General features: G+C 44.1%; 1 protein-coding gene and 2 long non-coding RNA genes across 3 annotated transcripts; 1 reads left to right on the plus strand and 2 right to left on the minus strand.

Moving 5' to 3' along the window:
* The first annotated feature begins 11,669 nt into the window (after positions 1 to 11,669).
* LOC307203525 lies at positions 11,670 to 20,237 on the plus strand. The gene is made up of 2 exons (XR_013833234.1): positions 11,670 to 12,804; positions 13,066 to 20,237. It is a non-coding gene; the product is annotated as an uncharacterized lncRNA (long non-coding RNA).
* HOMER2 (homer scaffold protein 2) lies at positions 20,001 to 100,079 on the minus strand. The gene is made up of 9 exons (XM_079954353.1): positions 99,845 to 100,079; positions 69,950 to 70,106; positions 48,881 to 49,012; positions 39,568 to 39,660; positions 38,325 to 38,464; positions 33,478 to 33,634; positions 31,631 to 31,741; positions 22,560 to 22,640; positions 20,001 to 20,857 (listed from the first exon to the last, which is right to left on the minus strand). The coding sequence occupies exons 1-9, from the start codon at positions 99,964 to 99,966 to the stop codon at positions 20,669 to 20,671; spliced, it is 1,182 nt and encodes a 393-aa protein (XP_079810479.1). The 5' UTR covers positions 99,967 to 100,079; the 3' UTR covers positions 20,001 to 20,668.
* Positions 28,574 to 29,096, minus strand: LOC307202686. Its single transcript, XR_013832972.1, has 2 exons — positions 29,033 to 29,096; positions 28,574 to 28,943 (listed from the first exon to the last, which is right to left on the minus strand). It is a non-coding gene; the product is annotated as an uncharacterized lncRNA (long non-coding RNA).
* Positions 100,080 to 116,578: the final 16,499 nt, after the last annotated feature.

Consider the following 116,578-nt stretch of genomic DNA (forward strand, 5'->3'; position numbering starts at 1 on the left):
GGCATCACTGGTTTAGGAATGCAGAAACACTGGCGGGGGGAGCGCACCGCCCCCAGCACCATTGGGAAGGGGGGTACCATTGTGGCCAACCCCCTGGACATGCAGCGCACACCCCCTCACCGCGCCGGGCGCCACACCCCCGCAAACAGCACACCACATCCCCAGGATGCACACCACACCCGTGGGATGTGCGCCACGCCCCACGGGACGCGCACCAGCCACGCCCCCGCCTGCTCTCCGCCCCTGGTGCCAGAGCATGCAGCTTTGCCACTGCGTAGAGAGCAACATTATAGGCCATATTTTTCGCTCTATAAGACACACTTTTTCCGTCCTAAAAAGTAAGGGGAAATGTGTGTGCGTCTTATGGAGCGAATGCAGGCTGTGCCTGTGCAGCTATCGCTGAAGCCAGGAGAGCAAGAGGGATCTTGCTCTCCTGGCTTCAGGGATAGCCGCCGAAAGCCTCCTGAGCGCAGCGGGAGCGCTCCCGCTGCGCTCAGGAGGCTTCGCGTTGCTTCGCTGGAGAGGCACTGTGCAGCTTTCCCTCTCTGCGCAGCGCCCCTTCAGCAAAGCGGGAGGAGAAACTGAGCCCCTTCCATTTCTCCTCCTGCTTTGCTGGAGAGATGCTGAGGAGAGGGAGAGAATATTTTGTTTCTTGTTCACCTCTAAAACTAGGTGCGTCTTATGGTCGGGTGTGTCTTATAGAGCAAAAAAATACTTGAGGCCCCACAGAGAGCCTCCAGGTCCATAAATAGCAACACCCTAGTGATCCCGGGCCCTAAGGAAGTTAGATTAGCCTCAACCAGAGCCAGGGCCTTTTCAACACTGGCTCCGGCCTGGTGGAACGCTCTGCCTCATGAGACCAGGGCACTGCAGGATCTGATTTCTTTCCGCAGGGCCTGTAAGACAGAGTTGTTCTGCCTGGCCTTTGGCTTGGAGCCAATTTGATTCCCTCCCCCCCTTTCTATTTCTTTTTCCTTTCTCCTCCTGTGATGAGGCTGCATTTTAATATTTTAATGTTTCCATATTTTAATGTTGTATTTTAATCTTGTTTTTAAGTTGTATTCATTCAACTTGTTTTTATTATTGCTTGCTAGCTGCCCTGAGCCCAGCCTTGGCTGGGGAGGGTGGGGTATAAATAAAAATTATTATCATTATCATTATCATTATTATCTAGCTCAGTATCGTCTACACTGACTGGTAGCTGCTCTTCAGAGTTTTGGACAAGAGTCTCCTAGCCCTACTTGGATTGAACCTGAAACATTACACATGCAAAACACTGAGCTGTAGCTCTTCTCCATAGGAAGTACTTTTTATTTGGCTTTTTCCTCTTTAGATTTCCTGTGAACGAGCAACAGCACCCGTCATAATAATAATATATTGCTAAAAAGTAGGGGGAGGGTCATATCGTTTTGCAGAAAGGCATAATTGAGATGGAGCACACAGGGCAAGCTGATGCATTTCCTACCCCTGGAACCCCCCAGTGCAAGTACGAAATTAATAGCCGATGAGATAGCCAACAGAGCAAAGATGTAAAAGAGGGAATTACTTGGGAGTTGTGGATGAACAGGTGCTTATTTTGTTCCACACCATTAGAGAAAATGCAGCACGTTCCATCTCTCAGTCTTACCAGTCCCCTGTGCAAACATCTATCGCAGACAAGCTGGAAGTTATAATTAGATAAATGGTGATGATACACATGCTGAGTCTCAGATCGATGCTATGTAAGGACACACACAAAGAGGTCGGTGTGCCAGCCTGAGATCATCCCTGCTTTTGCTTTATTTCATGCATGCATGTCTACTTTGCTTTTTCCATCCCTGGAATGGGGCTCCCAAAACAGCTTACAGAGAAGAGTTAAACCAAGTACCATTCAAGTGACAATAAGAATAATGAAAATTTAAAAGCTAAAAGGGAAGAGTTAAAATTCAAAAGTAAACCAGGAAAAGTAGATGAAACCGCAAGCAAAACATTACAGCTGTGCTGTATTGTCAAATAAAACCCTACAGCAGGGAGGTTCACTCCAATTTTCGCAATTCCTTCCATTGCATACATGGAGCTCTGTGGGTTGCAAAGACACTTCAGTGGAGAATCTTTGCACTTGCAATGAAATATGCTTTCAAAAAAGTCTAGGTTCAAATTCTTCCCTGAGGTATATACTCAACAGCCCTTTCACTATAGATTCAACTGATCAGATTTACTCCAGATTTACTCTGGCATTTCCCATATAAAGTTTGGGTTAAGATTTGCTTATTTGCCCAGGCGTTTAATTTTTTCCTAAGTTAATTTCTGCTGTGTTGCTTTTATAGTTGCTTTGGTTCATTTGACGATACGTCGTCGTTTATATGATCATTTGACTGGTTGTTTTTATGTGTTGTATCTGAATTGATGAAAGGTGGACTATAAAAGCTTTAATAAATAAAGCATGGGGAACAGAGGTGTATTCCTAAACACTCATTTACTGTTAAATTTGTATCCTGCCCTTCCTCACAAAGGAGGCCAAACCAGGAGGAATAAAAGAATAAAAACCTATTATAAAACAATTCTAATACAGAAGCAGATCTCAATTTAAAAGGCTTTTTAGAAGAGGAAGATTTCCAGTAGGCGCCAAAAAGACAGCACAGATGGCGCCTCTCTAATATTTAGGGGAATGTTTTTCATGTCTAATACTCACTGAGGGAATTCCAAAGGGTGGATACCATCACACTTTAGGGCACGATTCCCACATTGTGCTGGATGGACCTCCTGGTAAGATCAGTGGTGTCTGGTACTCATTCACTTGGTAGGGCGGAAGGCCCGGAGACCAGCAGCAGGTGGCGCCAGAGCCAACCAATCCTAGTTTTGTTTCCATCCCTGCTGTAACACCTAGACTGAGGAAGAAGCTGACAGCCAGGGCCACCTCCTGGACTGGTTTTAAGTATGAAGACAAGCAAGTGGGGGGCTGGCTGAGAGGAGGCTGAGGATGGCCGGGTAGTGCTATATAAGGGATCAGGCAATCTGGTCCCAAACTCAAAACAAAATAAAAAAATTCCTTCCAGTAGCACCTTAAAGACCAACTAAGTTAGTTCTTGGTATGAGCTTTCGTGTGCATGCACACTTCTTCAATTTGCTCGTTCAAGTTGCTCGTTCTTTATTTGACAATACACACTTCTTCGTGCATGCACACGAAAGCTCATACCAAGAACTAACTTAGTTGGTCTTTAAGGTGCTACTGGAAGGAATTTTTTTATTTTGTTTTGACTATGGCAGACCAACACGGCTACCTATCTGTAACTGGTCCCAAACTGTATGGAAGAAATAATAATAATAATAATAATAATAATAATAATAATAATAATAATAATTTATATCCCGCCGCCGCCCCCCAGCTGAAGCCAGGCTCAGAGCTGCCAAAAATAACACAGTTTACATAAAATCACAATCAATTAATTGAAATACATTCTAAAATCAATTCATCCTAAAATCAATTCAGAGTCAAATTGATGGCAACCATTGGGCTAGAATTCTATGAAGATTACCTAAGAAGAGAGGGGGTCAGACTGTGCCTTGGCCAAAGGCCTGGTGGAACAGCTCTGTCTTGCAGGCCCTGAAGAAAGATGTCAAGTCCCGCAGGGCCCTAGTCTCTTGTGACAGAGCGTTCCACCAGATCGGAGCCACAGCCGAGAAAGCCCTGTATCTGGTTGAGGCCAGCCTAACTTCCCTATGGCTCGGGATCTCCAAGATGTTTTTATTTGAAGACCATAAGGTCCTCCGTGGGACGTACCAGGAGAGGCGGTCCCCTAGGTACATGTGCTTAGGGAAGCCTTTGCAAGTCTGCTACCCCTCCAGATGTTTTGGACTACAACTCCCATCAGCTCCAATCAGCACAGCTGGAGGGCAGCAGGTTGGCAAAGGGAATTCTGAGAGATCAGAGCTCCCTGGCAGACACCCACTATGATTTTAGGAATGACTGACCTTTGTTGTTGCTGGAAAACACTGGTGCAACAGCGGCCACGTAAAATGATGAAATGGCAGTTTAGAAAGCCACTGGGGGGCTGAGCCCTTTTGGGCCCCTCTATATTTGGGGGGCCGGGGCCATGCCCCCCAATACCCAAAAAGCGTGGGGCAGAGCTGACCACACCGCTGCTCCAGTGGCTGGTTCCTGCTCCTCTTGCCACAGAGGAGGGTTCAAATAGCCTTACATTGGTGGCAGCGCCAAGAAGAAGAGTTTGGATTTGATATCCCGCTTTATCACTACCCTAAGGAGTCTCAAAGCAGCTAACATTCTCCTTCCTCCCCCACAACAAACACTCTGTGAGGTGAGTGGGGCTGAGAGACTTAGGAGAAGTGTGACTAGCCCAAGGTCACCCAGCAGCTGCAGTGGAGGAGCAGAGACGCGAACCCGGTTCCCCAGATTATGAGACTACCGCTCTTAACCACTACACCACACGGGCTCTCGGAAACGCTGTTTGCCTTCCCGCCAGAGCGGTAACTACCGTATGTAGGAGAGCCCAATTCGCACATTTGCAAAAGAAAACCCCACAACAACTCTCTCTCTCTCTCTCTCTCTCTCTCTCTCTCTCTCTCTCTCTCACCAACATGTCAGGAAATGGTACATCTCTGCTCCAAAGTAGGAGGAAGAGATTTTGAGTCTGTCAAGCTGGGAGACCTTTCCTGCTTTTCCCTACGAAGCTGCAGCTGCAGCTTTATCCCAATCAATATTATTAAAGAATGAGTCATTGGAATCCTCCTCCTCCTCCTTGATCTCTGTCTCCATCCCCAGTGCCCAAGAGCTGCAGAGGTGGCGACAGCAATTACACGCCACCCTCTGCTCTTCTCACCTAGCGGAAACTTTTGCTGCCTCTCTCCTGACAAGCCAATTAAAATTAGCATCGAGGTGAGCTGGAGGTGCTAGGCAAGATGGGCAGAGAGGCATTTACCACAGAGCTATAAATTGACCTAAAGATCCTGAGCCTTGGAGCAGCCCAAGGATTGCTTTTAACACGCTGGCATGCACACTTCTGTGGGTTCGTGTCGCAGCAGGAAAACGGAACACAACACGGACTATAGCCACTTCTTTTTAGTATTTGCTATTTATTGGCCACTGCGGATGTTCGCAGAGGGGTTTTACCTGTAAGAGAAATAGCGCAACTGGCTCCCAGGCCTGTTGACTCAGGGACAAGTCCAACAACAACAACAACAATTCATTATTTATACCCCGCCCATCTTGCTGGGTTTCCCCAGCCACTCTAGGCGGCTTCCAAAAAAAGATTAAAAATACATTAAAACATCAGTCATTAAAAATTTCCCTAAACAGGGCTGCCTTCAGATGTCTTCTAAACGTCAGATAGTTATTTATTTAGTTGATATCTGATGGGAGGGCGTTCCACAGGGCGGGTGCCACTACCAAGAAGACCCTCTACCTGGTTCCCTGTAACCTCACTTCTTGCAGGGAGGGAACCGCCAGAAGGCCCTCAGAGCTGGACCTCAGTGCATAGCGGTCAACTTTCAGATTTGAAAAAAAAAGAGATCAGCAGCCTCAAAAATAAGGGATCAGCAGCCTCTCGGCTCTCCAGATGTTTTTGGCCTGCAATTCCCATGATCCCTAGCTAACAGGACCAGTAGTCAGGGATGATGGGAATTGTAGTCACAAAACATCTGAAGGGCCGAGTTTGCCTATGCCTCATTTAAACATTGTTTTAAACATTAAACATTGCCACTTTAAACAGTCATGGCTTCCTCCAAAGATTTCTGGGAGCTGTAGTTTGTTAAGGTTGCTAACCATTGTTTAGAACTACCTATTCCCCTTCCAGAGCTACAATTATTATTATTATTATTATTATTATTATTATTATTATTATTATTATTATTACTATTACTACTATTACTACTATTACTACTATTACTACTATTACTACTGATATAAATTAAAAAAAACTGCTCCTTTTCCCTTATGGGGTCCCCAAAAGCCCATATAGAGTCCTTTTGTAGGTTCTGTATCGTTAGGAGAAAATAACAGAGACCAACCAGAGAATATTAAAAAGCAAAGCAGTAGTAATTCTGATATTTATTAACTGTTGCAACAGGGTGCTCACCCACCCCACACACACAGGAGAGAGGAGGAGGACCCCGAGCCATGTGTGCAAGCCCTTATATAGACATTTTAAATTGCCAGCCCTGGAGTCCAAGACCACACCCAGAAACATCATACATACATCACAGAAAAGGTGGTCTACAACAGAAGTCTGTCAACCTTAGTTATTTAGTCCTTGCTTCAAATTGTTTACAAGGCGGGGAGACGGACTTCCTCTTTGCGCCTTCCCCGATCGTGCCAAATTCAAACAGAAATTTTTCTTTTATAAATCCGATTTCCGTATTACTCACGGGCTTTTACTTTTGGTCCAAATGTTCAAAGGAAGAAGTCAGCGCTCTCTGACCATGGCATGCGGCTTCACTCAGTAGGAGTAGCAGTCAACTCTCAGCACCACGCCTCTCCCCATCCCCCGTTCCAAAGCCTTTAAAAAGGCTCCTTCTCGGGTCGGGGAGGGCACAAATGGTGCCCGCCGAGTCACCAGGTCCACAGGCTTCCGCGCCTGTGGTTTCTGAGGGTCCCCGCGTCGCCGCCGCGGCAGGACCCGTCTCCTATTGAGCCGATTCCCTCCGGAGCTCGGAGGGAATCCGCCATTAGACGATGGCGCTAACCCGGAAGAAGTCTGAGTGCGTTGTTTATCTCCTGTCTGGCAAGTTACCTGATTGCATTATCTGGGTTTTGGACACTCTTTTGTTATTATAACTACTTAATTCCTGAATCTAGGTCACAGGTCACAGGCTCACACCCTGTTCATATCTTTAATGTGCCCTTAAGACAGGATTTGTGAGGATAGGATTTGTGAGGACAGGATTTGTGAGGAAAGAGACAATAGGGAGGTTTCCCACTTTGACCTTGCAGAGAAATATTTGAGGTCAGTTTGTTCAGGGTTTCAGACATGTGGTTTATATATACAGTTATTTTATATATATGTGACCTTAAAATTCTTATAACAACTACTTATTAAATTTATATGCCACCCTTCATCCGAAAACACCGGGCACTTCACAACATAAAAATACAAAATGAGAACACAAAACACATAATAAAAACAAGATCAAACCAATAACCCTACCTCCCAGAGTCACAGAGTTCCCAAGAAAAGAGGAATTTATTCTTAAACCACTTTAGAAATTGCAGCTCTGTAAAGGTAACAGCGGTATCCTGACAACTCTCAGCACCGTAACAAGCTACAGCTTCCAGAATTATTTGGGGGAAGCCATGGTATAAAAGGGACGTGAGTGGCACTGTGGGTTAAACCACAGAGCCTAGGACTTGCCAATCAGAAGGTCGGCGTTTCGGATCCCCGTGACGGGATGAGCTCCCGTTGCTCGGTCCCAGCTCCTGCCAACCTAGCAGTTCAAAAGCACGTCAAAGTGCAAGTAGATAAATAGGTACCACTCCAGCGGGAAGGTAAACGGCATTTCCGTGCGCTGCTCTGGTTCGCCAGAAGCAGCTTAGTCATGCCGGACACATGACCCGGAAGCTGTACGCCAGCTCCCTCAGCCAATAAAGCGAGATGAGTGCCGCAACCCCAGAGTCGATCACAACTGCACCTAATGGTCGGGAGTCCCTTTACCTTTATGGTATAAAAGTAATTTTTAGTGCGACTAGGGTGCAATTGGTTTCACTTAAAAAATTGCATACTGCCAAAGCCTTCCCACATTTTTAGACATCTATTGCCACTTCACACCTGCCCATCTGAGGTCTAAGACCAGTATGACTATAGCCTATGACATATAAATACAAGTCTACTTAAAATGTGAAGACTGGGGTGTGTACGTGTGATATTCCAAAAATGTGTGTGTGTGTTTCCCCCAAATAACACTATTAGTACAACTTGGTAATAATAATTGGTGCATGTTTGAGAGCACAATTGCATTAAGTGCCTTGTTTTCTGCCTTGCTTTCGGTGTAGAATGAAAAAAAAGAGTATTTTCTGAAACTTTCCCGAGCTGTCTTAGTTTTGAGTGGGTGATTTGGTATACTATAATTAGGAGCTCATTTCGGAAATGTTCCTGTAGGCCACCATCACTGAGCACTGTCGTATCCATAGCAACAACGGTTGCCTGGATTCCTCCAAGAAGCTATTCGGTTCTTAAGAGGGAGGGCCTCCATTCTGACGTTGGTGTTTACATTCCCCCAAAGGCTTTTCCTGGCTCGGAGACAGCCATGCTACGGCTTTGCAGAGGAGAGAACATTATGGCAACAGATGACGTGAAACGGCTTTTTCTCCTACGTTCCCCCCTTGGCACCTGGCTAAGTGTGAGCAACATAATTCTGTTTCATGCCGCCTGCTTTGGGATGCTTAGACAGCGACAGCTCATAAAACAGAATTTGCCAGGGATGAGTCAAGCGGGAACAAGGGCACATACGCCCCATACATTTAAAGCACACTTACGCCACTTTGGGACGCGGGTGGAGCTGTGGGTTAAACCGCAGAGCCTAGGACTTGCCGATCAGAAGGTCGGCAGTTCGAATCCCCATGACGGGGTGAGCTCCCGTTGCTCGGTCCCTGCTCCTGCCAACCTAGCAGTTCGAAAGCACGTCAAAGTGCAAGGAGATAAATAGGTACCACTCTGACGGGAAGGTAAACGGCGTTTCCGTGTGCTGCTCTGGTTCGCTAGAAGTGGCTTAGTCATGCTGGCCACATGACCTGGAAGCTGTACGCCGGCTCCCTCGGCCAATAAAGCGAGATGAGCGCCGCAACCCCAGAGTCGGCCACGACTGGACCTAATGGTCAGGGATCCCTTTACCTTTATGCCATTTTAACAATTCTGCCTTTCAACACCCCCCCTCCGAATTCTGGGAAATGTAGTTTCATAGGGAACGCTGGGAGTTCTAGCTCTGGGAGGGTAATAGGCATATCTAAGCAATGCTCAGCACCCTTAGCAAAGTACAGCTCTCAGAATCCATGACTGTTTATTGCCACTTCTCTAAATCTAACATTGACTTAGATATATGGGAACAATTGTGGAAAATGTTATGTGCTGAAGTTCTCACCCTGGGCCAGCAGGGGGATACTGTAGATAGTTTTCACTCAGGTCCACATATGCAAATAAGGAATTGAAAGTGACGTTCAGTGATTGGATAGTTACAGAAAGTTGTTACTGTTGCTTTTGTAGTGAAGCTCTGTATAAGCAGGCTGGCTGAACCCTTCAGTTCAGTTCTGTTCTGGCCTGTGAATAAACAAGAGCTGTCTGAAGAATTGCTGTGTCATCTGATATGTTCACCCACATCTTAACAGAAAAGTGGATTGAAGTTCACTGCATGTCATACACTAAAGGAAAACTACTTAAAGATGATTCATAAGTGGTATTTAACACCAAACAGACCAGCAAAGATGTTTAAATCAGAGACAGGTAAATGTTGGAAGTATAAAGAGGTCGAAGGGTCATTCTTCCACATATGATGGTCTTGCAGCGTACTTAAAGGTTACTGGGAAATAATATATAATGAACTTTTAAAAATAATGTTTAAAAGAAAATTTTCCTCCAAACCCAGAAGCTTTCCTCCTGGATATAATAACATCAGAAGTCCCACCCAAAAATCAGAACAGCCTATTCATATATGCGACTATGGCAGCAAGGATGCTACCAGCACAAAAAATGGAGAACAGGTGCAGGACCAACGAAAGAAGAGTGGCATGTTAAAATGTTGGAATATTTGGAATTAGCAGGAATGGCCAGTAGAATAAGAAATCAAGATGAAAAATGGTTTAAGGAGGACTGGATAAGAGAGAGAAAGAAAGAAAGAGAGAGAGAGAGAGAGAGAGAGAGAGAGAGAGAGAGAGAGAGATTAGATGAAAAACTATGATGAGCAGGATGCTAGTTACTTCAGCAGTTTAAGTAAGAACAAGAGATAAGGAGAGTAAAAGAGAAAGGATTGGAAAACTAAGAAGATGCAAACGGGGGGGGGGGAGAGGGAGTGGATTATAAAAGGAGCCATGGAAGGAGAGGAAGGGAAGTCCACTAATGTTTGTACAGTGGTACCTCTGGTTGTGAACGGGATCCGTTCCGGAGGCCCGTTCGCAACATGAAAAGAGCGCAACCCGCAGCGGCGCGTCTGCACACTCACAGGTTGCGATTCGCCACTTCTGCACATGCGCGTGATGTCATTTTGCACTTCTGCACATGCGCGAGTGGCGAAACCCAGAAGTAACCCTTTCCAGTACTTCCGGGTCACCGCGGGACGTAACCTGAAAGAACATAACATGAAGCGGACGTAACATGAGGTACGACTGTATCTTTGAAAGAAATAGAAGACATTACAATTTTGAATTGTGTTTGAAATGCAAATAAATAAAATATGTGGGGGGGGAGGGGATAGAGTGGCGTCTGTTGTTAGCATCTGTCTGTCTCGACAGACAGTGCACTGCGCCTCCGGGAGTGAAGTCAAACCGCTACGCAACTATGGGAAGGGAAGTGGCGAATTAGGGCTGGGGATACCACACTGCTGCTATGTTCAGGCGGGATTAAATCACATGTGATATGGCACCCATTTTTAAAAGCATGCTTAGAACTGGTCACTGTCTCCCCATCCCCTGAAATATCCACCACACAGGGTTTTAATCCAGATTGGAGCCACTTCCCTCCATTTCTGGGAATGGAGTTGAGAGACGACCTAACCTGGGGAGAAAACAGCAGAGACCTGGTGAAGAGAGCACAGCAGAGGTTATATTTTCTGAGAATCCTCCGGAAAAACAATCTCTCAAAGGACCCGTTGATGGCATTTTACCATTGCACTGTGGAGAGCGTACTAACTTATGATCTGTGTGTGGTTTGGGAGCTGCACGGCCAGGGAAAAAACAATGCTATCCAGGGTTGTAAAGACTGCAGAGAGAATAATTGGGTGCACTCGTCCCACCTTAGATCAAATCTATGCTTCCAGGTACCATAAGAATGCGGCAGAGGTAGCGCAGGATAGTGCGCACCCTGGAAATGATCTCTTTCAGCTTCTGCCTTCTGGAAGAAGGTATAGTGTTATAAAGGCCAGGACTAGCCGCCTGAGAAACAGTTTCTACGCAAATGCAATTCTGGTTCTAAACGCAGAATAAGGGGTCTCTATAGTATAGTGTATTTTAAAATGGGGTTTTAGAGTTTTTAGGGTTTTTTTAATTATTTATGTAGTTTTATGTAGTTTTTATGTGGTTTTATGTAGTTTTTCAATTTCATTGTTCTACATGGGACAATGACAATAAAGATACAGTGGTGCCCCGCAAGACGAATGCCTCGCAAGACGAAAAACTCGCTAGACGAAAGAGTTTTCCGTTTTTTGAGGTGCTTCGCAAGACGAATTTCCCTATGGGCTTGCTTCGCAAGACGAAACGTCTTGCGAGTTCTTGCGAGTTTGTTTCCTTTTTCTTAAAGCCGCTAAGCCGCTAAGCCATTAATAGCCGCTAAGCTGCTAAGCCGCTAATAGCCGCTAAGCCGCTAATAGCCGTGCTTCGCAAGACGAAAAAACCGCAAGACGAAGAGACTCGCGGAACGGATTAATTTCTTTTCACGAGGCACCACTGTATTGTATATATATAACATTTTACCCACTCAAAATCTATGCCAAACACACACACACAGACACACACCTGTGTTGCTCTTTCTCCCGAAGGCGCTGTTTATTTCAAACAGCACATTGGGGGATAAACAGCAGCGGTCTTGCTCAATTAAAGTGCTCTGCATACATTCAAATTCAGGTTAACTTTTATTTGAAGGGCAAAGGGAACTCTCCCAAGTAGAACACAAAGCAACAAGAAAGTGTAATTCAGAAAACCGGAAGTTTATCGAGTCAGGACAGAACTTTGTATTGTTGTTTTTTTAAAACTTAAATATATGACATAAATGACTCTATAATACAATAAAATCAGATAAAAATTACAGAAAATTCATAAAAGAAAAATGTTTTGCTTTTCCAAATATATATATATAAAAACCATCATTTACTGCTACTAGAAGAGATTCCACATATCAATGTTTGCTGAATATTCAGTGACATGGAGGAGGGGGAAAAAACTTGTTCACAGCAGACAAGTAACAAGGTAAAAGATAATTTCACACCAATCAACCTACAATAATATCTTCAGGTTGATTAATCATATTTTATATCTGGATAAAAATATACAGTTTAATCACTGCAATGTTTTCCCACACTCTTATAATCAGTTAATTCATTTTTCACTAAACCTTCCTTGGAACCATGAGAACATATTGCAAATTACTAAAGGCTCATCTTACTTTTAGAACATTTGGTATAGCAATATCACACTAAAATACTCTCATATTTGTTAACTACAAGGGAAGAATATATTTCAGTTCTTAAAAGTGCTCTGTACATCAACATTCAATTTCAGAATGTATCACAATCTGTAGCATAATAAATTCAAAATGCTTTTTTCTAGTATTGTCAACTAACCTCCCCATCTCTCTGCCAGACACACACACATCAAATTGAAGACAATTGTGCAAGACTTAGGATATCAGTTGGTACCTTTTTAAGGGGACAATATTTCTTCTTGGTTGGCATATGGCTAAAATAAAATTATTGCTAGCCGGTATTAGAAAACAGAAAACACAAGTAAATTCCCTTAATTGCCCAGATACATTTTAACTCAAAACATTTTAATAACTCACACTATGTTTCCTAAATGCAATGAGGGCAGTCCTGTGTGCTATCAGCCATGCTCAAAATAAGTCAAACTCAGGGGGCTAAAATGTGCCCAGAACTGTATTGGATCATGGCCATTATGTTAAAATGAAATATACGGTGTTTTTTGCTCTATAAGACTCACTTTTTCCCTCCTAAAAAGTAAGGGGAAATGTGTGTGCTTCTTATGGAGCGAATGCAGGCTGCGCAGCTATCCCAGAAGCCAGAACAGCAAGAGGGATCGCTGCTTTCACTGCGCAGTGATCCCTCTTGCTGTTCTGGCTTCTGAGATTCAGAATATTTTTTTTCTTGTTTTCCTCCTCCAAAAACTAGGTATGTCTTGTGGTCTGGTGCGTCTTATAGAGCGAAAAATACGGTACTTGTAAGGAATTGTGCTTAGAATAATGGCCTCACATTCCAGATCCATTTAAGGTAATAACAGCTTCAATAGCTCAGAATCACTACAGGAATCCAAAATCTGCCAACCCACTACTTGTTGCCACTACAAGAGTCAAACCAAAACTTGAGAAGTTGAAGCATATGATACTCATCCAAACCACCAATGACTAGCAGCCTTCCAAAGTCTCAAGCAAAGAGCTTTTTGAGATCTGCTAGGATAATTTGTCCCTGGGAGTTTCGCTATTTGTGATGGCAGCCAGTTCTCCCCACAATGCCATTAAATGACTCAACTTCTGTGGCATTGTCAGGAATCCAAGATGGCGGCTGTGAATCTCCAAGGCAAAGGCTTCAGGGCCCATGGGACAGCTCCCCAATGATGGAGCTGGCCCTGTCTGTATGCAGTGCAAATGCCCAGTTAAGATATCCAGTCCTGCCACACTGGGACAAATCCATTCAATTATGGCACCTGATACGAACTTGCTATCAATGCTTCCAAATGCTACAAAGGCCAGCTGGCCACATCTATGCTGTGTACTGTACAGTGCCGGTGTCGAAGCTTTGTCACAAAGCATGAGCTGTGGTTGCAGAAGCACCCTTGGGTTTAAATGCAGCTTCTCCTCCTACTACTATAGGCGTAAAGCAATACCAACCTCCCTCCCAAGGTTGTTGCAAGTATTACTCTGGTGAAGTTACATGAATCGCATTGAACACCTCGGGAAGAGCTACATATATAAATGCCAACAGTGATCTCAAGTCATCGGCACACATCCATCCAGCTACTCTGGTTGCACTGTAACAAGTTACGAGACTGCAGATGGCTACATACTCCACTTAGAAGCCATGTTGGCCTATAAGCAGCATATAAATGAGTAAATAATAATTATTGCAAACTGAACTTGTCATTGTGCACCAGTTTCCCACAAGATATATTTTCATCCCTTAAAAGAGGGGTGTGTCTGCACGATTTCCGCAAAGTGTTAAGGTTGTCATCATTAGAGTGGGTTACTAACAGATCCCAGAAATTTGTCTTTTGCCCCAGTCCAGCAATTTACATGAAGCGGCCTTCAGGTTATGATCGCAAGCACACTTTTGTGAAAGCACCACTGGAATCGATGGAAAGTTGCATCCAGGTAATTAGAATAATCTACAGGTACAGATGAAACACATAGTACAGAGCTTTGGGGATAGTTCCATTTCAAAACCACAGCTGGCGTAACTATCCCCATTTGAGTCCTTTCCATAGTAAAAGCAGCCTTCACACAAACACACCCTAATGAGAAATGGTACAGTCCAAAGAACCATGGGATTTACCTACAGAATGGCTCAGCGTTCTTAAGACCAGCGGTATAAGAAGCCAAAGCAATAGAAAGAAGCAATCTAGTAGGCAATCAATCGTTTACAAATATGCATATAAACTGTATATGCATATATAGGCACCTTGATGATTTAAAAGTTAATTTCTACCTCTTCATTTTATCACAGTAAAATGTCATACTGGCTAGCCATTCTACAAACTCTATTCAACACTTCTTCCACAAACAAAATACTGTACACTTATTTATATCAAGCATATTAGCCAAGGGCTGTGGCCAACTAAGGTCTACTCAGAGTAAACCCACTGAAATGAATGAACCTAAGTTAGCCATGTCTATTAACTTCAGTGGGTCTACGTTGAGCAGGGCAAGCCTTGGCTACAACCCCAGCGTTCTTTAATAGATACCTTATATATAGTAAGTACCCTTTTTGACTCAAGGTATCTTATTACTACTGAACATAGCATACAGTATTTCAGACAATAACTTCTTCAAAATTGCTAGCCCACACACACACACACCCCAGTCTGAAGATGGTGCTTTGGAGTGCCAGATCACTAAATGGAAAATTGACAGCCACCGAGGGGTTAATCTTGGGTGAGAGAACTGTCAAAAGTTTCAATTTCCTGATCAGGGTACCAGACATATCAGGTTTTGGGTTTCGGGGGTTGTGATTGAGGATAAGGTAGCGAGAACAGAATGAGTATTTTGTTGGTTTAACCTGCTCCCCAACAATCTCCCTAGCTTATCTAACCCGGGCGGTCTTAGGTGTGGTTTTGAAGACTGGTGGTGATGGGTGGACACGGGTGGTGCTGTGGGTTAAACCACAGAGCCCAGGGCTTGCCGATCAGAAGGTCGACGGTTCGAATCCCTGCGATGGGGTGAGCTCCCATTGCTCAGTCCCCGCTCCTGCCAACCTAGCAGTTTGAAAGCATGTCAAAGTAGATAAACAGGTACCACTCCGGCGGGAAGGTAAACAGCATTTCCGTGTGCTGTTCTGGTTCGCCAGAAGCGGCTTAGTCATGCTGGCCACAAGACCTGGAATCTGCTGGCTCCCTCGGCCAGCAAAGTGAGATGAGTGCCGCAACCCCAGAGTCGGTCACGACTGGACCTAATGGTCAGGGCTCCCTTTACCTTTTAGTGCTGGGTGTCTTCAGCATTCAGGCTCCAGATGTCTCACAGGCTTGGATGGTCCACACCAGTTCCGTGGGGATGCTTTGACGTCTTCTTCTCTACTGCCTTTGATCTGGGCTCCATGTTGCTGAACCAAATGGGTCCTTGCTTAGCCACACTGAAGCTGGTCCAAATGGAACTAACTGGTACCGTGCAAAGCATGAAGTAATGCTATGCGTGAAAGCATCTCTTGGGCGTTTGGATCCAGCCTGCCTTTGTTTACACTGTGCTTGGGAAAAGTTTGTTGTTGGTTTTAAATTCATGACATTGCAATGCCAATTGTATTGTATTTGTTGACCATTGGTTATTATGCTCACTTTATGCACATTAAATTTATTCTGCAAACTATCTTGTGAGGGCAATGCACCTTGAAAGCCCGGTTAGAAATCCATTCAGTTATGCAAATAAACCTGCTGAGGCATGGCTAGGTTCCTCTGAATTTTGGTAACTCTGAATTTCTTGTGTATCCAGTCTTAAGTCCAGTTCTCCACATCAGTTTGAGAAATGCACTTCCTCATGAAAGTTCACCAGCATTTTAGTGCGAATCTCTCTTAATATGTACATATACTTGTATGCAGTTTCCCATAAAATGCACATTTTGGCAAAGCAATTTCCCCAAATATCATAATTTTTTTGTATACATCATTATTTTCACTTTACCCCGGCCATTACTTGGCTGTAGAACAGCATTGCAAAATTCAGAAATGCGTACATTCCAAAAGATGACTGTGTTTCAATTTATGTCTTTGGATAGTGCAAATTATGTAGCTTTGTTCACATTCAAATATGAACAGAATCAAATTTCTTACCCATCTCCAGGCATGCCATGCAAAGTCCTCAGGGAAACACAATGCTAGTATGGACCCTTTTTGCCATTTTTTAAATTGGGAGCAAGCATTGAATATGGCAGCAGCACCTGAGATTCCCCCAAATTGCTTTAGGAGCCAGATTCGGGGTACAGGAAGATGCAGCCTTATGATATCAGTATATTTGTTCATTTAGCCAATAGTGACTGACTGAATGCAACTGACAATTCTCCAGGGGAGAGTGGCTGTTATCATAACCTGCTACTTGACCCTTTTTAAGTGCAAATGCTGGGGACTGAAGCTGGCATCATTGCATGCCCTCTACCAAAGAGCAATGGTTCTAAGCCCCACTTGATCCCAAACGATCTGCTTTGTAGTCACTTCAAAAGAGGAGAAAATATCTATGATCAACTTCTTGAAATCTTTTGACTACTGCTAGGACAGCCCCACTTTCTGGGAAGACAGAGGTAGCCAACTTAATAGCACAACAAACATGCCATCTCTCCTGGCCAACTTACCACTACACAAAACCAGTGCAGCAGATGGTAGACTAAGGAAGGGGCTGGGGTGTAAAAACACAGGCCTTTAAATGATTTTTGTAAAAAAATAATAAAATAAAATACAAGGCAGCCTTGGTGTTATTTATGGCAGCTGTAGGTTTTATAGAAGCCTGTTTTCAGTTCTAAAATGTCAAAGACTTGCTCCTGGCAAAGGACCGCCTCCGTGTTTTAATTGCCAAAGAAGAGGACATAGCACAGAAGGCCAGTCCTGTCACCCTGTTGGCCTTGGCCTGTGCTGCCCACATGCTCCTCATCATGGCTTCAGCTCAGCCTAACACACCTAAGTCACCTGGCTCTGACCTGAAAGAGAAGCTCTGAACCCAGCCCTTCACTGGCACCTGCACAGATAATACTTGTGATCTTGGATCAGGAGCCTGTGAATTGTGGAAGAAGGAAAAAGTGGATTAGGCGTAGGCTCAAAGCAGCGAGAAATCAGATTAGAGGCATGGGGGTGGGCGAGTGGGCAGGAATTTTGGTTCCAAGGAGTTCAGTGGGAAAGGTTTACTGGAGAGGCTTACTGGTGAGCAGAGGGTTTTGCTCTCAGGAGCCAAAGGAAGCAAAAATTAAGGAGAGCTGTGTGCTTTGGGTGCAGCCAAATGCTTGCCTTGCTATTTCAGATTTCAGATTTTGTTAACTCTGCATGTGAATTCAGATCCTTGTGACTCGCGCCTCTCTTCTTGCGCCTCTCTATGGACCACTCACTACTCTGAACCTCCTTTCCTAGGCTCATCTGCTAACCCTGCCTCTCTAGAATCTGAGAAGCTCACCCAATGGCAGCCAGACTCCTCTCTCCGCTCCCCACCATCCACCACAACATTAGGCAAAATCTCAAGCAATCACGGACTCCGTCACCACCATAAAACCCCATGGCACACTGCAATATAGATATGCAAATATATCAGCAGAAAGAATAGCTAACTGTTTTGGCAGTGCATCAGGTTTCATCAGCTAAGAAGCTGTTGCAAACTGCCCTCTTCATACTTTGCACCTTATGAGGAAATGGGAGAGTCACACAGTCCAAAATGAGAGCTTTATGTCCGCTTTTTCAATAGGAAGGTGGCTTTTTATGTTAAGAGCAGAGAAAATTGAATCACACACCCATGCAATGGCAGACACAAAAGGAGAGAGTGCTGCGAATGATGAGTTGAACTCCCTCCTGCAGTTCTAAAAGCAGTTAGGCACTGCAGGCACTTAACACACAGGACAGAAAAATGGAAGAGGAGGTAGCTGACTGTTAGGCAGGGCACCTATGAGCTTCCACACATCTGCCTAGCAGGCAAAGGAGGTGAGTTCGGGTAACTACCAGTACTAAGATCCATAACGGGCATGACTAAGAAGTGTTTTCCAATGTGATACAGTCTCAGTAGCCGACAGACATTTGTGTCAGCAGCCTTCCCCAGTGCCCTCTAGAAGTTTTAGACAACTCCCATCCGCCCCAGCTAGCACAGCCAGGGTGATGGAAGATGTAGCCCCAAACATGTAGAAGGCACAAGATTGGGAAGGTTCGTACAGAGCTTAGTTTGAGATACGACTCTGCCCCAGGACCCGGTTTTTGTAATTCCAGGGGCTCAGACCTGAAAGAAGCTGAAGGCGCTAACAGGAGTGTTTTGGAGCATGTGAAAATGACTTTCTCGTTTCATCCCAGCTGTGACCACCGCCAGCCTTGATTCACCCAGAATTAAAGAGCAGGTCTTTGGGGACAGAGCAGAAACCTTCAAGGTGGGTTGATGTCCCAGGATGTTCCTTTTTAGGTGGCCATGTGTCTCAATGCTTAGTTTGAAGACACCCCCCTGAACTCTTGGATGGCGGACTCTTGGATGGAGACTCAATTCTAAAACCCAGTTGCAACCAGTGCCACTGTCTGCAACAACTCTTCCATTGCCTTCCCCTCCAGTTCATGCCTGCTTGCTGCTGCATCTAATATCTTCATATCAGGCACCAACCTCATAGCCAGTATGGCACCAATTAAACACATTTTCCCCTTGTTGCCCAGACTTTTGGCAACAACTGAGAAATTCAGAACCGTTTATTTATAATTTATCTGCTCCTTTGTCTTGCTTCCACCTTTATTTCCATGATACTTTTATTCTAACAGGCTCTTTAAATCCTTACGATGGTTTAAAGCATGGGTAAGCAAACTAAGGCCCAGGGGCCGGATCTGGCCCAATCGCCTTCTCAATCCGGCCCGTGGACGGTCTGGGAATCAGTGTTTTTACATGAGCAGAATGTGCCTTTTGGTTTAAAATGCATCTCTGGGGTTATTTGTGGGGCATAGGAATCCGTTCATTTTTCTTCTTCTTCAAAATATAGTCCAGCCCCCCACAAGATCTGAGGGACAGTGAACTGGCCCCCTGCTGAAAAAGTTTGCTGACCCCTGGTTTAAAGTCTTTGTTGCAACCAACGTCTGAGGTTTCTCTGGGTGAAGAGGTGGCACATAAATAGTTTTAAAACAAATACCTGTATCCTGAATGTAAAAATGGTGCTGCCAGCCAGTGTAGGGACAGCAACTTGTAAGGCCAACTGCTTACATCAGGGATGGGAAACCTGTTCCAGCCCAAGAGCCACATGCCAGTGGATGGAGCAAAGAGTGTAAATATTACCTCTGTGTAACAGGTTAGTTCCTATGCACGCTCACACAGCCTGCTCTGTTCTCCATCCGGAGAAGCAAAAGGCATCGCCGGAGTTCAAGAGCAAATTCCAGCCAGGCAAAAACACTTGTGGTGCAAAGCAGGACCAGCGAGGGATGTGGCGTTGGAGAACTTCCAAGGAACAGCTGGAGAGGCATTTGACTCCTGGGCCTGAGGTTCCCTACTTAACATCCTTTGCTCCGGGAGTGAACTGACCCTGGATCCTAGGAAGAGTGCCCATTTCCCCGGCATTCAGATGTACAACACCTGCATTTCTAAACACCCTCAAAGGCTTGGAAACCGCCAACCACCTTTGGGTAACTACCTCCATGTCCATTCTACCAGGAGTGCAAAGGGCCACACCTGAACACATTGCGATTTCTACACCGATTTCAAATGCACATTGTTGAACATGGCAAATTCTGTATGAAAAGGCCTCGTGGGTATTTTTTAAATTTTTTTAAAAAAGCCACCACTGAATTCTTCAAATGAGGCTTCACAATTTGATCCTAAGGCCATGAGCATCTACTAAAAGAATATTTCTCTACCTGCCAATGGCTGCTCCCAAGTGCATTTTTCTTTTTCAAGCCCATGGACAAATTGCAAGCATCTCCTCTCATCTTCACTGTGGTCTGTTACACACACACACAAATAAAACTGCACAGGGCTTGATAATCAAGATTAGGAAAAGGCTCGCTTCCTGTTTCTATGGTTGCAGCAGCCCTTAAGATAGAAATTTCCCTGCAACAACTAATGCATATTCATTTTAAGGTAGGTCTAGTTCCATTTTCCTGAGGCAAGAACCCTCCCCCACCTGTTCACAAACCCTCAAAGTCCAGAAGCAGCAAGATAAACAAAGCTCTACCTTAAAAAAGAAAAGTCAACAACAATTTTTGGAAAGAAAGAAAGAAAGAAAAGGAAGAATGGATAGTGGGGGAGAGAACCATTAAACCTTTAAACTCTATGTACAAATCACATTGCAAACAAGAAGAATACTCTGGTTATTTTTTTTGTGTGGAACAGACATTTAGGATTAAAATGCACACCCACCAAATGTTAGTTTACAAAAAGATATATGTTGCTATTCCCTAGTTATCAACTCCCAGTTTAGATAGTCCTTGCCGGAAGTCATGCAATTCATCAATCTTTCCATCTAGTACGTCTAAAAAAGTCTGTAACTCAGTCTTAAGGTTGTTTTGTCTGTGTTTGCTCTCTTCCACCTCTGTCCTTAGAGCTCTGACTTTCTCTTCCAGGTCTTTATTCCTTTTCTCAGCAGCCTTTAAAAAAAAAGTTACATTAAAGTCTCAACAATAACAAAAAGAGCAAAGGCCCTCCCCATACCTGCCCCATCGCTGCATCTCTTATTTATTGTGTCCATTGCAAACCTACCTGCAAGCAAACTCTGTCAGGGGAAAGGCTATTATTTTAATCTGACTGCTTCACAGAAGGATGCGGAAGAGATGCTTTGCCTTGAATGAGGTCACTTTGGGCAGCTTTTGGCTGGAATTTATGTGCCCTGCTCTGCATATATTACTGCCATTCCTAGCGCTTCAGAATTTGTTCTAAACAATATCTGAAGTTGGTTCGGGTCCTGGCTCACCCGTCCACAAATACAACCTGACAAAACAGCGCCTGGGAACTGATACTGTTTTGTTCTGGAATTCAATGTCATTTTTTTAAAAAATAGGAAAAAGAAATATCTGGAGTCTCCCTGGCTGAATGTGTAGGAAGACAGTGATAGTGATGATGATGATGATGATGATGATGATGATGATAATAATAATAATAATAATAATAATAATAATAATAATAATAATAATCTTTAAGTTCCCTAGCAATGGAGTTTACATCATCAATATAAACCTGTACTTGAAATGCTTTGGCCCAGAGGATACAGTCCCATATTGCCTCTCCTCAACAAATTCATGATGCATGGGTTGAGATGAAAGATTTACAGATGAAGCCGTTCCTAAATTGTGCAACAGGGTACATCTTCTACAGGCTTGAGCTTCCAAGGCAGAAGAAGGGTAAGTCAGTGGAGTGCCAGCAGCACAGAACAGCAACTAGGACTTTAGCACCGAAGGCTCTCTCATCCCTTGAGTAATCCAGGCCCCTCCCTGAACATACTGTTTTTATTGAAAAATATGTCTCCAGCCATGGGTGTAGCCAGAGGAGTGCAGGAGGGGGGCAGCTGCCCCCTAAATAAATAAATCAAATAAATCAAAATATTTAACTGACCAATTGCATCACAGATTACTCGGTTCTGCTGCACCTAACATAAAGCCTGCCTACCTCCCAAATAAATCCTAGCTACATCCATTCTCCAGTTCTTTTATTTTATGGAGATAAGGAACACAAAACATGGAGGTGGTGCTCTACCCAATTGCACACTAATGCAATTAAATAAATGGAAGCATGAATTTATGATTTCGTTGTTCTGCAGTTATTCCCTGGTTCCCTTAGGCTGCTTTGAGTCCGTTCTCAAGGTGACTTTTAGAGACTTGTGATCAGGGAGTCCACTTCCCCTTCCTACTAGAGCCCTCATTCCTTGACAGGTCCTGCGAAGACACCATTGCACTAAGCCATTATTGTGCTGTTGGCCTGAGCAGTTAAGGTGCCTTAATATTTTCCATCTGTGTTATGATTATACCTACACTAGAGTAACTTACATTTATGAATGGAAGAAAAAACACTGTGGCTACTTCCCTACTGCTTGGCTCTCCAAGCAAGCAAGCAAGCAAGCAGCATTATCTTGACATGATCCCAGAGGAGCAGAGGACCAAGGGGGAAAACTGGGTAAAAGTTAAGAGGAAATCATTTTCCCAACACCTTCACATCTCTACCTGAGCCATCCTCATCCAGCATGAATCATACGCTTCAGTTTCTCCAACATAAACATTCTGGCTATAGGTCTTAAGTGGAGTATAATTTTCCTTTTAAAACTGAAAATACATACTGAATAATAATAACCATTCATACCTGCAATTTCTCAGATACTGTTTCACATTCTGTCATCAACTCTGGTATGATTTCACCCTGTTTCCGAAGATCCTCTATTTCCTAGAGAAAGTAACACAAAAAATATAAAGGTTACGAATTTCAACCAGATAATAAAACGTTTTTTTAAAAAAATCAGCATCAGCCATATACACATTACCCAGCCTTCAGAAATATATACAGGCATTCCCTGCCCCCCAATTTAGGCACATTTAATTCACATGTGACTGTGCATACAAACAGCCCCAGAAACCCAGAAGTTGGGGGAGGGGAGGCCTGAAGAGGCTGAACAAAGTCCTACTGTGTCTCCAGCTTGCAAGGACACTCTCCCTGAAGCCTGAAGGGAGTGTCCTCTTTGGGCTCCTAGGAAGGTCTCCGTGTGAGCCAGAGGCACAGCAGGGCTTTGTTCAGCCTCCCAGCTAACAGCTGATGTGCAGAAAAGCTGTAGCAATAGCTGCTGTGCTTTCCCACATAGCAGCTGCTAGCAGGAATGTCCACTGTGCCTCCAGCTCACGCAACCCAGATAGGTAGAGGGACTTACCGGGGCTTTGCTGAGCACAGCCTCAACAAGTCTCTGGCTCACTGAGACCCTCCCTCCCCAAAGAGGACATCCCCTTCGGGTTCTGGGGAGGGTCTCCTCGCGAGCAAGAGGCACAGTAAGACTTTGTTGAGGCTGTTCAGGTCTCTCCCCCCACTTCTGGGCTTCTGGGGCTGCTCCCCATTAACACTCATTTCACATATGTGTGCAAGGGGTCAGAGTGTAACCCCCAGCATAAATGGGGAGTCGCCTGTATTTGAATATCAGGACTTTAAATGAAGTGGCCATATGAAATTAGCATTCAGGGGTGAGGGGTGGGAACCAATAAAAAGAAAAAAGTTTGCACTGCCAAAGGAAATGAGCCTTTTCAGTAGTGGCTACTGTCTGTAGAATGCTCTTCCAGGCAGGGAGATGTGCTTGGTGCCATCTTTGGCAGTTCTTAGGCACCGGGCTAAGACCTTTCTGTTTCCCCAAGTCATTAGTTAATTAATGGGCTTGGCCCTTATTATTTTATTTTTTTTAAATTTTATTTTCTAAATATTTTTAAAAAATAAATCTTTATTAAACATTCAACACATATTTACACAACAATTTACCATGTTACAATTTATGCACGTACACTACATGGAAAAAAGAAAAATATAACAAAAAATAGAGAAGAATAAAGAATAAGGAAAAGAAAGAAGAAAGATAAGAAAGATAAAATAAACTTCCGATTGTTCTCAAAAAAATGAATCTCATTTGTTATTTTTTACACAGTATCGTGTTATTGTACTTTGTTTCCTTAATTTCCTTCAGAGAAAAATTATTTAGTTTATTATCTATACATTGCAAGAATCATTCAAGGTCTGCCAGGAGATTTTTCCTATCATAGTAGTTTTTCAAGTATTCGTTTAATACTATCCATTCTTTATTCACCCTCTGCATTGAGTATCCTAACTCTCCCCGTCATTATTGCCAATTGGATGTATTCTGTCATTTTTACCTGCCATTCATTCTGACTTTGTAGTTGTAATTTCACTCTTCCAATTCATTGTGACCAGAATCCTGGCTGCAGATGTTGCTTACATAAAGAGTGGTCTTACTTCTCTATTGATTTCAGTTGACATTATCCCTAATAAGAAGGCCTCTGGTCTTTTTGTGAATGGGAATTTGAGTATCTTTTTAAATTCATTATATAAAATGTCCCAGAACTCTCTGATTTTTCCACATTCCCACCACATATGCATATATGAACCTCTCCCCTTTTTACATCTCCAACAAGTTTCTTATACACTTTGGCCAGTTTGCCAAAGGTGCCACCGACAGAGCATTTTCATAACATTTTCTCTTAGATTGTAACACGCTATAAACCTAATATCCTCCCTCCTTGATCCTTATTAACATACTGCTAGATGGGCATTTTAGGGACGCAGGTGGCGCTGTGGGTTAAAGCCTCAGCGCCTAGGACTTGCCGATCGAAAGGTCGGCGGTTCGAATCCCTGCGGCGGGGTGCGCTCCCGCTGCTCGGTCCCAGCGCCTGCCAACCTAGCAGTTCGAAAGCACCTCCGGGTGCAAGTAGATAAATAGGGACCGCTTACCTGCGGGAAGGTAAACGGCGTTTCCGTGTGCGGCTCTGGCTCGCCAGAGCAGCGATGTCACGCTGGCCACGTGACCCGGAAGTGTCTCCGGACAGCGCTGGCCTCTTAAGTGAGATGGGCGCACAACCCCAGAGTCTGTCAAGACTGGCCCGTACGGGCAGGGGTACCTTTACCTTTACCTTTAGATGGACATTTTATGTATTCTGTATTTTGCTTTTCCCCCCTTTTCTTTTCAGCCTTTGAATAGCTTTTATGAGTTGTATTTTATTTTTGTCAAGTTGCTTTGAGATTTTTTTTTATTGTAAAAAACAATAAAGGAAACTGTTGTGATGTGGGGTTTGTGATTTCAGCTCTCTTGACATAATATGCTGGAGACAGTTCTCTAGTAACACTTCTTTATTAAAGCAACAAGACTAAGACCTGAGGAGGGGAGAGCTACATTTATAGGGACATGGAACTAGCTAGAAGGGATACATTTTGGAGGGAACAATAACAGGCAATCACAGTCCTGCCTTTTGGAGGCAACCAATAAGACAGAGGATCCAAATACAGCAGCTTAAATGAACCAATAGTAGCTGTACCCTCTGGAACCAAAAGGCAGTTACTTTACCCTAATGCAATTACAGACAATAATAATACAGATATAAAATCCTTTGACTCAATACACAACAGAAACAACACACCCCAATTCAGATATCATCACCAGACTATGATGTGCATGTGTAAACACTTCAACACATACTTCCTCCTTTACACACTGTTTCGCTTCCTGATTTGCACTGTACAAAGTTTGTCCCTAAAGCAGTATTGGAAAACAGCATTTAAATAAGATTTCCAGTCATGCTTTGGAAGCAAGCTATAGTTTGTGCAAAACCTAATTTATTGGATTTGGTTGTTATACGAAACTATAGGAACTGCAACCATGAAGGGGAACGAGGGAGCATGGGAACCCAAATCCTGTGTTGATGGTCAAAATTTGGCCTGGTCACCTGAACCATACCTCTTGGAATTAAGGGGGCAGCAATTTGGAATAGCTATGGCTGCAGAGTGAACTCATTTTGTGTACAAATAGGGTCTGTTTGATTTTCGCCCTTAATGTTCCCTAATGGCTCAAGACGATGCAAACAATATGTATGCCAAAGCTCTTTTCAGGGATGATATTGCCAACACTCTCAACAATCAGGCTTGTTAAAAGAGCCCCAAGCACAAGGAAATTGATTAGGGCGATGGATTTTGATGGATTTTAAGACATCTCCCAGGGACACGGGTGGTGCTGTGGGTTAAACCACAGAGCCTAGGACTTGCCGATCAGAAGGTCGGCGGTTCGAATCCCCGCAACAGGGTGAGCTCCCATTGCTCGGTCCCTGCTCCTGCCAACCTAGCAGTTCGAAAGCACATCAAAGTGCAAGTAGATAAATAGGTACCACTCCGGCGGGAAGGTAAACGGCGTTTCCATGCGCTGCTCTGGTTCACCAGAAGCAGCTTAGTCAAGCTGGCCACATGAACCGGAAGCTGTACGCCGGCTCCCTCGGCCAATAAAGCAAGATGAGCGCCGCAACCCCAGAGTCCAGAGTCGACTGGACCTAATGGTCAAGGGTCCCTTTACCTTTACCTTTAAGACATCTCCCAGCAGCTTTTCCCAAAGAAAAAATGTCATGCTTTCTAACCCTGGCCCTTTGCGCTGGTAATAGCATTCACAAAGAGCAGTATTTTGTAACTTTCAGTACTCCCACTCAGCCGGAAAATGGGCTCATTAATATTACAGACTTCTTTCTCACTTGCTGTGGAGGGCTGCCCCAACTTCCAGGCTGTGTGCTCTTACACGAGCAGCCACAAAACAACCCAGATACAAGCTATTCTTGGCTTTGCAAGACAAGCTCGGTGTGCACTCTGCTCAGTGTGAAACTGCACGTAAGGAGCACCTTTGAAAACCTCATATTTAGAGGAACACCGGAAGGCCAAGGAAGAACGACAGAGCAGCAAGGCAGATGTAAATATTTTAAATCTTAATTGCAACTTGGAAACCTGGGCAAGCAGCAGCAGCAAGATGTACACCCTTCTACAGCATAGGAGAGTTGCCCCTTCCAAAAAGATGGTCGTCGCTGTCCACTTAAGACAGTGAGGGTAATTGGTTGAGGAAACTGGGGTCCTGGAATCAGTCCACACTCTTCCAAGCAGGTGGAGGGCACAAGCAGAACTCACAGCATTGACAGTCAGTGGTGTACACCAAAACTGCAGCAGCTTGGACCCTCGGGTGCTGGAGGTGGGGAATTCCCTCCCCCAGCAATTCCCATTTTTGCGTGTTTTGCAAAATGTCTGTCCAAGGATGAAGAACCCCTACTATTCTGAGCCAAAAGTCTTTGTCACTTAATCACTTGCTGTAGGTCTCTGTTTATTACTACCTCAATCCATTTCCCCCCTTCCCACCTTGTGTAATATGAATTTTTATGTGTAGGTGTAACTGTGTGTGTGTGTGTGTGTGTGTGTGTGTGTGTGTGTTGATAATTTAATGAAGAACAAAATAGCTTGGATTCTTGGGAGTCAGATAAATGCTTAGGGTTGTGATAAAATAAAATAAAAATGAGTTGGTGTGAGTGCAAAACGTTTTAACTTTCTAATATATGAATTATTCATTCTTGTGTAGCCACCCCCTACACGCCCCCTTGTGCAGGGTCCAGGGGTGGCCCAGGATGTTTTGCCACTAGAGGCGAAAACCCTGGCTGTGATCCCCACCTCCTGCCCCTCTTCCCACTGTCGCGTACTTGCCCCCTCCTGCTCGATCCTGCTGCTGTGCTCCTCTACCCCAGGTGAACTCGAAGAGGGTGAGCAGGAGGAAGGCAGTGGCCCAGGAGCAAACAGAGGAGCTGCCACTTGAGCATGCTGCTGCAGCCGCCAGGGTTGTGGAGGTGGAAAGCACTGAGAAGCAATGAGTGCCTGGCAGTGGCAAGAGTTGGGAGCCAACCACCAGGTGCCCAGCAGTGGCAAGAGGCAGAAGGTAGCAGCAGGGGCACCAGATCATAGCTGTCAACTTTTCCCTTTTTTTAAAAGGGAAATTCCCTTATTCCGAATAGGATTCCTTGCAAGAAAAGGGGAAAGTTGACAGCTATGCGTGGCCAGCTCCACCTGTGCAGGGGGGAAGTGTGATGGTGTGGGGAGCGGTGGGACTGCTGCTGGTGGAGAGGCGACGGGAGGTGCAGCCCCAGCTATTAGCAGTGGCTTCTGCTCCTCCTCCTCTCAGGGTGATGCCCTCTCACAGCTTGCTTCAGACTGCTTCGTGGACTGCCTGCCTGTGTTGCAGGGTCCAGGCTGGTTTATAAGGTGGATGGGTGGTCCTTAAGGTTTCGTGGTACCAAGCTGAACTGAACCCAGAAACTAATTGGGGGTTTTGTGTGTGTAAATTCCAAAAAGGGACGCGGGTGGTGCTGTGGGTTAAACCACAGAACCTAGGACTTGCCGATCAGAAGGTCGGCATTTCAAATCCCTGCGACGGGGGTGAGCTCCCGTTGCTCGGTCCCAGCTCCTGCCAACCTAGCAGTTCAAAAGCACGTCAAAGTGCAAGTAGATAAATAGGTACCGCTCTGGCGGGAAGGTAAACGGCGTTTCCGTGCGCTGCTCTGGTTCGCCAGAAGCGGCTTAGTCATGCTGGCCACATGACCCAGAAGATGTACACCGGCTCCCTCGGCCAATAAAGCGAGATGAGCGCCGCAACCCCAGAGTCGGCCACAACTGGACCTAATGGTCAGGGGTCCCTTTACCTTTTACCTTTAAATTCCAAAACTAAACTCTATTTGTGTGTCTGCCTCGGCCCCATCAAGCCACCTTAATCCCTTATTCCAGTTCAATGAATATATGCATGCTACAACAAGAAGGTTTGTGTGTGTGTGTGTGTTTTGCGCTGTGTCACCATTATCCTAAGATGTCAATCTTCCTTCCAGCTGCAGCTGCTGAAAGCAGGAAGAGGCGGGTGGGGAAACAAGAAGGAATAGATCTGAGACAGCCCCAACAAGTTTTCCAGACAGCTGTTAATTCAGCACAATGCAATTGTCTGTCAAGGACCAGGAGTCAGGTTCCTCTTCTGCAGGTGAGGAAGAGTCGAGGACTCTGAACAAGAAGAGGAAGGGCACACAGGGACAGCTTCAGAAGCACTGCTTCCCAATGAGCCTGTATGGCCAGAGCCTCTCTGGTCTGAGAATGTGGCACTGTATCAGAGTTTTGGATTCCTAGAGTACAGGACAAGCACTGCTCTACCTTAAAACCTGCTCTGCCCTCATCAAGCCTGAGCCTCGCCTTACCTTCATCCAGTCAGAACATTGTCCTGCATCCAGCATGAACATCACCTTGCCTTGACTTGCCCCTAGCATGAGCCATGCCTTGCGTTCAGCCTAGGCCTTGTTTCAGCACAGAAAAGGGTCGTATCTTTTAGTAATGCTCTATTCTGCCTTGGTCAAGCCGCACATGGAGTAAGGTAAAGGTAAAGGACCCCTGGATGGTTAAGTCCAGTCAAAGGCGACTATGGGCTTGTGGTGCTCATCTCGCTTTCAGGCCGAGGGAGCCGGCGTTCGTCCACAGACAGCTTTCCAGGTCATGTGGCCAGCAGGACTAAAACAACTTCTGGCACAACGGAACACCGTGACGGAAACCAGGGAGCATCGAAACAGCATTTACCTTCCCACTGCAGTTGTACCTATTTATCTACGTGCACTGGTGTGCTTTCGAACTGCTAGGTTGGCAGGAGCTGGGACAGAGCAACGGGAGCTCACCTTGTTGCGGGGATTCAAACTCCCGACCTTCTAATCAGCAAGCCCAAGAGGCTTAGTGGTTTAGACCACAGTGCCACCCGCGTCCCTGCTCTATTCTGCCTTGGTCAAGCCACACCTGGAGTACTGTGTCTAGTTCTGGGCATGCTCTACCAACTGATCTAGGATATTGACAAAGGGAAAACATATGCAGAGGGCAGCCAAGATGATAAAGTGGCTGGAAACCAAGCCTTATGAGGAACAGTTGAGGGAGTTGGGTATGTTTAGAAGAGAAGACTGAGAGGTGAAAGGATAGCCACCTTCAAATATCTAAAGGGCTGTCACATGGAAGATGGGGGAAGCTTGTTTTCTCCTGTTCCGGAGGGCAGGACCCGAACCAGTGGATTAAAATTACCAGGGAGGTGATTCCAACTAAACTTTAGGAAGAACTTTCTGATTGTAAGAGTTACTTGACAGTGGAACAAACAGCCTCAGAAAGTGGTCAACTCTTCTTCATAGGAGGTTTTGAAGCAGCAGTTGGATGACCATCTGTCAGGGATTCCTTAGGCGTGATCCCTGTGTTGCAGGGGGTTGGACTAGATGGCCCTTGGGTTCCCTTCTAACTCTACAATTCTATGCTCTTTTTGTTTTGTCCCTTGTATTGAGCAGATGGAGTTGAAACCAAGCAGGAAATTTTGATATAGACTTAATACAACGCGCAACAGCTTTCAAGAGATCTGTTTAAACGTCTTCCAACACTGGGTAGCTGTTGGATTGCAATAGCCTGACAACGCTGTGAGGCAGGTTAGGCTGAGAGGCAATTGACTGCCCCAAGACCGCCCAGTGAGCTTCAAGGCCAAGTGGTGATTTGGTCTCCCGAGTCCCTAGTTTGACACTCTAATCCAAGGGTCCCCAAACTAAGGCCCGCCGGCCAGATAAGGCCCAAGGGACTTGTTTATCCAGCCCGTGGTGACCCTCGCCACCGCTGCCCGCTTTTACCGGTGCTGCGCTGCATGGCTTCCCACTTCCAGGTCGGAGGAGCACTGGAAATAGCTTGTGCGCATGCGCAAGCGTTATTTGCACATGCGAAAGCGTTACAGTGGTGCCTCGCAAGACGAAATCAATCCGTTCCGTGAGGCTCTTCGTATAGCGGTTTTTTCGTCTTGTGAAGCAAGCCCATTGACAGCTTAGTGGATTAGCGCTATTAGCGGTTTAGCGGCTTTTAGCGATCAGCTGTTAAGCGGCTTATCAGAGGATCAGCTGATAAGCGGCTTAGCGGCTTAGGAAAAGGGGGAAAAAAGGGGGGGAAACCCGCAGGAACTCGCAAGACATTTTCGTCTTGCGAAGCAAGCCCATAGGGAAATTCGTTTTGCGAAGCGCCTCCAAAATGGAAAATCCTTTCGTCTAGCGGGTTTTCTGTCTTGCAAGGTGTTCGTCTTGCGGGGCACCACTGTATTTCCGGTACACATCTGGGTCGGAGGAGGCCCATGCACATGCGCACAAGCTATTTCCGGTGTTCCTCCGACCCAGAAGTGCACCGGAAATAGCGTGTTCTCACATGTATGGGCACGCGCTCCCCTGCCCTCCACACGATTGGCACTGGAGACACCGGCTCGAGGTGCGGTAAGTTTGCTGACCCCTGCTCTAATCGCTGTATCACACTGTGTCTGGTTTCCTCTGCATAGAAGAAAAACACCTTCCTCACACATTTCTCAAAGGACAAATCCCCAGGGTTCTTTGGAGGAAGCTTGCAGTATACACGTACCTTAAGAAGGGTACCAACCATCACTTCTACCTGCCCCTGTGGGTTATCTAACCCTCCCAGCTCCCCCAGGAGGGCTCAGTTTGCTCACTTAGAAAAGAAAAACCATTCTACCCAACTTAAAATTTTTTCCAGCTTTTGTTACTACATTAAAACAGAACACCAAAAAAAAAAAAAAAAAGAGAATCACCCAAGGTAAAACAGACAGAGCACAAAAGCCTAATGTTTTGCTAGGAACCCATGGTATTTGCAGGAGCATCAGTCATGTCATTGTGCCCAAAGCCTCCAGGGCTTGCTCAGCTTCTAAAGCAATCTGCATTAGGGTTTTTTATGTTTTTGTTTTACAAGTACTGTGGAAGCGGATTGATTCCCCAAAGATGTTGTGGCTGCATGTCCGCAGCTTTAAGCACTTCATTACCATTCTTTGTTTTACATACCAGCTCCTTGTCTTGTAGCTCTGTTTCCAATTCCTGGAGGCGCCTGCTCAGCTGCACATTTCGTTCTCTCTCCTTATCTATTTCATTGCACTGCTCTTCCAGTTCGTCAATCTTAAAGAAGGGTTGAAAGGAGCCAGTCTGAGTTCCCAATCCACTACAAATACTTATCATTTGCTTTTCACGTTTTTAAATAATGGAAACGTTGCAGGAAAATGAGGAGATAGCAGCAGGTTGCTGAAGGGGCTGGGGAAGGCCTAGAGCAGAGTTTTTACCAAACTTGGGGCTCCAGCTGTTTTTTGGACTGCAGTTCCCATCATCCCTGACCTGATAGCTAGGGATGATGAGAGTTGTAATCCAAAAACAACTAGAGACTGATTTAAAGCACTTGTTTGTTAAGGGTTGCTAGAAATTGTAACTCTGAGGGATAAACTACAACACCCAGAATTCTTTGAGGGAAACAGTGTTCTTCGGATGTGCTTTGGAGGGAGAAGCAACTACAGCAAAAAGGCTTGTGTATAGGTCAGCTTATGAAGCCAAGATGCAATCATCCAAATGCAGTCAGTGTGCTCAAGCTGCAGGTCCTTATGAAGGAAAAAAGAACTCATCTCTGCATAGTTCTCCCAGCACTCAGCGAAGCTGCCTATCCCCACAAATCAAGTTCAGTGTTGTGGGATTCTTGCCAAAAGTAGCATTGTTGGAAACCAAAAAAACCCCTGCTGTCAATATACTTCTGCCAGGAGTGCGTGGGTCAATTAAAAGCTTTTGAAATATTGCACCATATCATTTAGTGGCAGTGCACACCACTATTCCTGGACTGCTCCAAAATTTACACCTTTTTGTTATTCTCCCCTGACATTTACATCCAGTACATCTAATATTGGGCAAAGCAGTTTTTTGTAGACAGGAATGATTGTCCCTTGACCTCTCTCCCTCCAGCAATTTTTGGACTATCCCAGGGCAACTCAGCACAGCTAGGTATGCGTGAAGCGGCATCAGGATTTTTATATTGGCTAAAATGCATTTTAAGTTCTCAACTTTTATTTTTGCAAGTTGCCAATGCATTACATAAGTGAAATAAATGGATCTACCTCCAAGGTGTGTTAATAGGCTAGCTATTAAGTATAGATACTAAAATATTCATCCCAGAGTAATAACCAATTTATTTGTTACCTCAAATGCTTCAGACCCCTATTCTTCTCACAGAGCTATACAGTGGACCCTCCGGATACGAATTAAATTCATTCTGGAGGTTCCGTCCGCAACCCAAAAAGTCTGTAGAAAGACGCACCACTTCTGTGCATGCACATGGCGCGATTAGCGCTTCTGCCCATGCGTGCATGTGGCGAAACCCGGAAGTATACACTTCTGGGTTTGCTGCGTTCATAACCCGAAAGTTACATATCCAGAGTGGTACGGAACTAGAGGGTCCACTGTAGTTCCTTGAATGGTTTGACAATAAATCTCTCTTCCCAAGGAACCCTCAGAACCCTGCAGTTCTTGTCCAGTACTCCAATACTCTCAGGTCCATGGGCCCCTCCTTTGGACATGCCCTCTCCTCAAGCCACACCCCTGACTAGCTGCTGCTGGTGCTGCAGCAACATCTGATGTTTCCTCTTCTGGAGCCTTTGCCCTGAGCCCTGTCTGGAGCTCTCCAGGTACCATTGAAGCTTTGCCTCTGTAAATTCCCCAAACCATCATTCAGAAGAGAAGGTTTCCCAAAAGGAAATGCAGCCCTCAGGGTTGGAGAAGTTTCCTCACTCCTCATCTAATCATTACAGCACACTGGCATGTTTTCTGGCTAATAAAATTAGTAAAGCACCACCGTTTCAATTTGCTGCATCCAATACCTTGCTCCTAAGTTGATCGTTCTCATCTTTGCAGATGGAAAACTGTTTCTTCCAGTGTTCTATGCTGGCTGCAGATTCTTGGAGTGCAGAAGTCAGTCTGGCATTGCTCTCCCTAAGACTGTGCAGTTCTGTTTCCCATTTCTTTACATTGGAGGAGCTAAAAGAAAGGGGGGGTGAGGAATCACACAAACATTGGAGATTTCTCTATAGTTTTTTTCTATAGACCAGATAAGAGGCACTCATTATGCAGCATATAAAATACCTCAGAACTGGGAGGGGGAAGTAGTTTGAAATATACATAATCCTGGGAAAACAAAACTCCGAGGTGGCTTTCACCTCTGGAAGCTAAGGCCCGAAAAAGACCCAATATGGAGGCCAAATGGCCAAAATATTGGGAAATATTAGAAAAAGATGGAGACAATTGGAAATTGCAGAGTTTGGAGAAAATGAAGGATAAAGTGCGAGACTGGTTACATTACGCTCAGATTAAAGAAGTCTTTAAAAATGATAAAAAGGTAGGGTTCCAGGTGGAGAAATTGAAGTTGGAAACAGAATTGTTAGAACCAAAGACTAAGGTATTATCAAGAATGTATAACTTGCTGTTAAAATGGAATACACAAGACGAAATGGTTAAATCGGTTATGATAAAGTGGGCTCAGGACATTGGGTATAATATTATGTTTGAGGACTGGGAAAGGTTGTGGACCACTGGGCTGAACTTCACTGCATGTAATGCTCTGAAGGAAAATGTAATGAAAATGATATATAGATGGTACATGACCCCAGTTAAACTTGCCAAAATATACCATTTGTCTGATAATAAATGTTGGAAATGTAAAGAACATGAAGGAACATTCTTTCACCTCTGATGGACCTGCCCTAAAGTGAAGGCCTTCTGGGAAATGATATATAATGAGTTGAAAAAGGTATTTAAGTATACCTTCACTAAGAAACCAGAGGCCTTCCTTCTGGGTATTGTCGGCCAGAAGGTCCTAAAGAAGGACCGAACATTTTTTATGTATGCAACAACGGCAGCAAGGATACTCATCGCTAAGAGCTGGAAAACTCAAGATCTACCCACACTGGAAGAGTGGCAGATGCAGCTGATGGATTATATGCAACTGGCCGAGATGACTGGTAGAATCCGAGACCTGGGAGAGGAGAGGGTTGAGGAGGACTGGAGAAAATTCAAGATTTATTTACAAAAATATTGTAATTTGGTTGAATGTTAAGGATGCTAGATCATAAATAACTGCCCACCACTGAATTAGATCTGATTTTGACGATAAGTGAGATGAAGGAAAATATAATTTTTTTGGAGAATTGTTAGATTTTATTTAAATGAGCAGAGATAAGATTGTAAACAAGTGGGTAATTTGCTTGGAAATTTTTTTTTTTTGTAACGATGTAAGTGGGAGCGGGAGATGTGAGGGAGTCCAAAGAAGTGACGAAATTATGTTATAATGTAAGTAATGTTGTTTATTATTTATGCATTTGTATTCAAAAAACTTTAATAAATATGTAATTTAAAAAAAAATGTCAAAGGTGAACCAAGAGAGAAAGAAAAAAAAAATGAAATATACATAATCCTGATTAACAGGGATGGATTAAGCATTTTTAAGATTAATCACACACACATATTCCAGTTCCCTCCCTCTCTCTCTCTCTCTCTCTCTCTCTCACACACACACACACACACACACACAAAATCATTCAAGTTTACTACAATACAACAGCTCTGTTCATGGTATAATACTTTCGTATTTGGTGAATATTACTCATATTCATATTTATTGTTACAGCAGGTCAAATAAAAAAACTTTATACCTCATGAATTGTGTGCCTTATTATGCTAATCTTCTACAAACCTATTCCAGTTGTGCAAAAAAACTTTTTTTTTTGTCTCCCTTCTTGCATCCTTATATAACTTGTAAGCTCTGTCATTATGAAATAGCCATACTTTCTCAGTTCCCACTCTCACCTTATAAGTTTATAGCCATTTGCTATGTCCAGCCTTCCAAGCATATTCCCAAACTGCAAACGTAACTTGATTACTCAAACCCTTGCAACATTTATTTTGGGCAGCTGTGGAACCAGGGAGTTTCCTAAAGAGAAAACATGTGCCATTTTGGCTGCTTTCACCCGGGCAATTTACTGGAATGGTCACACTTTGCACACCTACTTTGTGGCGGCAGGGTGCTAGAGTAAATGGCCTTTACGTTCTTCTTTTGTTCTTAATACTAGAAAATCTCTCTCATGGAAGTCTTTTGTTCTTAATACTAGAAAATCTCTCTCATGGAAGGCTGACTGTTAAACACCTCTCTCGTCAATATCATAAATACATCTGAGGGCATAACAGTGTCCAAGAACAGTATCGGTATTGTCCCAGCAGGACAAATATATGTGGCGTGGCGAAACTTCTCTGATCCTCTTTAAACAGCATAAAGGTATAAAGCCTCTTAGCGAAACAAAACAAGGCACACAAAGTGACCCAAAAGCTTCTCTCTGTCTCTCTCTCATGCACAGAGCACTATTTGTATTGCTCTAGTATTGGTGGATCACAGTAGACCTCCTACTTATTTGATTTTGGCTTCCAACAAGTTTGACCATGTTTGGGTGGGCCTGTGTTAAAAGGGCAGGGGAGGAGATTGCCACATGGGGAACCTCCAGATGTTCCCAGCTCCCAACTCATATCAGTCTCAGCAAGGATGGGCAGTGCCAGGGATTGTGGGAACTGGAGTTCAACAACATTGTGCACCACTGTAGGGAATGTTTAAGTCAGAGCATGGAGTTGAAAGGAGGATGGACTGGAAGCAGCAGCCGAGACCACATAACACCGGTCCTGAAAGACCTACAGGCACAATTCAAAGTGTTGGTGCTGACCTTTAAAGCCCTAAATGGCCTCGGTCCAGTATACCTGAAGGAGCGTCTCCATCCCCATCGTTCTGCCCAGACACTGAGGTCCAGTGACAAAGGCCATCTGGCGGTTCCCTTGCTGCGAGAAGCCAAGTTACAGGGAACCAGGCAGAGGGCCTTCTCAGTAGTGGCATCCGCCCTGTGGAATGCCCTCCCACCAGATGTCTTAAGAGAAAAACAACTACCAGACTTTTAGAAGACATCTGAAGGCAGCCCTGTTTAGGGAAGTTTTTAATGTTTGACAGACTACTGTATTTTAATATTTTGTTGGATACCACCCAGAGTGGCTGGGGAAGAAATAATTATTATTATTATTATTATTATTATTATTATTATTATTATTATTATATGAGCCAGTGTGCTGTAGTGGTTGGGGGATTGGGCTGGGACCTGGGAGACCAGGGTTCAAAGCTCCATACAGCCAAAAAGGTTTATGGTTGACCTTGGGCCAGTCATAGTCTCTCAGCCTTACCCATTTCACGGGTTGCTGTGAGGATGAAACAGAGAGGGAAGAGAACCTCATGTGTCACCTTAAGCTCCTTGGAGGGAAATTGGGGCAACTGACAGTTGCGATGGTGGTGGGATTTTATTTTATTTTTCAGCTGACAATTTGAAAAACAAGAGGGTGGTAATAGGTTTAAGAAGTTACTAGTTCTAACTGCATATCACCCTAAGCTTCACATTACTGTGAATTTGGTTTTTTATACGGTTCCTCCAAAAAACACTCCCTGTCAGGTTTATACCTTGGGTAACTGCTATGTTTAGAGGGCTTGGACACTTACCCTGATATTAACACCCTGATATTAACACATGCTGCTATCACAGTAATAATGTAGAACGACTTTATCCAAACATGTTTGTAAGACATGCTTGTATTATGTGAACTGCAGAGCTAAGTTTATAACACGTCACAGTTACTGGTGTCCAGAACACACCAATCCATTTAAGAAATAGGCAATATCATAATAAAAACCATATAAAAAAGCAAGATTTAAAAGAGCAGCCTGTTAAAAACACAATTAAATTAAAAATGGATTACAACACAGCGAAGCAGGAAAAAACAATCAGCTCAGTAGGCCAAACACCTGTTTAAATAAAGAGGATTTTTGCCTTCTGGCAGGAGAATATCAACAAGAAAACTAGATGAGTTATCTCAGCAGGGAGTTTCAAAGTCAAATCAGAGCCCCCCAACTCCCATAGGATAAAGTTAGCTCTCAACTCCTGCTTGCTATTTAACCACGCATTTAAAGCAAATGACTTCCCACAAAGAATTTGGGAACTCTGTGTTGCTGAGGGTGTTGGGAATTGTAGTTCTGTTAGGGGAAACTACAGTTCCCATGATTTGGGGGGGGGGGTTGTGCTTTAAATGTGGTGTGGATCTGCCCCAAGAAGTAGCCGTTGGTGCTAATTGGGACAGACAGGGTGGAAAGCAGGGAGGACCAACAGTAGGGGGAGCCAGAGCGCAGCCACTTCCCTGACTGTTTGTAAGTAGGCAGTGACTGGCTGAGGGCAGACTGAGGTTGTTTGGGCAGTGCTTCATCCACCCTAATAGCCCAGCCCCCACCGTTAGTACAAAAGAAGTACCGTATTTTTTGCTCTATAAGACTCACTTTTTCCCTCCTAAAAAGTAAATGTGTGCATCTTATGGAGCAAATGCAGGCTGCGCAGCTATCACAGAAGCCAGAACAGCAAGAGGGATTGCTGCTTTCACTGCACAGCGATCCCTCTTGCTGTTCTGGCTTCTGGGATTCAGAATATTTTTTTTCTTGTTTTCCTCCTCCATAAACTAGGTGCGTCTTGTGGTCTGGTGTGTCTTACAGAGCGAAAAATACGGTACTCTCCCACTAAAAAGCATGGGCACTTCTTTTGGCCTGGGAACGCAGTGACCAACAAATAGCCAACAATAATGTAAGTCATGAAAGCAGCTTCACCTCTGGGCTAAGGCAAGTTTCAGTTTGTCGTTCTCTGTTTTCAGTTGTGCATCTGAGGGACCACCATGCGATGCCTTCTCATCGTCCGTTCCATTGACGCTGGACGCCCGGGTAGAACACGGAGTTTCGCGGCCTGATTCCTGCACAAGGCATTCCGCAAACCAAAAAAAATGTTACGATAAAGGCCTGCTGCTTCTCAACGTGCTACAACACGGTGCAGAACCCCCGCGGGCGTCCCCACCATTTTCCAAGCGACCCAAAGGGAACACCTTCTGCAAGAAAGGATAGTCATTGTATTTCAGAGGGCGGGTCAACGCAATCGGATCACTTGGCAAAATTGTTCCTGGACTGTATCACCTCAGCTTTGAATGCTACTGGAAAATTATCCGTGCACAAAGATTTTCAAGCCAGGCTGGGAGATGGCTAGGCCCAAACTCTTCTCCTTAAGATGCAAAAATTTCTGTCTCAGGGGCAGGCCGAAGGTAGATTTGGATCTACTGGTAGATTTCTAAGTGGTTTGCAGTAGATTTCAAAATGTCTCTGCCTACCAATGCTTTAACAAGTTCAAGTAAAAATTGAAGTAAAAAAAAAAATCTATCATGGCTGGTCTTGTGTTAATTGCTTCTCTCTTAACATCAGTGTCCCTTGCTTGTCAAATGAGAGTACTAATTGGCTGCCATATGTCTTCATTCAGCAATGTGGGCCAGTTTGGGAGGGTTGTGTTAGAAGCACTGATGCCTGGAAACTTACAGGTAGATTTGTATGCATTCCAGTGTGCAGGTAAAACTGGCTTCACCATTTTGTGACTGGCTCTTGCTTGCAGACCTTGACATTCTAGCAAAACAGAAAAAAAAAGATCCCGCACCTCTGAATTCTCCCTGCTATGAGTGCAAATGAAGGGAGTTCTGGAGATGCCTTTTTTAGGGATAGCGTGCCAAATGTGTGACTCCCTTTACCTAAGGTCAGAAGTCGTAAAGTCCAGGAACAGCTTTCTCAGATCATCCGCTGTATGTGGCATCTGCCATCCGCCTAGGCATTAGGTCTCAAGCAAGTAAGCAGATCCACCAAAAGCAATTGCCAAGAATCATTTTTGTTGCTGCTGTTAAAATACTTTATTTCTTTGCTAACGCTCACCTGAAGCTGACCTTGGGTAGCATTTTCAACTGCTCTTCTCTTTCACAAAATCCATTTTCAAATCAACGAGACCATGTTCCCATATTCCACATTCAGATAAATCACTTACTTGGGAATGATTGCTGGAAGTCTCTGTTTTTTCTTGAGACCGGTCTCTTGCCAGTCTGGCAGCTTCTTTCACCTCTTGAAATTTCTCGGCAAACTGAACATAAACACATAAGCAAAGTGTTACATTAGGACAGCCGCAAATAACAGCTTACTCTAACTGATTTTAAATTAGCCTGAATGAATTATGAAGGTCCATAGAGCAGGCGTGTTCAACTTTCAAGGGACTGAGATCTACTCACACTATAAAATAACTGGCAGTGATCTACCAAAGTTGTTGAGCTTTTATATAAAAATATATATATTTGGGATGGGGGTGGGGTTTCCGCGATCTACCAAAATCTACAACATACCCCCCATGATCCACCAGTAGATCACAATCTACCTGTTGGACGTCCCTGGCATAGAGAAAAGGGAGCTTTAAGGTATTCCTCTGGGGCCATCCAAAACAATCAGAAATTGAGGTGGAGGGGTTCTAGTTTTGTTTCTATACAATGAGGTGCTGGTGGGGAACCTCAGGCCAGTAAAAATCAGGCTCTCCTATGCCTGTTAATATATATATTTAATTTGCATGTTATTGGTATTCAGTTACAAATGAATTAAGATATAAAAAAGGAGAAACGAAAAAAATTCAGCAGCAACAACAAAGGGTACGCAAAAAGATATATAGCCGCAAGCTGCATAATTAAGATAACGTTTAAATGTGGCCCTGAGATGATTGCAGAAAGCACACAATTAACATCTGGATGCTGAGAGCCTGAATCAGAGCTCCAGTTGTGTAACACTGCACACTGGCAGATCTCCTTTCCTCACAGATTAGCTGCAAACTTGGCTAATTCTGATATATAGAAGGTCAAAATTAGAGCCAAATCACACAGGATGCAAGATAATATATCTATATATCTATTTATTTGTTTCCTATACCATCCTTGTGTCTAGCTGGGAGCTCAGAGCAAGGTAAAGGGACCCCTGATCATTAGGTCCCATCGTGGCTGACTCTGGGGTTGCGGCGCTCATCTAGCTTTATTGGCCGAGGGAGCCGGCATACAGCTTCCGGGTCATGTGGCCAGCATGACTAAGCCGCTTCTGGCAAACCAGAGCAGTGCATGGAAACGCCGTTTACCTTCCCGCCGGAGCGGTACCTATTTATCTACTTGCACTTTGACGTGCTTTCCAACTGCTAGGTTGGCAGGAGCAGGGACCGAGCAACGGGAGCTCACCCCGTCGCGGGGATTCGAACCACCGACCTTCTGATTGGCAAGTCCTAGGCTCTGTGGTTTAACCCACAGCGCCACCCGCGTCCTAATATATCTATATATCTATTTATTTGTTTCCTATACCATCCTTGTGTCCAGCTGGGAGCTCAGAGCAATGTACTGCATCATTAAAATGCAAATTCAAAAACACTGTATTAAAACTGATTCTAAAACTCTCCATACATGCAATGCAACCTAATTTAGAACTGTCCTTCCCTCCCTTTCTCTTAACAGGTTGGAGGGGGGGGTGTCCACATTTGACTGATGCAACAATGCTGTGATAAGCTGTGGTTCATACTCCCCCTGAGCTATTTCCCTGATCTAAAGACCACTGCTCATTCAATCCTACAAGGGGAAAAGTAAAGGTTCAAATAAGATGGGGAATAGAAGGGGAATCTCCTGCTCCCACCCCTGGGTGTGGTGTCCACGCCCAGTTCTGCTCTTGAAACGTCAATTTAATGAAAGAGAAATGTCTGTGATGGTTTGAGGCGAAGGCAGGAGTGACAGGTAATGACAAATAATCATTTGAGAGCACATTTGGGGCATGTGTGTATGTGAGGAAAGAGCCTTAATAAATTCTTGCAACTGACCATGAATGTAATTTGGCTGTCAGCCTTACAGTAACCTCTGGCCTCAGACATCATAAAAATAATGGATGTGAGGCTGTTAAATGTTGAAAATTTATTGCTGGGTTTAGGGAGCAACAAGAATACAGATCCATTATTTCATTATTGTCATCCCATTGCCTAACTAATGCATGTCCTATTGTACAACTTACCTTAAGGTTGCACAATTCTCATTAAATAAAATAAGAAAATATTATCCCTGCAATGCTTAGGGTCTCAGAATCCTGATCTGGATAAGGAATCCACCCCCTTTTAAAAATGCAAAACCAGACAGAATCACATGTTTCCATCTTGCATAAGTCTTCCACAGATTTTGACATTTAGCCTGCATGAAATTTTTATGATTCTTGCTTTGTGTGGGATTTAATGATGCAAGCCAGCAGGGAAAGCTACAGCTTTAAGAAGATGAGCCTATATCAAAAACTGTTTGCAAAACCTTTGAACTTCATTGCAATCCCATGCAGGCACAATTATAAATGACACTGAAGTCCAATTAACAGTTATTGCCGCATCCTCCTTCTCATTTCTATGGACCAGCATGTCATTACTACTGTAATTTACTTCTTCCCAAATGGTAAACTAAGGCTCAATCAGAAGAATAATTTCTGACTTAGCTGGAGGGATCAACAGTGGTGGGCTTCTCTCTGTTTAAAAATAAATAAATCTGGAAATTGCTGCTTTAATTAATTCACAGCAATCCACATTGACAAAAGTTTGTTATTTGTGCATTGTGGGGCATCTCTTTAAGTTACATCTACACCATGTACAGTGGTGCCCCGCAAGACGAATGCCTCGCAAGACGAAAAACCCGCTAGACGAAAGGGTTTTCCGTTTTGGAGGCGCTTCGCAAAACGAATTTCCCTATGGGCTTGCTTCGCAAGACAAAATGTCTTGCGGGTTTTTCCGACTCCCCCCCCCTTTCCCCCCTTTTTCTAAGCCGCTAAGCCGCTTATCTGCTTATCCGCTAAGCTGATAAGCCGCTAAAAGCCGCTAAAAGCCGCTAAAAGCCGCTAAGCCGCTAATAGCGCTAATCCGCTAAGCCGTCAATGGGCTTGCTTCGCAAGACGAAAAAACCGCTAGATGAAGAGAATCGCGGAACGGATTCTTTTTGTCTTGCGAGGCACCACTGTATTTAAAACACCTTTTTACCACCTTAACGGTCACAACTTCCCCCAAAGAATTGTAGGAACTGTAGTTTACCCCTCACAGAGCTACAATTCCCAGCATAGTTACAGGCTATAGTTCCCATGATTATTTGGGGAAAGCCATGCACTCTGAATGCTATTTAAATCTACGGTGTGGAGCAATATAAACAATTCTGATAAGAGCAGAGCACATCATCCCTAAAAGTTTATCACAAATTTCTGATGCTATTGCACCATCACTACAGTTATTACACTACCTACTTTTTGAAGTTATTTCACAGTTACTCTAGGACAGGGGTCAGCAACATGTGGCGCATGGGCTGGATCCGGCCCATGAAGACTGTTTTACCGGCCCATGAGCCACCCCCGAACCGAGCCGCCCACTCGGTGAGTCCCCTCTGCGCTATGCTAAACCAGCACAGTGCGGGGACTCGCTGAGCGGCACTGGAAATCGCATCTGTACACACAGATATCGGAAATCACTTCTGCGCATGCCCTGACAGCTTGAGATACATGAGACTGAACATACAAAGCATTTTCGGCATGAAAAGCATGTGCTCTGTCCCTGAACTATGACTCCCTCCCCTTTGGCCATATATGTTTCCAGGGCAGCTTCAGACTCTTGCAGGAGCGCTGACATGGCCAACCCTATCATTAGGCCAAATGAAGCAGCTGCTTCAGATGGCAGGTGCTAAGGGGCAGGGAGTGGAGAAGAAGTACTGGGAGGATTGAACTGCATGTAGCACACAGCCTGCCCTACAGCTCCAAAGCTGGGAGTGGCGGCGATGGACGTTTTCCCATCAGCAGTGCTGGGAATACAGCCATATCTTGCACTATATATATTTAAAGCACATAACAACTTAAACAACTGTGGCTTCCTGCAAAGAATCCTGGGAACCGTAGTTTAAGGGTGGTGAGAGTTGTTAGGAAACCCCGGTTCCCCTCGCAGAGCTGCTATTTTCAGAGTGGTTTAACAAGAGCACCTCTTCCCAGAGAATTCTGGGAACTGTAGCTTCACTAGGGGAATAGGGTTCTACTAACAACTCTCAGCACACTTAAACTACAGTTCCCAGGATTCTTCATAGGAACCCATGATTGATAAAGTGCTAGAATAGTGCTGAAAATCTACAGTGTGGCCTAAGAACCAGTGTGGCATAGCAGAATGTTGGGTTCGGACCTGGGTTCAAGGCAGCCTTTCCTTATAGATATTTCATTACAGAACAAAGACCACTTCTCCAATGCAAGTCAAAATAATTTAATAGAAGCAGAGAAGGTGCATTATGTCTGTGCATGCATTTGCTCTAGAATTCTGCTTTGTGCCTATTTTCTTATGGAGGTGGCATGGGGAATCTTTCAGGGAATTTCAGAAAGGGACCGGTCAAAGGAAAATGCAGAGGATTGAAAGCGTGTGAGCTGCAAGGTACCCATATGGTAAGCTTAGTCCAAGGGGAACAGAGAACAAACTGAGCAAAGGACTATTCTTTGGAACCTGGGAAAAGACTGGGAGGTTCACAGCTGACTGTTTAGTCTCTCACTCTGCCAAATTACATAACCCTAAAATACAGTAGAAAACAACAACAACATTGGCCCCATTCATAAGCCACAATTAATGGTTTATGGTCAATGCTCTGATCTTCTCACCTTTGCTCTTCCCTACTCCTGCCTGGAGGAATGAAAGCATTATGCCTGGCTTAGCGCTATGTTCAAACTGGGGATCCCAGTCTGTCCAGCAACAAAACAAACCATGGTCTGCAGCCAAGGTTTGCTCTAGTTTGTTTGAATGAAATAAACCATGATCCCTGGTTTGGGCGTAACACTAAGCTGGGGACCAGGGTTTCTTTCTTCCACACATTAGTGCAAAGCAGTGAGACAGGTGCATGCATGGTAAACCATTAAATATGGTTTGTTGTGAAGTGTGAACTAGGTCCTTGAGTTGCTTGGTCTTCAATTTGGGCTTCTTTAGGTTCTGTGACACACTTGCAGAGAAAGCAGTATTAGGCTAGACCCTCCACAGACTAAGCCAGTTGAAATTAAGTCCCATTGAACTCAGTGTACTTAATCATCATAACTTGGGTCCCATTAGGGAACCAAGTGGAACTAACCAGGAGTAGATCCAACCCATAGTCTTTACTTGAGGTTCCAATTTTGTCTTTTGGATTTCTTCACATGGATGTTCATCATTGACCTTCTTGCAGAACTGTTCAGGGTACTTGAGGAGAAAGAGTTTCCTTGGAGTAAGCCCCACTGAACTTAGTGGGACCCAATTTTGAATAGACATGTATAGGATTCTGCTGCAGGGCACCCCAGGAACCCCAAACGAAAAGCAACAATCCACAATGGTGCAGACATACTTGGGAAAGTACAAAGGATCCATTTGGAAGAACTAATTCACAGCCTGATTTAGTTTCAGTTATAGAAGCAGGGGTGCAGTGAGGTTGCTTTATCTACATTGCTAATATCAAAGGGAGAAAACTGCTGAGCACAAGCGGGTGGGTGGGTGGGTGGTTAAGTGCCTAATATTTAGATCAAATGCTTTTGGGCGGGGAATAGAGCTCTGCTCTCAAGACAGTTACAAAATTATTGCAGATCGCAAGAACTGGAACAACCACGTATTGAAAATATAGATGGAAAGAATGCTACATTTCAGACTGAACCGGATTTGAAGCATGCTCCATGCACCCGCAGCAAAGTTTCCTATGAACAATGGTTATTTTCCCCAAGGTTCTCTTTGACAGGTGGCAAACTGTAGGACACTGCATTGATTCTTAGGAAGATGTCCACAATTGTAGCAGACTATGCTGAGGATCTGTCAGAAGTAGCTAAATAATGCAACAATGAAACTGTATTTATTTATTTTCCGTACCACCGTTCATCCAAATATCACAGGGTGGGTTACAAAATTAAAAAAAACAAAAATGCATACCATAATAGCAAATGAAAACAACAGCAACCCCACACAGAGAGATTAAAAGTCCATAGATGGTTTAATTAGCCTGTTTTTGCCTGGTGCCTAAAGATATGTAACAAAGGCGGCCGGAGAGCCTTGCCAGGGAGAGCATTCCACAAGCAGGGAGATACAACAGAAAAAGGCCCATTCTCGTGTTGCTGACCTCTGGACCTCTCGTGGAGGTGGTACACGAAGAATTGCCTCCAGTGATGACTTTCAAAGTCCTAAACGGCTTTGGCCGTATATACCTGAAGGAGTGTCTCCACCCCCATCATTCAGCCCAGACACTGAGATCCAGCTCCGAGGGCCTTCTGGTGGTTCCTTCACTGCGAGAAGTGAGGCGACAGGGAACCAGGCAGAGGGCCTTCTCGGTAGTGGCGCCCGCCCTGTGGAACGCCCTCCCATCAGATGTCAAGGAAATAAACTATCTGAGTTGTAGAAGACACCTGAAGGCAGTCCAGTATGGAGAAGTTTTTTAATGTTTGATGTCTTACTGTGTTTTAATTTGTGGGAAGTTGCCCAGAGTGGATGCATGATAATAATAATAATAATAATAATAATAATAATAATAATAATAATAATAATATTGCAGGCTCCGGACCAGTTCATAAGAGGACAGGCAGTCCTTGAGGTATTGCGGCCCTGAGCCATTTAAGGCTTTATAGGTCAGAACCAGCACTTTGAATGGGGCCCGGAAACTAATTGGCAGGCAGTGCAGCCCAGTCCAGGATTGGCAATATACAGTGGTACCTTGGTTTAAGAACAGCTTAGTTTACAAACAACTTGGATTAAGAACGCTGCAAACCCGGAAGTAGGTGTTTTGGTCTGTGAACTTTGCCTTGGATTTAGAACATGTTCCGCTTCCTGCTGAGTGTGTTCCATTTATAAATTGAGCCCCCCGCTGCTATGGGAAAGCACACCTTGGTTTAAGAATGCTTTGGTTTAAGAACGGACTTCCGGAACGGATTAAGTTCGTAAACCAAGGTACCACTGTATACTCAAACCGTATTGCCCTTTTCTGCCTGGCACAGCAAGCCAGATATCTTGGGGGTGGAGTGGGGTCCTCCCATGTGGTCAAAAGGGGACACAAGGTCTGGTGGGAAACTGGCTGGGACTCGGCCAATTGCAGACGGGTCAAGGGGCCAAGTGAGGGCAGAGGCCTGGCTGCAACTGGGACCGCCTCTCCCTTTTAAAGGGTGAGTGGAGTCCGAAGCTCAGCTTCTTGTCGAAGTGGAGCCATTATTGTTGGATTGCCCCTTTTCCCGCCCTGTATATATTCTCTTGTTGTAGGTGGTCCAGCCTAAAGGTGAGCCGCACGTGGACACTGCTATGGAATAATAATTGTTATGTACTGAAGTTCTCACCCTGGGCCAGCAGGGGGATACTGTAGATAGTTATGCAAATAAGGGATTGAAAGTGACGTTCAGTGATTGGATAGTTTTAGAAAGTGGTTACAATTATGTTGTATTGGAGCTCTGTATAAGCAGGCTGACTGAACCCTTCAGTTCTGTTCTGTCCTGGCCTGTGAATAAACAAGAGCTGTTTGAAGAATCGCTGTGTCGGCTGATATGTTCACCCACAACTTAACAATAAAAATAATAAGTTTTTATTTATAGTCTGCCCTTCCTAGTTCAAAAACCGGGCTCAGGGCGGCTAACAACAAATTTAAAACACTTTAAAACACTTAATTATAAAAGCAGCATAAAATACAGTATAAAAACATGAATAACAATAAAAATCAAAAATCAAATACTCAGTCACCAAAAATGGCTGCCATAGGCAGCAACAAAGGAAGTGCTGGAACTCTGTCCCGATGCATATTTGTCACAAAAAAAGGACTGTGGCTCTTCCTCCCGAAAAAGTCCAGAAGTATGAGGAGTCTGACCATGTTTTCATCCGGCTGACAAACACAGCCACCACTTTTCGCTGTTTGAGGCAGCAGCTGGGACTTCTGTTAACATGGTCTCTAATCGAACATCTCATGGCCTATAGCCTTCAAGGCTATGGAGAACAAGATTAATGAGGAAGTTGTGGAATGTTCAAGGGCATCACGTTTAGTGAACTAATACGATCCGGAGACACTAATGGTGAGTAGTTCTTTTTTAAAAATGTCAACTATCTGTCCTGATAAGTGACTCATTTCTAGCCTGGGAAAAATTATTCTGATTCTTTGACAAGAGCACCAGCTCAACAAATAGAGCGCACATTGTGTACACCATTGGGCTATTCATCACCAAGCTACTACTGCTAGTTTAAAAGGGTCTCTAATAGGAAGACTCCCAAAGTAATAAATCATTTCTACGACATCCAATTCGCCTAGATCTACCGGTACCTAGGCTCCATCTGTGTTATACATTTAAAGCAGTATCTGAAAACTTTTGACCGTCACGGCTTCCTCCAAAGTATCCTGGAAGTATAGTTTGTAAGGTATGCTGAGAGTTGTTACGAGACCCCTTAATCCACAACTACTGCACTATTATTGTACTGAGAACACAGCCCCATCTGCACCATACATTGAAATCAGCACCATAAACAGCTATGGCTCCCCCCCAACTCCTGGGAAGTGTAGTTTGTTAAAAGGGGTTTATTGTTGTTAGTAGAACCCTTTTCTGCTTCCCAGAGCTACAGTTTCCAGAGTTCTCTGGGAAGATTGTAAAACCATTCTGGGAATTGTTGGTCTGTAAGGGGAACAACTCTCAGCATCCCTAAAGAAACTACACTTTCCAGGATACTTTGGAGCAAGCCATGGCTGTTAAAGTGGTATGATACCGCTTTAAATGTATAGTGCAGCTGCAGTATTAATGGCTGTATGAGCAAGACTGTACCTCCACTGGCCAAAGGCTAGATCCAGCAGACTGTTCTTACGTTCTTAGATGGGATGTCGTGTTGAAGTGATGAGCAGAACACACAGCTGTTCTGTTGAGCAATGCCTTTGCATTTAGCCTAACACCTAGTTTGGCTTCAAGGCAGGCACAGAAAACTAGGCATAGAAAACCATATGATCAAACACACTCAGAAAATTTCTAGCTTGAACGTTAACACCTCCCACAAACACTGGCCCACTCATTGATTACAGGAGATTAATCGCTTGCAAAGAGCAAAGTTGCTATTAATTAAGACGAAGTGGAAGAAATCCAGTTTCTCTCTCTCTCTCTCTCTCTCTCTCTCACACACACACACACACACACACACACAGAGAGAGAGAGAGAGAGAGAGAGAGAGAGAGAGAGAGAGAGAGAGAAACTACCACAAGATCTATATGTTCCTCCTTTTAATTCATTGAAATTGCAGGAGATTCTACAAAAGCAACAAGAAGTGAAAAAGTAATTCAAACTCAAGTTACCTTTGTTAGCTGCTGTTCAGAAGAAAACCCCAGGCCAAATACAGTGTTTGCGCGGCTATCAGCCCACTGGCCAAACTTCTGTGATGTTTTTGTGAAGGTCATATTAGGTGTGATTGTGCTATTTATAATCACCTGGAGAGAGAGGGGGGGGGGGATGGAAACACAAAACAAAAAGAGGTACACAATTCAGAAAAGAATATCAGGATTACATATTATAGGAGAAACAGCAACTTGCAAAAAAGCTTGCTGTGCAAAAGAAATATTCAGATGAATAACAACAATCAGCATATTGGTACATGGGCTTCAGCTGTATACCATACTGATTTGACTTGTATATATTTATGTTTCTCCTTTAGTTTATTGTCTTGCATCAATCATTAAAAAAAAGAAGAGATAAGAGATATTCATATCCATTGCTAGATTTAAAAATGGAATTCAACTGCAGAGGATTGATCTTCCAATCCTGAGTTCAGTGAACCTACAAGTCAAAATCTTCCAGACAGTCAAAAGGTTGCTTTAACAGCAAGTTCAGACCAGAAGAGCAAGAACTGGACTTAATACCGGCGACTTAATTAAGATGGTGTTATGACAGCCATAACAGTAGTCAGGGATAGGGCACTTCATAACTTTCAGTCTACAAAGGAGACAGACTTATTTTAAAAAAGCAAAAACAAAAACTCAAGAGTCTGGTGGCTCTGATACTACCTAGTTGTAACCCCATACATTAAGGTGTTATTATTCCTCATGTTGCAGGTAGGGGTCGGGGACTGAGGCTATGAGCCGTGTGATTCGCCTAAGGCCGCAAAGTAAGTTCATGGCAGAGGTGACATTTAAGCTCTTAGGTGCTACATTCCAACAGCATTTTCTCTTTTCAAAAGGAAAAACAGGTCAAAGGGTTGCATCCAACGTAGGGGCTAAGTTAAAGTTGCTTAGTGATATACAGTACTTGTTTTGCTGGCATGGTTGTGCAAGAGAATGCAAAAGCAGGCTGCTGGTATCAGAGGTTGCAATTTGTTCTGCAATGAGTTTCTGCTAGGGTACTTGCTGCACTGGATTCCCCTGTGTCACAGCATTAAAACTCACGGGAAAAGAACGCTGGGTGGTGCCCAAGGTGGGCACAATAGAAACATTAAAACACAGGCGGGCCAAATAAAACCAGTGGGAGGGCCCTCACTTTGTTTTCCTCTCTTGCTGAGTGGCAGGCCACTGATGGAGGGAAGGGACTCAATATCTTTAGGCAGCTGCCTGGGCTCACAGTTCCCAGCAAGGCCCACTGCCACCAGCCATCACTTTAAAAAAATCCCCACAATGCCCAGAGAGAGACTGCTCTGAGGTACAGATGTAGGCTGCCCAAGAGTGACACTGCTGTGTAAGCACACTTGAGGGGTGGGGGAACACTGGCAAACACAATCACCTCAGCAAAGGCTGGATCCGGCGCTAGTGAGTAGGGAATAGACCAATGCAGCAGTTGGGCCAGGCAGGCAGGCAGGCAGGCGGACAGGAAAGGAAGATCTTATACTCTCTCTTTCTCCTACAGGCAAAGAAGGAGAAGACCTGGGATGCACGCCAGTTCACGTTTGTTAAGAAGCACATTTGAAATAGTTTGCTTTTGCAGCAGCCGGGATTTAAAAGAGGAATATATTGCACAGGAAGCAGACACCGATAAGTCTCTGTGATTCACGCTAAGCGGCAATTAAGGCAAACTACTGGGGACCCAGCTTGAGCCTGAATGGAGGAAGACGCAGTCTTGCCAATCATATGCTGAACAAAGGAGCTCCATTCTTGTTGCAAAAAATGAGACATAGCAAGAGAACATTGATGGGAGAGAAAAGGAGCTAAATTAGTCCAGGAATGCCTGCAAAACACAGAGCGCTTAGCACACCCACCCAACAACGCTTTTTTACATGTAAAAAAGTTCATCAAACCTAGGAATATGGGGCCACATCACCATCGGACCCAGAATTTGCAAGTCTTTCATGCAATTAAAATAGAGCTTATCTTCTGATCAGGGAAAATGCCAGCTGAAATATCTTTAAAATCTACTACGTTGCCCTTATTTTTAAGGAAATCCATCAAAATCTAAACTTCTGACATGGGTTGCCATATATCCAGATTTTCCTGGACATTAAGCAATTTCAGTCTGGGACACTGTTTCTGAAGGCCAAATCCTGGCTATATCTGGCATTTTCCGGACATATGGCAGCCCTAACTTCAGTGAACACTAAAGAAGTCCTTTTGGTTGACATGTACTGGGTTTTTTATATTTAAATTGTTTGGTTCTTTACCATTATATTTGTGTTATAAATCTTGTCATAGCAATACTTTTTCTGATCCCAACTTGTTCGTTGTCATTGGAGGCAAGATTCATCACTGTTCGCTTTGCCGGTTTGCCAACCCCTGAAATGCCCCATGAATTCAGGGACTGCTAGTTGTTTAACCCGACGACCTCACTTCTCTGCTGTTTCAACACCAGCTTCTTGTCCTTTGCTTTGCAGAAAGGATGAACAATTGCGACTCCTCTTTTTTTTTTTTTTTTTGCCTTAAAGGTAAAGGTAAAGGGACCCCTGATCATTAGGTCCAGTCGTGGCCGACTCTGGGGTTGCAGCGCTCATCTCGCTTTATTGGCCAAGGGAGCCGGCGTACAGCTTCCGGGTCATGTGGCCAGCATGAGTAAGCCACTTCTGGCAACCCAGAGCAGCGCACGGAAACGCCGTTTACCTTCCTGCCAGAGCAGTGCCTATTTATCTACTTGCACTTTGACATGCTTTTGAACTGCTACGTTGGCAGGAGCAGGGACCGAGCAACGGGAGCTCACCCCGTCGCGGGGATTAGAACCACCGACCTTCTGATCGGCAAGTCCTAGGCTCTGTGGTTTAACCCACAGCACCACCCTAGGATTACTTTAAAACAATGCATTTTTAAAACCAGGTATCTCTACCTATGAAAAGCTGAAGCAGTGTGTGAGATGAAGCCAGACAACTGCTAGATTTTATATGAGGGATGAGGGATAGATTACCCATTGTTCTGAAACCTCATGCAGCCTAATCTAATTAAGACTGCAACATCCTCCTACACTCCAACATTAGACAGTGACTAAATGCAGACTTGGTGGCTTCAACACCAAGCCCAGACTCTACCCTGTTTTTGCTTAATATCCAGACTGGTAAAGACCTCTCACTGCTTTACTTCCTTTTGGTTAGTCCAAATAACAAGCATTGCCCAACTGTGGACCATACATATTGGCTATCAAAATGGATATGCAGATTAATATTTTTATTCATGGCTGACAGAGGGTACCAATAGATTTCTTTGACAGCAACTAGCGGGGTAGGTTGGCATTCCAGGAGGATCCAGTCATTTGCAAATCCAGACTGCAAATGACAGTAAAGTAGAATCCCTTTATCGCACCCACTCAGGGGCTTAATACGTTTGATAAATGAGGTCATTATTCTGCACGGTGCTTATTAGATTTACACTTCCTTCTTCCGTTCTCCAGTTTCATCACAGATTACATTAGTGCTCAGGGAACTCTTAAAGCATATTGGAGCAGCTATTGTTGACTAGATTGCTTGGCTTTTTTTGCCTTGTTATCTACCAGGACTGGAAATTCAATGCATAGACAATCCTGCTCATCCCAATAGTTTAAAAGTTCCTTTGCATATAGTTTCTGGTTTCATAGGCCTCATAAACTGGTAGGCCACTAAAACCCTAAGTAGAGCCCGCAGGATCAGGCCAATGGGCCATCTAGTGCAGCACTGTGTTCTCACAGTGGCCAATCGGATACCTATAGGGACCCCACCAGGGTTAAGGCAGCTGCCTCAGGCGGCAGAACTCCAAGAGGCAGGGTCCTTGCCAATTCTGCCACAAGATCTCGCTAGAACCTGCCGCTGCCATCACCCCTTTGCGGGCAACACCACACAACCCTGCGAGGGTAGACTTTGGTCAGGAGAAGTGGGGCAGCACTTTCCTGTTTCACCTCAGGTAACAAAATGGGATGCCGCCGCCCCCCCCCCCCGGACCCCATCATACACATCTCCTTTGCTAGAGTAGGCAAACAAGAGATGCTGGCATAAGACAGCTTTATAGATTCCCAAAAAACCCCACCAATTATCCCACCTTTCCCTCCCACTACAAGAATATGCATAGTACATTATAACTTTAGGTGAACATAAACAACACATAAATGTATTTTTATGTATTTTAAAATGTGTTTCTCTTTCCTCTTGGTTTTAATGTATCTATGTGGTGGTACATTGTCTGTTTGGTTGTAAGTTGCTTTGGGTTGCCCTGGACTAGACAAAATGACAGGTTAATCAATCAATCAATCAATCAATCAATCAATCAATCAATCAGTCCACCAAATTCCAATGGCTCTTATCCCTTTTGCCTTTGTTCCCTTATGCCTATCTTTCTATATTGTCAAATATTTAGCAAGGACTATGTTCCACAGGTGGCGCTGTGGGTTAAACCACAGAGCCTAGGACTTGCCGATCAGAAGGTCGGCGGCTCGAATCCCCATGACGGGGTGAGCTCCCGTTGCTCGGTCCCTGCTCCTGCCAACCTAGCAGTTCGAAAGCACGTCAAAGTGCAAGTAGATAAATAGGTACCGCTCCGGCGGGAAGGTAAACAGCGTTTCTGTGCGCTGCTCTGTTTCGCCGGAAGTGGCTTAGTCATGCTGGCCACATGACCCGAAAGCTGTACACTGGCTCCCTCGGCCAATAAAGCGAGATGAGCGCCGCAACCCCAGAGTCGGTCACGACTGGACCTAACGGTCAGGGGTCTGTTTACCTTTACCTTTATTTTCCACTTAACGTCTTAGGAAATGCAGCATTACAAATTATGTCAAAGAAATGGCAGCAAAGTTACTTGTGTGGGAGTTTACGTGCCTTTGACGCAGGGTGCCAGGGAAGGTGCCATGGCTCACTGGAAAAGCATCTGCTCTGCATGCAGGATCAATCCCCAAAATTTCCAGGTAGGGGTGAGAATGTCTCCTCTCCAAAATGCTGGATTGCCACTGCCAGTCGCAGTAAACAATACTGAACTAGATGGGTCTTAACTTGGTACAAGGCAGGTGCCTAGGTTCATATGAAGAATTCAAGAACACTTGCAGATATTACCTGGTCCAATATCTCTCAGTATTCTCAATGAGAAGACAGAGTTGTGAATGCCTGGGCCTTTAGGGGCTGCTTCTTTTTACTTTTAGCATGACAGCGGGAGGTTAGCCAGTGAAACCTCTCCTGTTACTAGCGCTGTGGCAGAAGAAATTGGTAAGCTTCTCCCTTGAGGAGACCTCAGTTGCTAAAGAAATGGGAAGAACTTTATTTAGACTAGCAGCTAGCAACCCCTTACAGATGGGTTGATTTTTAAATCAGACATTTCAATCACAACTTACGTCACTGCATTCAATGCAACGCTCTTTGGGGTTTTTCTTCATTTGCCCTTTAGGCACTTGGCATAACCATATCAGCCAAATAATTCCATGGCTTATTTTTAAATATGTTAACTAATAATAACTGAAGTTGCCATTATCTGTGTGTTTTAGCATGGTAAAAGTAAGCAAATACTGTCGCATTTTATCTGTCTAGTTACCGATTTGCTCCTCTGTAAGCTGCTTTAGGGCAAGAAGAAAGCAGGAAGTTTAACCTATCAAGAGTCCTTTGGCACATTAAAAGGCAAGCAAATTTATTGTGGCATTAGCGTTCATGGTTGCAGCCTATTTTAAGGCACCACAGGAATCTCATTTTCGCCCCAACGTAGTGACATGGCTGCTCTCCAGAAATTTAGCAGGATGTCACTTTGCCTTTGGTAAGGCAAGCAGATGCTTGTGTCACAGAACCAGAGTTGCATCCTATGCCAGGGGAGTGAGTGAGGCAAAGCTAGCCGTATCTCCTCCTGATTTCCTCCCATCACCCTTAACCCTTTGCAGCTGGGGTATTGCCAGTACAGTGGTACCTCGGGTTACAGACGCTTCAGGTTACAGGCTCTGCTAACCCAGAAATAGTACCTCGGGTTAAGAACTTTGCTTCAGGATGAGAACAGAAATCATGCGGCGGCAGCGGGAGGCCCCATTAGCTAAAGTGGTACCTCAGGTTAAGAACAGTTTCAGGATAAGAACGGACCTCCAGAACGAATTAAGTTCTTAACCCGAGGTACCACTGTACAATCTTATACCACCACTAGGCAGAACAAAATGTTAGAATATGGTGCAAGACGCTTTACGCACAATGCTTTTTCAAGGCAACTGAAATATTTACTGGGGTTGGGTGGATGTTGTCCACTATTAAGGCAGTAAAGGTAAAGGACCCCTGGACGGTTGAGTCCAGTAAAAGGTGACTATGGGGTGTGGCACTCATCTAGCTTTCAGGCCAAGGGAGTCGGTGTTTGTTCGCAGACAGCTTTCCGGGTCATGTGACCAGCATGACTAAACCACTTCTGGTGCAACGGAACACCATGACAGAAACCAGGGCACACGGAAACGCCATTTACCTTCCCGGCACAGCAGTACTATTTATCTACTTCCACTGGTGTGCTTTTGAACTGCTACAGTGGTACCTCGGGTTAAGTACTTAATTCGTTCCGGAGGTCCGTACTTAACCTGAAACTGTTCTTAAACCTGAAGCGTATGTAACCCGAGGTACCACTGTATCTTGGCAGGAGGTGGGACAGAGCAACGGGAGCTCACCCCATCACAGGGAATCGAACCGCCGACCTTCTGATTGGCAAGCCCAAGAGGCTCAGTGGTTTAGACCACAGCGTCACCTGGGTCACTATTCAGCATCTGCAAAGTCGCATGACAGACTAGGCTTTTAATAGAAGTACATAAAGACTAGCCTGCTGGATCAGGTCAATAGCCCATCCAGTCCAGAATCCTGTTCTCACAGTGGTCAACCAGATGCCTGTGGGAGACCTGGGAGCAGAACATGAGCACAAGAGCCAACTCCCCTCCTGTGGTTTCCAACAACTAGTATTCGGAAGCACTGCTTCCTCCAACTGTGGATGCAGAATATAGTTATCATGGCCCTCTCCTGCTTTTTTAAAAGCCCTCCAGTGGTGGTGATCACTGCCTCCCCGTGAGAGAGAGTTCCATCGTGTGACTGCGTTGCATGAAGGAGTATTTTCTTTTATTTGCCCCAACCCTTCCAAAATTCAACTTCATTAGATGTCCTCTACAACCCTTTCCACTTTTCTCCAGCAAGTGACAGGATGTTTGTAACATTCCAGTGGAAAACACTGCTGGAGAGGCAATGTACAGGAAAAGCATAAGGCAGTGGAAAGGTTAAGTAATTCTTCATCCTCCACCACCAACCCCACCATCTTGCAGCAGCCACGGAGACTCACATGCCTAGACTTTAGCATTCACCTGCTGCCAGTTTTCTACTGGGCTACGTTCAAGACCATATACAGCTCAGTACTGGGTTACTTGACACTAGGGCTGGGTGATATCTGGTTTTCAACATCGTGATATATCACCAGCTAAACATCGCAATATACTGATATATTACAATGTCTGAAATAAGGGTGGAGCTATGCAGAGGCATTGGCTGGCCTCTTGGGTATCGTGATTTTTGCATAGTGTGTGTGTGTGTGTGTGTGTGTGTGTGTGTGTGCGCGCGTGCACACACACACACACACACACACACAATTTGCAATATATTGCCAGGTCAAAAAAATATGAAACCAGTATCACAATATGGACTTCAAACCGGTTTTGGGTGATCTATTGCCCGGCCCTACTTGAAACATCATCTTATCCTTTAGGCCACCATTTTCTGCAACAGACTCCAGAGCAGCATTTGAATTTTTGCACCTGGCTATCAGCCACTTGCAAACCAAGTGGAGATACCTGGGCGCCAGAATGGCGCATGATGTCTTCACCATTTGGAGGTGCATGCCTGGGGATCATTGGATGTTGACTGTTTTCAGCAGTCAGAACGAATTTCAGGAACCAAAAAGTTGTACTGAAAAGTACGACTTTAGAGCCATATGGCCCCCAAATGGCAACAAGGTATTCTGTTTTTGCGACTAGACTATAACCTTGGTTTAAGGAGTCATTTGGCGCCTAGCTTATATATCTGAGTTTCTAACACTGCTGCAGAGTGACTCCAGACATTTTTGTTTTGACAAGTTCTTCTCCTTGGATGAAAGGGAGTTCATTTTGTACTGTTTTCAAACTATTTTAGCTGTTTCTATGATATGTCTGTAAACTGCCTTGAGACATACATAAAAGGTGATTTATAAACTAATAAAATTAACAAACCATAGCCATCTTCTAAAACGTAGCGCCACCCTGCATGGTTCTCATTTCCATTTGGATATCTGAACACGTTCCTCTTCTCTTCTCTCTCCCTTTTTTAAAATGATTCAAAGCATGCACAAATCCAGCCACTGATCTCCTGCGCAAATGGACCTCAGGTACTCACAGGAGGAACAGAAGCATCTAAATCGAATTAATAAAAATATGTTTTGCAAGGCAGCAGGCAAACACCTGAAAGCAGCTTCACTTGCACAGTTGCTTACAGACTTCGCAAACATGCTCTTACAAAACACCCAGAGATACCTTAAATTACCTTCCCATGAGGCAGAGACAGAAGCTTTAAATGTTTTCCTGTGGGTCGTGGTAAGAAAAAAAAAATCACAGCAGGAGGAACAAATTTAGCAAATTAAAAAAGAAAAAGAAAAAACAAGGAGGGAGGATAATCAACACCCATTCTTGTAATTATAAGAAACAGAAATAGAATGGTTAAAATTAAGTGAATGTTTAAACCCAACCAAGAGTTGGGGTTTGTGAGGGATTGGGGGGAATTTATTCAGGGAGAGAAAACATGGAAGGGGCTACAGACCAGAGTCTGGTGATGCAGGAGCTTCTCTCTGATGGACTACAGGGGTCAGCAAACTTTTTTAGCAGGGGGACGGTCCACTGTCCCTCAGACCTTGGGGAGGCGGCGAAATATATATATATATATATATATATATATATATATATATATATATATATATATATTTAGAGGGGGGAATGAACAAATTCCTATGCCCCACAAATAACCCAGAGATGCATTTTAAATAAAAGCACACATTCTACTCATGTAAAAACACGCTGATTCCTGGACCGTCTGTGGGCCAGATTTAGAAGGTGACTGGGCCAGATCCGGCCCCCGGACCTTAGTTTGCCTACACACGGGCTACAGAGTCAGCTAGCCACAGAGAGGGGAGGAACAGCACTTTGGGTGGTGGTGATGGGGAGAATAAAAGGTACAGTTTCTGAGGGAGAAGGTTAGCTGGGGGTGGATTTAAGATAACGCTGGATTTGAGAAGAGGGAAAGGATTTGATTTGAGATGTTGGAGAGGTTTCAGGTTGGGAGATAGAGGGTAAGATGGGGAGAACTGATTCCGAGTTAAGTTAAACATCCACAGTGTGGAGACTATCCATAGCGAGAGTACAGAGCCTCTCAGCTTGGATAGGGAGATCAGGTTGAGGTCCTGGGAAAGGTATACAGACAGGAGTGCCCTGGGAGGGCTGTGACTGAACCAGGAGAGGTAGATCTTGTGTGAATTCAGGCTACCTGGGTGTCAGTATAGCCAGGAGGGGAGAGTTCTCTTAGGTACTGAAGACTCCCAACCCAGTAACAAGAAGATCCCCTCGCTCATGAACCAAGGTATTAACCAGTGAAGGAAGCGGTATGGTGCTGAAAGTATTTAATTGTAATATCTAAGTAACAGAAACTGAGTTGAGCATCTATTCTAGAAACCTGAACATCCACCACCTGAAGTGCAACAACTGATTTTTAGTAACTGAAGTTGAAGAAGAGCTGTGCCTGTAGTGTTGTGTTTAAGCCTGAAACATCCTAGAGTTAAAGCAAACCAGCTAACTTCTACCTGAAAGAACACATTTCCTGACCCATTTTGTTTCATAAACCTTTTTTGTTCAATAAAACTTTTGATTATTTTCTGCCTGAGACTCTGATCATTAAGTTTTCCCTCACACAAGTCCCCCACTAGGATAATCTGTGGTAAATTGTAGAAATTCATGTAATTGGCATACCGTGAGGTGGGTGCACTATTATTAATTGGGGGCAGTTAGCGGGAGTGGATCGGCTGCATTATTTACAGGTGGCATTAAGTGGTTGGGTCCGCTACAAGGTGTATTAATGAAAAGTTTTCATTTTTGGATCATTAGAGTGACTGGGTGGCTTGGAAATTAAGCTTTAAGGGGAGTTCAGGGAGAGTATACCTTGAGACCTACTTTCAGAGTCCCGTATGAAGTCTTTCCCCCCCCCACTTCAGACTTGTGTATTGAATTTGCACAAAACATAAACATTAAATTGTTGTTCAGCATCACAACTTGCATTACATATTTGCTGTAACAAAACAATACATGGGTGCCCTTATTTCGGCTTTAGACAAATCAGTTATTTAGATAACCTCTCCAAAGATCTTTTTGAGTAGTGGGCAATGGGAAATCTCTTCCATGTTCATTGACAAAAGTAATAAATGGATGCCACACCATGTCAGACTTGTCGCTTTTGGAAGTTCCTTGTACAACCCTAGGTACTGAAGACTCCCAACCCAGATTCATGGGTATTTCTGACTGATTTCCCCACTGCTGGGTTATCACCAGGCAGGCTGCAGTCAGAAGAAAACCCATTAATTCCTTATGACCCTGAAGACAACTTGAGCTAAGGTCCAGTGTACTAAGGAGTACTAATGCTTAAGCTGCATGACTTGTTTAGTGATCATAGAATCATAGAATCATAGAGTTGGAAGAGAGCACAAGGGCCATCAAGTCCAACCCCCTGCCAAGCAGGAAACACCATCAGAGCACTCCTGACATATGGTTGTCAAGTCTCTGCTTAAAGACCTCCAAAGAAGGAGACTCCACCACACTCCTTGGCAGCAAATTCCACTGTCGAACAGCTCTTACTGTCAGGAAGTTCTTCCTAATGTTCTTCTATTCCACTAGTTCTTCCTAATGTTCTTCTATTCCACTGCAAATTCCACTGTCGAACAGCTCTTACTGTCAGGAAGTTCTTCCTAATGTTCTTCTATTCCACTAGTTCTTCCTAATGTTCTTCTATTCCACTGCAAATTCCACTGTCGAACAGCTCTTACTGTCAGGAAGTTCTTCCTAATGTTCTTCTACTGTCAGGAAGTTCTTCCTAATGATAACGGAAATAACTGTGAAGACAGTGGTCCAGAGTTTTTGTAAAAGAATACATTCTTTTATCCAGGGTTCCCATACCATTTCCAGCACAGAGGGGGCAGCCAGTGGTTTATTTTAGCTAGCCATATCAGTATCCAGTACCAACAGAAGATGATTTTGAGGGAGGCTTCCAGAAGGCATGCAGATACCCTCTTTAAGTGGGGAGCTTTGCCAGATGGTGTCCCACCTGTTGGGCCTCTGTCTTTACTCCTACCTTTTCCTCTCACATTTGCCTTAAACCAGGCACCCCCATACTCGGCCCTCCAGATGTTTTGGGACTACAATTCCCATCATCCCTGACCACTGATCCTGTTAGATAGGGATGATGGGAGTTGTAGTCCCAAAACATCTGGAGGGCCGAATTTGGGGATGCCTGCCTTAAACCTTTAGAATTTCCCATACTATGCTCCAATATTACAATAAAGTGGTACCTCGGGTTACATACGCTTCAGGTTACAGATTCCGCTAACCCAGAAACAGTACCTCGGGTTAAGAACTTTGCTTCAGGATGAAAACAGAAATAGTGTGGTGGTGGCGCAGCGGCAGCAGGAGGCCCCATTAGCTAAAGTGGTGCTTTGGGTAAGAATAGTTTCAGGTTAAGAACGGACCTCCTGAACGAATTAAGTACTTAACCCGAGGTACCAGCGTATAAACTAGGAAGGCTGCCCCTTTCAATTCAGAGTTTGAGTTACAGCACAGAGACCCAAATGCAGTGAGGGGGTTGTAATCCTTCCCCTTTATGCTCCAGGTAGAATACAAAAGAGTAGCCTTGAAATGCTCCGAACCGTGACTTGTGTGCAACCCTCCCCCCAGCTCTTCCAGCATCGTTCCCCTAGAGATTGTGCCCTCCCCACTGTTGAGAAGACCTCAAATTCTATACAGCTCCTTTGACTCCCAATCACTGAACTGATGGCGCTTATCTACCAGTCTAGAATGGGAGTCAGGGGTGAGGAAGCCAGGGTTAAAACTTTATGCCGCTCTTTCAACTAGGTCTGAAAAGAGGTCCTCATGGCATCAGAACGCTGGATGAAAATCCATGTACTTTTTCCAAAACCAGTACCATGCCGTTACAGAATAATAATAAAAAAACCCAAGAAACACAAAACTTTGCTGAATAGGCTTAATGAGCATAAACCAATGTCAAAGTGGCGCTCCACCTTCTTGCCACCACTCGACTGGTGACAGCTGCCAAACACTTTGCGACCATCTATTTATATCCGGGGTCTGGGCACACCTACCCTTTGATTATCAAAGCATATGCCCTACAAAGAATGCCAGACATGAAACCTGGGATTATAAATCAGTTGGAGGCTTGGCAGCCTCTTTAAAAAAATGCACAAGATATTAAACAAAAATTCTGGTTTGTTCTGAACAGATAATATTGGTTCTGCTCTCAATTGTGGCTTCCAAAATGTGGATAAACGGAGAGCCCCCTATAACAATACTCATAGTTTCGTATGCAATGAAACATATGCAGATTTAATCTTTATTTATTATGTGCCACCTTTTGGGGTTTACATTGAATTGATCAACCAAGAGTCCCTTAATCAGATGGCAGCTCTAGCCCTTTCGGTCCACATCTGCACTATACATTTAAAGTAGTATTATACCACCATATATGTTTGTTCACTGTGCTGTGAGTTGTTAAAGGTAAAGGTAAAGGGACCCCTGACCATTAGGGTCCAGTCGTGACCAACTCTGGGGTTGCGGCGCTCATCTCGCTTTATTGGCCGAGGGAGCTGGCGTTTGCTTCTGGGTCATGTGGCCAGCATGACTAAGCCGCTTCTGGCGAACCAGAGCAGCGCACGGAAACGCCGTTTACCTTCCCACCGGAGCGGCACCTATTTATCTACTTGCACTTTGACGTGCTTTCAAACTGCTAGGTTGGCAGGAGCAGGGACCGAGCAACGGGAGCTCACCCTGTCGCGGGGATTCGAACTGCCGACCTTCTGGTTGGCAAGTCCTAGGTTCTGTGGTTTAACCCACAGCGCCACCCACATTAGGAGACATCTATTCCCCTCACCAGTAGAAGTAACATCTGTGCCCTTTGTCTGTTAAGTTAGAAAATGGGAACAGGCAGCAGCACTGTCTTAAGTTGCTGCCTTATTATTGTAGTGCAAACTTAGGAGACAAACAAAAGGCAATCTCTGTTCACAATACAGGCAAATGCTATGAAGTCATTAAAAGCCATGGAAACCTAGGATTTCATACATGTCAGGAACAGTTACAGTTCAGCGGGGAGGAATACATTAGGGATCCCGACAGCTACATGAAGTTATAATATACATAACTGCTGCAAGCCATTCTTAAGCTGGATAGCCATGTGTGTTCCATTAAAATTACTTTGCGAAGATAAATACGTCACCCCTGATCTTTCACTGTACTTCCCATAAGCCAGACCCAGTAATTCGCTGGGGTGCAGAACAAGCACTATGATTAGTGAGCAGGCATCTACTGACATATTTCAATTTATTGGAAGTTGGAGGATGCTCTGCGGCGCAATGGCGAAGATGTAACAGCATGAAGCTTCCTTTCATGGGAAAATAAATCTCAAAAGCTTCATCCGAGATTTGAACAGCAGACTAGTGACAAACCGAGTTTTATAAAGAGACATTAGTGGGAACACAAAAAGTAAAACTCCCCCCCCCAAAAAAAAAACTAGCCTAAGGAAGAAGAGGTGTTCATCGTCAGTATGTGCAGGACTGTGCGTAATTCTAATTGTGCCACCTCAAAAAAGGTAAGCTGTACAGCTGGAAAAGAGCAACTAACATGTTCAAGAGGATGAGATGCCTTCTCTGCGAAGAAAGGGCTGCAACATTTGCACTTTTCATTTAGAAAGCAAGATGATTAAGAGGAGACATGACATTTATATAATCATGTATAGTGTGGTAAGAGATCGCTTCACCCTCTTTCAACACTAGAACAGCTCAAAGATAAATTCAGTGATAAAACAGTACAATTAAAAACAAAATGAAACATGCCTAGAACATTTAAAAACAATTTAAAACATCTAAAAACATAACCAAACCATCATGTAAGTGTTCTAATCTCAGTCAGTACCACCCTGGGAGGTAGGACAACACACTAATTTTAAATTAATGAAATCTCCTTCCACCCTTTTGTGAGAAAGCCTAATTTCTCAGTAAGCACACCAAGCTGAAAGACTTCAAACAGCTTGGGACTCAGCTACATTGGGGGGAAAAAAGTGATCTGAATGCATTATAAGCATGCAACACCAGATGGTGCCAGAGAGCACAAAACATTTCTATAACTTTTTTACATAGGGTTTTTTTTCTTTTGTTATAATTATTTAATTTCTGGCTTTTTTATAGCATTCCCCCCCCCCATGTGTAGATCCACCCATGAAGTGCTCAGCGCAACATATACTTCTATATTCCATTATGAAATGAAAAAATCTACTTTTTCTCACTGCAGTCCACAGAAGTTAATTTGTTTGAGCCCAGCTATTCAGTGCTGCAGTTATTTTTCTCAACAGGTAACAATAGGTAACTTGATTAGAACAAAAAGAAGTTTGGGCAGCCTTGTCCTTTGCATGGCTCTCAAGGGTAAAAGAAGGCAACTGCTTGTGCTCTTTCAAATCTGCATCCTTTTAGGTCACCGTTGTTCTGAAGGAATAACAATGTAGGTCGATTTTAATGAGCTGTCTGGTGTGTAGTTTTCCCCATGCGCTGTGCAGTAATTTTCATGAGCTCATGCCTTTTCTCCAGAATAATTCCTCTGTTAATTCTCCCCCTCTCTTTTACCTGCAATATTCCTTTTTATCAGGTAACAAAGACACAAGTTAAGAGTCCTCACAGCATGTTCTTCGTCTGCTTTGCAAGTCTGGCATTGCAACTTGCATTACAAGTTGCATTATTTCCTGTGAACCCATCCTGGGGTAAAAATGCCTTAAAATGTTCCAGTACAAGTTGAATGTTGAACCAGCTGTCAAGTCAGTCAGTTTTTAATTGTGTGTAGGCAATGATTGTTACAATATAAGAATCACAAAAGCACATTTATCGAAGACAAAGGTTTTTGAAAATCAGTTTTTGGAACTGCAAATCATCAAAACTTAAAATCGCAACATTCTCCAAAATAATTTAGATTTTAAAATCCCCCTGGCAGACAACACTGTTTGGGGTCCAAAAATTAGTCCAGAACCTTCATGCGGATTAAGTGCATATAAAACTACCCGGTAGGTAACAAACTTGTCTACAACCATCAGCAACCATATAATTTTGAAAAATCTGATTGGCCCCTTGGAAAATTCTTTGATATAGATGAGCTGTATCAAATGGCAACACAATATGCATAGCACAGTGTCTTCAATCTGGCCTGATATGCAAGCACAAAGGTGGCCATTTGTTGATCTGTTAAATAATTTACCAGACAGATTTCCAATTATGCTTGAAGAATTTCTAAGCTGAGTAAATGGGTGTTTAATAGGAGGGGAACTGGTTTTTCAGTTTGCTCTGAAAGGGCAATGTGTCCAATGTAGAGAGGTTCTTTCAAATCAGTCCTACTGATCTCCAAGTACTACACTCATCTTCACTCTCATATGCCATAGTAAAGACACATATACACAAAGTGGATTCTATGTCTTTTAATGTGTCTTTCTTTGACTTTTAGTACATCCCTATTGAAGCAGCAAGGATGCTCATTAGTAAAAGAACAAAAATAATTTCTTAGTCACAGTGGAAAGTTTCTCTGTAACCATGCTTTAATGGAATTGCTTCATTGCATATTTTAATTATGTGTGTTTATATTTTAATGGGATTGTTTTATTGTGTATCTTAATTGTGTATTTTAATTATGGATGTTTAACATTTCTGAGGTTGTGCAATTGGCTTTTATGCTTGTAAACCATCTAGAGGTCTATTGCAGCATAAAGCAGTATATTAATGAATTAATTGGTGATGAATTCGGGGGGGGGGTCAAGTGATTTTACTGGTGTTTTTCTTGTGGTCAAGAGCTATCATGAAACATTACATGTAGCTATTATATGCATTGCCTTTTCTGTGAAAAATAAAAATGAGGTGATAGTAGTCATAGATTGATTAAAGGGTCTGGTACTCTGTACCACTAACTGCTGTCGCAAAAGGGACCCTGATTATATGTAGTCTTATCTAGAAAGGTTGTTCTGTCAATGCCAAGATAAATAGCATTAATGGGAGCCTGCCCCATTTGACAAGTCTAGAGGTGGTTTGCATGTAATCCTCAGCATAATTTCAGACAGGTGGCAAGGAGAGGGAAAAGGAGGTGCCAGAGATAAAAATGTTGGGTGCCTTTCCCATCACAAGCTAGCAATCTCCCAACAGTATAATAGATTCCCTGCCCCTAAACTAGGTCTATTAATAGGCACATTCCCTATTTTCTCCACAATCTATTGAATGTTTTCCTGACAATGGAACTTACATGCCAGTTGCATCACTTGGTTAGACAAAATACAACCTGGGAACTGAATCTCATAATCTTGCTAATGTAGTCTGGATGTTAACATTCTGAATAAGATGGATGGTGAGGCAACAAGAAGGAAAATGCAAATTGGTGCAAATTGATGCTAACTCCAGGTGGGAATGTGCTTTCTGGTTGAAGGCAAATATGTATTGAGATGTTATTACATCAATTAAAAATGTGGCAAGGCATGGCAACAGATTACATGGAAGTAGCTGCCTCAGCAGCCGAAAGTCGGATGACATCAACAAATTTTGAACTAGCTTAAAATTAAGAGTACCACTTTCCTCTGCCAAGTGTTGGAGGCTATGCACTCCAGGTACCCACATTTATCACCTAGCTTCACCACAAGAAAGCTGGAGACAGACAAGCAAGAGGTGAAGAAAAGTGTTTGAGATACGTTTCACATCCCATTGCGCATGCATATGTCCCTCTTGTCCCACTGTAGCCTTTGAACAAAAAAGCTCCACAGCTTGGTATTTTGATTATTATTTTTTTGGTGGTGGTGTTGTTGTTGTTTTGAAACAACAGAAAAAACTCTCTAGGGACTCGGCTACACAACTGTAAATAAAACATTTTAAGTGTGTTTTAAGTGCAATATGACACTAGATGTGACACTAGATGGCAATGGTGAGCCTTATGGAAAATTCAATGTATTTTTTAAAAGGCTTTTTTAAAAAAGCATTTTCAGAACGGTTTTATACGTGTGTGGATTCCACCACAGTCTCTACCCACAGGTAACATGTGAAAGGGGCTTTTAGATGTGAAGGGAAGGTGAATTAGTGAGTGCACAACCACACACCATGAACCGCAGTAACACTTTCAAACAAAACACCCTTAACACTCAGAGAGACGCCTGCCTGCCTCCTGCCTCACTTGCAGCAAAAAAGGCAGATTTTCTTGTCTATCTACCAGTGTTTTTCTTTTGCACCCCTGCAACATGCTACCCTAGGCAACAGACCAGTAGCACTCAGCAGGTCTTGTCAAAACTTAAAAAGTCTGGTCTGAATTAAATGGCCACATATCAGGTGCAATTTTCAAGTTTAGTACAAACTTTTCTGAGAGATGCAGCTATTATTTTTTAAGCGGAAGATTCTAGGCACACTGGAACTCACAGCAAGCCTGCAGAGTATATAACACAGGCTCCCATTTACCTCAGGGTAGAAGGCCATTGTTGGTGCATGCAACAGTACGCCAGCAACCTTTTAAAACTGGAAAAGCCACTTCCCACAGAAAAAGCAACAGCAGGGAGGGGGAGAGTTGAGCATTCTCCCTGCCATTTATCTAACCCAAACTGTGCACAGTATGAATGTAACAACCAGTGGAGTAGCAACAAATTCAGAAGTGGGTGAATTTTGTGATAGTCATAGCCACACACCCTCACAGCCACACCCACTATACAACTTCCAAAAGAATGATTGCATAATTATAACAATGTTATACAACCAGGGATGCGTTGCAATGATTAATTGCCTTTCAAGTTCTACTATTTTCTGTGTACATACATACTCAAGTGATGTGAAGTGCTTCAGTATCTTCTTTCGGGGTGACTTAAGTTGTGTTTCCCCAGAAGTTCCCTTGCACCTAAAAGAACTTGCACAGCATACTCTTGAAACTGAAGCACCTTGTGCTTTCAGTGTTTTTAAATGCTCAACTTTAAATGCACACCACTGGTGGCAACCAAGTTTGCACGCATGAGCGTGGGTGTGTGAGCACATGTGCAAACATACACAACCGGCTGCAGCACCCTGTCAATGCATGTTTGATGGCAAACCCCTTTGCAACATTTTGCTTTTGTGTGGTGTGCAAAATGCCTCTTTATCCTCAGCAACTGATGGGCAAGAGAACCAAGCTTCTAGGCTGCCTACGAATTGCTCATGGGTAACCTGGAATTTGTCTGACCTTCAGTTTCAAGTTGCGAATTTGACCTTGCCCTGCACACAGAGGCAGAACACCAGCTTTACCTGCAGAAGACCCTTGGTTTAATTCCTGGCATCTCCAGCTGGAGATGTAAATATCCCCTTCTCTGAAACCCACTGCCAGTGGGTGTAGGAAGTACTGCCCTAGATGGACCAGTGGGCTGACTCAGCAGAAGGCAGTTTCCATGTTCCTATCATAGCTGTCAAGCGTCCCCTATTTGGCAGGAAACTCCCTTATCCCAGCGCCATGTCCAGCTGCTGTCCCTTATTGATGATGTCCCTTAAATTTCCCGGGTTTCAAAGGAAGCAGCTCCTCTCCCTCCCTCCCTCCCTGCCGGCCAGGGAGGAGGGAGGCTCCAACTGTGTTGCTTGGCTGCGTTGCTCACCCAATAAGGAGTCTAAGAACAACTAGGGGGTGGAGCTTGCATGCCTTGTGCCCAGATCAAATCGGCTGTGTTGCCTGGGGACTCGCCTTTGCTCAGCACTTCCCAGCGGAGAGGTGACGGTGGTTTTACTTGCTGCATCCCCTTTGCCGGGTTGCTGCACTATGGGAACCACCACGTGAGGCTTTGTTTGGCTTCTGGTTGACTAAAATCCCTTATTTTGGCTGCTGATCCCTTGTTTTGGAGGCTGCTGGTCCCTTATTTTCAAATCTGTAAGTTGACAGCTATGGTTCCTATGAGTCAACAACTTCACCCCTCCTATGCATTTAGCACTCTAACTGGCCCAAGTGGTATTAAAAATAGGTTAGAAACCCTTCCCCTCCTAATCCTCCATATGTTCTATTCTGTGATGTCTTTACACATACACCTTCCCTGCGTTTCTCTTGGGGGAGTGCCATAGCTAAGCGGCAGAACACCTGTTTCATATGCAGAAGGTCCCGGCTTCAAACTGGTATCTCCAAGCAGGGTTTGGAAACTCTGGAGAGCCACCATCAGTCAGTGTAGACGACACTGAGCTAGACAGACTGATGGCATAAGGTAGCTTCTTATGTTAAAATTTCAGGGTTTCACTACAAGGGCATTGGGGTCAAATTCCACAGCACTACATTAATCATCTAAATCAAGTCACATCCCTGATTACCTTTAGAAACAGGGTTCCTGATGGAGGCGACATTACTGCCAAACCATGGTTTAGTGCTGCGTGAATGAGTTGGTTGTGGCGGGGAGCAATCTAAGCCTTGTGCAAACCACAGTTTGCAAGCAACAGCAATATATAATTTCCCTAAAACACAGAAATAAGGTAAGCAATTGGCTGGCCCAAGGAGAGACAATGTTGCAGGCATATGGCTCGCTGCTATGCCTGAATGACGCCAGAGACCGCTGCTGTGATTATAAAATGAGGCAAAGGTTGCAGCCAGTTTTTGTAAGTTACCTTGAGCCTAGGAAGCTCAAGTCATAACACTAAGTATTGCAACAACAACAAAAACCCAACCAGAACAACATCCTGTATCAAAGAGATTCTTAGACTCACTATCTCTCTGTCTAGAGATGCAAACCTTGAGCTAAAACTCCCATCTTTTTACCTCCAAAATAAGTTTCTACAACCAATTCTGCTTGGAAGGGGGAGGGGAGAAAGAGAGAAGCAATATCCCTTTGTCCATTAAACAAAACGGTTAAGTAAGGCACCCACACAATTAAAATGTATTTATGAAATACAGTTAGCAGAGAGCTATTACTGATCATAGCTTTTCTGCAACACTAAAATTACAGTCTCATAATTCATGTCTTCCTTTAAGAACCCACAGAACAGCTTAACAAAAACTCCCAGCAATTTCCCATCTAGGCACTGAAAGGAGCTCCTCAGCTCCACCATTGCCACAATATGAGAACCTTACTAGACAATTTACCGAGCTACCTCTTATTCCAGCCTTGTAAATAAGCTCAAAAAAGTTGATAGAGATGTTTGTTTGTTTGTTTGTTTGTTTGTTTGTTTGTTTGTTTGTTTGTTTGTTTGTTTTACTAGTTTGGTAAGAGACTAGTAGCCTGTTTTCCCATGCTGGCCACCAGGGGTTATTATGGGATAGGGAACTCTCAGCAGCCAGCTGTCTTCTTAGCAGACATTGTGTGTATTATTGGGAGAGGAACCTACATTTTATCAAACATACTGGTAAAGGAGAGATGGGTTTCCTGTCCTCCACAGCCAGATGGAATCCAAACAGACTGAAGAACAGAAAGGTCTGTCCCTCCTCCTCCAGCACTCACTTGCAAGAAATTCCTGGCTGCCTGTGGCTATCAGGTGAGTTGGTATGTAATAGCCTTTCTAAGTCATCCTATGCTTTTCTTCCAATGAAATGCATACGTTTTCATGATTAACCATACACCCCAACTTTCCTGCAACAACTAAAGTTTATGAAATATGGACAAGCCTATTAAAGTTTTATATATATATATATATGAGAGAGAGAAATGTACATGAGCCACATTCATACAAATTTTCCCACTTCAGTGATATTTCAATTCTGCAAGCATGCCAGATGTATCTGCGCCAACCTCCTACCTTGGTGCCATCCACACTGATTATCCGATAGCTGTTTCTTGTGCTGTCATAGAAGTAGGAAACAGTTACAGCCTGCTTGCTTGCAGGTACCCAGTTCTTCTTGGTGGTGTGGTCAATTTGGAACACATGTGCTCTGGTGGTGAAGATGGGCTGCTCTCTGGAATAGGGAGGGACAGGAGAAATGGAATGCATCATGAGTTTGTGAAAGATGGAAATGCCGCGTCTGTTCTGCCCTTGATCAACAACGTAACATTGATCAAGTCTAGCCCAGTGTTGAAACAGCTCAAGATGAGAACTCTGGAATTCTGAAGCAGGAGAGCAAAGCTACAAAGAGTTACACCACTCAAGTCTTATACCTATTCTGACCCATATCACCTTATATTTTACCTCCTCCTTATCCTGGGAAGTGTCAAAACTTGCTAGCACCGAGCTGCTTCTTCTTAAATTCCCACACTATTACCAAATAGCCAAATTCCACAGCTCCTTTTCCTGCATGTGTCACCAACCACTCACAGCTGTGAAGTTATAAGGTTTAAGTAGCTGTTTTCTTCTGGGAGAAATGGTTGTGTGTGCGTGTAAAGAGAAGGGATCATCAGATCCTTGAAAGGATGATGGAATAAATATGTCAGATAGTTATGTGCTCCATGATCACATTCTCTTACCGCTGCCAGTTTGAAAGACAATAATGATTTTTAAAATATATATTTTTAAAGCTTTTAAATTTTTGACACTTAAAACAGGAAAACATCCCATAGCCAGACCTGTGGCCAACTTTATGACAAATGTGTGTATTTTCAGCTAATGCTAGAAATTACCTTGTGCAAATACCAGAGACAACTGAAGCTTAGTACTGTAATTCAGGTACATAGTTTAATACACAACACATGTTTCTAAGCAGGTGGCTCTGGTGAATGCTAATGCAGCAGGAAGATAAAATGAATTCAAATATAATGTGAACAGCCAAATGGCATACAGGAAGCACTATCATTCTTCCCCAATCCCCTTCTGCATTCTAATAAGCAATCTCCAATGTAGATCCACGCATATAAAAATGACCAGTACCTAGGTGGTCGAGAAGAAGATTGTGTCATGCATTTTATCTACAAAATGCAAAGGTTCCCTAGAGTAAAGCTTAATTTAAAAAATCCACAGTTTGAGGGATTAAAATTCTGCTTCTTGGTTTCATTCCAGGTGCAGGATTCTTATAGCAGGTATTCCTCACAAACAAGTAAAGAACTAGTTTCCACCAATTCTTGCAATTCTCCCTTTTACTTTGCCTTTTTGTAAGCGACTCGGTACAAGTTACAAAAGTAAAAAGGAGTATGAGGTATCAACCACATGTAGTGCGCTCATTTTAAAGCTACATATGTATTCTTCCTCAACATTCCAAAGTGCCACAAGTTCCAGGGCAGTTTAAAAAACAAACAAACAAAGGTCAGCGTCCTTCTGGAGAGAGGGAGAGAGAGAGAACATGCTGCAAACAAGCATATGTGTGTGTGCGCGTGTGTGTTAAGCACAAGCACCCAAAAAAACCATCAAGTCTCCAAAACACAAAGAATGCTCTCGGACATTCAGCCAGCTGCACAACTCAAACTTCTTTCTCCTTCGCTGACCACAATACAACTGCTCTTCTGTTTCTTCTCTAGACCCTAATCAAGCAAGATATGGACCACAGCTAGTAGCCAAGAGCCATCAATACAGATATAAGGAAACAGTTTCTAGTCATCAAGGATGACTGAAGCAGCATTTTTGATAAAGGCTCTTCCACCTGCAGAGAAGGCTCCACATGCATAATAACCAAAACATTGTGCTTAAATGTCCCCCTGCAGTAACACTCCTTGATATAGACACATAACTCCACCTTTTAACGGGGCTCAGACTAACAGACCCCCAAGTGTCCCTATTTTCCAAGGACAGACCCAGATTAACAGATGCTGTCCCGGTTTCTGATTTGATCCTGGAATGTCCCACTTTTCCTTAGGACGTCCCTATTTTCATCGGAGAAATGTTGAGGGGGATGGAGTTATGTGACCTCCAAGCCAAGGAGATAACTATACAACCTTTAGAAGACATCTGAAGGCAGCCCTATATAGGGACTTTTTTACTGTTTACTGTTTTATTGTGCTTATATATATGTTGAAAGTCTCCCAGAGTGGCTGGGGCAATCCAGTCAGATGGGAGAGGTGTTGTTGATGATGATGATATGAACAGGATGTCCCTATTTTCATCAGATAAATGTTGGGGGGTATGGACTAAACTCCTTACAGGCAAACACAGACAATGCTCTTTGACAGATACTTGCTAAGGGCAGAGGAAGGACATGGGAAACTGCTTTAGATCAAGTCAGACCATTCGTTAAGTGAGCTCAATATTGTCTATAAGGTAGAGGTAAAGGGACCCCTGACCATTAGGTCCAGTCGTGGTCAACTCTGGAGTTGCGGCGCTGATCTCACTTTATTGGCTGAGGGAGCCGGCGTACAGTTTCCGGGTCATGTGGCCAGCATGGCTAAGCCGCTTCTGGCAAACCAGAGCAGCGCACGGAAACGCCGTTTACCTTCCCGCCAGAGAGGTACCTATTTATCTACTTGCACTGTGACGTGCTTTCGAACTGCTAGGTGAGCAGGAGCAGGGACCGAGCAACAGGAGCTCACCCCGTCACGGGGATTCGAACTGCTAACCTTCTGCTTGGCAAGTCCTAGGCTCTGTGGTTTAACCCACAGCGCCACCCGCATCCCTCTATACTGACTGGCAATGGGTTTTAGGGAGGAGTCTTTCCCAGCCCTACCTGGCGATGCTGGGCACTGAACTCAGGACCTTTTGCATGCAAAACAGGTGCTCTACCACTGAGCTAAGTCCCTTCTCCAAAGGCCCAATCAGGTCTATCGTCTTCTAAATGAGCCATGAAGGCTAACCATTTAACAGACAACCATTCTACCCAAGGCTGCTTGATGCAGGAAAAATTATAACAAGTTTTCTTTTTCGTAAGTCATTGTGAGAGTTATTTTAGATGAAAAGCAACTAAGTGTTGAGCCTATCACAGGAGATCAGGGGTCACCAACGCAGCTCCAGGCGCCTGCAGAAGGCTTTAGTAAATGTGTCCTCAAAAATCAATCAGTCACTATAATTGTATGCTACCTTTCCAAACTTAAAACCATGCTGAAGGCAGCTTACAACATACAAAAAATGACATAACCACAAACACAACATTAGTATTCATAAACAAGGAACAAAACATGAAAATGTGCACAACCAGGCTGAACAATTTCCACCTGACTCATAGCACCTAAAATAAAGATACAAAATTAACAGCAACCATCCTCTGCCAACAAACACCCCTTAACAACACCCCAGCCCAAGCATCTGTTCAGCAGCCTCAGCTTTTGTAGCTGGAGTCAGTCCGGGCCCTGCCTTCCCAGGCCAGGTAGAAAAAGGCCTGCCTGCAAGACAGGGGTCAGGTCTTCCAAGCCAAGATGCATGAGACTGCTTGCTCTTTTGATTCACTTGCTCAGCTTCTCCTACATGGAACATGGTCCCTTCATCAAATCCACCTTTTCCTGGATGCCAGGATAGGACACCTACCTTCCTCTTCCTTCTGAATGGAAGTAGTGTGAAAGACCTTCTCCCTATGACCAAGTGCAGCGGTGGCTGATGTACGTGCCTCAGTCTATTGATTAGGGGAAAACCCGTCTGTTTCTGTACTTTTAAGGTGTGGTGACTATTTGTGACTGGCACCCACTGAACTTCCTCAAAATTCCAAATGTGCCAAGAAAGGATGGAGGCCCCTTCAATAGATAATGAGGGCCACTGACATCAAGCATACATGTTACCAGCTTTTAACATTTCCAAACCAGCCCTCATTAAACAGCTCTACATAGCGAATTTTCTCCAAGCATCCTACACACCCACAATGCCAGGGGAAGGGAAGAAATGGTATATGTACAAAAAAAGCTGAAAATCCAATAATGACAAAACAGTGGGTGGAACAAATGGCGAGTCTTCTTAAAGAGTTTCACTTGCTCAAGCTGCCTTACATCTTGTGTACACCTTCAGCTTCTGAACCAGAGCCAGATTTTTAAAAGCCTACATACCCAAGATTTATCCTTTAGCTAAAGAACAAGCTTACATCTGATGATTTGATCGTAATTTGAACATATTTAGGTGTTCAGAAGCATGCCAGGTGTCAGGTGGTAAGGTAGCTGAAATGCTCTGTTTTGGGTTTGTAAACATTCCCAACAGCCAGGCATAAGCCAGCATGGCAGAGTGGCTAGTATAGGGGCAGGGAACCTGTAGCTCTCCAGATGATCATGAATCATAGCGTTAGAAGGGACCCTGAGAATCATCTAGGCAACCCCTGCAATGCAGAAATATGCACCTCAGGTTACATACGCTTCAGGTTACATATGCTTCAGGTTACAGACTCCGCTAACCCAGAAATAGTACCTCGGGTTAAGAACTTTGCTTCAGGATGAGAACAGAAATCGTGCTCTGGTGGCGTGGCAGCAGCAGGAGGCCCCATTAGCTAAAGTGGCGCTTCAGGTTAAGAATAGTTTCAGGTTAAGAATGGACCTCCAGAACGAATTAAGTACTTAACCCGAGGTACCACTGTACAGGGATCAGACTTGCAACCTTGGCATTATCAGCACCATGCCCTAACCAAATGAGCTATGGTGGTCATCTTGGACTCCAACTCATATCAATCAGGCTGAGATGCCCCAGCCAATGGTCAGGAACAGCAGGAGTTGGAAGCATAATAGCAGCCCTGCTGGATGAGACGAAAAGGCACATCTTTAGTCCAACATCCTGTTCTCATGATGGCCAACTGGAGGGATATAGGAAGCCTGCATATCTTAGTTCTTTAAGAACTTTCTGGACAATGCCACCCAAGACCCAGAGATTTGTTCATTTTTAATATCACCATTATAAGACCTATGTGTTACAGTGCAACTCAGTTTATTAGACAGCAGTGCACACGTACAAGTTTGTTTACTGAGCAGGTATCCCTCCCCATGCCCTGGATCTTTCAAATGCCCACATCTGATGCCCAAAAATGTCTTTTGCAGATGACAAGAGGGACAAGATGAATACAAAATGGCCCCCTATTATATAATATAATCTTATGTGCACACACACACTTTAAGATTATTTTGTTTTTGTTGCAACAGACAAACACAGCTACCCGTCTGAAAATTGTTAGCTATAACTTATTTTAAATATGATAAAAGCAGAGCAATCATGTGTTTTAAAAAATGGATTTGGGGGTATTAATTCACGCCTGCAATTAATAATATGCCTGGAGTGTATCAGCATAACTTGCCTATGTATATTCAGGAAGGAGGGGGTGAATGGATGAACCAGTTCACAACTTCAAAAATTAAAATGCATTTAAAAAGGAGGGGGGAGCCTGTTCTTGTGCCTGAAGGCAAAGCTGAAGAAATATGTTAATTATGATGTAGTTATAAATCCTATTTTGTGTGGCCCTGAACGGAGCATAAACGAGATTCCACAGCCCATGTATACTTGAATTTTACGTAAGACTAGAAATTGTTCAGAAAGAAGCCAACCAGGACACAGTATAGAAATGAAGGATATAAGCCTGCCTGGTGCTCAGCTTCCTCCACTTCTAATTTATTTCTGTGCTCTTCACACGAAAATGAAGCTCCCCTGTCCACATCTATGCTTGCTAGCAGCAGGCCTTAAGGTAGAGACCCATTCCCAGACTATTCTAAGCACCCAAGGAAGGGAAACCTATAGCCCTCCAGGGGTTGGACTACAACTCCCATTATCCTTCACCACCCATGGCCCCATCTGAACTGTACATTTAAAGCAGTATCATACCACTTTAAGCATTCATAGCTTCCCCCAGAAAACCCTTGGTAATGTAATTTATTAATAATGCTGAGAAGTTGCTAGTTGACCCCTATTCCTTTCACAGAGCTACAATTCCAAGAGTTCTCTGGGAAAAGAGGGATTGACTGTTAAACCAAGCCTATAAAGCTTCTCACCCTTCAACAAAAAGTTGAAAGGTTGGAGTTCTGTTCTGTTGTTGTGGCTGTTCCATTTCATTTGAATATTGATCCTAATAGGAGAAGACAGGTAGGCCAATCAAGCCTTTTATACTGCCAGCAACCAGCACTGCGAGGGATGTGAACAGTGTCACTTATAGATTGACAAATGGAACAGATAGACTAATTGTATTTTAGTTGTCTTTGGACAGCTTGCAAAAATCACATAACCATATGGTGATTATTTCCACTGTGTTGGAAATAAATTTAACACTTACCACCCTCAAAAAACCACGTGGGTTTCTTTTTTGTTGCTGCTGTTGTTGGAAAAAGTTAGAATCTAGGGAAAATGGAACACTGTCAAGCACTGATCAACAAACCGAGCACAGAACATTTCCTCCAGAATCCTAGTTCAGTATTAATCCCAGAGCCTGAGGGGAGCACAATCATTGATCCTGCTGACTGTGTGATGGGTCGCTCTGCTTGTGTACTGTACTGTTGGAGCAGCTGGAGAATTTATCAGAGGAAGGATGCACAGCTGCCGCCTGCTCATTTGGTGGCCCATCATCCAAAAAGTGTGCCCTGGTACTGGATTCCAGGAACAGCAACACCCACACCAATAAATCTGCAGTTGCAAGCACTTTAGGACAGGCTTCTAATACACAGAGCTGACTGCCTTGACAGCTGAAACAATGAGGACAGACACATTTCAGGAGCCCTGTTAAGGAGGAAAGCAGATCGGGGAAAGGTTTTGAAGTGGAAAACTGGTTGTAGGGGAAAGGATTCATATATGCACATACTACTGCTTCTCTCCACTCAGAAACTGAGTTGCTTTTTATTTTAAAAAAGCTGTGGGAGCATTTTTGCATATATTTGCATGCATCACATGGTCCCAGTGAGTATCCTCAGGTTGGTGTGCAGACTGTGGTTGCTGCTTTTAGTGTGTTTTAAGGTGCCATGATAGAAGCATCATTGAGCATGGTATGTATACTCATCAAAAACAAAAACATTTCCACACACACAAAAACCCAAAACCTTGGAAAGCCTATTTTGATGAGAATGGAGAGAAAAAATCAGAAAAACATACAAATGCCGCAGGGGTGGTCCACAGAGCCTGTTTAACTTCCAGCATGAACAAATTCTCTTTTAGCAGCACCATCACTTATTGTTAAAATGACTAATGTATGGTTTTTGGAGTGACTTTCAATTAAAGTTGAAGAAAGGTGTGGCCTACAGGCACATGAGGCTACCACCATCAGCGTTATTTCAGTGACTTTGCTAATAACCCTAGTTCTAAACGCCAGTCTCTGCTATCAGCAGCAAACCCACTTATTGCACTCAGAACCCCAGTGGCAAGGCAGTTACGGGGCTCACAATGCTAGAAAAATGTACAATTTTGGCACACTTAACCATGTACACAAGCACAATCTTATTTACTGCTCTTTCAATGGGAATTAACCAACTGTCCCATGGATAATAAACCATGAAACATTTCCCTAGCCTGAGCTAGCATAAGCACATTCTTTTCATTTTATTTATTAATTTAAGAGAGTGATCAACTCGCTCACCGACATTTGTATCCCGCTGAAGTGCTTAGGCACAATCTCTTTTCAATGCCAAAATTACAGTACCTTCATCCATGTTTCTTCATTTGAATAAGCAGTACCAGAACCTGACAAGATGCCAAAAATGTCAAACGAATGCATCTTCCATTTCCATGGCAACCTCCACACGTAAAGAATGTACAGAATTGCAAAGCTCATAAAAATAACTCTGCACTCTGTCCGAACATGCATATACTGTATACATTTCCCCCCAATTCTCACTGCCCCATCTGCCTTCCTCGCGTACCAGTTCATCAACAACAATCTATAATCAAATGAAGTAATGTGGTTTTAGCAGAAATGATATAAAGGATTAGGTAAAAATGGATTTGTTAATTGGTGAAGGACAAGAATGTAAAATTACAGTATATTAAGATAAGTTAATAGGATAAAAACAAAGCTGGAAAGGATTTGCTGAAATATCTAATTGAACTAGAATACAAAAAAGGGAGGTGTGAGGAGGTCAAGGAAATAAGCAAAGGAAAGAAAGTTATGTAAAGGTTTGATTTTTTTTTCTTAATTGTTTGTATTTTTCTGTTTTTTGTTTGTCTGTTTATATCTATTGTGATGTTTTGTTTTGTTTTTTCTTGCTTAATTTAGTGTTTTCTTTTTGTAACCTTTAAAACTGGAATAAATATTATATTAAAAACAACAACAACAACAATCTATAATCAGAGACCAGAAAGAAGGTGAAATATGTCCAGATTCAACTTTCTTCTAGATTTGGTTCAAATCTCTTCCCCTCTTGGGATAGGACAGGATGCACCTGTTTGGATAAATTGCTCTTTTCATTCTGAACACTCTAATCGTGCACCCCAAGTTTGTCCAGCATTACATTATACCCTTTCTCTGCTTCCCTCAGCAAGTCTGCATTATCCACACCCTAATTGCTGCCACACCCTGATCTACAGGAACTCATTCATACCTTCTGAATCAGGACTTATCTGCAGCACTCCCATTTTTCACCTGCAACTGGGATGACAAGCACTCCTTAAAACTAAAGGTGTATCCAGATGCACAAAGCTTTGAGGGGCAAGCCCACTGCGGAACAGCACCCACTGCACTGTGTTAAGGCATGCACCCTACAGCAGCAGTAAGCCAACATGGTGCCATCCAGATGTTGGACTCCCAACCTCCCATCTAACGTGATCCAAGGAACTAGCCAATTTCCTTTCCACTCTAGAGGGGCTTCTGAACTTTTTTAAAAAAATTGATTTCTGGTGTGTGTTTTTAAAATGGGGAGAGAAATGAACATTCAGGCAAAGTGATACACATGTTCTGCTCCAAAAGATTAATGCAGACAGTCTACCTGGAGGAAGAGCAACTAAGCAAATGCATATTCGGTTTGCACATAGATACATCTGTCATCATGGCATTTTGAATGCAGGAGTACCCAGATGGGGAAACATATGCTGTTAACACCCATTTTTGTTGTTGCTTTATAAGTTTGGGTGCACCCTGCAAAAAGGAATTCTTATGCTCTTCCGAGCAGTTTAGTAAAGCTGGTTGAAGTGGCATGTTGAATAGATTGCTGCAGGCTCAACAGGTTTCACACCACATGCAACATGAGTGAAGAAAACTGGAATAAGCGGGCAATCCTCACCTAAAGCTCTGTCAGATTTCAGGCAATGCCTTCAGAGAACTTTCCTTCACCACACCAGTGGGTCTAGGAGACCAATTTTTTGTGTGTTAAGCCTGTAGAACTGCAGAAATAAAGCAAGAACTCTAGAAATCTCTCTTTTATAAAAGAAAGCTGCATTTTAAGTTTTCTAAAGCATGGGTCCTATACCGTAGCTAGGCTTTTGTGTATCTGTGACTCCATGCAACAAGGAAGGGGGGAAAGAATACGCAGAATTCAGTTTCCTTCAATAATAATAATAATAATAGCTTTAAAAATGATTTTAATAGTATGTGGGACCTCAGTGCCGGCACTGCTCCTTGTCTAGCAGATGTAAAATAAAGTTGCTCTCATAACACCTTGGTTTTTAGGAAATCTAGCAGATGTAGTGCTACAATATGGCTAAAGGAAGCCTTGGAAGAGGAGGGAGAGTTCAGCTGGAAGGATGAGCCCATGGCACAATTCCAATCTCCTAACCATGGTTAGCAGATCAGGAAAGTTACACCTTAGCAGAAATTAGTTTACAGCCAAGTTTTATTTTGAGGCCAGGATGAGGACTACAAAAGGTGGGTGGAGGCAGCAAACCTCACATCAGTTACAACTTGGAAGTTACTGTTTCAAATCGTTTGTCAATTTAATGCAAGTCTACACTAACAAGGAGAAAAAGGGCAACACACTTTAACCTTAAGCATCTACCGCTTGTTTGGTCAGAATACATCTGTATCTCCTCTCTCTCATCCGACATACACAATGCAGAGGTTATCAGAGGGCAGAGAAACAGAACACAGCAAGGTCGCTCTCTTCACCACTGGAATTCTGTGCCCCACTCTGAATCTATCTACAGTGCCATTAATAGCAGTTTCAGTGTCTGTAGGCAAAAACAATGCAACAGAATATTTGTAATTCACAGGGGAAGCCGCTTATGGTCCTCAACAGAGCTAACACTTAATACAACACCACTTAATACAAATTCTACTTCACACATTACAGCACTTGTCACAGCTGAGACCCAACACAACAAGGGGGGGGGGGAATATCATGAGGATCAAGACTATTATTATTTTTTTAAGTCTAGATTACTGGCAAATCTTTGAAATGAACCATTTAGCTTTGCTTAAAGCCACCTCTTAATGGGAGACACCTTCTTTTCATCCCCTTCTTCCAACTTCCTCATTGTCTTCCGCTAATTATTTTAAGCATTCAACAATACAGGGAAGGTTATGGCAAATTTAAGTGGGAATATTAAAGAGCATATGGAGGGGTGGGGAAGGGAGGGGAGAGAATAAATCATGCAGCCAGCCTTTTTGGGCAGGTATTCATCTTTAGCCCTACTTCAGTTCCTCGTGAGAATCTAATCCAACAGCCAAAGGGAAAATATAATGTAGCTAAACAGCTCATTTTCCTGCCACTTTCAGTCGGCACAAAGAACTATCTGCTGAGCTATGCCTTATCCTGAGCATGGTTCTTTGGCCACCTCCACCCAGAACCAAACTGGCAACATTGCAAGTGCATGCTGAAGAGAGCTGAAACATTAGAGAGTACAAAATATAGTGATGAAGGAGAGGCATAGGTTTACTTAGCTCAGGAGCAGAGCACTCACTTTGCATGCAGAAGATGTCAGGTTCTTTAAAAAAAAAAAATTCACTTTTATTAATTTTTCCACTTTAACAACCCAATCAAATCACATTAAATATTCCAAATTATACATATACATATCAAATAATCCGAATATTCTGCCAAATCATAATTTTTTAATAGGACTTCCCATGCTTCAAGTTCGGATGGTTCTGATCATTTCATACTTCTACTGCTTTTCATAGTCACATCCGGTAGTTCCTCTAATTCTTTCTGTTGTTAACCTTCCTTCTTTCACAGCCTCTGAGTTGTTCATACAAGCAAGTTAAAACCAGAAGGTGTCAGGTTCAATCCCAATCACCTCCAGTTAAACTTACAATGTATATAGCAGGAGCAGAGAACCTGGAACCTTTTTTCAGCATGAGGGTTGCACGCCGTTGTGGCCAATATTCTGGGGACCCCAATTCCCGGGATGGACAGAGCCAGTGGGAACAGTGGAGGTGGAACAGTAGCTGTGACTTTTACCTTTGTACAGTAGGCTAAATTTCAGCCACCCAAAAGGTAGACACCCACCCACCCACACCTATCTATGAAAGGTTGCAGCATTTGGGACTCTTTCATTTTTAGAGGAAACGCAAGTAGGAGGTGATGTGAAGGACATTTATTCTTATTTAAATTTGCATACCGCCCTATACCCACAGGTCTCAGGGCAGTTCACAAGATAAAATCACAAAATACAAACATAAAATACCTAATAAAAACAACCCAATAACCCCCCCACCTCCCCGACACATTTTAAAAGGGCATTGGATGCCAATCAGCCAAAGGCCTGGTTAATGAGGAACATTTTTGCCTGGCGCCTAAAGGTCTATAATGAAGGCGCTAGCTCAACCTCCCTGGGGAGAGCATTCCACAAATGGGGGGCCACTGCAGAAAAGGCCTGTTCTCGTGTTGCCACCCTCTGGACCACTTGCTGAGGAGGCACATGAAGAAGGGCCTCAGAAGATGATCTCAGGTAGGTTCATATAGAGAGATGTAGTCCTTGAGGTTCAATAAAATTTCCTTTTGGAAATGTGGCACAGCGGAGACTGTGGTGTCTTTAAGATATATGGTTTATTTACACATACAGTGGTACCTTGAGTTACAGACGCTTCAGGTTACAGACTCCGCTAACCCAGAAATAGTACCTCAGGTTAAGAACTTTGCTTCAGGATGAGAACAGAAATTGTGCACTGGCGGCACACTGGCAGCAGGAGGCCCCATTAGCTAAAGTGGTACCTCAGGTTGAGAACAGTTTCAGGTTAAGAACAGACCTCTGGAACGAATTAAGTTCTTAGCCCGAGGTACCGTTGTATATACATCCTGAGCCTAGTGGATAGCGATGTTTTTCTCCATCTCTCACAACGCTGGAACTCATGGTCATCCAATGACGCTGAATCTTCGAAAACACAGAACAGGCAAAAGGAAGCACTTCCACAAACCAGCACAGTGTTGAACGTATGGAATGGCTGTCAATTTGGAGAGCTTTAAAAGCGAACCAGACAAATGTATGGAGGTCAAGGCTATCAATGGCTGCTAGCCTGTGCTCTGTGCTTCCATGATCAGAGGCAAAAATGCTTCTGAATGTACTTGCTGGAAAGCACAGGAGACGAGAATGTTCCTGCCCTTGGGTCTTCCTTTCAGGTTCCCCACAGCATCTGGTTGGCCACTGTGAGAAGAGGATGCCAGACTAGATTGGCCACCAGCTCTTCTTTTTCCAGTAGCATTCTAAATAAAAGAAATATGCTGATACCACAGGTATGCATCTCTACAACCTCCTCAGGAGCTTTTGCCTGAGTAGAATGTGTATTGCGGTAACATGCCCATCCAGGCAAGCAGGACGCATTCCAGTCAGGCAAAAGCTCTTGAGGGGTGTGTGGTGGTGTGGCCTTGAGAGGATGAGAAGAAGAAGAAGAAGAAGAAGAAGAAGAAGAAGAAGAAGAAGAAGAAGAAGAAGAAGAAGAGTAGTAGTAGTAGTTTGGATTTGATATCTCGCCTTTCACTCCCTTTAAGGAGTCTCAAAGCGGCTAACATTCTCTTTTCCCTTCCTCCCCCACAACAAACACTCTGTGAGGTGAGTGGGGCTGAGAGACTTCAGAGAAGTGTGACTAGCCCAAGGTCACCCAGCAGCTGCATGTGGAGGAGCGGAGACGCGAACCCAGTTCCCCAGATTACGAGACTACCGCTCTTAACCACTACACCACACTGGCTCTCAGAGCAGGGCTGATGACTGCAGAGGGTCCCCAGGGCCAGACAGAAAGGAATGGAGGGCCACATTTGAAGTCCCCCACACCAGGTACATATTAGTGGCATCAGTGTATTTCTTTTACTCAAAACATTAGTTGCTCTTCAGCCACAGCCCTCAGAGCAGCTTACGAAGAAAAACATAAAAATACCAGGAACGACAACCAATTCTGCTTTGAGCCTAGACAAATTGGCACCAGGCAAACCTCTCTGGGAAGAGAATTCCACAACCGAAAAAGATTATTCTCTGTCTGATCTTCACCCCTCACCTGCCTTACTTCAAATGGCAAGGAGACGCAGAGCCTCCAAGACCAATTTTAATAGCCCAGCAGGTTTATGCAAGAGCAGGCAGTTTATCAGACTGTCCCCTGGTCCCAAGCCATTAACTGTTTTGTTCAATGGAACTAACTTGCAAGCAGCAAGCATGTATAAGATTACAACCTAGGTGCAAGAAAAAGATGGTGCCAAGATCCTAAGGAGGTTTTATTTAAGTAATATTTTGCTTACAGCTCCCTTTCCGTTTTTGTGCTCTTACTCAAGCTGACATACAGCCAGTTTGGACTTTATGATAAGCCATGATTTATCATGGCAGGAATGAGTCACATCAAGTCTCAGCCTCCTGTGCTCCGTGCTCCCCTCTCCCACTTTCCTCCCCTGGTATGGCTGCAAGGAGGAGATGTGGAAGCTTTCACTTCTGTTTTCCCTTAACCTCAGCTTGTCATTTTGTCCAAACTCAACAAACTGTGGTTAATGTTAACTGCAGCTCATTGGAAATAGGCCCACTTCAAAGCAAGTATAATGAAGCTGTCTTATTTCAGCACACCATCAAGAGTAACCACAGTTTAGGGTTCAGACATATCACTAAACAGCAGTCAATCAAAACAGAGATGAAAGCTTCTGATCTCCTCCTCATGGCTTGCAACAGACAAGGGAGAAATGTGGGGAGTGTGTGAGCACAAGACATGGTTTACTGTGATGTCTGGACCCACTCAATACATTTGCTCAAGAATCAGAGAGAAGGAAGGTGACTTGGGAAACCTACACATATTATTTTCATGTTAAGCAAGTCAAATCCATTTATCTCTGTTCGTTGTAGTTTTGTGATGGAATACCAGTTTCTCTGCTGAACAAGTGTCTTCTTGTTTGTAACATCAGACTCATAATCACATTCTTGGTACTCGCTGGTAATGAGTAGCTTCTGGGAAATTAGGAAGAGTCGTTCTTCCTTCTCACAGTATTGCTGTGCCACAATTACCTAACACAGGTACTGGTAGGCAGACAAAGATGTTATGGGCTAGTGATTTTTTTGTGAACTAATTTACAAGGATATGTAGCACAGCATCTCTCCGCTCACTATTTTTAAGCAAGACGTTTCCCACAAATCCCTGACAGTTTTTTTTTTTTTCACCTACACAATACTGCGTAGCAATCCCCTCTGAGTCATGCATGCAATCAGTGATGTGATCCGGTAATATCTCTTATATAAACCTCTGAAATTAGATTCTTAAGAACAATAACTTGAAGTGCCTTCTCTCTTCCAGAACCAGGCCTGAAGCATTTTGGCACATCTAAGAGTTTCAACAATGCTGGTATTGTCCATGGCAAGAATCACCGCTTGTACTCAAACTTGTTTGATGTATTACTCACAAATTGTTGCTTCCTTTTCAGTTTACAAAGGCCTTTTCCATCTACAGGTAGATGAAGAACTACTTTGCTGCAGAAAACAGAAGTGCTTCAATTTCTAGCTAGGGATTTCCGATTGTTCTAAAAATAGTGGTGGGGATATTTTATAGCGCTCTGTCAATCGTCATAGTAGTAACAGACCACAAATACGCCATAAGGATATAAGAAGAGTCTGCTGAATCATGCCAATGGCCCATCAAGTCCAGCATACTGTTCTCACCATAGCCAACCAGATTCCTGTGGGAAGCCTTCAAGGAGGAACTGAACATCACAGCACTCTCCTCGCCTACAGCTTCCAGCAACTGGTATTCAGAAACATACTGCCTCTGACAGTGGAGGGAGAACAGAACAGTCAGAATTAGTAGCCACAGATACAGTGGTACCTCTGGATACGAACAGGATCCGTTCTGGAGCCCCGTTCACATCCTGAAGCGAACGCAACCCACATCCGTGCATGCGCGGGTCACGATTCGCTGCTTCCGCGCATGTATGTGATGTCATTTTGACTGTCTGCGCATGCACAAATGGCGAAACACGGAAGTAACGCATTCTGTTACTTCTGGGTCGCTGCGGAGCGCAACCCGGAAGCGCTCAACCAGAAGCAACTTCAACCCGAGGTATGACTGTAATCTTATTCTCCACGAAGCTGTCTAATCCCTCTTTTAAAGCCACCCAAGTTGGTGGCCACCACTGCCCCTCAGGAGAATGAAATCCACAATTTAACTAAGCACTGTCTTAAGGCGTATTTTATCTTGTCTCTCCTGATTCTTCCAACATTCAGTTTCATTGGAAGTCCTTCATTGGAGTTCCAGTGTTAAGATAAAAGGAGAAAAACTTCCTCTCTAACCACATTCTCCATACCATGCATGTCAAGTTGCCTCTTGCTTGCCTTTTCTCTAAACCCAAACATTGCACCCTTTCCATTCCAATGATCATTTTGGTTGTTCTCTCCTGAAGTTTACACTTATATAATGCTTTAGAGAGCAGGAGTAACCATCGTGGTGCTTTCCTGATGTTGCTGGCTTACAATTCCCATAGAACCAGCCAAGATAGCCAATGGTCAGGAGAGATGGGAGTTGTAATCCAACCAAATCTACGTTGGCTACCTGTCCTTTACAGTGTTCAAAGCACTTTACATACTGTTATGAGTTTGTGGGTGCCATCCCCCACCATCCCTGGATCCTACAAGTGCAAAAATCTAATCAAGTCTTCTGATCCAGCAAATGTTAACAGCTAATCAAGCCAGGATAGCTTCCTGGACTCTGGATCCAGCAAGTGTTAAAATATAAGACAGGCTAGCTTTCTCTTGAGGTCATCACCTGGGTGAAGGGCCATTAAGAGAACAAAGGGGGCTCTGTGCCAGACAGAAAATGGGTAGAGCCTCTCCTTCCAACTCTGAGATAGTTGGAAGGACAAAGCCCAAGTTTGAGAGCAGAGTTTTGGTACCATTGTGTGAACTAGAAGTAAAGCAACAAGCTGAAGAGAGAGAGTGCAATGCTTGGTGTGTGTTTGAATCCAAGGCTGCAGCTATGGGAGAAACAAGACCCGTTTAGGGTGCTGATGCTGTGAACCCCTCCAATGTAGGCTCAGGATGTATATATGTGTAAATAAACCATATATCTTAAAGACACCACAGTCTCCGCTGTGCCACATTTCCAAAAGGAAACACAAACCCTGGGTAAGCACCTGGAACCCTTGTAATCTTGCACCACTTGGAAATTGAGGTGGGATGCAGCAATACATTGAAGGTACACAAAGCCAGGCCTTCTCTATAGTGGCCCCATATAACCCTTTCCTTTCCTTTCCTTAAGCAGACCTATAAAACGTTTGTTGTTTGCTGCAATCCTTACTGAACATTGTGGCATTTGTGCTGATTTTGAGCTAAGCGCAACATCCTCTGTCCATTAATACATGGGCTCCTTTGATTTGAGTTTTAATTGGATTTGAAATCCAATGCAACAGAACAGAACAGTAGCAGAAACTCACTGTGCAACAGGCTATGCAACTGTGCAAAGAAGTTGCCAGCAACTTGCCTATGCCTTCTCTAGTGCAACAATGCTCCGATGGCACAAAAGACTAAGACTAGATATGACCCACAGGATTTTATTCCTAAACCACATCAGCACCATTCATTTACAGCACTACTATACCACGTTGGCAGTCATGCCTTCACCCAAAGAACCCTGGGAACCAGAGTTTCTTGAGGATGCTGAGAGTTGTTAGGTTGAAGGACAGCTCAGTCGGTAGAGCCTGAGACTGTTAATCTCAGGAGCTTGGATTTCAGCCCCACCATGGGCATGGGGTTGGACTAGATAGCCATCATGACCCCTTCCAACTCTACAATTCTATGATGGCCAATTCCCCCCCTGCAGAGCTTCAATTCCCAGAGTTCCCTGGACAGAGGGATTGCTTTTTTCAAAACCACTGGGAGAACCGCAGCTCTGTGAGGGGAACAGGGGTCTCCTAACAATTCTCAGCACCCTTTACAAACTACTGTCCGCATGGTTCTTTCAGGGGGCTGTTTAAAGTGGCATCATAGTGCTTTCAATGTATGGTGCAGATTTAGCCCTAGTCACAGGAGGAAAAATGCTATTCTCTCATCCAATTCTATACCTCCCATCCTGCACACAGCATCAAAGCACACCATTATCCAGCATTACCACTGATGGCTCAATCTAACAAGTTCTGAACAAGATGCTACAGAGCTTCAGTGACCCTCCTCCTTGACATTAATGGCCTCCTTCCTGGTTTTCTTTGCGCATTAAGAATTTACACCCCACCCACCCGCAAACCCTCCAGAGCTAAAAGCTTCCTGTCCCTAGCGGCAGGCCACTGCCGCTTGCCCTTGCCACATTTGGAAATTTAATCACAGCCTTCTTGACTGTTTTAGGGCAGTAGCATTCAACTACTTGAGAGATGCAAATTATAAGGTTCCCCCACCTCCAACACCCCAAACACAACCACAACCAAGCAAATTCCAAGATGCTATTTAAGGGAAGCTGGCTTGCGGTATTTAGAAAATGGGTGGGGGAGAGAGAGAGATGGGGAACAATGTACATAAACATAGCTAGTAGTACACAGGGTGGGATGAGGAAAAAATAGACAATCAACTTTTATAGAAACCTTCCAGAACTGAACCAGCCCACACAAATCTGCACATCCAGCAAACTCTTCTGTGCTGCAGCCATCATTACAGCAGCTGCTTCTAAACATTCGCAAAATAATCACCCTTTCAAGGTTCAGATATTGCAGTGATCTTCTAAAAGTCCTTTTAAATGTAGGGGCAGAGAAAGAGGTGCAAATCACAAGAAGCTGGCGCATTAGCTGTTATTGTCTCTAAGCCACATGTGCAAATGTGGTCACTCAAACAAGCCGCATACATCCCACAAGCTCTGTGTGACTTTCAGCTAGGGCAGGGATGTGTGGCTATCCATACATTGCTGGACCATAAGCCATGCTGGCTGGGGCTCATGGGAGTTGGAGTCCAATGAGAAGCTGGTGGCCCAGAGGTTCCCCATCCTTGAACCAGGGGCCTGGAACTGCAAACAAAGGTGTTTCACCCCCTAGTGCATTTTATACACTACACATTTTAAACCACTTTGAAGCTGGGTTAACTAAGTTGTGGATGGTTCCCCTAAATAACCCCTGGCAATTGTAGTTTTGAGACTATCCACTAGACACCCCTTATTAGGGTCAAACAAAATGCAAGGTTAAATGCATTATTATATTTAATGTGCACATTTGTAAGTGGGGTGCTATTAGTTGAAGTTGGGGATTCAAGTAGGATTGGGACCTTAACAGGTCCCAATGAAAACTGGAGTGCTCAGAGTGTTGGACTATGACCAGGGAGGCCAGGGTTCAAATCCTGACTCAGCCATGAAGCTCACTGGGAGACCCTGGTCCAGACGTTGTCTCTCAGCCTAACCTACCTCTTAGGGTTGTTGTGAAAATAAAATAGGGAGGGGGAGACCTATGCATGCCACTCTGAGCTCCTTGAAGGATATAAGTACCGTATTTTTCGCTCTATAAGACGCACCAGACCATCAGACGCACCTAGTTTTTGGAGGAGGATAACAAGAAAAAAAATATTCTGAATCCCAGAAGCCAGAACAGCAAGAGGGATCACTGCGCAGTGAAAGCAGCAATCCCTCTTGCTGTTCTGGCTTCTGGGATAGCTGCGCAGCCTGCATTCGCTCCATAAGACGCACACACATTTCCCCTTACTTTTTAGGAGGGAAAAAGTGAGTCTTATAGAGCAAAAAATACGGTATTTAATACATACTGCCATTTTCACTGAGAGAAGGGCTCCTGGTGATGCCAATGGCAGTTTTACATCCAATGTAAATTAAGTTAGCATTTAGTTTGCAGACACAGTGAACACATAAAACACTTAAAATCAAAAACAACATGGCTTAAAAACGTCTTAACTTATACACTTGCTTCAAATATCAACAAGATGATTAAGGCATAAAACACTGTGCACTACAACAAAGCACTGCAAAAGAAAGGAAAGCCTCCTCTAGCTGCTACATGTCCCGCTGTTAACTTTGGCAGAAGTAGTTTCTTTTCTTCCCCATCCAAGATAGTAATGAACAAAGCCCATTATACCTCTGGAATGCTAAACAACAGGCTTCCAAGTCCATCCACCTTTCTTTGCAGCCAAAGATTAAAATGTGTACAATTCCCTCCCTCCCTCCCGGCCCTTTACAATGCACAGCAGGTGGGGGGAAGCCCCTAGGAAAAATCCCTGGCATCTCCAGGTAGAGCTTGGAAAGGCTCGTCTGAAATCCTGGAGAGACACTGCCAGTCAGAGCAGACAATATTGAGCTATATAGACCAAGTGTCTGACTCAATATAAAGCAATTTCTGATGTTCCTACCATATATTATTAGCTGCAGGGCAGAAGGTACTGTGTTAAATCCCAGACATCTCCAGAAAGTCGCTTACTTGAAACCCTGGAAGGCTGCCGCCAGTCAGTATGGACCAGCTAGGTGGCAGTTTATGTCCCTATTTATTTATTTGTATTTCATAAAATTTACATACTGCTTGATTGTAACAAACCAAACCTCAAAGTGGTTTACTGGGGGGGGGGGACAGTACCGTATCAGTAAAAACAGCTATTTTAAACTCTCAAAAGAATAATTAAAATCAACGATAAGCTAAAAGCATATTGAAGCATATGTCAACATTCCAGGCTTGTTTAAACAAACATGCTTTTAGCAGGTGTAAGAAAAGTGTACAATGGGGATGCCTGCTTTATGTCACTAGGTAGTGAGTTCCAAAGTAATGGGTGTTACCACACTAGATCAATTTCTTATAAATACAGAATAAGTATTACGTGGCACCTGTAGCACTTCCAGTTCCGCAGATCAAAGCACTCCAGTGGGCATATAAGGGGCAAGGGAGCATCACAGGTAAACCAGTCCCAAATTGTTAAAGCTTTGACTTATCAAGTGGTTAAGGGTGAAGGCCTCTTGTTTGTCCAGCATCAACAACCCAGTGAAGTAATTCCCTATTCTTTTGAAGACATCTAAATCCATCTGCGGATTCAAAGAGCCAGGCAGACAGTTCAAGATGCCCAGGGTGGTTTTGGGTTTGTGTTTCTCACCCATTTCTGAAAACAATGTGACTTGCAAAAGCAGTTGGGAAATAAAGTTTTTATAAAACAGTTTGCAGCAGAAGAGGGAGAGAGAAGGGGCTCAGGACCACTCCATCGGCCCTGCTTAAAGTTCAGCTGGCTTTTGGCTCTTCCTCAATTGTGACCTAGCCATCAGCCATTCCATCAGGATGCTACAGAGGGAGAGATGGAAAGCAGGGTTACTGCACCAGCTGTGTTAAGAAAACAACTTATTTTAGGTCCCCTTTCCATTGAAGCTGATCCTTACAAAAATACTGTTAAAAACGGATGCCCAGGGTCAGGAACAGTCTTGATGACTTTGCGTTTTACTAATCGGTAAGCTGCCCAATGGGACGCGGGTGGAGCTGTGGGTTAAACCACAGAGCCTAGGACTTGCCAATCAGAAGGTCGGCAGTTCGAATCCCCATGACGGGGTGAGCTCCCGTTGCTCGGTCCCTGCTCCTGCCAACCTAGCAGTTCTAAAGCATGAAGTGCAAGTAGATAAATAGGTACCGCTCTGGCGGGAAGGTAAACGGCATTTCTGTGCGCTGCTCTGGTTTGCCAGAAGCGGCTTAGTCATGCTGACCACATGACCCAGAAGCTGTATGCCGGCTCTCTGCCAATAAAGCGAGATGAGCGCTGCTACCCCAGAGTTGGCCACGACTGGACCTAATGGTCAGGGGTCCCTTTACCTTTACCTTTAAGCTGCCCTAGGACTCTTTGCCAGAAGCATTGGGGGGGGGGAAGGTGTGTGCTTTAAATAAATAAGGCATTTGGGTGGGGTCTCTGCCTAGAGGAGTTCCTATGCAGCTTTCTCCATACACCCTTAATGCTTCAAAATTATCTCTGTAACTACCAGTCATATTCCAGCTTCCAATATAGCTTTCACCTCCTGTTCCTGCTTGATATTCATCTTGTTTGCTCAATTGTTCAGAGCTATGCCACTTCAGCACCATCACACAATTAACATTTATGCGCCCAATCTTCATAAATTCTGAACTGTGTATTTCCATGCTTAGAGTTGCATGAGTAGACAGAGAAGTGAGTGAACAGAAGGAGGGTGGAATGTTTAAGGATGACTATTTGCCATGAAGGGCTAAATGAGGGGAGCAGATAAGTCACAGGAGCACCATAACCTGAATTATAGAATCTTAAGAGTTGGAAGGGACTCCAAGGGTCATCTAGTCCAACCCCCTGTAATGCAGGAATCTCGACTAAAGCATCCATGACAGATGGCCATCCAACCTCTGTTTAAAAACCTCCAAGGAAGGAGAGTCTACCACCTCTTGTGGGAGTCTGCTCCACTGCTGAACAACTCTTACAGTCAGAAAGTTTTTCTGAACGCTTAATCAGAATCTCCTTTCTTGCTACTTGAAGCCATTGGTTCCCAGTGCGCCTGAACCAGTGGCACAACCATAAAACAGTCTCTGACCCAAATCTCCTTCCTGTCACCTCACCCCTCCCCATCACCTTGAGAACCTCTGTTTTACACAGACCTGAGAGATTCCTCTTTAGTGTGGTAACCTCAGCCTATTGTTTCATAATGACCTACATTCAACCAGCCCAGCAAGGCTAGACTGTACAGGCTACACCCAGGAGAACTGCTGCAGCTTGTACTTGGCATTCAACATCCCTCATATTATCTATACGAATCTCTCTTCACTAATAGACCCTGGTACCCCAAATCTGCAACACTATTTTTCCTTTGAAAATATCTGAACAGTATTCTAGGGCCAAGCATTTCAGGTTCGAGTTGGGGACTTGGGCAGAGTGCCATCTTAGGAAGATAGGAAGCTACCTTGTACAGAGTCAGGCCATTGCTCCAGCTAGCTCTGTATGGTCTACAGCACTGACTGGCAGTGGCTCCCCAGCAGGTCAGGCAGGGGGTTCTCCCAGCCCTACCAGGAGATGTGGGGAATCAAACCTGAGACCTTCTGGATACAAAGCAGATACTCTACAACTGAGCCATGGCTCTTGGTCTGTGAGGCATGTCTGATTTCCCATCAAATGTCAACAGTGTCCTTCAGCTCTCTATATTGGACAAACAGGCCAAACCTTACGCCAAAGAATAAACGGACATAAATCTGACATCAGGAACCACAAGACAGAGAAACCAGTAGGAGAACACTTCAATCTCCCAGGACATTCTATACAAGATCTCAAAGTAGCTGTTCTATTACAAAGGAATTTCAGAAATAGACTGGAAAGAGAAGCTGCTGAATTGCAACTTATTACCAAACTTAAAACCATGGAGAGACCTGGTCTGAACAAAGACATTGGATTCTTATCTCATTATACATGACAAAGCCATTTTTCACCTTCTCACCCCTTGCTTTTTCCTGTAAGACCTATTGCAGTCGTTAAGAGTCGTCAACAGGCTCATCACAGCTATCTGCCAATCACCCAATCCCACCACCCTTCTGAGTAATACCCCTCCCCACCTTCTCACTATATAGAAGGGTCTGGTGACTTCTGTTTCAGTGTATCTGAAGAAGTGTGCATGCACACGAAAGCTCATACCAGGAACTAACTTAGTTGGTCTTTAAGGTGCTACTGGAAGGAATTTTTTTATTTTGTTTTGATTTACCTAGAGGCTGCCACGGCAGGCAGCAGCAACAGCACTCCAACAAAACCACTGCCTTAATTTCCCAAAATTCCCTGGTGTCACTGCTTTTTTTTTTCAGGGGGTACTCGAGGGTACACAGTACTGACACCTCCTCTTCTTTTTTGTTAAAAAGTGTGGGACTTGCTGTAGCAACTCCATGGTGAGTACCAGCACCTATTTTTCTAGGGGGGGAAGCAGTGCCTGGGCCCTGGAGCAACACTGTATGGGGCATTGTGGGAATTAAAACTGTGGGTCAAGGGCAGGCATCAGCTGTACTAGGGTGAAAACAGCTGCCCAAGAATGCTACAGGATGGCCTGTGGCCTGAAATATTTCACCAAATCTTTTCTGGCCCATCAAGTACCCATTCTGAATTCGCAGACTGAAAACAAGGTGGCAAGGAGGGTGGGTAGCTGGGGTCAGTAGGTGTGTTTCTGCTGGTTTCTATTTTCACACTTAGAAGAGGAGTTTGGATTTGATATCCTGCTTTATCACTACCTGAAGGAATCTCAAAGCGGCTAACATTCTCCTTTCCCTTCCTCCCCCACAACAAACACTCTGTGAGGTGAGTGAGGCTGAGAGGCTTCAGAGAAGTGTGACTGGCCCAAGGTCACCCAGAAGCTGCATATGGAGGAGCGGGGAAGCGAACCCGGTTCACCAGATTATGAGTCTACCGCTCTTAACCACTACACCACACCGCTTAGTGTTGTGTCATCAGCTAACCTAGGTTTCCTAAGTATTCACTCCATAGGGAGTCCCAGCCAATTCCACCTCTCTGATGCGTCTTCCTGTGCTTATGTAGTTCTTGGTCATGTTCACAGCCTTTCCGCTTTTAGATGTATGCTTAAAAAAACACCTTTGATGCCCATCAGTGGTGGCGAGTGCTTTCTGTGCCAACTAATTCTAGCATTGTTCCCATCCTCCTCCCTGTTGAGTCCTACAAAGGCAATACGTAGACTAAGGCTGGGGAAACTGATAGGTAGCAGCAGTTCCTGGACTGGTTTTAAGTAAGAAGGCAGGCAGGTGGAAGCTTCCTGAGGTTGGTGGGCAAGTCTTCTGGTCACCCTAATGAACCACATTGCACTGGTGTTTGCCCCCAAAATGTACAGCAATGCCCACAGTCAAGAAGCTAGTAAATATTAAACAGCATATCCATCTCCAATACACTTATTTGGAAGCAGGTTTGCTGATTTAAGTGGAACTTGCTTCCAAGTAAGTGAGATTTTAGGTTCCTAACACTTCTAAGAAACTCAAGCTAAAAATACTAGGAGAGATACAAAGCCTAAATCTAGTTGCTTATGCAAGCAGACAGTATTCATATAAAGCAGCCGAAATACAAAAATCAACGCAATTTCGCTGATGAAAATATAAAGAAGTTGAAAATAAATCCCTAGCTCTGACATCACGTTAAATACTTGAAGAGTTTGTCACCTCGTGACATTTCACATTTACACTTTTGCCAAATAGGTTTTAGTAATTCAACCCATAAAATGGGCTAATGAAGTCAAACATTTTACTTTCAAAGGCTGCCTGCCTGCCTACCTTGTGCAAAATGACATTCATTCAGCTATAATGACATTCATTCAGCTTAATATCAATGTCATGGAAGGCGTTTTGCTTAGCAAGAACCCAAGTCTTAAAAGCTTGTGCATGTCAAAAGCTACTTTTCCGTCACATGCTTACCACTGAGAAAGTTAAAGAGGTTCCTAACATTCCCTTTGGCATGCAATAAGTTAATGGCCCAAGGCACCTCAGGCTACAACCTTAAGATTAGGTACCCTAAAATAATTATACTGAATTAACAGGAGTAACCTGAAGAAACTGGTCAGTGTACCTTAGAGAATTCAAGACTACTCTTCAAAGAAATATTTGGTACACCGATAATTGAAGTCTTAAGGATACAGAAGAACCCTTACAGGCACTGGAAATGGCAAGTCTTTTTTCCCCTTTTTGTAGGGAACATAGCTCAGCAGGAGAGCATATGGTTCGCACACAGAAAGTCTAAGATTCAATCCCTGGCATCTCCAGTTTGGAACACAGGAAGCTGCCTTATCCCAGGAACTGGTTATTTGTCTATCTTGTCTGGTACTCTCTGCTGTGGCTGATGGTGGCTCTCCAGAACCAGCTGTTATCAAAGTCCATTGAAACAAAGATGACAGGGAGAATCAAGTAGCAGCTGATGGGGGGGGCGGAATCTTCTTGAGACCCATCAGAGGAGACAATTCTGGGCTAGATGGCCAAATAAATCTGATAGGGTGTGAGACAGCAGTAAGCTAGACATCATACATGCTAGGATCCTACAGGAATGTTGAGAAAGCTCAGAAGCTAGTGCTGAGTGTAGAAGCAGAGTCCTAAGAATCTGGGAATTCCTTTTGGGGGAGGGAAATCAAGCTGCTAGTCCTTATGACTATGAAACTGTGTTTAAAGGTTTGTGGGCAATGCCAGCTCAGATCTCAGAAGTCAGAAAGGTTTCCAGTGGCTGGGGTAGTTTCAACATACAGTGGTACCTCAGTTTATGAACTTAATCCGTTCCGGAAGTCTGTTCTTAAACCAAATCCGTTCTTAAACCGAGGTGCGCTTTCCCTAATAAGGCCTCCCACTGCCGGTGTCCTTCCACCATTTGGCTTCTGTTCTTAGACCAAGGTAAAGTTCGCAAACCAGAACACTGCTTCCGGTTTTGCAGAGTTCTTGAACCGAATAGTTCATAAACAGGGCTGTTCTTAAACTGAGGTACCACTGTACCTTGCCCCACTTCAAACCAGAACAAGAAGTAAAATGAGACACATATTTTTATTTATTTTTAAAAGAATAAAAAGCACTGTGTAACATACCCCAATTTGCATAACCTATACAGGTTGCAGAATTCTTGGCATTAAGTAGTCACACAAAGGAAACTATGGAAGAGTTATTCCTATTTCCTAGATAAATGACGACATGCTAATTTTCTCTTTTGGCAGACATTTTATGTAGGAAGCTGATTTTAAAAATAATTTTAAATGAAGCTGTGGCCTTCTAACTTGGTCACTCACTTCACACCTTCCTTTACATAACTCCCTGTCAAAGGCAGATAGTGGCCATTATTTCCTCTTTATCAGGGAGAATTTGGAAATCTCTCAGCTGCCAGACTTGCACTGCCTATTGTCCTTGACTTTTGTCCTTCAATTCAAAGTTCGAACTAGTCCACCAGTGCCTAAGGAAAACACCCACTTCTGTTCCCCCACAAAATGTATCCAAGTTTAAACATACATAGGTAAAGCAATTATAGGACAAATTACTCCTGGTTTAATCACTATGGTAAGCAACTGAGCAGTCTGAAGAGAGAGCTACTGTGATGTTAGTGGTTAGAGTAGCAGAGTAAAATGGGGAAAATTTCTTTGCCTAGCCTACCTTACAGGGCTGTTGTGAGAATAAACTGAGGGTGATATAAAATGAGGGGAGCCTATGTACACCATGCTCAGTTTTTTGAAGGAATGCTTTTTAAAATTATTATTAGCAAAAACAGTAGTGGACTTTTAAAAGGTACCACTGCTGAAATCTTAAGTTCAGTCACCCATGCTTTCAGTTAACTCTTCCAGCTCCTTCAGCTATTGAATGTACTGCACTGAGTCAGGCTGTAAATGCTGAGACTATGAAGATGCTACAATACTACTCTGTCTGCACCTTCATCAAATCTCTGATCAATCAAATGCCTGGCTTTTTTGGAAACTTGGAAGCATGAGTAATTATTTCAGGTGGAAAACAAAATGTTACGTGATTTTAGTACATGTCAATATGTTTCAGGAATTTTGGTGCCAGCTCCTATCCAGGCTGTGCCCAGGGAAAGTGGTTTTACTGGCCTAAATTCACTATTGCCAATATTCACCAGAAAAGCGCATCTCTTCCTATACCTTTAGAAGCTGCTAAGACTGCAAAAAATCCAGCAGTAAAACTTTTCACGACAGGCAGATAAGCATTAACAAGTGTCAGGGAGCAGTCAAAGAGCCAGTAAACACACTGGTAATTCTACCTGTTGTGGATATTGTACTATGCTGTATACCTTAAATCAGGCATCTTCCTCCCATCACATTGTCTGCAAGCCACAAATTATTTACCGTACAGTAATATAAATAACTCACTGGGCAATACTTCTGGGCAGATCACTGTTATGGTGGCGAACTCCTGAACCAGCCCCTGCAGCTATGCTTTAACAGTGACTTGGTCTACAGTCATTAGCAGGCGATCTAACCTGTTCTATAATTCTTAAACCAGTACAATCCACACTGGCCCAGCCTCACCCCCATGCCTTAATAACACATTTGTGCAGAGCAACACACAGCTTGTATCCTCCAGCAGCGGATTACACCCACTTTCAAGGAAGTCCGAACATGGCAAATGCTAGTGCCTTAGAAAGCTTCAGTTGCCAAAGTCTGCTTTTAAAGGCACAACTACAGCATCTTGTTGAGGAGTTGGTGACCTGACCCATAACCCAAATGGCACATGTTCAGATTTGGGAGGGGAGGGGCAAAAGCTTGACTGCTGGTTGTCTTATTGCCCCAGTCACAATACATCTCACTCCCCAATGCTGGAATGCAACATGCGAAAATGTGACCATGTAAAGTATTCATCCTCAGCATGCTCACTTGAAGGAAAACAATGGAAGTCCGCAGTGCTTATTTGCAGATAAATGATCAGAGTGCAATGATCAAACTGGTGGCAATCAAAACAGATGTTGAAAGTTGCCAGTCAAATTGCATCGAGTACACACATCCCAACAAAACAGTATGCACACTATAGAACTTGCAAAAGGCAACTCTCTTGGTTGCCCATAGTGAGCGAAAGTCACATCCTGGTAACCAGCAGGAAATCTGTAAAATGGGAAGGGTGTTGTTTCATCCACTCAGCCTCCAAGCCATCCATACAATCCCAACAGCTGTGTGATTACAAGCAGACTGAAAGAAGTGTTTTGTGAGCGCCTAACTTTTGTAAAACTCATATGCAAGCTACACTTTACCCTAGAGAAACATCTCAAGCACTTGCTTTGGACAGCAATATTTTTATTTTTAGGGGCAGACATGAAGCAGCATGCAATATGAGAGCCCTTGGGACTCTTTGCCACATCATGGAGAACGCTGGCGTGAAATCAGATGCCTTTTACCAGTCAGACCCAATGGTCCATCTAGCTCAGTATTGGCTACACCAGGGGTCAGCAAACCTTTCCAGCAGGGGGCCGGTCCACTGTCTCTCAGACCTTGTGGGGAGCCTGACTATATTTTGAAAAAAGAATGAACGAATTCTTATGCCCCACAAATAACCCAGAGATGCATTTTAAATAAAAGGACACATTCTACTCATGTAAAAATGCACTGATTCCCGGACCGTCCGCAGGCTGGATTTAGAAGGCGACTGGGCCAGATCCGGCCCCCGGGCCTTAGTTTGCCTACCCATGGGCTACACCACTGGTCTACAACTGGTGGGCTGGGAACCACTACTAAGTCACGATCTGATCCAAGGTGCATCACAGCAGCAAATATATGGGGAGGGGAAAGTTTAAGAAATGGGTACCCAAATCCATGTTTGATTAAAGGTGGGTTCTGAGTCTGAAAAAGTTGAAGAATACTTACTGGTCTATATTGACTGGCAACAGCTCTCCAGAAACTGAGGCAGGAGACATTCTGCGCCCTCCCTGGAGATACCAGGGACTGAACCTGGGATCTTCTGCATGCAAAACACATAGTCTACCACTGAACTATGGCTCTTCTTCATGATGTCTGGAATTGCATCCTTGGCTGACACACCGTTGCACACATGCAGCAGCATCTCTGCAATGGTGCCAGAGTTTCTGGGAGGTGCATCTCCCGGATTGCACAGTGCAGCTTTTTGGGAGCCATTCCTGACCATACCAGCCAGTTCCTGTCCCCATAACCCAATCCCATGCAGGTTTATTCAGAAGTATAACTCCAATTGCATTCAGCGAAGTTTATTCCAGGTATACATGCAAAGAATTGGCGCCTTAGAGCACATGGACTCAATGAGTGAAACAGGCTTTACCCGAAGGTAAGCGAGTATAATATTTCACCTTTAGTGTTGTAGTATTAGATTGGAAGGTGTGGGAAATATGTTGCAAAAATGAGGTAACAATGGGGGGGGGGCATTTTGTAAAGCTGCCACCTGCACCAGTCTTGCCAAGTCAATGTGCTGCCTGGACCTGTTCCCTTCCTGTTCGCATCCCTGCGGGCAGGGCTTGTCTCTAGATTTCTATCACTGCAGAATGCCTAGCAGATTTCAATAACTTTCAAAATATTGCTCATATGAACAGCCAAGATCAAACTAAGGCTGACAGTCAGCCCCTGCTTGGCTTGACCCTGACACAACCAGATGATCTGAATCTGAGATTATTTTTTATTTAAATATAGTCCAGCTCTTGAGTCACACGACCCTTCCACTCCTCCCATTGAAGCAAGGCACCGGCTTCCTTTTTAGCCCTTCCAAAGCTAAGTGGCGATCTGAAAGCACACCCACCTGGACGCAAGCCCTGCTGAAGTCTACGAGACTTTTACTTCTGACACGGCTGCCAGGCAGAAAATCCTACAGGGACCAAGGCTGGACATGCTCTGCGAAAGGCGCAGGAGATCTAGAAGCATTCGAGCCAGAACCTGTACCTATTTACTCAGAAGTAACCCCCACTGTTTTCCAGGAGGCTTAAGTCTCGCATAGTGGGAAGGGCTCGATCCCGTCGAGCTCATCCAGCAGGAGAGTTCGAGCGGCGAAGTTCGAGCGGCCGAAGTTCGAGCGGCGCGGGCCCCCCCCCCTTAGGCCCCTTCCTCACAAGGAGCAACCTCCCCCCCCCCGCGCGCGCGCCCTCCAAAAAGGCGCGAATTTCGAGGCGGGAAAGTGTCGCCCCCCACACTCCGTCGCTGGCGCCCGGACTCACCCCATCTCTCGGCACTTGTCGCCGGCCACACAGCCCGGCGGCGACAGCGCGCTGGCCGGGGGAGTCTCTCCGCCGCCTCGGTCGCCGGCGGGGAGCGGAGGGCGCGTCCCGACTTCGCACATACGGCCGCCCCGGGGAGAGCTTTCTCCTCAGCTCCCTCGCAGGGTGGTGTGTGTGGAGGAGCTTCCGAGCTGTGGCGGCGGCGGCGGCGGCGGCGGCGCGCGCAAAGCAGCCTCAGGCTTCGCGGCGGCGGCGGCGGCGGCACCCAACCTCTTCGGAGCTGCCCGCCCTGCTCTTTAATTGCCTCTGGTCCTTTTACATAAGCGCCTCTCGCAGGCGGGGAGGGCAGCGAGGGCAGCCCGACGAGCGGCTGGGCTGGCGAGCCTGGAGCCGGGCGCGCGCTGCGCTGTCCTCTCCCGCTTCGGAAGTCGGCGCTTTGGAGCGGCGGCTCCGAGTTCCACCTGCTTTGGCGCGCCCGCTGCCGCCTCCCACTCGCTCACTGGCGCGGGGGGGGGGGGGAGCGAGTCGCACACGCGGCCGCTGCCGCAGTTTCTCCCGAGGGCGAGGGGCGGGACGGCGCGCGACGCGTCCAATCAAAGCGGCGGCTGCCACCGCGCAGGGACTCCCCCGCGCGCGATCCTGGGCGCCGGAGCGATTCCCCCACCCCACCCCCCCGCCAGGCTCTCTCTGCGGACGGTGAACGCGGTGGGGTTTTTAACTCGCGAGGCAACGGGCATAGGATCGGACTGCGCTACTTCGGAAACAAAAGGATGCCGAGTGCTGCACCCAGCGCTGGGAAGCGCCAGGCTCAGAAATGTCTGATCTCTCCCATGAATCTGAAGAAGTGTGCATGCACACGAAAGCTCATACCAAGAACTAACTTAGTTGGTCTTTAAGGTGCTACTGGAAGGAATTTTTTTCTTTTATTTTCTCTCCCATGAAGTTCACAGCATGAGCTTGCGCGCACAGCACACTTTCTCTCCGCCTGACCTTCCTCGCAAGATGGTTGTTGTGAGGATAAGTTGGGAAGGGGGGAAAGGAACAGCGTAGGCCAGCTGGAGCTACTTGGAAGGAAGGTGGTATATGAATGCAATTAATAAAGAAGAATGTGCTAGGGCTGGCACACATCTGGAGGGCACAAGGTAGACAAAGACTGCTACAAAACTCGGTTGGAGCTGAAACCTGGGGAAAATGGGGTTTTGGTGTGAGCTCGGTTCTGAGAGCGAAAACAAATATTCACAGGTGAAAATATAAACAAAGATTTATCAGGAAATGTTTTCTCAGGCTGATTTTAAACTAGCAAGTGTAAATTTTATCCTGTGAAGCTGGGGGTTTTTATGGGGGGGGGGAGATGTTTTTAAAATATTGTATTTCCATTGAGTGAATAAACATAACATGCTTTACTGCCATTTTGGAAACTGTACAAAAAAAGCATTCACATTGGGTGTTAATAAATTTCTCTTGTTATTTATTAACCACCTTCCACATGTGTGTCTCAAGGCGAATTACCTGTCTTTAATCCTCTCAGGAAAAGTTTCTAATTTGAAGTATGCCAAAGGGTGGGCCAACAAGTTATAAATTCATTCTCTAACTCCTGAATTGTGGATTCAAACATACAAGAGCAGTTTTCAAAAGCACCAGGACTGTGTTGCGTTTACTATGATAACAAAATAACAACCATAATATGAACACAATAATTGCCATGTGGATTACTACAATTTCACAAACATTGCTGGCAGCTGTGTTGGTACAATAGTGGGGGAAATTGGAAAACAGTAGCATAAAAGCTTTATTAGGATGAACTGAAACATCACAAAGTAATAAGCAAAATTTCAAATTTCACCGGAATTCTAAGCACCCTCACTTTTCTTTCTTTCTCTGCTTCCCCCTTGATTTGGGAGACTGCTTTGCATACAGAAGGTCCCTGGTTCATTATCACTTCATGTTGGTGCAAAATGGGTATTACAGACTTGCTTCACTCACTTCCAAAAGATGGTACCACTTGCATCAAAGATGCCTTGAATCGGGAGTTGCCAGAACTTGCCAGATTTAAGTTTCAGACATTCTGGAATCCAGAATGTGTGTTGGAAATGGACTTGAGCTACAATTCACAGAACTACAATTCACAAAGTTCCCTATGAAGAGAGATTGATTGTTAAACTACAGTGGTACCTCAGGTTACATACGCTTCAGGTTACACACTCCGCTAACCCAGAAATAGTGCTTCAGGTTAAGAACTTTGCTTCAGGATAAGAACAGAAATCGGGCTCCGGCGGCACGGTGGCAGCAGGAGGCCCCATTAGCTAAAGTGGTGCTTCAGGTTAAGAACAGTTTCAGGTTAAGAACGGACCTCCGGAACGAATTAAGTACTTAACCTGAGGTACCACTGTACTCTGCAAATGCTCTGGGAAGGGAGAAGTGGTCTCTCTCTCTCTCTGGCACCCTTAACAAACCACAGTTCCCATAATTCTTTCGGAGAAGCCATGGTTGCTGTTGTATAAGAGTGCTTTAAATATATGGTGCAAATGTGGCCTTTGAGGTTAAATGGCAAGGATCTGAGATGACTGACAATATTAGGGCTGATGATGCTCAGAATATGAATGTGGGAATTCTCCCTTAGGCTGAAAAAATTCACGGACAGACATTTTGAATATGTGTAAGACTTGCTGTTGGGTATTAGTGAGCAAGGCATTTCTGCATCTATGTTCTGAAGCAAGACTGTAAGAGGACGAGCACGTATTTTTATGACGCGTGTTTAAAAGTTGATGTCATCTGTTTAAGTATAATAAATGGCTCGTTCATAAACAATCCAGTAATTGCTATATATGGTTCTTCCAATACGTTTTGGACGCATAAACATTTCATTTTTGTCTTGTGACTTAGGAACACTTCTGTGGAACCTCTGTTTCCAAAACAGTTTGAACACAGAAGTTCTTTTAACCTGCTTTGTGTTTCTACTTAAAAAAGAAATAAAAAGAAAATACTTATTTCTGATGATGCCAGCAATTTGCAAACCGGGTCATATCCAACTAAGTTTCAACTCAGAGTAGACCAATTCAAATTAACGGATCTAAGTTAGTCATAGGGGGACGCGGGTGGCGCTGTGGTCTAAACCACTGAGGCTAGGGCTTGCTGATCAGAAGGTTGGCGGTTCGAATCCCCACGACAGAGTGAGCTCCCGTTGCTTGGTCCCTGCTCCTGCCAACCTAGCAGTTCGAAAGCACGTCAAAATGCAAGTAGATAAATAGGCACCACTCCAACGGGAAGCTAAACAGCATTTCCGTGCGCTGCTCGGGTTCGCCAGAAGTGGCTTAGTCATGCTGGCCACATGACCCGGAAAAACTGTCTGCAGACAAACGTAGACTCCCTTGGCCAGTAAAATGAGATGAGCCCAGAGTCGTTCACCACTAGACTTAACTGTCAGGGGTCCTTTACCTTTTTTAGTCGTGCCCCGTAATTTCAATGGATTTACTCTGAGTCAAACCTAGCTGGCTACCACCCCACCTCCTAAACACTTGTATCTTCCTGAAAGATCACACTGCAACATTGTCTCTTAACCAAACAATGCTAAAACTGTAGCCATGTTGGCCCATAAGATACAATCCAAAAGCAGGGCAACATCTTTGTTATGCCAACCAAATTAGTGCACAGTTTGCAGAGGTAGCCATCCCTTGGCTAGGCTGGCTGAGTTGCAGGCAGCTCTGGCTCCTGTAAAAGTGGATTGGGCCTTCTTAAAGGGATACCTAACGTAGAGGCCATTCTTCCCAAGGCATCTCCTGCAGACCATCACACTTGGTTTTTAATGTTTTGTTTTTGCAGGGTAAGTCACTTTTGGTGGGGGGGCAACAATAGTGTGGTGCAGTGGTTAGAGTGTCAAACTAGGACCAGGAAGGTCAGAATTTGGCTCCCCACTTGGCCAGGAAGCTCACCAGGTGACCTTGGGCCAGTCACTGCCTCTCAGCCTAAGCTACCTCACCAGGTTGTTGTGGGCATTAAATGAGGAAGAGGAGACCCATGTGTGCCACCCGAAGCTCCTTTAAGAAAAATGTGGGAAATAAACATGCACACACAATCCTAACCAAATAATGGGGCTAGGAGGTGCTGCCCCACCAACCTCTGTCTACCCTCACCCAGTCCCCACCTGCCTGCCTTCTTAGTTACAACCAGCCCAGAGGGTGGCCCTGGATATCAGCCCCCCGCCCCCCTTAGTCTCAGCGTTGCCCCTTGCAAAACCCAGCAGGTAGGAAGATGTGTACAAACCTAAATTATAGGTGGCCCTGCCTGTGATTGTCTCTGTCACCACCTACTGTTGGTCTTCCTGCCTTCTGCCCTACCCATCCCAGTGGGCACCAGCCGCCACTGCTCCCAGGCAAGTGTGCATAGAGTTGCAGTTTGCTGGGGTCTTTTATAAACATATGTATATATAAATATGAGTTAAGGGTAGCTTTGTTAAAAGTTCTGTGTGAATTAGGGATATTGCCAAGCCAGCAAAAAGAGAGAGAAAGCGAGAAAGCGAAGTATAGCACCCACGCCACATAGCGTCTTCTGCCAACTGTGCAGAATGAGGGTGAAATTCCATCTAGGTAGCGATATCGCCGACCACTCAAGTGAAGCTCAAGCCGTTTAATGTCACCAGAGCCCTCAGATGGAATTACATCCCCCGCCGTCCCCCTCCTCCATATGCATCATGCTAAGAGGTTTCAAGCGTTGCCATTAGCTGTAACGTTGAGACAGGCTTTCTGAAATATCTAGTGCAAATTCTGAAAAGCCTTCCAAGATAAGCAGCTGCGCCATTCTGACACATGAGACGAATGTAGATCAGCGGATTTTCCTCACATAAGCATTGTCAGACCCTCAACAGTCTAATGTATGCCCATAGATTTTAAACACTTGTAACTCCAGCCACTAAGTCTGCTCAAAGGAGATTTAAAGGCCATGATCCTCAAGGCAGATTTCCAAACAGCAGTCCTGGAAAAGTTGAAAAGGGGCACTGCAAAAAAGGGTACTGCAGAGTCAGTGATTTTTCTTCAGATTGCATTATACACACACACACACACACACACACACACACACACACACAATCACTTAGTTGACACCTTCAATCAAAAAGATTTAAAGGCACTGTGAATAAAACCATTCACACAACATATGAATGCAGTATTTAAAGCAACAAATAAGCTTAACAGCACACAGCATAAATGTATTGTAGAGCAAAATCATACAACTAAAGAGTGGAGTAAAGTAAAATTCCAGCTAAGGTTAAAGCACATTTAATGCACTTGGTCTTCTCCCAAATAAGTCTGAGAACTGTAGTTTGTTAAGGGTGCTGACCTCATGCAGCTACAGTTCCCAGTGCCCTGTAACAAACTACAATTCCCAGGATTATCCATGACTGTTAAAAGTGGTTTGAGAGACCTTTAAATATACAGTGTGGATGTGATTAAAGAATCAGCCTAGCATCCTTAGCCTCTAACCATTAAGGGCTTTAACCAGTCTTTCTGGCCATGATTAATAGTTTTCTGTCCGAACCCAGATTCCTTCACAACAACCAAATAGCAATCCTAATAATCTAAGAACTGTGAGTTAACCTGACATGCCTGCCCACAATATTCCAGCTGGGTCATCTGTAATCTAAACGAGGGGGTGAAATATTTTGTGAACATTTCCTTCCTTGGTCCTCCTGGATAAATCTTACCCCACCTGGCTTACAAGACTAGTTTTGTAACGGTTTCCATTTAGGAGCTGCAAGGATGGGAAGCCTTAAGCCTAGGGGTTAAAGGTGGCTCCCAGGCCTCTCTGTACAGTGGTACCTTGGGTTAAGAACTTAATTTGGTCCGGAGGTCCATTCTTAACCTGAAATTGTTCTTAACCTGAGGTACCGCTTTAGCTAATGGGGCCTCCCGCTGCCACTGCGCCACCACCGCACAATTTCTGTTCTCATCCTGAAGCAAAGTTCTTAACCCGAGGTAATATTTCTAGGTTAGCGGAGTCTGTAACTTGAAGCATCTGTAACCCGAGGTACCACTGTATGGCCCTCTCCCCAAGCTACACCCTCTCATTCTCAGGACATACCCTATCACGAGTCTTGCCTGGCTGGACTATGTCCCTGAACTCTTAATTTTTGACTGTTCCTTGCCTGGATGCAGGCAGGCTAGAGAAGGGTGTATATAGAAACTAGCCTATGGTACAAAGGTGAATTCATTCCTCCCTTCCCTTTTGGTATGTGGGAGCTGAAAACATTTCCCCACCCCTTGCTCTAAATCTCACATACATGTACTGATGGTAATGGGCCAGCTTTGGTGATGTTAAGAGGGTAGCATAGCAGAGTTATGGATTATGCCCTTAGAGCGCACAGCCTTCCAGTTCCACAAGTCTATGAACTGTAAAGGGACCATAGCCAGGACAACAAATTGCAAAACAACAGGGCAGACTATGCAGTTTTGGAGGACAGCAGCATAATTTTCAGGCTAATTAAATCACAGAATCATTTTGTTCTCCAAAATATTTTTCTCACATATCAACTTGTATGTTGTTCGGGTGTTTTGAATTCTCAGCCTCTTGTCACCATCTGTAACTCAAATCCCCGTGTCTTAAAGAAATGGCAGGCATCTGTTGAAAATATTCATCTCTTCTGTGGCATGGGAGGTTCATAATCCAAGCTTATCTAATAAAAACTGGGCTATATTTCAAAGCAACCAGGGAGAGATTGTCCTTATTAGAGTTGCTTCCCCCCCCCCAAAAAAAAAATAATAATCTGCAATGGACATCATCCTGCATGTGATGTTGTCCATTTACAACAGATTGAAAAGTCAAATGATGCTTCAATGGGAATATCACCATGTTGTATCAAGTGAAGAGGTCATCTTTAGACTTTTATACAGTTTGACAGCTTGCTTCATGGCATTGGATCACTGGTAGTTGGTGGTAGTTTGACCAAACTGCGGGAGGCAGTGGAAGACAGGAGTGCCTGGCAGATGCACCTCAAACTGGGGTGCTGCGGCTGCTTTATTTCCTCACATAAAAATTGTCATTTAAGAATATATTATGAACAACTTAACACGTGTTTTATCTGAGTTTTGCCAGTGGATGTCGAGGGGGAATCTTGGTGTGGACTGCAAGTTAATTCTGTTGCTTTGCTGGAGTGGAAACCAATGCTGCTTTAAAAACCGTATGGTTATTTGCTTGCTCAACCTGCATAGTTTGTAAATAAACCAATACCGCAACACTCAATTTTATATCTAGTCCTTTCTCTTCAGCTGAAAAATACAGCTGTTAGAATCATCACTTGAGGAGATGGGAAGCACAAAACAATACCTTTAATTTTCAAGAGGCATGCATGCGCAGGTGATTGTAAAATTCCAGACATCCTCCTGATTCCCTGCTTGCAAATGATGAGTATAGTCAGTTTATCAAAAGGCATTCTTTGGCACCTGCAGCCCATCAAAGCAAAACTCTGGTTTGGTTGTCATTCAGTTTGGCGGTGAAGATATGAATTATTTGAATCACGTGTCCTTACACAATTAGAAAGTCACAGTGAGCTCTCTTATTAATTTCTGCTACCATTTTTCAGATATGACAGCTCCTGTATCTTTCCACTAACATAAGAAGAGCTCTTCTAGATCAAGCCAAAAGTGCACCTAGTCCACTATCCTTTTTCTAAGAATGACCAAATATATGGTTCTAGGGTGTCCACAAGAAGACACAAAGGCAACATCCTTCCCTTTGATTTTTTAGAAAACAAATCATATGAGAAAAGGTGGAAGGAACTAGGAATAATCAGCCCAAATAACAGAAGACTCAAGGGACATTCATATTACTACTTATTCTACATCCACTGCTAGTTTTTGAAGCCAAATTCCCATCGAGTTAGCCACAATCCATATTGATCCAGCTGTTTCTTGATACATACTGCTGTTTGATGTGCTTTCCTCAAATCAGCTTCAATCCAGCTAGAAAACTAGATGCAGAGTACCTTGGTTTATGAACTTAATCCGTTCCAGAAGTCCATTCTTAAACCAAGGCGTGCTTTCTCATAGCAGCGGGGGACTCAATTTACAAATGGAACACACTCAATAGGAAGCGGAACATGTTCTTATTCCAAGGCAAAGTTCACAAACCAAAACACCTACTTCCGGGTTTGCAGCGTTCTTAATCCAAGTTGTTCATAAACTAAGCTGCTCTTAAACCAAGGTACCACTGTAATGCAAATGTTTGAGACCACCATTGTGCACAGATGGCAGCTTCATGAATAGCAGTGTGTGTTTGTGTGTGTTGCAGGTGTGGGGAAACCAAAAAGGGCATTCACGTTTGGTGAAGACATCCCTGCTCCCTCTCTGATGTGAACAACACCGTCCCAATTCAGATTGAAATACAGCGGGGGGAAATGACCTTACCATATTTGCTGGACTTAGGCTTGCAGTCCTTGGTTCAGGCTCATGGGCATCCGACATCTCAATTCTGGAAGGCTATGGCAGCTTGGCTTTGGGGATCTGCAGTAAGTGCCAATGCCTCAATGGTCATGGCAAGTACTTTGTTGTCTCTTCATGGTTCACAGCTGCTGCCAGATGAGGGATGGGGAACCCATGGCTTTCCATACATTGTTGGACCACAACTCCCACCTCCCACTGGCCGCTGTTTATATGAGCCTTGAGAAATGAAGACTTGAAATCAAGAGCAAAATCTGTTTTTCAGTCTTTATTTGCAGGGCTTGTACAAAGCACAGTTAGCTGAAATGACATGGCTTGCTGAAAATAATAAGTGATTAATTAAGTAAGGTCTGCTACCTGCTGAGTTTTGTCAATGAGCTTTCCATGCATATCCTTCCTCATTATTGTTGCAGTAACCTTATCAGACTCAGCTAGTACCAGATTTCTACACTTCAAGTATTTGTAGTCTGGCACACCATGTTACTTGCTACTTAACTGGCTTGCACATATCACACTGTATATATTTCACATGAAGCTTTTCACCCCAAATCAGTTTATACAACTGTGAACAAAAACAAGCCACAATGTTCCCTGACTGAATCAGCCTTTAGTGTACAAAGAAAACAGCATGATGCCACCTCATATGGCCACATTGTATTTTTCCCATGCAAAAAAACAATGTATTCATTAAGATTAATAATTGAAATTTGCTTTAGGATAAGCTGCATTGGTTTTTACCTCCTGGTAGGAGGCCAGCCTTCACCCAAGTCTTCAAATATGTTCATGTCCATCTGGCATGTCCCTGGCTCATCCTTCCTGTTGCTTTGTCCATCTGTTTTAAAATCACTTCCAAAATACTGCATGACTCCCCCCACCCCAAAATAGGTTAGACAAATCTTTGGTATAATCTGAAAATATCCAAGCCTGGCTCCAGGTTTGAGTATTCCCTTGGCAAAATGTCCTCTGGTGGGTCTCCCTAGCTGGTATATTTGGTTGTGGTGATAGCAGTGAGCAGCAGCAGAGCTCTGATGGAGTCAACTCCAGTGCCTCTGATCTATCGTCACCATTGTGGAAAATCTGAAAGATTTGCAAAATTAAGGAATGTTAGAAGAATGTTGGAATGAAGTAATGTGCTTTTAGCAGAAATGATATAAAGGATTAGGTAAAAATGGATTTGTTAATTGGTGAAAGACGAGAATGTAAAATTACAGTATATTAAGATAAATTAATAGGATAAAAACAAAGCTGGAAAGGATTTGCTGAAATATCTAATTGAACTAGAATACAAAAAAGGGAGGTGTGAGGAGGTCAAGGAAATAAGCAAAGGAAAGAAGGTTATGTAAAGGTTTGATCTGTGTGTTTTTTTCTTTTTTTTAATTGCTTGCATTTTTTCTGTCTTTTCTTGTTTTTCTCTTTTTTGTTTTTTATTTTTTCTCTTTGTGATCCTTAAAAGTTGAATAAATATTATTAAAAAAAAAAAAAGAAAATCTGAAAGATGGCTCCAGCTACCCAGCACACACAAAACATGATTAGAATGGGGGCACATGCAACAGGAATATCAGCTTAGTTTAAAATAACTGTCCTGAAGCTCTACTGATTAGCCAAAGATGCAATCTATGGATGTACGTTATGCTCACATCTACAATATTTAACCAATCCTGATTTAAGAAAACAGAGTGTCTTATTGGGCTGTGCATACCCATATATTTAAAGCACATGACTTCCCCAAAGAGGCCTGGGAACTGTAGCTTCCCCTTCACAGAGGTACATTTCCCAGCACGCTTCCCCCTCTCTTTTGGGGAAGGCATGTGTTTTAAATGTATGCTGTGTACACAACCTGGGTGTGAATTACTGGTAAATTCCATCTCTGTAAGTTTTAGTCTGTGATAAATGCTTGGCGTCAGGGGGAGGTTTCCCCCCAAAAGCTCAACAATTAACTCCATCGACTTCAATGGGACTTACTCCAAAGTAAATGTGTAAACATTTGCAATCTAAATGTTACTTCCTAGGCTGCATACACTCTATACCTTTAAAGTACATCTGAGGCACATTTCTCCCCTCAAAAAATTATGGGTCCCATTGTTTATTAAAGGTTGATGGGAACTGTAACTCTGTGAGGGGTAAACTACAGTGCTCGGGGTACTTTGAGCAAAATAATGTGATTTTAAAGGTACAGTTTGTGCGCAGTCCTCTTAGTTTTCCTTGGCCAGAGAGAGGTGGCCCTATGCCTCATCTCTTCATACATGTGGGCGGTGTTCCTGGAGATGCTATGCTTTTGATGATGCACACTCCTCTTAATAGTGGCATTTAAGTTTTAACTGTCTAATTTTTGTGTGCTGTTGCTGCTTTTATAATAAAGAAATAGAAATAAAGCTTTTGCTTCCAGGACATTTATTCGTGCCTGGTGTTGTTGGCCTTGTTGTTGTTGCTGCCATTCTTTGCAAAAAGGGGGGATTGCTAAATTTTCAGATTAAATGCACCCCACAATGCGCTACCATGATGTAACTTCTGCTTATCTAAATCCCAAAGCAAGAACCACTCACTCTGCTTTGTGAACTGCAGCCTGAGTCTTCCTGAGTCATAATAGGATTTTATTTACTCATATTTGAATCGGTAGCTCCTAAGCTATGTGTCAGCAGCAAGAGGAAGGGGGACATTCGAGAAAGAAAGAGAGAGAGAGAGTTTATGGTTTCTGTGGCCCTAAGGCACCCATTTACTGAAGAAGGTTACCCATTCTTCCTCTGCAATATCCACTCCTCTGGCCTTGCCTACTTCTAACCAACCTGTATTCGAAGCAAGTGAGTCTGTCACATTTCTCTGTCACAACTAGATCATTCAGTCACTTGGGCTGTGGAACCACTGCAGCAAAGGGACATTACTGGTGCTGCAGTGGCGCAGCAGCCAAGGGATGAGGAGGAGCTGTGGTTCAGTGATAAAGCACATGTTTTGCATGTAAACGGTCCCAGGTGCAGTTTCCAGCAACTCCAGACAGGGCTAGAAAAAGACTCCTGTCTGAAACCCTGGAGAGCTGCAGCTGATCAGTGCATACAAACTGAGCAAGGCGATCTGATTCTGTATAAGGAAATTCCCCATCTTGGCCCTACTGTTAGGTGAAGTGAGGCAGCTGCCTCAGGTAACTTATTAGACTGTCCTGAAACCACAGCACAATTTTAGTGGTTTAATTTACTTTTGTTGTTTCCCTTTTTTCAGCCAAGGAATGGAAAGAGGTGATGGTGAGATTTTCTGCCTCAGATGCAAAAAATAACTTGACTGTCTTGCAAGGGAGCATTTGTTGTTCTGCCTTAACCAGCAGAGACTCTCAAGTAGCACTTTAAGAAGAGGTAGGAGCAGCTCTACCACTAGGTACTGAGACAGCCGCTTCAGACAGCAGATGCTGGGGAGGCAGGGAGTGGCAGGGATGTGTTGGTGGGCAGAGGCTGTGCATCCCTTGACCTGCTCTGCAGACTAGTCTGCTACCCTAAGGTGTGGTAGAAGACTGTCTCATTACCAGAACTGAAGCAAAATTCAACCAGTAAGTTTCTGTAAATGGAACTGGGTGGGGAGATATCTCATCCTTTGTTTCATGCAGCATAAATGCCCTGAAATTGACCCCCACCCAGCTGATGGGAGGATGTCCATTGCATCTCTGCATGAGTCACAGGGTTGGGACTTGCCATGACTTTTTTCAGATTCTAATTATAAATCCAACTATAAATCAGAACTAAAGTGTACTTCAGTTGCCAGAGGTTTGGAGAACGCTGCCTAATATTATGAAGTTGACCCAGTGATGTACCCAAGTACGAGAGGGCAAGCGTGTATCTGAGCAGAGCAATCCTATCTGTGAATTAGGCCTATTGGACAGGAAAAGAAATTCCTTTGCACACTGGTGAGAAATAATATGTTGCAATGTAACTGAGATCTCTCTGCACCAGTAGAGGCTAAAGCCAGTGAAAGGCAGGGTGAGTAGTAATGGAATATGTAGCACTGAGGAGGGAAGAATGGAATTTGTAGAACCTTCTCCCCATGGAGGCATGCCTGACACCTTCATTTCATATCTTTAGGCACCTGCCAAAAAACGTTCCTTTTTTCTCATGCCTTTGGCTGATTAAACAATCTATTACCTTTTCATAGAATCACAGAATTGTAGAGTCGGAAGGGACCCTGAGGGCGATCTAGTCCAAACTCCGGTGTGTCTGTGGGGGCGGGCAGTATGGTTTAATTTTGTTACTAAGTTGTGTATTTTATGCTATTGTACTGTAAACCACCCTGTGATCATCAGATGAAGGGTGGCATATGAATTTAATAAATAATGATAACAATAAGAGTGAAATTTAGTTGGAATCTTATGCTTGTATCGGTCCCAAGGTGCAGCAATAAAATATTCTGGAAGCATTCACCACCAACCTCCTTGCTCCATTTCAGAAAATGTCTTCTCTTCAATATAAAAACAACTTTTTTTCCTTTTTTGTTACACAGGCAGTTAACATTTAAAGGTCACTGTTAAGAGAAATGCTCTCCTAGCAAGCATTATATTGGAAACTCAAGCCTTATCAGGGCCTTTGGGATTGTACTCTGTGCTCTAAAGGTGCCTATTTTAAAAGCCGTACTAATGCACACACACCCGATCACGAAAGGCAATGTTGATTTAGCAGCTCTGTTGATTCCAGTGGGAACTTACTTGGAAGTAGCCTAGAATATTTAGGATTGCTGTCTAAAACCAAGCTTTTTCTGAACCAAAACTAACCTCTGGCCATTACACCTGTGGCAGCAGCTGGTCGGTGGTGGTGGACCCTCACCAGGCAGGCCTGCAGCAAACTACATATATTCCAATATTTATTTGTTGGTTAGGTGCAGACTGGCCCTTCGCCTCAGGCAGCAGCAACACTCTTGCATCCTGGTATTTATTAACCGAACAGGTGGCAGATCCTTGACTGGAGCTGACTGGGGGGGGGCACCCATCCTTCATCGACAACGTTGCATTTCAATTTCATATTTGGGTGTAGCAGTGGCATCTCAATTTTGCCTCGGGCAGCCATTGGCAATAATTGATTTCTCTCCCCACTGCCTCCGGCAGCAGGGAAAAGTGCACAGGTAAACTATGGAACTCGCTTCCACAGGACAGCCACCAACATGGATGGCTTTCAAGTCTGGCAGTTGTCTTTGCGCCACAGTTAGCATTATTTCATGTATGAGAGAGCGTGCAATGAGGACTTGGTACATAAAATATGAATATGAAGGTGGATAGCTCAGTTGGTTAGAGCGCAGTGCTGATAATGCCAAAATTGCTGGTTCGATCCCTGCATGGGGGAGCTGCCTATTCCTGCACTGCAGGGGGTTGACTGGATGACCCTCTGGATTCCTTCCAGCTCTGCATTTCTCTGATCCTTCGTGTCCTCTAAAAAGTGGAGGACGGATGGACAGACTTGCAGCTGGTGATCAACTTCAACCTTGGAGGAATGGCTCCATAATAGTATTATTATTATTATTATTATTAATCTGATTTGTACCCCACCATTTACCCAACATTATTATATGAGTGCAAAATATGGTCTGAAGCTCAACATCAAAAAAACGAAGATCATGGCTACTGGTCCCATCACCTCCTGGCAAATAGAAGGGGAAGAAATGGAGGCAGTGAGAGATTTTACTTTCTTGGGCTCCATGATCACTGCAGATGGTGACAGCAGCCACGAAATTAAAAGACACCTGCTTCTTGGGAGAAGGGCAATGACAGGCCTAGACAGCATCTTGAGAAGTAGAGACATCACCTTGCCAACAAAGGTCCGTATAGTTAAAGCTATGGTTTTCCCAGTAGTGATGTATGGAAGTGAGAGCTGGACCATAAAGAAGGCTGATCGCCGAAGAATTGATGCTTTTGAATTATGGTGCTGGAGGAGACTCTTGAGAGTCCCATGGACCGCAAGAAGATCAAACCTCTCCATTCTGAAGGAAATCAGCCCTGAGTGCTCACTGGAAGGACAGATTGTGAAGCTGAGGCTCCAGTACTTTGGCCACCTCATGAGAAGAGAAGACTCCCTGGAGAAGACCCTGATGTTGGGAAAGATGGAGGGCACAAGGAGAAGGGGGCGACAGAGGACGAGATGGCTGGATAGTGTTTTCGAGGTTACCAGCATGAGTCTGACCAAACTGTGGGAGGCAGTGGAAGACAGGAGTGCCTGGCGTGCTATGGTCCATGGGGTCACGAAGAGTCGGACACGACTAAAATATTATTATATATTAATGTTGGATAAAGGGTGGTGTATATATATATGCTGTTTTTCCGTGCTAAACCCTTGGCCTGAGTCGAGATTATTTCCCTCCCCGTCCCCTCAGCCAACAAGGTGGGTGTTTCACTGTGTGGGGCGGCGGCGGGCGCACTTTTAGGGGGCAGAGCAATCCCCACCCCCTCGGCCGCCGCCTTAACTCGAGAGATTTCCCTCGTTGACAAAGCTGTGTATTTTATTTGGCTGTTAATGGTGCGAGTCCGCGAAGGGACACGAATCGACCCGAGACCAGCGCGAAAGCTCAGCCCCTGAGGAGACTGAGAAGCGACGAGTCCCGCCTTTTCGATTTACCTCAGGCCGAGCAAGCCACGCCCACCGCCGGCGAGGCCGGTTGGGGGGGCGGGGCAAGGGGCGGAACCGGAAGCTGGAGGCCGCCGGCGCGCGGAAGAAGAAACAGGATCTCCTGCTGCTGCTGCAGCCTGAGGTGAGGGGCTGCGGGTTCGCCTTCTCCTCAGGGTCGGGCTGAGTGCGGCGCATCCCCTTCTCGGGGGTTTGGACGGGGCTGTGTGCTCCTCAAGGTTTCATTGGAGCCCATATATTCCCACAGCGGGGCCAGCCCCTCAGCCGTGGGAAGGGGGACGAGAGCGCCTCTGGGCATGTCGAAAGGGCCTGTGCCTCACAGGCACGCGGTACTTTGCGGAGGGAGGGGGCGGGCGGGTAGAGATGGGGGGGGGACGAGGGGCTCTAGGAGGGTCGTCGCCATCCCTTCTCTCTGCTTACCCCGCCCCCCAAACACACACACTGTGTCTCAGGACCTTTGAGGCTTTTGAGCTGAGGTTCGACGGCCACCTGATGTGTATGATTTAGCTGAGAATCCTGCATTGCAGGGAGTGTTCCTAAGGGGGTCCCTTCCAACTGTACGGTGGTACCTCGGGTTACAGACGCTTCAGATTACAGGTGCTTCAGGTTACAGACTCCACTAACCCAGAAATAGTGCTTCGGGTTAAGAACTTTGCTTCAGGATGAGAACAGAAATCACACAGCGGTGGCAGGAGGCCCCATTAGCTAAAGTGGTGCCTCAGGTTAAGAACAGTTTCAGGTTAAGAACAGACCTTCGGAACGAATTAAGTTCTTAACCTGAGGGACCACTGTATATGTTTCTTCACTTACTTCAAAATTCAGCAAGCTGTACGCTATAACAGCAGCAAGGATACTCATCGCTAAAAGCTGGAAAACTCAAGAATTACCCACACTGGAAGAATGGCAGATGCAACTGATAGACTATATGGAATTGGCGGAGATGACGGGCAGAATCCGAGACCTGGGAGAAGAACTGGTGGAGGAAGACTGGAAGAAATTCAAGGACTATCTACAAAAATATTGTAAATTGTATGATTGTTAAGAAAGATGTAAGATTAGCAAAAACATGGCTTCAACAAACTAGCTATAAAGAATATAAATTTAAATTCAACTGGAAGATGAAAAGATAAATCTGGGATAAGTAATATTTTATGAGTAAGCTTCAATAAGTGTATGTTAAATCCCAAAATTTGAGATATTAAATATTGGAAATTATATAATATGAATTAAATCAAGTTAATAATTTGCTGGTAAAACTTATGTTTAGAAAGCAGGAACAAGAGATGTGAGGAAGTCCAAAGTTGAGAATGAAATTTGGATAATGGAAAATATTATGTTATTATGTATGTTTTTTATTGGTTATACAAAATTTAATAAATATTATTATTTAAAAAAAAAAAATCAGCAAGCTGCTCCTGCTGCATTTGGGGCCCTCCTGCCTATCTAGCTGAGTTCTGGACTTCTGCCCCAAAGCCTGGCCGTGGTGCAGTTTCAGGTTAAGAACGGACCTCCGGAACAAATTAAGTACTTAACCCGAGGTACCACTGTACATGTTTTATGATTCTGTGATCACAACAAAAGCGTCCTATATTGTATCAGACCATTTGGCCTCCCTAGGCCTGTGTTTTTTGACTCCTAGCTGTACCCTATAAGCCTTAAGCATCTTAGGTCTCAGAATCAAGGCAAAGTCTTTTTAACTGGCGAGATTCTAGAGATTAAATTCT

The sequence above is a fragment of the Podarcis cretensis genome (genome assembly GCF_951804945.1).
Source record: "Podarcis cretensis genome assembly, chromosome: 14".
Classification (NCBI taxonomy): Eukaryota; Metazoa; Chordata; class Lepidosauria; order Squamata; family Lacertidae; genus Podarcis; species Podarcis cretensis.

Bases quoted from the DNA above. Each gene is read 5' to 3' on its own strand.
- HOMER2 (XM_079954353.1), bottom strand. From the start codon at position 99,966: ATGTGCGAAGTCGGGACGCGCCCTCCGCTCCCCGCCGGCGACCGAGGC. The intron at 70,107-99,844 runs GTGAGTCCGGGC...TCCCTATTCCAG, and splicing joins GACAAGTGCCGAGAGATGGG to AGAGCAGCCCATCTTCACCA. The intron at 38,465-39,567 runs GTAAGTGATTTA...TGCCTTGTGCAG, and splicing joins CTTCCAGCAATCATTCCCAA to GAATCAGGCCGCGAAACTCC.